The 133,834-nt window shown below is 49.3% G+C and overlaps 2 protein-coding genes and 1 non-coding gene across 3 annotated transcripts; 1 reads left to right on the forward strand and 2 right to left on the reverse strand.

Moving 5' to 3' along the window:
• The first annotated feature begins 9,952 nt into the window (after window positions 1-9,952).
• On the forward strand, window positions 9,953-62,249 carry HMGXB3 (HMG-box containing 3). The gene is made up of 20 exons (XM_075541801.1): window positions 9,953-10,418; window positions 13,554-13,692; window positions 14,762-14,936; window positions 18,989-19,486; window positions 20,545-20,643; window positions 25,269-25,400; window positions 38,550-38,962; window positions 41,010-41,185; window positions 41,304-41,401; window positions 43,795-43,893; window positions 45,764-45,913; window positions 48,025-48,326; window positions 48,728-48,855; window positions 50,116-50,247; window positions 51,206-51,390; window positions 53,579-53,798; window positions 56,127-56,260; window positions 57,239-57,355; window positions 59,947-60,156; window positions 60,941-62,249. Exons 2-20 carry the CDS (start codon window positions 13,556-13,558, stop codon window positions 61,406-61,408), a joined length of 3,873 nt encoding a protein of 1,290 aa, XP_075397916.1. The 5' UTR covers window positions 9,953-10,418; window positions 13,554-13,555; the 3' UTR covers window positions 61,409-62,249.
• A 126-nt stretch (window positions 62,250-62,375) lies between these two features.
• CSF1R (colony stimulating factor 1 receptor) lies at window positions 62,376-93,276 on the reverse strand. The gene is made up of 21 exons (XM_075543158.1): window positions 93,228-93,276; window positions 89,130-89,387; window positions 88,431-88,715; window positions 86,297-86,448; window positions 84,639-84,798; window positions 81,287-81,470; window positions 77,309-77,424; window positions 76,999-77,119; window positions 76,713-76,900; window positions 74,266-74,381; window positions 69,176-69,302; window positions 68,953-69,057; window positions 68,448-68,558; window positions 67,746-67,908; window positions 65,851-65,942; window positions 65,682-65,779; window positions 64,853-64,975; window positions 64,653-64,764; window positions 63,812-63,911; window positions 63,252-63,360; window positions 62,376-63,174 (listed from the first exon to the last, which is right to left on the reverse strand). Exons 1-21 carry the CDS (start codon window positions 93,274-93,276, stop codon window positions 63,046-63,048), a joined length of 2,898 nt encoding a protein of 965 aa, XP_075399273.1. The 3' UTR covers window positions 62,376-63,045.
• Window positions 93,277-104,819: 11,543 nt separating this feature from the next.
• LOC142442196 (U1 spliceosomal RNA) lies at window positions 104,820-104,981 on the reverse strand. The gene has a single exon (XR_012783424.1). It is a non-coding gene; the product is annotated as a U1 spliceosomal RNA (small nuclear RNA).
• Between the last annotated feature and the right edge of the window lie 28,853 nt (window positions 104,982-133,834).

A 133,834-nucleotide genomic window follows, 5' to 3' on the forward strand; every position in this document is an offset into this window, starting at 1 on the left:
AGAAAAGTTTATTGTTAGTTCAAGGACTGTTTGTTGGCGTTTAAGAGTGTTTTCCAGTCAAGTTTGATGGGGTGCCAAGCCTTGGCCCCAAAGTATATTTTTGGTATTCCCTGGGGACTACGTTGCTCTGTTCCCCTTGCTGTTCTGTTGCATGGTCTTAGTGTTTTGCCTCGGGGTGGTGGATCAGTTTGGGCACAATTCCCACACTGTGTCTCCAGGGTTGTCCCCTATAGGGCTATAGGTCAATGAGGGATGTCATGTCTCATAGTGGGGCTGGCCATATGGTCTTCTCTGTGAACTGGCTGCTCTAGGCGGGAATATCGTTGTCAAGGCTTGTTGGGCTCCACTCTGTCTTCCTCCCCCTTCATTTGCTCCCATGTGCTCTGATCAGACATGTCGCTCTCCCTGAGCTGCAGCTTCAGTGCTGTCTCTGAAATAAGTTCTTCTAGGGGAAGGAGGCAGCTGTCCACGTGGTTGGGATGGGGACCGGCTCAAGAGTGTTATAACTTAAAATCAGATTTGCCCTACATTTCTTTTTTTTTTTTTTTTGCCCTACATTTCTTTGAAGTGTTTTCACCCAGGAATAAAAGGGACAGTGATGCTGTGTGGATTTTGCTGTTGTTGGTTACCGTCAACAAGTTAGGACTTGCCCCAGTTTTCAATTGCCGACCTTGTGGGGCTAGATCACTGTTTCCAAAGTGGGTGATACCACCTCCTCGGGGGCAGGGGGGGATACTAAAACAATCCAAGGGAGCTGCTAAAGACCTAGATTGTATCCTGAATTATGGGCAAATACTTTGAGTTGTCAGGGATGGAGGTGGGGGGACTGAATAATTTTCCGTCTGAAAAGGGGGCAGTAAGCCAAATAAGACCTATGAGCTGGAAAGATGGCTGCTGTTAACACAAACATGCTCTGGTAAGACAAACATACCATATATACTTGAGTATAAGCCAACCTGAATATCAAACAAGGCACCTAATTTTACCACAAAAACTGCATTAAAAATGTGCTAAAAAACTCAGCTTCACTTCAGTCCATGAGATTGGAGTCCTCTCTATCCCATGCTTTGTACATAGCTCTTTCTTTTCCTATCATCTGCACGCCTCAGTTCAAACCCAGCTTGATGTGGGATATCTGGTCTAATTCCCCGCATTAATGGCGCCCAAAGTTGGAGCTTTGAAAACCGAGGATCCCGTGACGGACACCACTGAGTTAGCACGGCCGTGAATTGTTACAGAGAAAATTAAGGATTCTGTCGAGTCACCTTTCTTTGGAATGGACACAAATATGGATCGATTCCAGTCAACAGGCCAGACTCTGACTGCCTTACCTGAAAGAAGACTCAGCTGTCTGCTTCCTTGACCTTGGACCACACAGACCACATGAGTTGAAGGACTTCCAGTATATTAACTGTTCCACTAAGATGAGTTGAACTGAGCCCTTTTTACTGCTTTGTGGACTGATTAGCTTTTATAGTCCTTCTCGCTGTATAAACCTATCCTCTTATCTATAACATCATAAGTGTCCTGGTTTTGATCCTCTAGAGAATCCTGCCAAACAGAGAGCCTTCCCAAATAGAATATATACACGGGCCAGTAGATGACACTATATCTAATCTCTGCTCTGTTCAAGTAATGGCATCGAGGCTTGTGATTAGACAAAGTTTACAGAGAGTTAAGTCATGTAGTGCATGTCAGTCAGAAAAGACATTGGTTTCACTCATAATGGGAGAGAAATTCATTTCAGGGATTTGGACAGAGATAATAGACTTAAATGCTAATATTGCTGTTCCAGTTCCTGCCTGTTGAATAGAGGAATCTTTTTAAAAAGCCCATTATTTTAAATTCCATTTTCCTGTAAACATTTTGGAGCTCCCTTGTATACTCTGACATTAGAAAGAAAACAGGAAAACAAGTTAGCAAACTCATAGTAATGCCATTAAGTAATGATGATAACTTGGACTAAGGAGTTAGAAGTGGCCAGGCAATTATAGAGTAGATAGTGAGTATATATTGAAAGTCCAGTTAGCAATATTTTTGAGAAATTGCATATGGAGTATCATAGAATCAGGATGAATTTATAGATTTATAAATGATAGTCTGAGTTACTAGGGTAGGATGGGATTTACTGAATAGAGGTGACAGTGAGAGGTACAGATTTGGTGGAAAGAATGAAAGATATTTTTAAAGTTCTACATGATGTATTGAGATGTCTTTTAAATGTACAAGTGGACATCTTGATGAAACAGTTGGATCCACTAGAATGGCCTTCAGCTGATAGGTCTGTACTGCAGATACACACAGGCCATTTTTTCAGTGATGGCGCTGCATCCAGTCTCCGAGATTGAAATGATTCATGCTTCTGGGTATACATTCTCTTGATTATCCCCACTCCCATAACGAATCAAAGCAAACTCACATTGCCAATAAAATTTGGCATAAATAAAAGTACATAACTGCTATGGTTACATTATAAATAGACCTACAATATGTTTCTTTGTGCTTTCAATTGATTGCACTGGAAGAGCCAGACTCCTTGCCATGTTTTGATTCAGTAAGTCCCATAAAGAACCCAAAGCCAAGAGCAACTTGCTAGCCATTCTTATAAGCCACCTTTTAATAAATCTTCTCACCCTACATCTGATAGTATCCTCAGGAAACACGCTGGGCCATAGCTTCACTTTTGAAATGATGACCTTCAAATCCATAAATAATAATATCATATTCTTATTGTTTTCTACATCCTTTGGACATATTACCAGTATAAAGCAGCCCCGGAGAAAGGACAGCATGCTTGGTAAAGTGGTAGGGCAGAGAAAAAGAGCAAGACCCTCAAGGAGATGGATTGACAGTGTAGCGACAACAATTGGCTAAAATCATCACAACAATCATTAGGATAGTGCGGGACCATGTGATGTACAGAGTGTCAGTATGCAGCAGAACCAACTCAGTGCCACATGGCAACAACCACAAAACAAATTGCTTTAAGCGGTTAAGTTTTGCGTTAATTTGTTTAGTAGAAGCAAAGTGCAAATCCACATACCAGTACAAATTTTGTAGCAGACATAAGTGCTACAGTACAGTACATATGGAAATTTGGGATTAAGTTATAGATGAACGATAGAAGGATCAGAAGGAGACGGTTAGTGAGATCATAAGGGGCATAGGACGGAAGGCTAGTTAAAGCGTACAGCCTTCAGAAAGGGGAACATGACTTAAAGGAAAGTGAGGGGCATGCTTTTGGAAGCTACACTAAAGGCAACTGGTGCTATGTAGTGGCAGCAGGTCTACTGCCATTTTCACTCATGTAATGTAGGAAATAAAAACCACATTTAATGTATAGGATGAATTAGCTAAAGAGATTTCTTAGCAGAACATTCACAGTGTCACCTGATAGCTTCTCATTGTCTTATACAATAAAGAAAAAAAGTTAAGCTAATGGAATAACTGTTAAATATAAAAGGATCCAAGTTAATCTGGTTCAAATATAAAAACTATATCCAAAAAAAAAACAACTCAGCTTATACATGAGTCTATACGGTACCTCTACTGAACACTTTGACTACTGATGTTACTCAAAGGTTACAGAAAGGCTAGTTCCTAAGTGTGTTTTCATTTAATTTGTAGGTACGTCCAAATAGATGTGTAGGATTCTTATTTACCCTTAGTTGGGTATCAGGAGCCCTGATGTACTTGTCAGGCTGCTAACACAAGGTTCGTGTGGCAGTTACATGTCAACTTTAGAGGATTAAGAATGAAGGGGTGGAGTTTAGTCTTTCAACCATGTTGCAGCTTGATGACCTCATTTGGAGGCACTGAGATCAATAGCTCACTTGAGGCGGGACAGGGGTTCACTCCCTGGGAGACATTGCAGCTGACAAGACACATGGAACTATGATAGTGCCCTAAACTGGAGGAGCCATGTGGAGACCCCTGCCAGTGCTGAGATGCTTACAATGCCACTGGATCCACAAGACTTCCCACCCACTGGCCTGTGATCATCCTGCACTTGGTGTCATCACGCGTGTTTCGTGACTCTGAAGGACTTTATAGATTGGTATCAGACATATGGGCTAAGATCAGACTTATGGACTTGATCTGGACTAGGCTGGGAAGTTTTCTCAATATTCAATTGCTCTTGTCTATAAAGCTCTTTCTTATATACATTTGAGTACCTATGAGTTTGTTTCTCTAGTCTACCCAGACTAACACAGTTGGCTATCGGAAGCCACCAGCTGTTCTGAGGGGAAAGATGAGGCTTTCTACTCCCATCGAGTTCGTCATAGAAACCCACAGGGGGGTTGGGTTCTATAGGGTCACTGAGGTGGAACTGACTCAGTGGCAGTATGTTTGGTTCAATTTAATTTGGGGTACAAGGAAGAAGCCCTGGTGGCATAGTGGGTTATCCATTGGGCTACAACCATAAGGTTAGCAGTTCAAACGCAGCAGCCAACCCACTGGAGAAAGATGAAGCTTTCTGTTCCAGTAAAGATTTACAGCCTTGGGAACCAATAATTCTCCCCTATTAGGGTCGATATGAGTGGGAATTGACTCAATGGCAATGAGTTTGATGCAGAAGCCTTGGTAGTGCAGTGCTTTAAGTATTGAGCTAAGTGCACAGTTGGCCGTTCAAACCGACCAACCCTGTGCAGGAGACACGGGTTATCTGTGCCTAAAACGATTTACAGTCTCAAAAACCCAATGCAACAGTTCTACTCTGTCCTATAGCGTCACTATGAATTGGAACTGATTTCATGGTAGTGGTGCAAGAAAAGGCCTGAAGTCTTTTCAATGATTTAAAAAGTGCCACATGCAACCAGTACAAGTAATGGTGCGAATGAAGGCTCCGTGATAGGTAGGGGTTGGTTCAATCATTTCAAAGTGAGGGCAAATTTGCATACTTTTCAAAGGCAAGTTTGAGTTAAGTTATAACTGGAAAGACTGACTGTTACTGTTACCAAATCAGCAGAAAGGAGTTAAACCCAGATTGGAGAGTAAGAATAATTGTTTTTTTTCCCCTTTCTACAATTAGTGGTGGGGAGGACAAAGATGGCCAGCTGAAGAGAAATGCGAAAGTCCTGCTCCAACCTCGGAACGGATGCTGGGTTTAAGGAGCCCTCCGGATGACTTTGATGTGCGCTGAAATTTGAAAAGCACAGAGCTAATCCTAAGGGGAATGAGCCCTCGTGGCCCAGTAGGTTAAGGCTGGCTCAAACCCGCCAGCTGCTCTGCTGGAGAAAGATGAGGCTGGCTGCTCCTGTAAGGCTTTAGTCCAGGCAATCCTTTCTAGTGCCGCTGACTCAGAACCCAGGGCAGTGGATTCCCCTGTGGAGGAAAAAGTCGGCTGCATGCCCAAAAGAGTGCTTGATGGCCGGTGGCTTATCCAATAGTGCCTCAAAGTTGCCAGCACATTTGGAGAAAGCCCATAATTTTGGAATCCACAAGTGTGTGTCATTCTTCTCATGAAATATTACTGCATGCCATCTCGCTGTCCACAAACTGCATGGGAACGCCTACCCAAATGGACACGGGCCACTCTAAGTTTCTGTAACGGGGGATGGCCTCCGCGATGCTAAGACGTGGCTGCTCTGCTGAGACTTCCCTCTCTAGTGTTCACCAGGCGGGTACAGCTTGAGGGCAGGGACGTGGAAGCAGGATGTGAGCTGAGTGGTTGTCAATCAGCAGGCGGACCCAGTGTTCTGCCTACTTCACCCTGGCATCCACTAGCTTCAGCCACTCATTAAGCAGGTCCTGCGCCATGGGGCCCACTGGTTGGCTCGGTAATCACAAGAGGGAATGGATGTTCTGGAGGCAGCGTGGGTGGACTGAGTGGCCAACAATCAATGGTCTCATTTTTTCAGTCCCTGAAACTCACTGCAACAACAGAGTGCTGTCCACAGCTGCTTCGCTTGCTTGCTGCTCTACAACAGTCCCCTTTAGCAGAAGCGTGTGCTGGGAAACACACCCGTCTGCCAGTATTAAAGATATCATCTGGGCTGCAGTCAGCAATTAGTTTTGGCATTTCCCTTGCACGCTACTTGTTAGCCTTATCCCTGAACTGTTCATTAACCTGTCCCTATTCTTTCTGCAGACTGTTTTCCAAGTATTTTCTGTGGCAATCCCTGAATTTGTTCAGTCAAGCCACACTTGCTTGGAAACCGTCACAGCTACACACGTTGGCCAGGTTGAGTGCTTTTTCCAAGTGATAGAGCCGGTTCTAAGAATGTTCTTGGCATGGATTTCTTGAAACCATGCAAAAACAGCCTATCGATGTCGTCACAGAATGCCTTCCTCAACCCTGTTTGCTGGGGTCCTAGCGATGCCTCCCACACCTGTTCTTCAAGTTTGGTATGGTTCTTAAAGAACATAGACAAAACAGGAGGGATTATCAACTTCTCTTGCCCCCTCATCTTTTCTCCAGCCTGAGTCTGCGGCTTCCACCGCGTTCATTTTGTCCTCCAAGGAGAACTGCGGTGTTTCTTATTCCCCTTGTTTGCCATGCTCACGTGGGAGGCCTGGGCCGTAACTCTTTGTGCCATATTTTGTCACAAGTATGATAACATAAAATACCTATCAGGAACCAAAATTAATGGATTCCACTTAAAAAATGGGTTTCAATTTTTGAAAAATTCCTGCTTGGAAATAATGAGGCCTAAATAAAGAGAAAATAGAACTTACTCTGGCCTTTTGTAGAAATGAATTATATAAACTCAGAATTTTTAAAACAAGTGATCTGACATAATTTAGCTATATCAGCTTGCTGAACTTCTATAAAAATGGGAATGTCCTGGGAGGGTGGAGGGAAGATGGGTTGGAAAGGGGGAACCGATTACAAGGATCTACACATAACCTCCTCCTTGGGGGACGGACAACAGAAAAGTGGGTGAAGGGAGACGTCTGACAGTGCAAGATATGACAGAATAATAATTTATAAATTATCAAGGGTTCATGTGGGAGAGGAAAGTGGGGAGGGAGGGGAAAAATGAGCTGATGCCAGGGAGAGCAAATGTTTTGAGAATGATGAGGGCAATGAATGTACAAATGTGCTTTATACAATTGATGTATGTATGGATTGTGATAAGAGTTGTATGAGCCCCTAATAAAATGATTTTTTAAAAATGGGAATGTCTGCTCTTACCTATTGTGAAAATGGATTGACTAGATGGAGAAAAACCTTGCAATGGCCACCCTGTATAAATTCAGATTTCCTATCTAGTTCATTACATGGACACGGAAACTGAGGTCTAAGGAAGAGACTTACAGGTACATGTACTCATATTTGTTGATTAGTGCTATTTCTGCCATCCCAGATCCTGCTTGAAATTCCACACTCAAATGAGATCTGCAAAACTCTTTACCATCAAGCTTGGAAGGGCTTTCATTGTGAAATGTTTTGGACAGAGATATTTAGAAAATATCTTCATCACAAGGATATTGTGATGAAGATCCTTGCCTTTATGAACTATACAATGTGGTGAGGGAAATAAACAAAAAATTATATAATTATGATTAGAGTGTGATATGTGCTATGAATTAAACAAAGACTATAAGAGAATAAAAGTGGGCAATCTAGTTACATAGAGAGGCCAAGTGTGTCTCACTGAGAAGATGGCATTTAAGCTAAGACCTCTATGAAGGGCAGGGCAGTCCAGCAAAGGTCATGGCATCAGCAAAGCTGAAGGGTAGGGAAGAGCTTGAAGTACTGAAGTGACTCACAGGACTCCAATTGTATGACAAAGGTGAGAGTCAGACCATTCAAAGACACTATGACATGAAATTGATCATTCTGAGTACAACAGAAATCCACTGATGATCTTGAAGCCAAGGATCATCTAGGACAGTGATTCCCAACCTTTCTAATGCCACAACCCTTTAATACGGTTCATATTTTGGTGAGCTCCCAACCATAAAATTATTTTTGTTGCTACTGCATAACTGTAATTTTGCTATTATTTATAAATTGGGCGACCCCTGTGGAAGGGTTTTTCAGCCTCCATAGGGGTCATGACTCACAGGTTGAGAACTACTGATCTAGGGTCATGATCTGCTTCCCTCTTTTATTATTTTATGGAACTGCTGCTTTATGGCAATGGGATCCAAGAGGCAAGGAGATCTATGAGGATATTGGGATCCTGTTGCTGATCTTTAGGTGAGATGATGGCAAAATAGGCAAGTTGCAATCTCTCTTGGCCTTTCCATATTGAAAAGATTGGCCTCAATCAGGGAGGGCATATTAGAATCTCATATTTAAGCCTCACCCTGGACCTAGAAAATATCAGAAAATCTCTATGATGAGATATGATTTGTTAAAGGCTCCTAGAGCAGCAGCTCTCAACCCGTGGGTCGCGACCCCTTTCACGGGTGTCGCCTAAGATTATCGGAAAACACATATTTCCGATGGTGTTCTGTACAGAGACACTGCTCCTCTGTCTCCAGGCGGGTCCATCCACATGCAGATGCTCCCACATATGAGTAGCTGGTGTGAAGTGTTTGTTACCCATGCTACACCATGCTTCAAGCCAAAATTTCATTTATTTGTAATTAGAAATGTTTTTCACAATATGTAATGACATTGTTTTGTGATTAATCACTGTTTTAATTATGTTCAATTTGTAACAAAGAAAAGACATCTTGCATATCAGATATTTACATGATGATTCATAACAGAGCGAAACTAGTTATGAAGCAGCAACGAAAATGGTTGGGGGTCACCACCACATGAGGAGCTGTATGAAAGGGTCGCCGCATGAGGAAGGTGGAGAACCGCTGCCCTAGATGATCCTGATATGCTCTGTGGTTGCATCCACCGGGTCAGATTATCCCTACGGTTCTTTCCATGTTGAAATATTATATGCTAGATCAGGTGCTTCAGACTCGTGTCTTAAGGACCAGGAAGCCAGAGTGAGTGACATGGGGGATAACATCTTACGGGAGAGTTCTACGGTCTGTGGCCCTGGCTAGAGGTAATCAGAATTTAAAACAAACCAACGAAACTCTTAGGCTGGCAACGCAAAACAGGACCCAGCAGTGGCGGTTTGCTGCTTAGACCGTTTCTTCTGAGAGCCCTCAAAGTCTGCTGAGACGGCGACCCCCCTCCCCCACTACCTACAGTAAGCAAGAATAAATCGCGGAGGCCAAGCTAGAAATTAGGATTTTATTCCAAGCGGGAAGGAGGTGGGGGAGACACTAGAAGGGCTTATGCAAAGGAGCGGCACGATCAGGCTTAAACGCTCCAGACGGACTCCGGCCACGGTGTGGACGGGAGGCAGGAAGGCCAACTACATCGCTCTAGGGAGGGGTTGGCTGCCTGACGGCTGGGGGCGGCGGCGGGCGAAGCGAAAACCGCAGGCCGATGGCATTCTTGTAAGAGGGAGGGTCGGCTGGGAACGGCTGCGAAGGGGGCAATCTGTGACCCCGGCAGGGAAGAACCATCCCACCCTTAAGCGCTGCCAACGCCTCGGCGCACAGCCGTGCCGCCCGGCTCGACCTCGCAGCGGGCCCGTGCACGGAACGGGGGGAGAGGCGGGGTGCGCGGGGGCAGGAGCGAGGCCGGAGGCCGCGGCGCGGGGAGGAACCTAGTCCTGGGTGCTCGGGGCCCAGGCCAGTGGGCTGGGGCAGGTCCTGAACGCCGTCCTCCCCGGGGTCAGCCAGGACTCAGAGGTGAGGCGGGGCCACGGCTCTTCACGCCCGGCGCAGCCCCGCCCATGTTACCTGAACGCCCGCTTCTGCCCCGGGACTGAGCGGCCGGAGCCGCCGACCCTCCGACCGCCGCCCACCACGACTTCCTCCTCCGCCGGGACGTCTGGCCGGAAGCAGTCCCTTCGCCGCGGCAGGCCCCCTCGAAGGCTCGCAACAATTCCTGTGACCCCGCCTCCCGGCTAAGGTTGGACTCTTGCGCTTGCGCGTGGGGTCGCACGCAGTCACGTGCCCAGGGGCGCTTCCGGTGCGCCGCGAGGGCCGCCGGGACAGGTCTCCCTGGCGATCCAAGGTGTGCTGCGGCTGCGATTGCCGCCGCCGGACCGGTGCCGCGGTGCCGCCCGTGCCCCTGCAGTCTTCCTCGGGCTCCCCGGGGCTTGACCCCCGGGGCCTTCGGCAGGCGTCCGTGACGGGTCTGCGGGACGAAGCTGTGCTTCCCCACCCGCCCTCGACCCCATATCGCGACTCCGCCGAGGGGGAGCGAGAGGGGCTGTCGCGACTCCGCGCCGAGTGTCACCGGCCGGGGCCGCGGGGCCGGGGCTCCTCCAGCCCCCGGGATGCGCGCACGAGCCCTCGTCTCCACTGCCTTGTTGCCCCTGTCACGACTGGAGCCGCCTCTCGCCGACAGCGGGGAGCGCGAGGGCGACGGCCAGCCCCTTCACCGAGCCCACGGGCCGAGCGCCTCCGGGAATGTGAGCCGCGTGGCCTGCACGCTCCTCCGGGTAAGTCCCGCCCTCGAGGGCCGCGCTGCGGACCCCACTGGGCGACCTTGGGCCGGTGCCGCGGCCCCCTGCGCCTCAGTGGCCTCTCCCACGAAGTTGGGCCGGTGAGCCTTGGTAACTTCTCTCGAAATCTTTTGGGACGGTGAGACTCACGGCAATTATCTGGCCCGGAATCAAACCTTCAAGCCCAGGGCTGAGCCACCAAAGGTCGTCAGCTCACGAGGTTCCAGGAGTTGCTGATCAGACAGTGTTTGTGTCTCACAAGTTTCAAATTCTGGCTTTAGCCTTGTTTTCCAAAGGAGAAAACTAGGGTTCGTTTGCCCCAAAACTGCCATCGAGGCGATGCCGACTCGGTGACCTTATAGGACAGGGTAGACTGCCCTCGGTGGGTTTCGTAGCCTGGGGGAGTGGAAAGCCTTGTCTTTCCCCCGCAGAGCGGCGGGTGGCTTCGAACTGCTGACTTTGCCGTTTAGCAGCACAACGCAGACGCCACCTAGCCCCTAAGATTTCCCAAGGTCAACCTAAATTAGAACCCGGATCATCTGCCCATGGGTTTCACTTATGTGTTATCCTACTTTTCCTTGCATTGCTGTGCTGAAGCCTGGGATGGGTGGCGATATATATATATATATCTCCACACACGCACAGTTGTGTTTCTTCTGTTTGAAACAGGGTAGCAACAGAGAGCGAGATGCTGCACTTATAACCCTTTCCTTCCCCTGCCCCAAGTGGCTTTGTTCCGTAACCCGTTTTGCCTTGGGTGTTCAAATCCTACATGCTACTCTTTACTCTCTTCCTCTAGACACTTCAGGGCGAAGAAGTCAATTATTAAGGGCAAAAGGGGGGAGCAGGCTGATTAAGAGCTTGGCTGCTAACCAGAAGCTTGGCTTTCAGAGCATACTGCTCAGCAGGAGAGTGTGGGATGCGGCAGGCGACTTCTGGGAAGCCTTAGGACCTTGGGGCCCTGTGGAGTAGTTCCACTCTGCCATATAGGGTATATGCTCTCAGGCAGGAAGCACTTGAAGGCAGCTTTAGTCCTCATGGTCTGTTGCATCCCCAGCACATTCAGGGGTCTGTTCTCTTCCTGGGCTGTGCTTTGATAGTGAGACTGCAACTCTTCAACTGCCACCAACAGGAAAGGGGAGCGTTTAGAGCAGCGGTTCTCAGCCTGTGGGTCGCGACCCCTTTGTGTGTGTGTGTGTGGGGGGGGGGGGGTTCCACAACCCTTTCACAGGGGTTGCCCAGTTCATAACAGTAGCAAAATTACAGTGATGGAGTAGCAATGGAGATAATATGGTTGGGGGGGGGTCATCACCACATGAACTGTATTACAGGGTCACGGCATTAAAAAGGTAGAGATCATCGAGATCACATAGAACTAGAAGAAATCCGAGGAATACGTGTTATTAATCTGGGGCATAGTTAAGTGCTCAATGGAAAGGATGGCAGTTCATACCCCCCCCCCCCTAGACAACTAGGAAGACAGGCCTGGCCATGGGCTTCAGAAAGGTCACGCAGCCTTGCAACCCCTGTGGAGCAGTCTACTCTGCAACACCTGAGTCGTCATGGACTTAATGGTAGCTAACAATGAGAAGCTGGAGCAGATCTTTTAAAGTATAGGTGAAAGGCTGTGTATCTGCAGTGTTCTAGGAAAGGGTTTTTTTTTGGGGGGGGGGCGTGGTATTTTTCTATTCTAACTTTCACAGCATAGTCCAGAGATGTTTGGTTCCCGGAGGTAGAAACCACTTCGTTCAGCGTATCTCACTGAAGAACAGGGACTAAACCTAACCAATCCAAGGTCACATCGTTTCAGAAAGTTTTAAGACTAGGATCCAGATCTCCTTATTTTGTATCGAAAGCTCCTTTTCTCATTAGACTTCATCAGTAGAATGAGGTCTAAATAAAATGTGAGTGTGCCTTGTACTACACAAATCACGCTTGTGTTTACTGCCGCAGCTCCCTGTTCCCAGAAGCCTAAATTCCTTTCCCACAGATCAGGAGCAATTACAGATTTCCCTCTGAAAACATGTTATTTAGTGTGGACATGATTTCTGGGAACCATTCTCCCACAGAGGTTTGAGTCTAATGGGTAAAACTCCACCTTGGAACTCAGTTGCAAATAAGCTGACTGTTCTTGATGGAGTCAGTCTGCTCTTTTGTGTGATTTCCTCATCTACACGCCAGAGCTGTCAGTAGGTCCTCTATGAGGCCAGTACCAGAGAGCTATTGTTGGTCTTTCAGGTAACTTCTTAGACCTGGAGTAAGAGCATAGCCACTAGCCGTGTGTGGCAATTTTATCTCCATGCTCACACAAAGCTTATTAAATATCTTTTTTTAGAGACCTGCCAATGGAAATAGGTAGTGTAGTGAGTGAAAGAAGGCCCAGAGTGTTGGATTTGCGAGTCAAAAGTCTTTATATTTCAGTTCCTGTTGAGGCCTGGTGCCTTGGGCAGGTCATTAAACTTCTCAACCACAGATGGTTTGGTTTTAAATAATGAGCTATTTTATTTGTATAGTATTTGACTATCCTCAATTAAATGTTTCACTATTGTGTTCTTTGAATCTTATCACTAAAGCTGGTAAGACGGCTCTGTTTATACACAACAAAGAGAACAGAACCTAAACACTCTCATGACCTTCCCTAAATCAGTAAAGCTGGCAGAGTGCACAGAAACTCAACCATAGGTTTGTTCCCAGTTCTTAAAAGATGGACTGGATGAATCAATTATAGACTTGCTTAGGGTGAAGAAAGATAGGATGGAGGGGCCAGACCATCTGAATCCTAAACTAGTATTCTCTTTGCCTGGCACCATATAAAAAACTCAACTTGTAGGGAGTTGATTCTGTGTGAGGCCAATAATATCCAGTGAGGGAATATAACTGAAGGGACTGTCTAAGGTGGAGGTCCCACATTTTCATGGTCGAAAGAAGTCACCTAAGGCATTTGTTAGGCATGCCCTTGTAGAAATTCTGATTCAGAAGTGCTAGGGCAGAAATAACTCAGGTTCTTTTAAAGTTCTTCAAAGAGTGTGGGAAATAGCTAAACCTTAAGACCTGACAGCAGTAAATTGTTCAATCAAGAAGTTACTGCTCCTTTTAGGGTAGAGTTTCTGAAACTTTGACTTTTCTCTCTAGCCATGGATGCATCATATGATGGTACTGAGGTAACTGTCGTGATGGAGGAAATTGAGGAAGCCTACTGTTATACCTCCCCTGGGCCGCCCAAGAAGAAGAAAAAGTATAAAATACATGGGGAAAAGGCCAAGAAACCCAGGTTAGTGAACACTTTTTAGTATCTGCTCACATTAAACATGCCAAACCAAAAGTAGTTTGGAATGCTCGTAGGTGAATGTTACTCTGTGTTGAGGAGAACTTTCCGACTGCATTCGGATTCACTGAGGGGGTCCCCTAGATTGGGGTTGGGGAAGGGGTTTATACCAACATTTACCAGTCCTGGTTAGACTTTAGTCATGTTTCTAGGAAATCGTGCCATATAAAGGATAGACACTGTACAAGAGAACTACACTATTAAATATTTAAAGTATGACATTGATAAAATATGGAATTAGCCATCACTTACTTAGCTGCAGTTGGGTTAATTCTGACTCCTAGTGACTGTAGGACAGAGTAGAACTGCCCCTTTGGGCTTTCAAAGCTGTGAATCTTTAAGGAAGCAGAGCCAGCTTCATCCTTCTCCCTTGCAGAAAGATGGATTCAAACTGCCGACCTTGCATTAGCAGCCCAAGTTGTACCCACTATGTCAGTGATATCTTTGGAGAATATCCATATGTAGTTGTAATTCCCCCCTGGCCTGTGAACACTTGAAACTTCTTACTGAAGTCATCAGCCGTGGTCACTTTGAAGGTTAACATTTTCTTTTGATAGGTGAGATGACCAAAGGTTGTGTGGAAGAGTATATTTGATAACCAACCACACCAAGAAGTTAGCTGGTCTACACTTTGGAGATACTTCTTTGCTTCCACTGAGCTTTTTTGTTTTTTCCAAAGAAACTTTTTGTGTTTTTGCTTCCATTGGGTTTTAAAAGCCAGTCATTTACCCAGAACAGAGCGGTCTGTGAGAAAGTAAATCAAATGAACCTTTGTTACTGAAGAGAGCAGTGTCTCACCGTTCAATTTACTCTTCCCCCATACTTTCTGAGAGAAGTATTTTGGAGTTTGGAGGGGTTTTGTTCTGTTTTTATACTTGCCTTCAGTTCCAATTTAGTCAAATGCTCTGGAGGTGAGGAGCTAGGTTGTGTATCTACCTCTTCATACTGCAACACCTGGCACTGTAGTGCCTACTGGTTGAATGAGGAAAGTCTTACAAAGTCATTGCTTTTTCAGGTCTGCTTACCTCCTGTACTATTACGACATCTACCTGAAAGTGCAGCAGGAGCTCCCCCACCTCCCTCAGTCTGAGATCAATAAGAAGATTAGCGAGAGCTGGAGGCTTCTCAGTGTGGCCGAGAGGAGTTACTACCTGGAGAAAGCCAAGCTAGAGAAAGAAGGATTGGACCCTGTAAGTGACACTCCCCCAGGCCCAGATTTTCTGCTGATTCGGCGATCAGGAACTTGGAGAGACCTGCGTCCTGTTTCTCTTGCTCCTTTTTTTAGTTCTTTATTAAACTTTTGAGCTGAGCCATTTTGGCACACTTGATGATCATGTCAACTATTTTCTATCTCAGTGATGCCCTGCATGCTCTTGTTTTTGGTGCAGCAATGCATGGAGCTGACATTTCTGAGAGCATTTGCAGGGACTCTTAGGTTCCTTTTCGGGGTTTTGCCTAAGCTAGAACCCTTTTTCTTTTTGGATTGCTAGTTAATATACGAGGGGGTGCCTTCTAAAGAACCAGATTTCCCTGGGTGGAGCAGAGCTTTTGGAATATGCGTTTTTTCTCCTAGGCAAGTTTCAAGCAACTCACTGAGTCAGTGCACCCAGTGGCATCCCCTGGGAAGGTGCTCTCTGGTCACAGTGAATTGTTTCATAAATGTTTCGCTCAAACTTTTTTTTGATGGCCGATTTAAGAGAACGGCGTGCGGCTGCGAAATTTTGTTTCCCACTTGGGGAAAATGCTGCAGAAACTTGTGATGTTGAACACAGCTCACAAGAACAGTGTTGTGGGGAAACCTCTAGTGTACGAGGGGTTTTCTTGTTTCAAAAAAGGTGAAATTTTGATTAATGACTAACCTTGTTTTGGATGTCCGTCAACTTCTGAGTGGACAAAAATGTTAACTTGTAGTGCATTTGGAGTTCATTCCACCAGGTCAGACTGTTAATCAAGCTTTCTATTTAGAGGTACTAAAAGGTTTTCTAACAGTGCAACACAAAAGGCCTGATTTGTGGCAGACTGGGACTGGTTTTGCCACCACGACAGTGCATCTGCTCACACAGCCATCTCAGTGTGCCAGTTTTGGGCAAAAAAGAAAAAAAGGAGGGAGGTGGGGAAGTGCTGTTAGCCATCCAAACAGATGGGTTTGAGAAATATTTCCAAGAATGGAATCGCAGATTTGACAAATGTATTTTAAGTGTAATGGAGAATACTTTGAAGGTGATAAAGTTGTTTTGTATAAAAAAAAAATTTAAACTGCTTTGTGGGGGTTGGGAGTGGTACCACCTTGTATTATTTCTCTTACCCCGTGAGTTTCCATAGCAAAGTAATGTAATTGTATGTTATGGACTGCTATGAGTTATGACCAAGTGGGGAATTTCTAGACTTGCGTGTTTGAATGATGATACAGTTGCAGTGTTAAATACCCTATTCTTTTGTTAGCGCTCGTGCTGGTGTTGTAGTGATTGTGCGTTGGACTGCGACTCGCATGGGTTTGAAATCACCAGCAGCTCTAAGGGAGGAAGACTGGGCTTTCTCCTCCTGTGAACAGTTACAGTCTGGGAAACCCACTGGGGTTGGTTTTTGGTTTGGTGCTGGAGACTAATGCCAGAAGGGAAAGTGCAAGCTCAGGATGATGGAGGAGAACAAGGCTCTCAGCCTTGTACTGAAGGACACGCAAAGAAACTTTGAGGCTTGTGCCTGTCAACCATTTTGAGTGATTTCTGCTTCACAGTAACAAAGTGTACTGGTAGCTATTAGAACTGCTTTTTTAAAAACAAAACAAAAGACCTGGAGTTTCTGCAGGAAAAATAACTTGTTAGTGCAGCTGAAACCTTCTTAGCCTCAATTCCTTTTTTTTTTCAGTTGAAACAATGGCTTTAATTTCTTTTTTGATAGGGGTGAGCTGGTTTCTGAGGAATGCAACACCTTTGTTAGCAGTAACACAAGCTGTGTGTGCCCTTGGGTGGGGTGGGGAGGAGTTGCAACGTCTGTGCCGCTTTTTGAGGTTTGGCCCTTTCTCCCTACAGTCTTAGGGACGCTCCCCTGTGGGGAGCAGTTCCGGGGCAGAAGGGGGTAGCCCAGGATTCCTTGTTTCCCGTTAAGGAGTCAGCAGTGGAGCATCTACAGAGTCGCCTTTAGCACAGGCTGGTTTGTCCACCACGCGCCTTGAGAGCATGAGTGACTGCAGAAGACTCGCTGAACCTTTAAGCTCGGGTTCACACCTGTACAACGAAGACGGTAGTCTCCACTTACAGTGTTTACATGCCTCATGTAAAACACCTAGCTGAGTTTTCACCATACTTCCACTCCAATAGTACCAATCATTTTTAGATTAAATATTCAGTGACCACTTAATAAGCAAAGATCGCAGTCATTGGGCATCTGCAGGAGCTATCTTCAGAAGCCTTGCAGAAGCACTGAGTGCTGTGTTTGGTGTCTCCCGATTGCCTAAGGTAAGGCCCTCCTGCTGCCTGCATACCCTGGGATCCCGTCTGCACCCTGTGACAGACAGGCTTTCTCCTCAGCAGTGCTGCAGCTTGTCCTGGGTGCTCTCGAGGTGCCTGGATGTGTTGACTAAGTCCAGAATGTCTTACAGACTTGCCACCATTAGTCTTGTTCTCCTGACCTGTCAGCATTTTCAAGTCCCTTCCTCATCTCCTCTCCAGTAAAGACTGTAAAGGATCCAGTCTATTCTCTTGTTTCATCTGAATGCAGCTTTTAACTTTCCATCTTTGTGTCCTAAGTAGCTCCATTGACTTCTTGCTTTTGATTTATTCAAGGATCCTTTGGTGGTTGGTTTCAGTCTTCCTATTTTAAAAGATGCTTCTGAAATTAGTTTCATCCCATTTCATTTCACTTCTCACTGACTGTTCACTTTGAGCTTTTCTAGATTCCTTATGGGGCAGTTTTCTAAAAAACGAAACTAAAATGCCATCTGTCACTTGCCTGAACTCTCTCTGTTGTACCAGTTAGCCAAGCAGTGTTAGGCTTCTCGGACCTGGTTTCCTTGCCCCCAGCCTCCAGTTCCTGCTTGCCTGTTTAAGGATTTTGTTGTTGGAAAATTCTTTTTACCTCCCTGAGCTTCAGCTTCAATTGTTCAGTACAAATAATAATAACTTACTCTAATTGTTTTGTTTTTTAACTAAAGTAAGATTATGGGTTTGAAAGCATTTTCTAAACCATTGAAGGCCCTGCTTGGGTCAGTGTTAAGTGCCGTTGAATCGGTTCTGACTCATGAGGACCCGTGCACAACTGAAGGAAGCAGGGCCCAGTGTTGTAGCCGCTGTGTTAATCCAGCCTGTTGAGGGTCGTCCTCCTCTTCAGGGCCTCTCTACTTACCAAGTAGGAATCCTTTTGGAATCAGTAGGTCTCTTCTGATAACATGTCCAAAGTACATGAGACTAACTCTCTTGCTACCTTGCTTTTAAGGAGCATTCTGGCTATACCTCTTCCGAGAGAGACTTGTTTGCCCTTTTGGCAGTCCGTGGTTCTTTGACTATTCTCTGTCAGTACCATAATTCAAATGCATTGATTCATCTTTGGTCTTCTTCATGTCCAACATCCCCATGAGGTGATTGAAAATACCATGGCTTGGGCTGGGCGTACCTTAGTCCTCAGAGTAACTGCCTGGTTTTTCATCACCAAATATTCCTGTTTTCTCCCTCTCAGATAAACTGTATATATACATACTCAAAGCTGCTTGCATGATCTGGTCACTGACTTCCTTGCAAGTTTGAGATGAACCGGTGATGCCAAGATCTTCTGTGCTGTCTTGGTGTCAGTTCAGCCTGTTGATTTCGTATTTTGTGTATTCTCAGTTGAGCACTAAATAGTCTAATGTCTTTGGCTACTCTGACATCTTGATGTATCAAAGTAGGACAGAAACTCATAAATTGCAAGATTTGTCGCCCTTGTTTAATGGATGGGCCAGCTGAGAACTTAAAGAGTAGAAAGGATGTGTTCAAGAACGTGTGGCCCAGGGCCCTAACTTGGCTTCAGAGGGAAAAATCAGTGCCTGTTCACAGTCTAGTCTTTTATTTTCTTCAACTGCCTTGACCTGCTGTGTGATTCCAGTCAAAATTATGATGTCAGAGACAGAAGCTGACCCTATATGAGTCTTAGGTCAAGAGAAGAGAGTCTTGCTTGTTCCTTCTGTTGACAGAAAATGAGCTCATCATATATCCAAGTGGTCTTAGTCCATCTGTCTGTGCTTGTCTCCCCTTCTGCCTTTCATCCTCAGAACACTGAGCTCTCGACACTGACTGCTGTGGTCCCGGATGTCCCAGGCTTCCGCAAGATCCTCCCCCGCTCCGATTACATTATCATCCCCAAGAGCAGCCTGCAGGAAGACCGGAGCTGCCCTCCACTGGAGCTGTGTGTGGCGCAGAACCAGGGGTCCTCTAAAGGATCACCTCTTGTGTCCAACACTGCCCCGGATACAGTGCCCAGCCATACAGGCATGGCAGAGCAGTGCCTGGCTGTGGAGGCCCTGGCTGAAGAGGTGGGACCCCTTGCCCAGCCAGGTGCTGTACAGGAGATCACCACCTCAGAGATGCTCAGTCAGGATGTGCTTCTGGAGGAGGCTTCCCTGGAGGTGGGCGAGAGCCACCAGCCTTACCAGACCAGCCTGGTGATCGAAGAGACCTTAGTGAATGGCTCCTCAGCCTTCCCTGCCAGAAGCCTGGCCGTGCCTCACCCCCAGGCTGGGGAGAACGTGTCAGTGGTAACACTCATGAGGGTAAGTGGCTGTGGGAGTGATGGCTTCTGATTTTGCTGGCATTGTTAGAAAGGCACCTGCCACCCTGTGCTGTGAGTGCAGAGCGGTGACAGCAGAGGGATGGAGGGCTCACCCGTAATGGGCTGCAGTCTGCCAGAGCCCTCAGCACTTTCTCAGGCACTCTCTCTAAGCTCCTCGTTATCCAGAACTTTCTTCACATGAGATGGCATATGTAAAGCGCATAGCAGGAGGTAGAAAATGACATTTGGGCGAACCATGAGTCAAACTTCGCATCAGTCAGGATTGATTTTCCCAGAAGACTCTTTCAGCAAGTACACTGGAACCTTAAACTGAATGTAAGAATTTTCAAAGGCCCTGGGTACAGCCTGTAAGAGGAAGGAAATTCTCTTCAAGGCCAGATTGATAGGACCAATAAAGGCAATCACTCCAGTGGTCCCACAGCCTGGTGTCCTTTGCACCCCTGAAAGAGCTGCTGCCATGCCCAGGGTGTAGCTTCTCCTGTGTTGGTGTGGGTATGACAGCGTCCTATGAGAGGTGAGAGGGCCAGCATGCTGTGGCCCCTCAGACCTGGAGAGAGGAGCAGGTAGCCCTGCCTTCTGTCTTGTTGCTCTGTTGATGTAACTGCCAGGCACACCTTAGTCCTCAAAGTAACAAGCATCCTTGTTTTTCATCACTGTTAATATACTTTGATGAAGCCGGCCCCGGAATAAGGAACTGGAAGCAACTGATAGGGTCAGAAGACTTGGTTCACTCATTAACTACTGTTGTGATCTTGGCTGGTTATTTTTTTTTTTAATAATGTTATTGGGAACTCTTACAGATATTCCATAATTCAATCACATCTAGCGTTATTGTACAATTTCATTTTTTTATTCTTGAACGCCTTGATAGCAGCTTCCCTTTATCCTCTTGGCTGGTTCTTAGGTCTTCCAGAACCCCATCTTTCTCATCCCCCAGATTCATAGTGCCCCCTTGTGGTGATGTTGTTCTCTGTATTAATTAAAGTTGTCTTTTGCTATAGTTAGAGAGCTGAAACTCCCTTCTCTCTGTCCCCACAGGACCCCTCTGAGAGCTGCCCCTCCGCGGCAGCCACGCAGTTCATCGTGTTGCCTCTGCCTGCCTACTCAGCTGTGGAGAACCCTACCTCCATCAAACTGGTCAGTGTGTGCAGAGTTGATGATGGAATTCTATTCAGGTCACTGTCTACGTCACGGCCTTAAGACACGAGCTCTGAATGGTCTCCAAGGTCATCTGGCCTCAGTGTTTGTAACTGGGATGGTGTGCCACAGAACCCCTAACTCCTCCCCTGCAGATTAGGGGGAAACCTGAGAAAGCCCAAACCTGTCAGAGAAGGAAAGCTCAAATATTTTCCACCCAAATGTGTAATAGAACAGTGCTAAGACTGTACCCTGTCAATGGTGGACGACGTGCAAGCCCCCCAAAAGCAAGGCAGTCCTATCGATTCCTGGTCCTCACCAGTTCCGCTGTAGACGCAAACTTTTCTCCTTTTCTTCTGGAATGGGGGCCTGAGGCTTGTCCGAGATTTTCAGAAGAGTGCATCGTTTAGGCAAATCGAGAGTCCACCTATATCTAATCCAGTCTGTTGCACAGATGAGGGGAAAGGCCCTGGGACAGGAAAGAACCTGCTCAAAAGCCCTGGTCTCTTGATTCCGCTCTGGTCTGGTTGGGTTTGTTCATTCGTTTGTTTTTTACCAGATACTGTAGCATCTGGGCTCAACTCTGTTCCTAAGTATTTTGTATTTTTGTGGTATTGTAAATGGTACATCAATTTTTTTTCAGTCTTTATTTGTTTGTGGCAGCTTTTTTTAATTGATCCTATATCTTGCAACTTTGCTAAACTCAATATTTTGGAAGGTTTTAAAAAGATATACATATTTATAAAATGCATAAAATTTAACCAAAGTAGATTAGATTCCCTCCCAACCATCCATAGACTAATTGTCCTGTGGCATTGGATACAGTCGCTATACTGAGTCAAGGCTCTCACCCTTTCTACCTGCCTGTCTGTTTCTATTCATCCCATTTTCCTGCTCCTGCTCACATTCTCATTTTTGCTTTTGGATGAATGCCAATGATTTCATCTCAGAGTGTATTTTTAAAAGAGCATGTTCCTCATGAGGCTTATTTATTTTATAGGCTAATCTGTCATTTGACTGAGGGGGGTCCTTCAGGAGTGACTTCAGTCCCTAGATTAAAAAAGGTCTTAAGTCTGGTCTTTTTCATGAATTTGAGTTTCATCTTATAGAAGGTTCTCCTATTCTAACCAAGACCCTCTGTTGTAATCCTGGTCAGAGCTCTGGGAGCCAGGCAGCGTCTCGCTCTTCTGAGTGCAGGCTTAAAGAGGCTGTGGTTTACATGGACCATTGGCCTAGGGGGCTAGTTTCTTCCTTGAATTTTTGGTTCCCTTTGCTCCACACAAAGAGAAACCAGAAATTGTATCTTAGATGAAAGATCCCAGGCTTTAAAGACCTCAGACATTACTCACCAAACTAAGACATAGAACATTTTTGTGAATTAGGTTACACAAGTTGAACCAGTCCCGTAAGACTGAGGTCCTTAACCTCCAAGCCCAGTAAACAAACCCACAAAGTATCTGGAATGCCTAAGAAGTATCCCTAACACTGATTCCTCTGTGCCTAACATGCATCTACTTAAGCCAGTCAGCCTTCCCATTGTCATATTTACCTGTGTAACCCCTCACGAATTTTTTGTTATTTCTGTTGTGGCAAGAACACACATGATTGCATATGTGATCGTATTTACTGTAGCTACCCTTTATTCCCAGGGGCCTCTCAGCGCCTTTATTTACTTAGGTCAGATTATGCAGACTTAGTGTGTATTCCCTACCTCATTAACAGAGTTATGTGTCTCTTAGTTGGAATCAAGTCAAAGACAGTGGGTTTAGCTTAAGCTTGGAACTTAGTGATTCCCTCCCATCCCTGGTAACTATCAAAGAACATTGCCTTGTGTATATCTATTCTTGGCTTTTTATAAACGTGATATCATGTACTGTTGTCCTCTAAATGTAGTAATGTCATTGGCATTCTTTTCCACTGTATGTATGTATGGACCACAATTTGTCTATCTACTCATCTGCTGATAGGCAAGAAAGGGTATCCCAATGTAGATTGGGTTTGTTTTACTTCTTTCTTAACCATAGAGGACCAACCTCCACAAGTGAATTGGGTCCAAGGGGGGACGGTTGTGTAATTGAGGGGTGAATTACAGAGAAAGCATGCAGGGCTCACCTCCACCATGACTGCAGAAACCAAGTCCAGCAGAAGGTGTACTGTATCTTTATGAGCTTATATAATCTTGGGCAAGCAAGCCATGGTAAGCATATCTGTAAAATAGAGTTGTGCATGTAACAGGAGGGGGACAAGCTAGGGGTGTGCACACAGTAGTAGGACAGGGAGGCACCAGATGACAGGCACATACGTAACAAGATGGGAGGTTCTAGAGTCAAGATGGCAGCCTAACCTTGGTCGTCCCTGAGTTGGCTTGACCTTAGATGTCTTTGAGCTCTTCTCCAGGAGAACAATCCTTATCAGAAGGGAGTGAGCCATACTTTAGAGTTAGACGGTCTGGTTGCTTTTGTTAACAGATAACCTTTAGGCAGATAGCCTTCAAGGAGTTGACCTTCAAGAAGATAGTAAGGGACCATGTGTTTGCAGGTAGCACCTTAAAATTGGCATTACTTTGAGGGGACAATGAGGGGGTTGACTTTTTCTTAGGAGAATGTGACTAGAACGTATCTCCAACTTACAAACATGAAGGTCCCCTCCACCAGAATCCCAGACTTCTTAAAATCTAGCACTGGGAGCTTGTCCGAACACGCTCCCTTCTTTCAGTCTCTGACACTTAACACTTTGGATACGCTTGCTTGCTTTTTTCTTGGGGTAGGACTTTCATTACAGAGTTGAAAAGAGTCTCAGTGATAATGGGCATCCTTGTCCCTGAATTATGCTGAGGAATGTCTCTTCGTTTTTTGCTGCAAGCGATATGAAGAAATGGTGTTAGACTTTATCAGTTGCCTTTTCAGCATCTATTGAGGGAATCATGTGACTCTTTTCCTTTGTTTGATTTAAGTGGTGAATTATACGAATTGATTTTCAGTTTATATCTTTGTATCTCTGATGTATTACTATTATTTCTAACATGATGTTGCATTCTGCTACTAAAACATTTTGAGAGTTTTTGCCTCTATTCATGAGGATGCTGGTCGAATTATTTTGTGTGATACTTTTGCCTGGCTTTGCTATCAAGGTTATATTATTATTAGGTACCATCCAACGGTCTCTCCATGCACCTAGCTGCACCCTCTGGCTCTGAATGCAGCAAAGAATTTGATTCATCTTGATCTAGTTTTCACAGATACAAAAAATTGGTCCAGTCACTGTGAAGTGAGTTGGAAATCTAAAAGTAGAAACCAAATCCTTTGACACTCAACACAAATTATTTGCATATGAACAGTGTATTCAGCGCCAGCTCTAATCATTTCCACTGATCTCCTTTTGAATAGGTTGTATGACAGTAAGTTATTACATTCCATGACACATAGAAGCTACTCATTCATTAACCATGCTCCAGTTTCAGATTAGTGCTAGAAAGAAAGCATTTTCCTGTGGATTTGCTCTGTCACTTGTGAATGTTTATTCAGCTATTAATTCCTGTTTCCCCAATCTGGCCTAAAACCCAAAATCCTCCCATGGGGAAAACACGCTGCCACGAAGCTCCCTCTGCCAGGCAGCCTTGGGGGACTGGTGATTATGGCAGTGGAACTAAGTTACAGCTGAGTGTGAAACTGGTGTGGTGCCATGGAAACCCCAAATGGTGGGTTCCTACATAGCCGCATACACACTTGAATGATTTCGTCTCTGAGCCGCTTGCACACTTTGATGTAGGGGTCACTCATAGCTCTTGCTCTTAGGTCCTGGATTTTCTCCTCAGTAAAGTAGACATAGAACCTGCCCTAGTTATTTCATGCATGTGTCATGGGAAGCGAATGAGGTAACTCAGACCAAACTCACTGTCATGGGGTCAGTGCTGACTCATGGAGACCCCTGTGGGTTTCCGAGACAGAGGAGAAAGCCCAGTCTTTCTCCCTTGGAGCAGCTGGTGGTTTCGAACTGCTGACCTTGCAGTTAGCAAAACAGCTCTTAATCTTTTCTCAGTTTGGGGCTCAATATAGACTCTTCATCTTGAACACCTCCCAGGAAGTGAAATGAAAATACAAGCTAGGCTAATTCTGTGTTTAAATTACAGTGAACTTAGAAATACCCTAAATAGTAACTTCAAGCAATGACTTAGGAAAAATATGCTGGTATTTAAGGCTGATGCTTCAGTCCCAGTCTTACTCACAAGACACTTTAGGACAGAAGGGCTTAGCGAAATCAGCTTTTTTATTTGCTCCAAAGCTGTTAGCCTCTCTGGACCTCTGTGGCAATAGTACTTGGTAACATTACTGAGAATTAAGTGATCTATTGGCAAAATATGTGGCCTCTGTGGTACCACATCTCCAGATGGCAACTACAAACTTTTTACACTTTGCTGTACCTAACTAAATTGAGCGGCTCTCTACTCCCATTTGAATTAAGTTTTTCTCCATTTCTAAAAAGTATCTTAGAATCTTTCCACTAACTTGAGTTGGTTATTCTCGACAAGCTGGTATCCTCCCAGCATAATTTTGGTTATAGTGATTTTCAGAGTCTTAGAGAGGTTAAACTGCATTATCAGTTCTGACCTGTTCTCTTCTTTACAGACGACTACATATACCCGCAGGGGCCATGGGACATGCACCAGCCCAGGCTGCTCCTTTACATATGTCACCAGGCACAAACCACCGCAGTGCCCCACATGTGGTCACTTCCTAGGAGGGAAGTGGGTCCCAAAGGTAAGCTCCAGTGACTCTTGCTACTGTGGAATCCCCCTCAAAGCATGTTTCCTTTTGCTTTAAAAAACAAAGGACTTCAAAAATACCAATATTTATTTTTAACTTCCTGACTAGATGCCTTTATCATTTTAGACAATTTGTTTAAAATAAAGGATAAAGAAATCTCTAATCTTAAGACCACATTTGCCTTGGAAATCTGTCAAAGCAAAACCACTATTAGTTCACATCTGGTGCCTTAATGAGGTTCACATTTTGGTAGTCCCTAATTTAGAAATCTGATTATTTATGTCTTTGGGGATTGGAAACATCGCATACAGGTGTATCTTAATGCATACATGTAAACATTAGAAAATACACAAATCTTTAAAATTTACTCCGACAATGAAGAAGAGTGGGCCCCTTTGGCGTGTTGTCAGTTGCAATACTGATTCCACTTGGGAAGGTTTTGGATTATGCCTGGGGTTGGCCCTGACAGTTGTAGTCTGAAAATGAGAGTTGTTTGCATGGTCCTCCCCCTTTTCTCTCGCTATCCTGTGGCCATACCGCACTGATTCCTGCATCTGTCTTCAGCAAAGTAAGCATCATTGGGGTCCATGTTGTCATTGTCATGCAACCGATGCCCCTGATGTAGTTTAGAGTACATTGAAGTTCATCCTTTCACTATAAAGTTATCTGCTAAGTGTGTCCTTCCTCTTTTATCTATCTCATCCTTGAAATTTTTGGCAGCTTCAGCAATAATACTTTCTGTGTCTCCTGTGTGTTACCCACAAACATTTGGTCCTTTCCCTGGTGGGAATGAGCCTGATCAATAGCCATTATCCAGTGTTACGGAGAGATAAACTGAATCTTACTGGGGGCTAGACTTAGAGCATCTTTCCAGCAACTCACTCTTTCCCGGGAACTCAGATTAGTAGAGTTTCCACATTATGTACTGGTTTTTCCCTGCAAATGCTAATTACAGATTATTTACAAGTGGGCTGTAAATCTGACAGTCCAGGACAGATCACGCAGACTGCAGATGCTAGGCACAATTAAAATAGAGGCATTGCTGAGGAACTGGATAATGTATTAATTTTGCATTAAATCTTCAGCTACTCTATCAATCGATACAATGACCGAGAGGGCTAGAGGGGTCAGCTTGACTCTAGCAGCAGGTAAGTAGCAGTTCAGCTCTGACTGAGCTTATGGAAACATCCAGAGCAGACTAATGACAAAAAGCAGTAGGGTTACGTATTCTTATGCAGGGCTGACTCTAAAAAAACAAAATGACTGCAGTCTTGCTCATAACTCACAAGTTATATGCATGTTAGGTATGCCAACTCTGTATTTGGAGCAATTAAACCAGCCTTTGCTGACCATTCCCTCTGGTGTTCAGAAATGCTGCATGCTTTTGTGTGAACAGTCAGTAACCTCACAGGAACCCTCTGCTGGATTTGGCCTTCTGGTGAGATCATCAACAGTGTCTCTAACTTATGGATTGACCCTGTCATTATCTTTGTTAAAATAGTTGATTTTATGCCGGTCACCCCACATTTCTATTTTTATCCTTGATGAATAACTAGTCTTTTCCCATGTTCTGTGTGCCAAATTTCTTTACCATAGGTCTTAATTATCTCAATCTTTTTGTCCTTTTTTTGTTGGATTAGAACTTTCAGTGGTATGGTTCCTTTTGTTAGACATATTATTGGCGGTGTAAGCAGTGCAGGTGTTACAGCTCGAGAAACTTGAACAACTTGGCTTCAAATTAACAACTGGTGTTTAAGGTTACAAAATACTGAATGTGATCAAGTTTTAGGGTTGGTCTACCCTGAAGTGTTGGCTTCAGTGTCATAGCCGTGAAGTCTGAGTCACAATAGTTGTCGAACACATGCCCAGTGTAGTTGTCCCCTGTAGAGGAGAGCATTGCTCAACTTTCTGTTAACGACTGTAGACATCACCTTCATTGCAGGCTAAGCTAAAACCCATCGTATGGTTATGTTTTGAACAGTCATTGTGATAGATAGATTTATTGTGCCAACCTGGCCAATAGGAGCATGTGGGATTAATGAGGTCGCAGTTTGTTTGGAGGGCACAGAGATAAATGGCTTTGCAAAACCCGCCCCTCTTGCTCTCTGGTGATCAGATGAGTGTGTGGCTGCTTGTGAGCTACACTACCTGTGGGACGGTCCGTGGATCACATGTCCCTAGGGCTTGAAGTTCCTTTGAGACGTGAGCTTGAGGCTGGTGGATCCTGTCCTCCTGCATTCCTTGAGGTTGGTATCCCATCTGGGTCCAGCCTGCTTCGCTAAGCTCCTGAGCTGCTGACTATTACTGCCTGTATTGCCTGAGGGAAGACGACGCTGTCTGCTTCTTTGACCTTGGACCCAGCAGCCCTCTTGAGTTCTAGTATATTGTTTCTCAGAAGTGAGTTGAACTGAGCCCTCTGTACTCCTCTGTGGACTAATTGGCTGTTAAGTTCCTTCGTGCTGTATAAATCTATCTATCTATACCTGTAATAAGTGTCCTGGTTTTGTTTCCCTAGGGAACTGTACCTAACAATCATAAAATGGAACATCTGTGAGTGAACGAACATCTGAGAATAACCAGCAAATTATGTTCTGCTACATTGTAGGTAGTATAGGTTCTTAAGGAAATGTACTGAAAGATCCCCGCCAAAAACAGATGGTCATAACTATGGTCTACTTAAGGACTACATGTATTTTCTTCCTGTCTTTGTTAATGTGCGACTTCTGTATCCTGCTTTTTAAAAAAAACAAACAAAATAACAACAGAAAATCCTGTATTCTTCTTTGAAAACATTCCCCTTCATAATTTCCCATGAATGACTTAGATGTGCCATCAAGTTGGCTCTGGCTCATAGCAACCCCATGTTAGTAGAATGGCTTCACCATTTTAATTGACTTGTTTCCTGTTAGGATTAAAGTATGATAAACCCCCTTCCTCCGTACTTAGTAACTATTCAAATGATGCTAAAATGGTGTGGGGGCAGATGGGGGCCCCATCTGATCTCTGGCTACACAAGGGAGAAAGAGAATCCATTTCCACATTGGCCCAAGATGTATTGCCCCAAAGTAGAGATTGGATGTATCTCCATCCATATCTCTCTCTCTCTTTCTCTCTCACTCTCTCTGTCTGTCTGTCTGTCTGTCTGTGTCTGTCTCTCATGGCAACCAAAACTGAACAGTTCCTCTATTAGTGTCTCATGATCCTTATTTGTACAATTCCACCCAGTGATACGGTGGGAGTTACAGAGATATGGATAGAAAAACCATATTAAGAAATTTCCCTTCACTGCAGATGCATAGTTCACATCTTCTCAGGCTTAGGGGAAGCCCCTGACCTCATATTTATGACCTTCTACAATTTAACTTTACATATTTATGTCTCTGTCTCTCCTATAACCAAGCTAGTTCATTGTCTACATTTATGTCTGATGTGACTGCGTAACTATGGTTCATGGCTCACGGTGTCACTTTTGTGGCGTATCTCTAGGGTCCCTTGGGGCAAAATAAGTGACTTGTACGCATGTCTACAGTACCTGTGCTTTTACTTAAAAGCCATCATCAGCTAGGTGTGGTTTCTGTTTAGGTCACATTGCAAGCTTCTTAATTCCCTTTGCATCCTACACAGCCCTTGTCCACCAGGGAGCATCACAGCTATGCCTCTGAAGTGCAGGTCAGTGCAGGTTGTTGCCACTTACATGTTTGGCACCTCCAGGATAAAACACGACAAACACAGCACATTTGTTTATAAGTTAGGTGTGGTCAAAGTTAGCGGAATAGCCATTAAATTCTGAAGTAATTCATAGACGAACTGTTTTCAAGGACTAGAATGGTCAACAAAGCTTTGATAGAGGAGGTGGGTGTGGAATGCTCTGGAGTTTGGATTGGAAGAAAAGAAAGGGCATTGTTTCTGAGAGATAGCTTAATGAATTCTTCCACTCTGGAGAAGACTTGTATAGCGGCGTATGTGAATCTTCTCTTGAGCAGTTTTCACAGTGGGTTCTTTTTGAGAAACACGAGCATGGTGACTTCCTGGCTTGTTAAAGTTCAGCAGTACTAGGACAGAATAATGAGAAAGTGTGATTCTGAGGATTCTTGCTGGCATGCATGGGATGTACTTGACTGCTGACTTCATCCCACTCAGTGACACCACCACAGAAAAGGCCTAGCTTTTTTCTTCTTCTGTTTCTTTTTGATTCCCATAAAGCTTACAGCCAAGAGAACACTATGGAGCAGTTTTGCCCTGTAACGCTGGGTTCACTTTGAGTTGAAATCAGCTCAAAGGTACAAGACAACAGTAAGCAAGAACTAAAAAACCCCAAATCTAGCTGATACCAAGGCCTCAAGTAAAGCAAATGTTTTGAGAATGATGAGGGAAACAAATGTACAAAAGTGCTTGACACGATGGATATATGTATGGATGGTGATAAGAGTTGTACGAGCCCCCAATAAAATGATTAAAAAGAAAGAGAAAAAAGATAAAACAAAATAATAACAATATATAAATTAGCAAGTGTTTATGGGGGGTGGCGGGGAGGGAAGGGGGAAAAATTAGCTCATACCAAGGGTTTAAGTAAAAAGCAAATGTTCTGAGAATGATGAGGGCAACAGATGTCCAAATGTGTGTGACATGCAATGGGTGGATGTATGGATTGTGATAAGACTTGTATGAACCCCTAATAAAATGATTTAAAAAAACACCTTAAAATAGGTTTCTGAAATTGACTTCCTCTTTGCAAGTCTCTACTAAGTAACCTCCAGTAAGTCCTTTTATACCTCCTTCCTCAATTAGGTTTCCTCCCTCTCCTCTGTAAGTCAGAGGTAGTAGCACTAGCGCCTGCTTCCTTAGGGCTGTTGTGTGTGTGTGTGGGGGGGGTCACTTGAGATGGTCTGTGTGAAGTGGGTGACTCAGCTGTGGTGCAGTAAGCGTCCTCAGGCAGTGTTTGCGGCTGTCGTCATTGGCAGCATCAAGAGGCGTAGCCAGACCCGTAATAGGACTGTGGCACTCTTATTTCTGAAAGTGACCGTGAAATCAGGTATTGCCTATTGGGAGGACATATTTTAAAGTATGTTGTTATATGCAGTCAAAACTGCAGAAAATACTCCCGATTAAGAAATTTTCACTTTACTACTGTAATTATAAAAACCAGCAGTTTTTACACTCAGTTTTTAAACGAATCCATAGACAAAGCTATAGAGCTAAGCCTTTGGCCCCAAAATGGGAAGAGCTCCATATGATACATGAGTCATTTCCTACTTGCTTTAAGGTTTTTTAAATTATGGGACAATTTATTCATTGCAGTGGGTTAAAGAGGTATCTACATGAAGTGAGTCATAACTGAAATAAGTGCTAGCTCAAGCACTGCTGCCATAAGACGTTCTGGATGGTTGTTTAATAAGGTTATTAAAATCCATGTGATCTGTAGCAAATGTGATTTTATTTAAATTTTTTAATGGTTTAATTTTTTCTCTTAAGCACTTCATCATTGCTTATCCTGTATCTACAAAGTACTGTGCGATCTCCTTTGCTTTATTTTATTTTTTTTATTTTAACTTTTTATGGAGTTGCAAATAAGAGGTGTTTCAGATTTTTTTAAAAAGATTTAGTCAAAACATACTGCCATTGGGGGCTCCAGTTCAAACAAAGCAAATGTAAACATGTCTCCGCAAACAGAAGATGGCAAGAATGGCACACTGTCCTTTTGCCGCAGTGTAAATCAGTGCAGCATGCTTCAGCAGTGTAAATCAGTGCAGCATGCTTCAGCAGTGTGGGAGAAGAAGGTGACACCACCTTCGGAAGCGCATAAGCCTAGATGCCAGGGGGCGGGGGAGGGCCATAGAGCAAACAGCTTCACAGTTTGATACTTTTGTTTAATAAACATTTCTAGATTGTGTTGCAACCTTTTCTGACTGACTGTCATGTAATAGCTGACTGTCTGTTGTTGCTGTTAGTGTTGCCTTTCACAAGTCGGGAAGGACCTAGCAGTAATGTCGCCAGGGAATTTTTTCAAGCTCCTTAACTTCTCTGAGGCCATTCCATGCGTGCTACCGTGATTTAAAACTCCTGCGCGCGTGCGCGCACACACACGCTACATTTTGGGTGCAGTAGGGAGACTGAACTAGATAGAGGTTGGACTTGGAGGTCTCTCATCAAGGCAAAGCTTTTCTTGTGCTGATAGTCGTGATCATGGTAAGCGCGTCTTTCCTTCAGGTTGGTTGTCTTTGGTGCTATTTTGAATTTCATCTAATGTTTTCTCCCCTCTTTGAAATACCTTTTGAGCCTGGGTTCTCTTTCCGAAAGCAGATCCTCCAACCCCCTTAGCTACGTACTCTCCATCTTGATTTAGATTTTAATTTTCCACAGGTTTTTGCAGGGATTATCATATAGTGTGGATAATGTGATTTTTAAATTCCTTAAGCGCGAATGAGGAGAAAAAGGTAAACCATTTTGGCATCTGCGCACTTAGAAGAAGTTTAGAGCTAAAGTCACCTTGGTTCTCATCTAGTTCAACTGTTAGAGTTGCCAGCCGAAGGAAAAAATAGATCGAAGAGAAGTGACTTGCTGAGTTCACACAGCTCCAGTGCTTTTTCTATTAAACCACACTTCTCAGGCAGGCGCTGCTATTTACAGAGAGTTCATGAATTCTGAGCTTTGAAGCACAAAGTATAAATAGTTTCTAAGAGCTCCAAATGTGTTCTTGCCAGTCAGGAAGTGAATCACCTTATCTTGTTCTACAGTTCCTACTGGCTAAAATTAATCCACGAAACGTGTGACAATTCCCAATGCGTTGGATGGAGCAAAAGGTAGTGTCTTAAGATTGTTTAGCTCAAAGCTTCACTCTGAGGGGCTCTCTCAGAGATGGTGGTCCTTGAGGTATCTGAGCAGGCAGAGCCTGCTAAGAATTACTTTCTATCCTGCCAGAGAGAGTCATCCAAAAGGGTGGGCTGAGTTAAAGGAACCGTGAGATCACCATGTAGAGTTTGCTCTTCTGACGACCTGAATTATCTTCCCACAAGTGGTTTTTATCTAAAACCACCGATATCGAAGACGTTGTTTCGCTCCAAGATCTCGTCTCAGGTTAGTTTGGCTGCTTGTTTTTCTGCGGCCGTTTCTCTCTGTGTAGCGTGCTTGCAGTCTTTCTCCATACCGACTCAGCTCCTCCTGAGCGTTTGTGTATTAGGATCTGAGGGTGCTGGACTGGAGACAGCATCTTCCCTAACTTCACTGGGAGTTGGGCGGAGGTGTGTAGAGCAGATCATCTCCACTTTGGAGTCCAGTGCCTTTTGTTGTGATTCACTGCCGTTTGCTCGGTCATTTATCCCACTTCCTCCCGCTAGCTCCTGTGTCCATTCCTCTTCTTTCCCAACACTTTGTTGTTGGCTAATCTCAAATGGTTGACTATTCTAAGTGTGTGTGTGTGTCTCGATAGTGTTACTTAGCTTGAGTTGACATTTGAGCCACAGGTTGAGGTCCATTTCAGACCTGAGGGGTGATGAAGGGCCTTAGTCTGCAGGGTGCTGCCAGTCTCTTGCCAACCAGTAAGCCTGATTTTGAACTTTGCTCCACATTTTAGTCCCACTATCCCAGACCTACTTTTCAGAGCAGGTGGTGATAGTAGCTGGGTACTATTTAGTTCTTCTGGTCTCAGGGCCATGGAGACTGATGTTTAAATGCTTCGTTGGTCATCTGGACTAATTGTTTCCATTGTCCCTTTCAATTTTTATCTTTCTTCTTTGCTCTGGGAGCCCTGGTGGCATAGTGGATTATGTGTTGGGCTGCTAACTGCAAACAGAAGTTCAAAACCACCAGCTGCTCCAAAGGGGAAAAACGGGCTTTTGTACTCCCCTAAGAAAAGACTTAGAGCTTTAAAAACCCATAAAGTCAGTTCTCTTCTGTCTCAAAGGGCCCCTAGGAGCGCGACTAGATTTGAATCAGTGAGTTTGGGGAGAGACCAGTCGTCATTCCTTAGATGGCTGTTGTCGTTAATTCTGTCGAGAGCACTGGTCATAGAGGTATGCATTCTAGGATTCCCTGATACACAGGTGCTGTTTGCATTTAGTTGCTTTGCCCACAGATCTTAACCTACTTGTCATCACTGTGCAGGGAGGTCCTGCACTATAAAGAATTTGGCCACCCAATATACACTCCTGCTGTTGACAGATGCTGGGAGCCTGTGCTCAGGCTTCACAATGGGAAGTTGGTCACAGAACTTGGAGGACAACTGAGCCTCTAGATAACCCACCCACAGCCATCCAGTCGATTCCCTCTGAAAGTATACGCCTTTATGGAACCAGGCTGCTTATTTTTCTCCTTCAGAGTGACAAGTGGGCTCAAACTGGTGACCTCCCTTAACCCACAGCACCACCAGGGCTCCTTGAGCCTAGATAACACCCAGCTTTTATACTTTGTACCTCCTTTTATAGTGCCTCGCACTGTGTACCCGCAAGAAGAAAGAAACGTCTTTAAAGAGAGAGAGAGAGAGAGAGAGAGAGAGTGTGTGTGTGTGTGTGTGTGTAGTAAGTAATAATAATATTAGTGCAGCAATACTTAACGGGGTGGACTTTCAAAAGTCAACTTATGTGAGACACCAGCCGCCATGTGCAGTGCGTTTGAATGAGCTCCTTTCCTTCGGTGATAGGAAGGGAGTTCACCAGAGGAGTCCTTGTGCTTTTCTTTTTCACGGTTTTATTGGCCCTTCATCCACATGTCGTAGAATCCAGGAGTTCATTCCTATCAAGAAGTTGTACAGTTATCACCCCAATCAATTTTAGAACATTTTCTTCCTTGTATTCATTGTTAATCATGTAGTTATTTTTTTTAGTTGTGGCAAGAATATATACAACAAAACATTCTCCAAATCAACTTCTATATGTATAGTTCAGTGCCACTGATTATACTCTTCATGTTATACAACCATTATTGATAACCTTTTCCAAATTATTTCACCTGTTGGTCAAGTTTGGGTTTTTTGGTCATTTTCTTGATATAATATTTACATATTATACACTCCCATAGTTAAATCGCTTTTTAATAGGATGGTATATAGCTCATCACAATCAGTTCTCATACTCCCTCCCCCATCCTGCAGCCATTGTTTGCCCCTGATAAGTCATTGCTTCAGTTACTGTCTCTAGCCACTCCTACGTTTCACAAGCTGGGAAGCTCAGAAGAAACAGTTTAAAAATGAAACAAATAAAATAAAAATGTAAAGATAAAAATAAAATGTAAGAAAGACCCAACAATATTTAAAAAGCAAAAGAAGACATTTCTGTCATAGAACAGCCAAGAAATATTTGAACTTAGAGCAAACTCAGGTTGGGTTAAGGTCAACTGACCAAGTGTGTAACATGTCTGACCTGCTGTAATCAAGCTTCCAGGAATCTGTCTGAGACGAACGCTGTTCAAGTCCCTCACTTGAGGCTAGAGCATGTCTGCCAGTGCCTTAATCTGACTAAATAATCTGTAAATGGACTTTTGGCTCCCAACTACCCTCCGTAGACTTCTACAAACTGAGTGTTCACATTTTAAGCTCTGATAGTTTCCCTTCTTCATATTTGGATTTTGTTATTGTCATCTTTGGGTCACACAGGCTGGTGTGTTTCTTCTGTGTGGACTGAATTGATTCCTTGCTTAGGTGGCTGCTTGTTTGAATACAAGCCTTTAAGACCCCGGACACTATTCTAGTTGATAGGCACCATCTGCTTTCTTCACCGCACACTGCTGTAGCACCCTTATCTTCAGGGATCATTTCATGAAGGAGAGTATTGAGAAGGGCCGTGCTATAAAAATGAACTGGTTTTGGATTGGGGCTAGAATTACATGGGTACCCAGACTCCATCTGCTGTCCCTGGTTATGAATAGCTCGGGCTAACGTTGACGGTCATGTCATGACAAAAACAAAACCAACAAGACCACCACCCATAAAAACAAGCAAGAGGCAGAGAAAAAAAGGAAAAACATTGTTAGTAACCTCCCTGGGGTATAAAGTAATTGCATTGATAACATGAATAATTTATCCTGTGACAGAATTCAAGACACTCTTGATAGAGTTTGTGCAAGTGTAGTCCAAAATGCAAGCTGCAGTCGTGGGTTGCTGCTTTGAACAGAGTGATTTCTCAATGGATTGAGCTCAAGGGCATGGTGGTTTTGAGGTAGGGGCCAGTTTGTTCATTTAGGCTTCGGGTGTGGCCCTTGAGGGATGGCTATGTTGCTTAGAAGCCCAGCGACTAAGGTCATCATAGTGCTTAGTCCGTGGCTTGGTTGACCGTGGATGTACTTTCTTGGTATAGAGTTGTAGCTTTGAACAAAAAAAGCAAACATTTATTTAGTGCAATCTAATGAGGCCTACCAATATGAAATGTGTTCGGGAGAAAATGAGTGTTGCCCTAACCCAAGTGTCTTTCAGCCAGAATACTCCTTAGAGGCAAAGACGGTGAGAGTTCATGTACGCTGGACGTGTTATCAGGAGAGATGACAAAGATGAATTGCAACAATGGGCTCAAGCATAAGAGCAATTGTGAAGCTGGCTCATGACCAGCGGTGCTTCATTATGCTGCACACGGGGTCGCTCTGGGTTGGAACTGACTCAGCGGCACCTAACATGCGCTTTGTACTCTGAGTGAGAAGGCCATGGAGGTAGAAGACTTACACTCAAGTGGGTTTTAGTAGAGGGACGGGGAACCTCTTTTCCGCCAGGGCTCATTTGGATATGTGCACGCATCCCACTGGTCAGACATTTCATTAAGTTGCCCGCTCCTGGGGAATTGTGTGGTGTTAGCCTGTATCGGTCAGTGTGTGGGCCTTCACAGCCTGTCAACAGATAACTCCCACCTCGGTTTTAGTACTAGAAACTTTTCCCCCTTGATAGTTGTATTGACATATAATTCACATATGCAGTTCCATGCAATCGCATCCAGAAGAGTTGTGTAATAGGCACCACAATCAACTTTGGAACAGTTTCTTCAGTGTTGTACTCATCGTCATTATTAGCTCCCCGTTCCCACTCCCCAGTCTCCCCTGCGGTAACCCCAAGGAACCATTAATCCAGTTACTGTCTCTAGATTTACCTGTCGTGGGTTTCAGATACAGAAAACATTAAAACAACCAAGAAACTTAACAGGAATAACAAAGTAAAATAAAAACCTCGGTTGAACAGAAAACACTGAAAAGTAGAGCAACTGTAAATGGACCATGTTAGGTGCCATCAAGCCAGGTCCTGTGCACAGCAGAAGGAAGCTCTGCCTGGTCCCGCACCAGCCGCACAACGGGGCCTAGCCGGAGCCCATTGTCGAGGCCCGCCCTTCCGCTTTCCAAACATGATGCCCTTCTCTAGGGACTATTCTCTCCTGTATGTAGGAGGCAGTCTTCCCATCCTTGCCTCTAGGGAGCGCCCTGGCCTGATACTTCCTCCAGTTTGGACCATGTCGTCCTTTTAGCGGTCCATTGTACTTCTAGTCTTCTCCAGCCTCACGAGTCAGTGCATCTCTTCTACCATCCTCCTCCTCCAGTGTCCAGCTTTCCATATGATGCCATGGAGAATACATGGCTTGTCAGGCACTTTAATCCTCAAAGTAATGCTCTTCAGTGCTCTTGTGAAGTCTTGTGCAGATTACCTAATGTGATACGTCTTTTATTATTTATTTTTGAAAATTCCTCTAGATTCTTTTTAATTTAATTTTTAAAATAATTTTAAAAATCATTTTTGGGGGGCTCGTACAACTCTTATCACAGTGCATGCATCCATCCATTGTGCCACACACATGTGATATGTCTTTTGATCTCTTGACAACTGCTTCCATAGTCATTGATTGTGGGGCCAAGGAAGACAAAGTCCTTGACAACCTTAACCTTTTCTTCCTTTACCATGATGTTACTTACCGGGCCAGTTGTGAGGGTTTTGCCCTTCCTGACATTGAGTTGTCACCCACACTGAAGGCTACAGTCCTTGCTCTTCATCAGCAAGTGCTTCAGGTCCTCTTCACTTGCAGCCAGTAAGGCTGTGTCATCTGTCTATAAGTCAGACCAGTTGATAGGGCATGACTTGTAACCTAAGTGCATCCGCCACTGGCTGCTTTCTAATGCATTCTGCATGTTAACGCTTATTCACGTCCCGGGTCCCTGGTCAAAGGGGATGTCCTAGGGGCTTAATCTTTGTGTATTTGCCCTTCACTTTATTTTTTAAACGAACAGCTTTCAAACTGGTCTAGATCAGTGGTTCTCAACCTTCCTCATGCTGCAACCCTTTAATCCAGTTCCCCATAAAATTATTTTGATTGATACTTCATAACTGTCATTTTGCTACTGTTATGAATCTGGTGATCCCTGTGAAAGGGTTGCTTGACCCCCCCAGGATGAGAACTGGTCTAAAAGGATAAAATATTACAATGTGACCTAATTACCTCTGTCATAATCAACTTTGCACTGTTCTCTGCCTGATAACAGGGCTATTCACACCCCTCAGCTATGATCACAAGGGGATTCTCTGGAGACTAAACCCACGTTTGGATCCTGAAAATAGATTTTGGGCTTCCACTGCCGTGCATACGCTCTTGCAAACCAGGTGTTCACAATTTAAGCTCTGATCCCATTCCTGCCTTTAGATTGGAACTATTTACTATCCTTGGATCCCACAAGCTGGGGTGCTTTTTCCATGTAATGGCTCCTTGTTTAAAAACAAGCCTTTCAGACCCCAGATACTATTTCTGTGTGATAGCTGGGCACCATCTAGTTTCTTCACACTTCCTTCACCACACTTTGCTATGGCTCCCTTATCTTCAGTGTTCTCTTCATGAGGCCGAGCATCAAGCAGGGCCATGTTCTTAGATCGGGGCTACCAGTAAGCGCAAGTCCAAAATCTCTTCCTGTATCCATGGTTTATAAATGTCTGTGGGTAACCTTGGTGACATCACTCGTTTTATTTTAGAGACCATCATCATTCCCCTGGGGGTCACTTCTATTGCCATCAAGTCAGTGGTGCCTTTGAGAAATCCTGTACCTTTAAGTTAGCCTCTTCCCCTCTCTGGGCTCAGTTTCCTTTTCTGTTGAACGCATACATTTTTGTTAACAAGAATCAAGTGAGTGCATCTTTATGAACATGTTGCCAGCAGTAAAATGCCCAGTCCATGTGGATATTCTTCTTTTTTCTAGGAGAAGCCAGCCAAAGTCAAAGTGGAGTTGACTTCTGGCGTCACCTCCAAAGGCTCTGTGATTAAAAGAAATCAACAGCCTGTTACGTCCGGGCAGAATTCCCCTAAGGAGAGTACGTCCAAACTGACACTGGAGAACTCGGAAGCTGTAAGCCAGCTCCTAAGTGTGACTCCTCTCAAGGAAGTGAGTGAAGAGAACGAATGGGAGGAAGTAATCATCTCAGATGCCCATGTTGTGGTCAAGGAAGCGCCTGGGAATCGTGGGACAGCAGTCACTAAGACGCCGGTCGTCCAAAGTGGTGTGCAGTCTGAAGTCACCCTGGGGACAGCTGAGAATGACAGTCCTGGGACAGACGGATCACCAGCTGAGGGCGCCAACACCTCCAGTGTGCTCCCTTCTAAAAAACCTACAGGGTGAGCGAATGGGCTTTTTTTAGGTTACTAGACTGTTTTTAAAGCAGCAGGCTTGGAAACACTGTTTTATCCCGTTCTTTGAGCATTGCTGAGCAGAGCCCAGTTAGAGGCGCTTCTATTAGAGATATTGAAACACAGGCTTAGCCAGCCACCTGCATGATTTGCCTTTCCTTTCCTATTGTCAAATCCGTACACACCTTTTCTCGCTAATCTTTTTGAAGCTGTTTTGGGTGTCTTGCTGCTGCGGGCTGTGGACCTTGTTAAGAAAAACATGAGTTACCAATCCTGGGTACTGGATATGGAAAGAGTGTCCATAGTAAGCCACCCCGTGGAAAGAGTTCCTGTTTTGGTGGTAGGAGAACTCACTTCTATCAGAGCTCTCTTCTTGACTTCTCTTTGACATGGAGGATAGTCACTTCATGCCTCCTGGTTTCAGTTCAGTCCTCTGGTAAACTCCTGTCTTTACAGACTGACTGAGAAAGGTTATATGTTAAGTGTATATGCCCTGGAGCCTTGCAAACAGGTCAGTAAGTGTGAACTGTCTTACTGCCCCCCTTGCTCTCCTGGATTCTACAAAGAGCACCTCATTAGAAGCAGTGGTTGTTAGGTGCAGTTAGGCCCCGTGTGCAACAGGAGGACAGTCCTCTGTACAACAGGAGGACACCCCGCTTGGTCCTCCGCCACTCTCACAGTTATTCTGGTTTGAGCCCGCCGTGCAGCTATGATGCCAATTGACTTGTCAAGGATGTGCCCCTTTTTTCCTGCTCCTTTTCCAAGCATGATCTCCTTCTGCAGGACTGGTTTCTTCTGATAACCTGTCTAAAGCCTATGAGACGAATCTTGCCATGCTTGCTTTTAAGAAGCGTTCTGTTGTTACTTCCAAGAACCGGTTTGTTCTCCTGGCAGTCCGGGGTACTTTCAGGATTCCCCAACACCACCATTCAAATGCATCAATTCTTTGGCCTTCCTATTCAGTGTCTAACTTTTGTATGCACACAGGGCGATTGAAAATCCAATGGCTTGGCTCAGGTGCACCTTAGTCCTCAAAGTGACATTCTTGCTTTACAATCCTGTACTCTAAAGAGGTCTTGTGCAGCAGATTTGTCCCATGAGAGTCATCTTTGGGTCCCTTGAGTGATGCCATGAGCATTGAGTGTAGGTCCACCCGGGATGACATCCTGAACAACTTTGGTCTTTTTTCTATTCATCATGCTGGTCCAGTTGTGAGGATTTGGTTTTCTTTACATTGAGTTGTGATCCACACTGAAGGCTGTAATCCTTTATCTTCGTCAGCAAGGGCTTCAAATCTTTTGCTCACTTGCAGCAAGCTTCTCTGATGATTAGCTCAGCGTGCAGATTGAGTAAGTATGGTAAGAGAATACAACCCTGATGCACCCCTTTCCTGATTTAAACCATGCAGTGTGCCCCTGTTCTGCCCGCAGAACTAACTGCCTCTTGATCCACGTACAGGAGCTCCATTACTTGTAATGGAAGGCCCTTGTTTGCTTGTATCAGTGGTTCTCATCTGGGAATACTTGTGTGCCATGGGGACCTGAGCCATGTTTGGAGACGTTTTCAGTTGCCACAGGTAGAAGCAGAGGCATCCCTGGTATCTGCAATGTACTGGACAGTCCCCTTCTCTCAGCAGAGACTACCCAGCCCCAAGTGGTAATTAATTTTAAACATAGACAAACACCTACATAACATATACTTTTGCATTTGGAGTTTGTTATTTTAGGCAATACGTTTGGGTTAATTCTATCTCAAAAGAGTGAAGAAGCTGTTGGGATTTTTTGGTGGGGGACTGCCACTTCAGCAAATGCAGAATGAGGCTTTCTATGTTAGGGCTCCGCTCAGCATTGAACTACCGACGGTATGCCCTCTCAAGTCCCTCAGCCACCCTGGTCGAAATTACTTGGGCTAATTCCAAACCGTGCCTGCTTACCCATCACACCACCCTTTTACAAGGTGTCGTTTGAAGGTTGCATTTTGCTTTGCTTTCCCATGGCCCGGGATTTCCAGGTGACTTCCCTTCTTATCTTTTCAGAGTTGGCCCACTCACCACTGGGCCCAGAGCCCCAGAGCTTAAAGGCAGAGCACGGGGCAAACCCTCATTATTGGCTGCAGCAAGACCCATGAGAGCAATTCTCCCAGCCCCGACTAGTGTGGGGCGAGGCAGCAGCATGGGACTCTCCAGAGCCCGGCAGGCCTTTCCCTTGAGTGGTAAGGGCTGGGCCAGACCCAGGAGGTGGGCAGGGAAGGGGGTTGAGAATGGGCATGGGGGGATAGCTGACAACGCCAAACACACTGAAGTCACTGCTTTGCCTGTTGGTTATCTCAGATAAGGCTTGCTCTGTGAGAACCTGTGGTCTGAAGCCAAGCACACTGAAGCAGCTGGGCCAGCCCACTCAACAGCCATCCAGCGTCGGCGAGATGAAGGTAAGACATTTACCAGTTGGGAGCGGGGGGGTGGGGGGGGGTGGGCAGGGAGGCTCCTGGCTACTCTGAGAACAGGACTCCCAACTTTCAGTTAGTATCTCAAAGCCATGGGCAAAAGGCAGGCCCTAATCTGACGCTGGCAAATCTCTGGAGGTAATTTACCATGGACACTTTACTTTTTTTTTTTTTTTAAGCAAGATAGATAATACATAAAATGTATTCATTCTTTCTTGATTCTCTCTTCCACCACAATAATAGGATCCCCAATTCCATCCTAACTCGAGGGCTTATACACAGGATTGTCCAGTCCCCTCACAGGCCAGGCACAGGCTGCTCTCTGAGATGGCCCTGTGGAGGGTAGCCACTCCATGGTCTCTCTCAGGCTTTAACTGTGTCAGACCTCGCTCCCTGACATCTCCCACCTATGAACCCTGAGCTGGGCAGCACTGCTACTCCCAAAGGCTGTTCACCCCCATCCTAACTGCTGTTCCCTTGGGGAAGCATCTTTGAAATTTACTGTTAGGCTCTCCAGTTTTTTGTAATTTTTCTTATTATAGAATGATATGTTCTTCCTAGTTTTTATTTAGAAATAATTTAAAACTTACCAAAAATAAAAAAGGACAAATAACTCCTAAATAGCCAGCGTTGTTATTGTTGACCTATTGACGTAGTTTTGCTTTATCATGTGCTCATACTTGCTTCCTCCTCCTGTGTGTGTGTGTGTCACACGTCCGTGCACGTGTGTGTAAACTGTGCATACCAGCCCTGCCATCAAGTCGATGCTGACTCATTTCGACCTTGAGGACATGATGTAGCTACCCCTGTGAATTTATGGGAGTAAAAGACACTCTTTCTCCAAAGATGGCCATGATTGGAAGGGAACGTGTATGGCTCGTCACTCCTTTAAGCCCCGATGTGTATTTCGTAGGAAGAGGGAGATTCTGGTGGGCGGTGCGCGTAAGAGGAGCTGATGTCAAGGAGTTCAGGAAGGAAAAGCATGTTTGAAAACTGATTGTAGTAGCAATTGTACAGTACTGCTTGTGATTGAACTAGGGAATGATACATGTATTAACTCCCCATTAAAAACAAAAAGAATGGACATCTTCTCTGACACATTGATGCAGCATTTTAGTAATCATATTCTGATTTTATCAGTTATATCCAGTTATGCGCTTTATAGTGTTTCCTCTTCAGTACAGAATCAAATCTAAGATCAGGTAATGCATTTTGTTCTTGCGCCTCTTTGTTGTTGTGTGCTCTCTGGTCACTTCTGACTCAGTGACCCTTAGGACAGAGTGGAGCCGGCCCCCAGGGCTGCCCCATCTGGAGCCTTCCTTCACAGGAGCACACGGATCGCCAGGGATTTTCTCTGACGGCTGCTCGGGGCTACCTGACTGCCAGTCGTTCGGCTTGCAGATGAGTGCTTAACCATTGCCTCACCAGAACCCCTCTGTGGCTTTTTTCTTAAAAGGAATGCATGGTGCTTGTGGAAACACAGAAAATTAAGGTAAATAGGAAGAAAAGAGGTCCTCATGAGCCTACCTCTTGACTGTCAGTGTGTCAAAATCCTGTGTGTTGAAGCACATTCATTCTAACTTTATTTTACTTTGTCACAGGTGGCTAGAATAATTCACCACATTCTGTGGATTGGTGTTTTGCAAACATTTGACAGTGGCCTGACCCATGGCAGCAGACACATTTTCGTATCACAACCCAGCAAACATGCAAGGGGTCTTCCAAAAGTTCGTGGGAAATGGAACTAAAACACGTTAGATTTTCCACGAGCTTTCTGAAGGTCTCTCTCATATATGCGTCGACCCATATGTATGTACATTAAAATTTGAATGTGGAAACTATTTGGAATAATTCTGGCGTTTTCCATTTCAGTTTGCAAAATGTTGGCCTCCACCTCCTCAATTAATTCCATGGTACCTCATTGACTTATGGTCCCCATTTTACAAACACTGCCCAAAACCGAGTTGTTATAAGGAGGGCAATCAGACTCTTGCCATGTGCTTTCCCGGGTCACTGTGGTGGCTCTAAAGTTTCCCTGGCAGAATATCACCTGGCTTTTACTTTCCTCTGCTGGTCACCCAGGGGTGGTGGCAGCTGTGGGTGTGTGCAAGGTCTTAGAGAAGAAAAGGAAGGTTAAATTCAATACATAGCACTTCTAATATACCTTGTTAGCTCTTGCCAGAGGAACGTGGCACTCCCTGGACTTGAAAGTGACACTCAACTTTTGGTGACCTGGGTGACTGTTGGTCTGCAGCCCAGAAGGTTCATTTGAAGTGCAACACCCTTGGGAATAATTTCCTCAAGCCATTCTAAGGCACAGGACTTGAGGAACTCACTAAGGTTCAAAAGCACTGAGTGGTGTGTGTTCTGATCCACAGCTGTCAAACGGCCCAGCTCCGAGGACATCTCAGGTCAAAGTTGTAGAGGTCAAGCCTGATATGTTTCCTCCGTATAAGTACAGTTGCACTGTCACACTGGTAAGTAGTGGGGTGCCATGGAGGGTGGTTTGGTTTTGTGGTTGAGGGTGCAGTGCGGCTGTGGGTGCGGTAGTTGGTATCGAGACTAGGTAAGGTGGGGATTACTGAGGCTGAAGATGCCAGCACTGACACAAAGGCAGTAGCTGCTGGGGGAAATCAGCTTTGCCTTTCCCTCCCCGAGTGAGACTTATCAAGTATAGCTTCTTCTCAGGTCAGGGTACTGTTGCAGTTGAGGGCCCATCCAGCATTGGCAAATTACCAGACCTTGACTTGTTTAACTAGAAAGTGTCTTTTGCAGGTGAGTTTGGGGGTGTTCTGCTTTGCTCTAAAACAGCGAGCTTCTTGAGGAAAAGGCCTGCTTCTTTGTTTGGCCCAGCCTTTCTCGCCAGGGTTTCCGTCCCTTTGCTACAGCACATATTCACATCCCAGGGTGGCTCTGGGTTGGCCTTTTGTGGGCTAAACAGCAGGGGACAGTGGAGTCAATACTGGACAGCCGACTTAGTCCAAAGGCAGTTCTGGCTCTGCCCCTAATGTGCCATACGACCAAGGGCAAGGTTCTTTCCTTTCTGCTAATAGTAAGTCTGTCACCATCTACACGGAGACAGGGACTTGGAAAGTTCACAGAAAGACCACGGAATTTTTCGGCAGGGTTTTTGAAGCCTACTTTTATCACCTTGCAGAAATAACAGGACAGGGTCTGATGTGCCTGTCACTCTCACCAGGGGGGAGGAGAGTCAAGATCCACAGCCCAAAGTGCCACCTTAGCATAGTAGACACCGCTTCAGTTTCATCATCTGAAGCTCAGCAGCCCGAGGCTGATTCCTGTGAGCCAAAGGCCAGACGTACCTCCACCCTTCAGCCTTTCCACCAGCTGCCCCTTCCCTAGCACACTCTCCCCCTTTGCTGGGTTCAAGCGTGTGCAATGGCCACACAAAACCCACAGGGAAGACTTGGGATTATGGGGTATTTTAGGTAAGTGACAGCTACAATCTAGGATAAGAAACTACTTTGCATACAGTTCTTTAATCAGGACAGCCTTTTCTTAGCAGTGCCTGCCAGCATACCTCTCTGTCCCTCATCTCTTGACCTCATGAAGCCCTTTGGTCTTTGCTTTGCTCATCCCACTGTTAGCAGAGCTTTTAGCTCTGTCAGAAAATGCCTAGAGAACCCCACTCCACCAGTAAACACAGAGGTAAGCTCAACTCCAGCTCCACCAAGTGCCCAGCCCAAACAAGCCTCCTGCCCAAAGGTATCCTGCATTCTCACTCCGTGGTCCAGGAAGCCCACCGCTCTGCCTTGATCCTGTTAGCCCCTTTCTCTCTTGCTGTTTTTTCCCATCTCTTACAGTCTCCTGGGTTTCAGTTCTTTTTCTCCTGCAGTAGGGAGGTTCTCAACACAGGGTCCAAAAGACACAGTCCACTCCTGACCTTTTTTGGTGGTCATGAGATGCCTCCCTTTCCACTTCTGGGATGGAAAACTGACCAGCCCTCACCTTAGGGTTGTTCCATACACAGTTCTGCTCCCACAAGGGTGTCATGCACCTTATTTATTCGCAATCTCTCTGATCCCCTTGGTGGGCCACAAGCACCTCATACTTCTGCAACCCTATCAAGTGGTTTGAGGCACTCTAGTGATGAAGTGGATTAGACTGGCCTGCTGACGCGGAGGTCAGGGCTTCCAGCTCACCCACATCCCCTGTGGAGAAAGATGAGGCAGCCTGCATTTATAATCTTGACAGTCACGCCTGTCTTTACAGCAAGATGGTCCTGCTATGTTACTCTTTTCTCAGGCTTGCTGGTGGGTGGTTATCTTGGCTCTGCCCAGGTGTAACTTACGTTTTCTAAAATTGAATGTGGGTCTTATTTTTTAGGACTTGGGCCTGGCTACGTCGAGAGGCCGGGGAAAGTGCAAGAATCCCTCTTGCAGCTATGTGTACACCAACCGGCACAAACCGAGGATTTGTCCCAGTTGTGGTTTTAACCTTGCCAAAGACCGAACTGAGAAAACCACCAAGGCTATTGTGAGTTCCTTCCCCCGACTCCTCCCCTGGCCTTGGGACTGGGTGGTGGCTTCGTTAACAAGCGTGATTAAATGGAAAGAATGCTTCTCGGTGTGCCATAGTCATTAGCCACTAGAACTGCAACCAGGTTCTAAGATCTGAACCCGCGCAAGTCAGGTACCTTCTCTGTGCGTGTCCTTGCCACGGCGCAGGTGTAGAGCTCTGAAGATCGCACCCAGTGAACCAAGAGAACCCTTCCTTCATCACTAAGGGAGATGGCAGCATGCGCTTTGAAGTAGGCTTTGGGAGAAAACGGGCTGAAAGGGTTGCATCATTGTGGCTCTGAGGGCTGGTGGAAGGACTCAGGCCTTACAGTAATTGCCTAGAGGAGCCCTGACACTTTGTTGATTGGATGGCTGTCTCCCTGGTTCCTTGCCAAACCTGCCTGCTAACCTCAAGCTTTATTTCTAGCAGTCTAGTCAAACCTGCTTTCTGAAGTTGGACTAAACTATTTGGATAATGAAACATTCTGTTTGCCTTCCTAGGACCCTTTATTAATTTATTATTATTATTATTATTATTATTATTATTTGAGTCAGGTAAAAGGGGCATTTCCGATAGCTTCTGAATTTCCTAGCATCTTAGGAAGGCAAACAGAATGTGTCATTATCCAAATACTTTGGTCAAACTTCGGAAAGCAGATTTACAGCTTCAGCACTCCCACAATTGGGGTCACTGAGTCTGAACTCCATGGAAGTGAGTTTGGTTTTTTTGTTTATTGGTCTTTGGAGCTCCCTGGTGGCCATCTATTTCCTCTGCAATTTGCTCTACCCTGGAACCAAGTATCTCTGGGCTGGATTGGTCCATAGTCCTTTCCATCTTTTGCCTCTGGCTTGAAAGTCCTGTAGCCCATTCTCAGCATAAGAATGACAGGGCACACACAACCTCCCAGAGTAGCTTAACAGTCTAGGGCCAGTCAACCCTTTGCATGCATTCGCTTCTTTAGTTAGCACATAGTGAGTGAATGCCTCCTATGGGCCAGGCCTTTGGAGGTGCAAATATGAATAGAACGGGGCCCTTTCCTTTGAGAAGTTGACAGTCTCAAACAAAAACAAGCACTGCCATCGAGTTAATTCTGACTCATAGTGACCCTATAGGACAGACTAGAACTGCCTCTGTAGGCTTTGAGACTATAACTCTTAACGGGAATAAATAAAAAGCCTCATCTTTCTTCCATGGAGCAGTTGACGTTCCACATTATAATTTGCGTCTATAAAGCAACACGTGTAATATGTCCAGTAAATGGGGGTCGTACCTGCTATGTGCTAGGCCTCTGGCTGGTATTGGAATCAACAGATAAGCGGTGGCCTTGCCACTTGCAAAGCGAGGTGGTGACTTGCACTGATTAATAAGGGAGCGCACTTGGGAGCCTGAAGGGAGGGTATCTTAACTTGGTGAAACGGACCATGGCGGGATCGCCCTGGAAAAGGGCCCTGCCTAGGAAAACCTGCTTCTACTTGCTATAGAACCTTTGTTCTGGAAACCCAGTCTAGTGTGTAAAGTTCCCTTGTCCCCAGAAACTGTGAAGAATTAAAGACAAATCCTGTGGTGGTTAGCAAGGCAGGCTTTCAGTACAGATCACTGGCTTACGTACCAAAACTAGGTTCACAGAGTAGTCATCGCTCCCCAGACACTCTCTCCTTCAACCATATAACCACTCTTAAGAGATCGGAAGGACTTTGATCTCTCTTTAACAGGTTAGGACACTGAAGCTAAGAAAGTTGCATACATTTCCTTTGGCCACACATGTTACAGCAGTGGCATACACAGAACTCAAAACCAAACCAGATATCCCTCAAAGCTCATACCTCTTGCATGGAAGCTGACTCTTGAATGCATTACCAAGAAGAGTCTTATGCTCTTTCGGTGATGGAGAAACTTAGCCCACAGAGAGAGGGGGCGGTGGGAGGGAGGATGAGAATGAGGTACTGTCAGTCACACCGTGAGTGACCAGCTCGAGTCCTCATCTGTCCGTCTTGGGCCCATCCCTCGGCTGCCTGCAGCCTCTCCTCCTCTTGACCAGGCACTTCTCCTTTCTGCCCTGTGTGCTTAGCCATCTGTTCTCTTGCCAGGAAGCGAGCACACCTCTCCCAGAGGTACTGAGCACCACTGAGCCCCTGAGTGCAGCCCAGCGGGAGACCCAGCGCCAGTCCACCCTGCAGCTGCTGCGCAGGGTCCTGCAGATCCCCGAGAACGAGTCCGAGCTGACGGAGGTCTTCGCCTTGATTCACGAACTCAACAGCTCCCGGCTCATTCTGTCCAACGTGAGTGAGGAGACGGTCACCATTGAGCAGACTTCTTGGTCGAATTACTACGAGTCTCCAGCCACACAGTGCCTTCTCTGTAACAGCTCGTTATTCAAAGGGGGACAGAAGTAAGCACCCCTTCCAGATCTCTTCTGCCCTTATAGCTGGCCCCGTCCACAGAGCCCACACACCCCTCTCCAGAACGCTTAAAGATGGTATTTCTGGTTTCTTTATCGATTGCTAAAGTAATCATCAGTTAGTTATTCATTTAAGATTTTATTCCCAGCTAGACCACCCGGTAGAGTGCTTGGGTTTGGGAGTTAAGTGGATTGGTGAAATTATTAATAAGCTGAGAGGTATGAAATAAATGTGAGGGTGTTCCACAGACCCAGCATCCACCTAGAAAACCTTGGGACCCAAGCTCCACCACCTTCACCGTCCTGCTGCAGCAGTGTCTAGATCATAGATCCTGGGAACACATTAAGAACAACTCCCCTTCTGTGTTTCTTTTGTGGTGTTTTGGTACCAGCTCCTTGGCCGGGCCTCAGGAGTGCTGGCTTCTGACAGCTAGCCGGCTGCAGGTGGTGACTGCCCAGGTGAAGATGTGTCTGAACCCCCATTGTCTGGCCCTGCACAGCTTCATGGACATCTACACAGGTGGGCACCCACTTTCTCTTCCTGGAAAGCACCTTCCTTGGGTCCAACCTGTGGTTCCTTGAACACTGGGTGGGGGAGAGAGGGATTCCTCCTGCAGGTCTCTGTCCCAAAGATTACATTCACCTTGCCAGAATTAGGCTGTTACCGGAGATCTTAAACATAAGACTTCATTTAAAAACAGCAGATTGTCAGAGTAGTACAATTGGAAAATGCAGACAAGAAATTAAAATCCAAAGCACCCTGGTACACTGCAAGCCTTGGACTGCTCACCTCAAGGTTGGTAGTTCGAACACTTCAGCGGATTCTGGGAGAAAAGTGAGGCATCTGTTCCTGTCAGGAGTTACTGTCTGGAGAGCCGTATGCAGTAAGATGTACTTTGGCTGTGCAGCTCTGTGCGTTGTGATAAATACATGGGCATCACCAGCCCACAAAGCAGTGCCATCCTCACACCGTCTCGCAATGCCCCTGGCCTCTGACCACCGGTCTCCCCAGGGTGGCTCATGTTTCCAGATAGTACGGGGGTGCTTCCAGACATTGGTGGGGAAATGATGGGGAACTTTTCCCACAGACATTTAGAAGCGGTTCCCAACCGACCCCACTGTGCACTGTCAAAGCAGTTTGTCCTTCAGTTTGTCGATCGTCTCTGCAGTCTGTTCACGTGGTTATTTGCTGTGTTTAAGCACAGCCTTATCTTGCTTTTGTTCTGTGTAACAATAGGTAATCAGAACTCTGATCTTCTTTGTGCTTCCAGCCTGTGTTATTAAACCAAGGCTTTCCTGTCCTGTAGGGACAGCACATCTTCCAAAATGGCCTTCTTGCATTGGGCTTCAACGGACTCCATTTAGATTTCTCTGAATGCATTTCTTCCAGGACTTGGTGGAGGGACGACCTAGCCTTCGTTGTGTTCCCTCCACACCCGAGCCTAAAGGATGCTGCCGGCCTTGCCCCAGCGTGCAGTTGATTAACGTAGAGGAAGCAGGGCTCTGTTGGTCTTGACTGACTTGGTAGGGTGGGGGGGCAGGGATGGTGAGGGGAATTGCTGAACTTTTTAATGTTAAAAACAATATTATGTTCATGTTATTTCATGGGCAAGTTCATGTCAGAGCACATCTACATGACCTTATTTGTTACGATGACTATTTTATGAACATATCCTACTTTAAGTTTCCTGTCCATGGGTGCTTGTTTTGTGTCCCATTTTCTGTCACAGTGTATGGAGGGCTATCATGGTGTATGTCTGTTTTCTCTGTAACCCGACAGGTCTCTTTAATGTGGGGAACAAGCTTCTGGTGAGCCTGGATCTGCTCTTTGCCATCCGGAACCAGATCAAGCTGGGAGAGGACCCTCGAGAGGCCGTCAGTGCTGTTCTGAAGTCCGTGCAGGAGCAGACGGGTACCAGTTGACCTCCTCCCTCCTAAGGCCGGGCTGGGCTCCCTGGGAAGTCCAGTCATGGCTGTTAGCTAAATAGGCCAGCTTAGGGGGAACCTGCTGCTTTGAAAAGGAGACCTTGGCCTGCTGCACTCTTCCTGTTGAGTTTTACAAATGCACAGAGTCTTTCCATGCAGCCAGGAGCCCTTAGCAAGAGATGGAGACTGGCTCTTAAAAGCACATCCTGTGGGTGGATATTTACTTGGTCTCTTCTTGTTGTTAAGTGCCGCCAAGTCCGCTCCAACCCTTAGTGAGCCTGTGCACCGCCTGGTCCTGCGCCTCTTCACAGTTGCTATGTTTGAGCCCATGGTTGCAGCCACCCTGTCCGTCTGTCTCATTGAGGGTCTTCCTCTGTGTTGTTTTTTGTTAGTTGGACTCATTCTGAATGTTTGCCCCAGTCCCAAGGCTATCTGTGGTCAGAGGCGGTGGCCAAGCTCTCCTTACTTCAGTTGCTGTTTTCCTGGCTCCTTGTGGTGCACTCCCACCCCCTGACCCTTGCCTGGCGAGAGGACAGAGGAGAGAACAGGGCATGGAGTTTGCCGGGCCTGTAGTTGAATCTTGGCGCTCTCACTCGGTGGCAGAGGAGTCTTGAGCAAGTTAGACATCCTTGGCCTCTGTTACTCCAGTTCCAAGAAGAGGGCTCATGACGTTGGAGTTTCAGGAGATGGTGCATTTAAAGCTGGAGCGCTCTCAGCACAGTACCCGCACTTCATAGGTGCTTGACAACCTGGCCCGCCATCCCGAAGGGCTGGGAACTGCTCTTGGAGCTGCCAGCTGAGCGTTTTGGATGCCGGGGTGGCTCCCCTTGGACTGGGCTCCTGAGGGGTAGGGCAGAGACAGTTGTTCTTGCTTTCCTCGCTGGTCCACCCTGAGCCCTGTCAGCCTGCCCCTGACAATCCTCTGTGCTCTTGCCCTCCTTCAGAGAAGACGCTCACCTCAGAGGAGCTGGGCCAGCTGCAGGAGCTGCTGTCCAATGGCTACTGGGCTTTCGAGTGCCTCACTGTCCGAGACTACAATGACATGATCTGTGGCATCTGTGGCGTGGCCCCCAAAGTGGAAATGGCCCAGAGGAGTGAGGAGAACGTGCTGGCACTGGAGAGTGTGGAGGTAAGTGCTTTGCAGCCCTGGGCTGCAGCTACAGAAGAGCTGGAGGCAGGCGTCTCCCTGCGGAGAAGCAGCTGGGGCTCCAGCCTCGCCCCGGTGATGCCCATGGCACAGTCCCGGGCTGCATCTAGGGAAGGCCAGAGGAAGGAAGCAAGTATTGTGTCCACCTCCTCAGTCAACAGTTCATCCAGCAGGAACTTAGGCGCGCCTTGTCATGTGGAAAGAGCAGACTGCAGCTGCCCTCGCAGAGCTCAGTTGGGCGTGCTGGAGATAGACCCAAAACACACGCCGTGGGGTGGGGTGGGGGGGCGAGTGATGGGAGAGGGAAGGGCAGCAAGGTGGTGGAAAGGGGCGGCTAACTTTGATGTGTGGTAGTCCAAGGAAGGTGTCTCTGATAGGTGGCATTTAGGTAAGAGTTTCAGAGCAGAACATTCCAGGCTGAGGGGCTAGTGGGGACAGGGTCTAAGCCAGGACCGGCAGGGCATGATTGGAGCTGCAAGGAGACCAGTGTTGCGGGAGCAGGGGTGGGCACAGGGGGGTGTAGTGCTTCAGGGAGCCTGCGGGAGCCCAGACCTGACACAGCCCATAACACCAAGAACCGTGGAGCGGCTGGGTGGGGGGAATTTTCATGTCATGCCCACGTCTGAAATCTGAACTATAGGCGAAGACGAGCAGAAGGGGGTGCGGGGGGGGGGGATGTCCAGCTCACCGTACATCGAGCACATGACAAGCCTGTGATGCCTGTCCTTCCTTGCCTTTCGCCCAGTTACAAAGAGGGCACAGATGGAACCGGTGCTGTTTGAAGCCTGATGGTGCAAAACGAGACACCTTAAAATATAAGCCATTTAAGTATGCTTACAGCACAATGAACTGTTTGCCCAAAATGGGCGGAGAGGAGCCGATGTGAGCTGTGACTGTTTCCCCAGACGCTTTCAGACTGGGTTGCCTAAGAGAGAGGCTAATCGTCATGCATCAGAGCCATGAAGCATTTCTTTCATGTGCCAAGTTCATCCTCTGTTTCTATGTGCTCACCCAGCCTGTGAGGCTTTCCTAGAAGAGCGAGCTAAAGCCACCTACCCCCGGTCGAGCAGACAGACTCAAACTTTACACTGCTGGGGCTTGCTCAGCCTCACGCACCCACTCACCAAGTTTCTGATCCCGTTATTTTGAGGTGTTGCCCAAGAGCATGCGTTTTTAACAAGGGCCCAGGTGATGTGCCTGGGGGGAACACACCATAGGAACCACCGTCCTTGGAACCTTCTTGAAATGCTCACTTCTGGCCTCAGCAGCTGAGGCAGGGCACACGTACTGGGGGGCTGCCCTGGATGAGTGCGTGCTGGGGGTTGGCACAGTCTGGGAGGACCTTGCTGAGGAGGTGAGATGAGGTGAGGCAAGGCATTTGGCTGGGCCTTTGAAGATGGCTGACTCTCACCAGACAGGATTCTGCTTGTGGGAAGTCTTCTGCTAACAGGGATGGGGTTAGTAAAGGATTGGGCTATGGAACCAGGCCTGTGTACCCAGGCTCACTCTGGCCCTCGGTCTACTGGTGGCCTCGGACATCTCTCAGGCTTATATTTAAGAAAACCCCACTGCTGTTATGGATTCTGACTCATGTGACCTTATGTACGGGTAGACACAGCGTGTGGATTTGAACTGCACCCATTGTTCAGCCCGAGGCACCACCAGTAATGGCTACTTAGAGGCTATCTAGTACTTTGTGGGTGCTCCCATGCCATTGTTAACCAGTCAGTTCAGACCAAAATGATCCTGTGGAACAAGGCTGCCCCATAGGGTGTAATCTTTATAGAAGCAGCCTGCCACCTCTCTCCTGCAAAATGGCTGGTGGGTTTGAATGACATGCCAACTTTCGGTTGGTAGCTGAGCGCTGTTTCCTGTACGCCCCCGGTCCTCACAGGATGGGAAAGGACAGCATTGAGGTAGAGAGCAGCAGGGTGCTGAGGGGTCTTTGAGCTGGGGGTTACTGTGGTGCTGCAGAAAGACATGGGACCAAAAGTGACTTGGGTATTAAGTTGTCTGATTTTGGGGGGCCCTGCTGTGCATGGCTATCAGACCCCCCCTTTGCCCCCTTTCACAGCCTGTTTCCCAGGATGTATAAAGAAGAGCGAACGGCATTCTGTTGCTAATATTCTATTGTTCCTACAGCTTGACCTTTTTTATCCCGACCTTTTAGTTCACCTGGCCTGAGTTCCTGGGCTCTAGTGAGGTAAACATGGAGGACTTTTGGGCCACGATGGAGACAGAGGTGATTGAGCAGGTGGCATTCCCTGCCAGCATCCCTATCACCAAGTTTGATGCCTCTGTGATTGCCCCCTTCTTCCCACCACTCATGAGAGGAGCTGTGGTCGTCAACACGGAGAAAGACAAAAACCTGGATGTGCAGCCAGCACCTGGTAAGACTACCTGCTCGCTGACGGGGTTCAGGGAAGGGCGGTCCACCGCAAGACAGCACAGATGACCCTGAATCATGGAAATGACAACCTGTGACAGAATATCCTAGAGGTGGAAGACTTAGTCCATGGTCTGGGACAGGGCACACACTGCTCACTGCTAGCGATCTGCCAGGCCCACGGCAAGGAGGAGGCAAGTACGCCTTTCAAACGCGCCTGTGCAGGTGGCTTGTTGATGACATGGTGAGAAATCTTGACGAGCTCATCCAAAACATAGCTTTCTGTGCTCGGTGACCTCTGGCAATTCCCTTGACCTCCCTGGACTTCCATGACTTCATGCACAAAGCGGGCGGGCTAAAAATGGTCCTGCCTTCCGAGGCCGGCGAAGAAGATGGCGTGAGCCAGTCACAGTCCAGTGCTCATCTGCTACCTTACAAAGTATTTTTTAACTTCTTTAACTGTAACTCAGTAAGAAACAGGTCTTACATCATGATTAGGAATGACCGCTGTGTATACAAGGGGGTGCTCAAAAAAAGCCCCCGTATTTTTCCCCCAAGGCTATGTATTTAAACTTTTTTACAAAGCAACCGTATCACCTTCAAAGTACTCTCCATTACACTTAATACATTCATCAAATCTGTGATTCCATTTTTGAAAACATTTTTAAACTCGGCTGACAGCACCTTCATTTTTCTTCACCTCTTCACCTCTCTGTCCTTTCATGTCCCTCTTCCTTCTCAGAAACAAAAAGGTACACGGAGTGAGGTCAGATGCATGGGGCAAGGGAGCCACACTGGGTTTTTACCCAAAACTGGCGCCCTAAGGTGGCTGTGTGAGCAGGTGCATGTGTCAAACCCCACCCCCATCCCCGTCTGCCAAACCAGGCCTTTTTTGTTGCGCTGTTAACGCTTTTCAGAAGCTATTGATAGAAAGCTTGATTAACAGTCTGAACTGATGGAACGAATTCCAAATGTACTAGCCCCTCACATCAAAAAAATGAATATGATCTTGATCTTTGATTTCACTTGAGTTTTGGGGCGGTGAGGTGAGGATGGTGCCTTCTGCTGGCTTGTTCATGTTTGCTTTCGGGGTGTAAGATTCGCGCCATGTCTTCTCACCAGTAATGACCTGGGAGTCTGGGTCCCTTCAGAGCTAACCTTCCAAAGAGCACAGTGGATTTCTACTCGGTGCTCTTTCTCCTGGCCAGTCAGAACCCGGGGCGCACATTTCACAGCGGACCTTCTCATTCCCAAATCTTTGTTGAAATGCCATGAACCGAATTCCAAGATAGTTCAGATATCTTCCCCATCTCTTAAATTGTCGGTCTTCAAGCACTAGTACATGCATTTTGTCAACATTTTTGTCCATTTGTGAAGTTGGAGGGCGTCCAGAACGAGGCTTGTCATCAGTTGACATTTCACCTTTTGGAAGCAAGAAAACCACTTGTCCACCTGAGTTTTTCCCACAGCGCTATCCTTGTAAACTGTGTGCAACATCACAACAGTTTCGGCGGCATTTCTCTCCAGCAGGAAACAGTTTCACAGGCTTGCGCCGTCTCTTAAAATAGGCCACCACAAAAAATAAGGCTCAAGCAAAACTGCTTCTATGAAAAAATTTGGTGTGACCAGAGAAAAACCCTTCCCAGGCGATGCCACTGGGTGCACTAACTCAGAGCGAGTTGCTCCCCGAGCCAGCAAAATGTAAGCTATGAAAGCTCAGCTCCGGCCGGTGGAGCATTTTCCCTGTGGGTTTTTTTTCCCGGTACCCCACTTGTGTGTACATGAGCAGATGCCTACAGCTCAGACAAAATGTCCAGAAAGCACTGCTTGCTCTTACTACGTGTACAATGCTTTATTTTCTGTTGTTTCCTCCTCAAAAATGCTGACTATGGCCTGCTGTGGCCCACAACTGAAACTGTTTCCCAGCACTAGATACTGAGGTCTCCGGCCCAGGAATTGCTGAGTCGTTGATGACTGTGCTGGCCAGGCCTAGGCCCAGGCTTCTAGGCATGATTTCTGAAGCAAGAGCTGCGGTGCACTGTGACTGCTGGTTAGGACAAAGCTCAGGAGATGTTCCTCTCTGGGCCACACTGGGGCCCTGTAGGGCTGTCAGCTGGACAGCTCACGTGTAGGTGCCCCAAGGCACAGAGTCAGTTCTGAGAAACCTCAGGTTTGCCATGGGTCTCACCTCTCCCGGCACGCGTGCAGAGTGTACCCATTACTGACTGTGGTGTACCTGAGCCCCTTGGTTCCGCTCGCCCCCGGGCAGCTGCCCATAGCCCCTTGGGGGCAGCAGCGCCCTCCCTCAGCACTGTGCGGTCTTCCCTTGCAGGCAGTGGCAGTGCCTTGGTGAGGCTGCTCCAGGAGGGGGCCTGCAAGCTCGAGCAGATGGGCTCCTACAGCGAAGAGGAGCTCCGGCAGCTGCTGGGCCGGTGCAACATCCCCTTTGGGGCAGAAGACTCCAAGGTGAATCTCGGGGAGGCAGGGGCTGTGGGAGCAGGCTGACTGGTCGGCTGTTCTGGTCACTTGTGTTGGCAGAGGGTGCTGGTGGTCAGGGAGGCCTGGGAGAGCGCAGCCTGATCCCAAGGTGACTGAGGCCTTTGCTTCCAGTCGGCTGTTCTCTTCCAGGTCCCGACCCTAGTCCTGTCTCTGGCTATTGTGCATGCCCGTGGACAAGCTACTTTGCCATTCTGACCCTTGTTCTCCTCCATTGACCTCTGAAATGTTGTTCGTTGTTGCCGAGTCCGGAAATGGCCAGAATGCAGAGCTCATGAGGTGGTCACGAGGAGTGCGCTCTGTAGAGTGTCTGGTTAGCCCTCTCCAGCCTCGTAGTGCACGTTGTGAGAGAGTAAGTCAGGGTTCCACGCCATCCACTCCTGGCCTTATTGAAAAGTAGAATCGTGTTAAATCTGTCTCTGCAATCAGCGGATGGCTGCAGACACGTGCTCTCAGGAACACATCTGTCCCAGTCTCATCAGAGTTCCTTCAGGGCACTCCAATCCCAATGGGCTTCTCAGGGGGTTGCGGGGTCAGCTCAGGAGGGAATACACTTTATAGATTTTCTTGAAAGACGGACATGATCGTAGAGGCTTATTAATGAAATTTTAAGAAAATGGAACATCGTGTTGGTAGCCCCGGGGGTTGGGGCAGAAAATAGCTTCGTATTTTTGTTCATTGAGTTTCTTTGACTATACAGTGCTTTTTGACGTACCCTCATGCACAGAGGGTTCTAAGAGTCAGAATGCCCGTGGCAGCTGTCTTTGTCGATGTGCACGAGCGAGCGAGCAGGTGCTTCCCACGTGCCGCTGGGCTGTCGAAGGTGCCGGGCTTCCTCCAGGCCCATGAGGTGCTGCCTCCTCTGCCGCTTTCCCTGCCTGACGGGTGAGGGTGTGGCGTGAGCAGCTCCTCCCACTCACCCAGCCTCTCTCCTCTCCGTGCTGCCAGGACCAGCTCTGCTTCTCCTTGTTGGCCCTCTACGAATCGGTGCAGAATGGAGCCCGAGCGAGGCAGCCCCCTCCTCATCTCACAGGGGGTAAAATCTACAAAGTGTGCCCCCACCAGGTAAGGGGGGCGCTGGGGCGAGTTTATACCTCTCCTTTCTCCTCCTCGTTGGCCGAGGACAGTCGTGGCTCAGAGGGGCTGCTCTGCATCCCTCACAGAGAAGGGGACGTCATGGCAACCTCAGGTAGCAGGGGTGGGGTGGGGTGAGTCTGATGGCATGGTGTGTTAGTCCGGGTAGACTAGAGAAACAAATTCATAGGCTTTCATGTATTTAGAAACAATATACAAGAGCAGTTGAATATTGAGGAATCGTCCCAGCCCAGTCCAGATCCAGGCCATAAGACATTAGCCCATATGTCCGATAGCAATATATAAAGTCCTCTTCAGACTCACAGACCAGTGGGCAGAAGCAAGTCTTTGGATCCGGTGGCGGTGTAAGCATCTCAGAGCTGTCAGGGGTTTCTACGTGGGTTCTTCAGCTCCCAGGGCTGCATCAGGGTAGGTCCATGTGGCTTCCCCTCAGGGATGTCTCAGTCTTCAGAGAGTCTCTCACCCCTCCAAGGAGGGAAAACCATGCCACACAGAGGCCTCATCGGTTACATCTTGATTGACAGGCCAGACTCCACCCCTTCATTCGTAATCCTCTCACAGTGACACCAGATGATGTAACTACCACACAAGGAGACCAGGGTTTGCTTACATTTTGAGCCTGGCAGTGCTTTGTGGGGTCTGGACTGTGCACTGTAAGATGTTTGTCAGCATCCCTGGCCTCTAATGCACAATATGCAGAGGGGAGAACAGCCCTGACATTAAGCTCACATCCCTGGGAATTTTCAACCGCTCCTCTTGAGAATGGTCCCTGACCACATGAACACATCCTCTGAGCAGAGTCAGGCAGCATCGGGAGTCTCTTATCAGATGCAGGCTTCTGCTAAAGCAGCCAGCTCACCCTGCTGGCTCCCTCACCCGCCTCCGAACTACAAGCTGCCTTGTATCTTCCTGAGCCTACCCTGTGAGACAGTGCAGCCTGAACTGCTCTGAGGGGCTTCTACCCACACCCTTGACAGGCAGCCGGCCCGAGCCCATCCCCATGTGGAGCTGGCCAGTGGCCCCATCACTACTGACCTCACTCGCTAGCCTGCTCCCTCCTAGGTCATCATGCCTCCGTCTTAGTGCTCACCTTTGCCTGGTACCCCACACAGAACAGGTCCTTCCCTGTGACTTGCTGTTTCAGGCCTTTGTCCAGTTCCTGCAGAGCTGCGGTCTCAGGCTATGGCGACTTTATCCCCCACTGAAATAGCTTCCCTGGGGGGCCTGGGTTTGGAGGCGGTGTGGCTGTGTGCTTCCTGAGTGGCCCATGAAAGACTGGTGATGGTAAACAGGTTTCCGCAGAGCTTCCAGTGTGGGCAGAAAGTCCTTGTGGTCTACTTCTCAGAGTCCGCCAACGGAAGGCTTACGGATCACAGCGATGCGATCGCGAACCTGGGCCAGGATGTCCCAGGACCAGGCAGCATTGGCTGTCTTGTCCCTGGGGAAGCCAGGAGCAGAGGGCCGCTGGCTGGCAGTTAACAACACTGTGCTGCCCCTGTGAGTTTCTAAGACGTAACTCTTTCTGAGTCTCGCCAAAGGCTAGTGGTTTCTAATCACTGAACTTGCCACTATGCCACCAGGGCTCCGCAGGTGAAGTTCTTTACAAATAGCTTTGTATGGGTGCCAGATCCTGGGTAGTGAAGTGTGGCCACTGAAGGGTGCCCACTGGGTGTGCCTGGGAATCGTAGGAAATGTGACTAGGAAGCGGCAGAAGATTCAAGGAGGTGAACAGCAAGCCATGCCATGAAGAGAAGTAGGCTGGCACGCTCACAGGAAGATGTGTTCCTGTCATCCTCTAATCCAAGACATGGTGACAAACAGCCCTCCCTTTTCCTGAGGTGAAGCCACGGGAGCTTTCCAGTGGGCCTCCACCAGGCTGAGTCAGCTCTCCAGGGGCACCTTTGATTATCACAACTGGGAGAAAGGGGCTGGCCACTGTGTCTCTAAGGTGCATTCAAGGCCAGAGACACTGACAAACACCCTGCAGTGCACCGCCCAGGCCCCAAAAGGACTACTGGGCCCACCTGGGCAGACCCTGGTCTGTTTCTGCACCAGCTTTCTGATGCCATGTCCTCTTACCCTGCCTCACTGCCTGAGTCACCTGAAACCCCCCTTGTCCACCACTGTCCTCCACCCATAGGCACCAGAGCATGGAGCTAGAGCTGGGCAGGGTTCTTGGTGACGCCTCAGTCCCCTGTTGCAGGCTAGGTACTGTCCTCCATCTGGCAGCACCTCAGACCCTAGTCAAGTCAGGTATCCACACGTTTAACCAGCTTTTAGGGAGGGTGCTGTGTGGCGAGGCTTGGGAAGTGTGGGACCTGGTGGTGCCTTGGTGAGCGATGTGTCAGGGTCCTTTGGCATAGATGTCCTCTGAATGCCGCTGGGCCTCCTTCCCTGTACGAGTTGGCACTCAGGGACACCTGAAGCAGGACAGGAGCCCAGTGCCGGGGGCTCTGGTGGTGGCCGTGGGTTCAGTCACGAAACCCGGCACCAGCAGGTAGGACAGTCTGCAGATGCGCATGTAACCCCTTCTGTGCCTCCCTTCCCGCCCGCTCACCCAGGTGGTCTGTGGCTCGAAGTATCTCGTGCGCGGTGAGAGTGCCCGTGACCATGTAGACCTGCTTGCCTCTTCTCGCCATTGGCCACCTGTCTACGTGGTCGATATGGCCGCCCCAGTGGCCCTGTGTGCTGACCTGCGCTACCCAGAGCTTGCCAACCAGATGTGGGGGCGGAACCAGGGCTGTTTCTCCAGCCCCACGGAGCCACCTGTGGTGAGTTCCCGGGGGCTTGTCGAAGCCTCTCCGGCGGGCCTGGTCGCATCGTTGGTTCTGTGGGAGGGCATGCCCACGTCCTTTTCCTCCTCCATGGTTCTTTTCTTGTTGCTCTGGCACGGATGTTATTCCACAGGCCTTTACTGACAACCCTGGTCAGTCAGGATCTCCCAGTAAAAGGGAAATGCCTTCTGTGTAAACCTAGAAAACTGCCGCCTCAAATGGAGAAACGAAGACCCAGGGAGGGGAATGGGCCTGTCAAGGAACACGTGTGCCTTGATGTGTATGGTACTGGCAGTAGTATGACCAGAGAGGCCCTGGTGTCCTGAGGCTGGCTGCCCTTGGCTGGAAGAGACATTAGGACTGGGATACTCGGGAAGTCGATGCAGGACCGAGTGAGCCTCTGTCGTGGTGCATCATGGGAGAGTAAGGCCTGGCTGGCTTTGTCTTGGAGGCAGCAGCATTGTCCCCATGGCTCCGTGAGTTCCTTTCCTGGGAACTCCAGAGAGGCAGCTTAGTCTGAGTCAGAACCAGTCTCTCCTGCTCCTTCTCCAGCCTGAATTGACTGGGTAGAAGACTAGCAGTCCCAGGGATTGAACTTGGGCGCCGAGAGAAGTCCCTGTCACTCTCCCTGTTCTGTTCTCACGGGAGGGCAGGGCGAGGCCGCTTGCCCCAGGGCGCACAGTAAGGGGTGCAGCTGTGGCTTGCAGCGGGGCTGACCTGCCCCACAGGCGCTGCCTCAGTCATTGCTTCCTGTGCAGGTGGCTTTTTCCATCTCTTGTAGAGCGTGTCTTGCCCAGAGCTCTTGGACCAGCACTATGCCGTGGACATGACGGAGACCGAGCACTCCGTCCAGCACCCGGTCACCAAGACGACCACGCGGTGCATTGTCCATGCAGGCGCTCAGCCCAGTGCCGGCGACCCCAGTGCTGGGCACCACTCCCTGACCCTGTGTCCTGAGCTGGCTTCCTACACAACCGTCTTGGCTGCCATCTCAGACAGCAAACCAAGCAGTGTCCGCCAGCGGCCCGTTGCCTTCGACAATGCCACCCACTATTACCTCTACAACCGCCTCATAGACTTCCTCACCAGCCGGGAGATTGTCAACCGGCAGATCCACGACATTGTGCAGAGCTGCCAGCCTGGCGAGGTGGTCATCCGGGACACCCTGTACCGCCTTGGGGTGGCGCAGATCAAGACCGAGACAGAGGAGGAGGGTGAGGACGAGGAAGTGGCCACAGCAGCAGAATGAGCCAGGCTGGCGTACAGGGTTGAACCATCTCTCTCAAGCCATAGTGAGGGCCTTGCCTGACGCAGAGCTATCCAGGAAACCGGTGGGGGAGGGGTGGGGAGCGGGTTGTGGGTGGCCCACGGCTCTGGCTGTTGGGACTGACCAAAGAGCTTCCATTTCCTGAGCAAAATAAGGGCCCAGGGTTCTAAACCCCACCACCCCTTGGGGGTTGGCGTGGTCTATAGTGGCACCAAGAAGCCCCTCAGCGGCCTGAGAGCACGTGGGAGGTGTAGTCTGTCCAGCAGAAGGGAAGGCAGGCTGAGGGAAAGGTGAGTGGCCAGTGGAGCCCCCTGAGGCCTGTGATGGGTCAGGGTGGGGTCACCGGGTGTCAGCCAGGTGGGAACCCCCAAAACCCTCAAGAAGGCTTCCAGGAGTCTCTCCTTACTGGGCCCTGCAGCCACACGTGTTCCTCAGCCTGCTGCCTTGGGGTCCCTGTTAGCTCTCAGAGCTCAGTTGGGCACTCGGTTCTTTTCCCCAGAGTGCACTGGGGCAGGGGAGACAGCCACAGCCCTTCCAGACCGTTGTGTGCCCCGGGCTGTGGGGAAGAGCATCTCCTCCCTCTCCCTGCAGCCTCACAGAGCATGGCCCGTGGTCATGACCCCGGCAGGCAGCAGTACGGAAAAGTCCCTTCTGTGAAGGGGAAGCAGACTGGGCCGGACAGAAACAGCAGGACTGGCTCAAGTGCCCAAGGTTTGCTTGGGGCACGGGAATTGGCCGTGTGCTATTTAATTTATTAGGAGGAGTGGAGTCGGTGGCTTTCCCCTCCCTCTTCCCCTGACAAGAATAAAGTTTATTAAATTATCTGCTTTGGGTGAAGCAAGTGTCACCTCCTTGGTCATGGTGTGGGGGACCTTAAGCTGAGTGAAGGGGGTTCTGGGGTGACACATGAATCAGAGCCGGGCCGGCTGTGTTAATGCTGTTAGTTTAATGTTGGCGGACATCCCGCCGCATGGCGGTTAGTTGGGATGAATCAACTTGGGGGAGGCACCTTGTCTGGTATGGCCGGCCACACACCAAGGGCCTGTGCTCTCCGCCCTAACTTAGCTGCCATGTGGCTCATCACAGCCAGGCCAGATCCTAGTGCAATGCAGGTGAAGGCTCTGGCAGGGCAGAGGCAGGAGTGCTGTTAGATTCTCACAGCATTGTCCCCGGCCCCACAGTCTGAACTGAGTGCAGCCCCAGACCCCCAGGCCAGTCAAGGGGCTCCTGCCCTGCCAGTGGGCACAGTCCTGGGGGTTCCTGAGGGCATGTGAGGCATAAAACCACCGAGACACGTGGGCGGAGGGAAGGGGGTTCCTGGGAGGGGAACCAAGTTTCAGAGGAGGCGCTGGGTGTTGCCCAGTCTACAGCTCCCTGGAGACTGGCGGAATTGAGGAGAGAGGCGAAGGGCATAAGGGCTCCGCCCCCAGCCGCTTACTGGCAGTGATGGCCCAGTCTCCAGAAAGTGGGTTCCTCCCACCCACGTGGGTTGTCCACGTTCCTGAGTGTCCGAGCTGGACAGGCTGTTGGGTGATGTGACCAAGGGCAGAGCCTGCACGTGCTCCCCGTGTGGCCCGGGCGTTGGGGACCGAGGCGAGGCAGTGCTTCCGCTCGGCCCCTCAGCAGAACTGGTAGGTGTTGGGCTGCAGCAGCGGCTGGGCACTCTCCCCCTGCTCGCAGCAGGCCGGGTGCTCACTGGAGCTCCCCTCCAGCTCGCTGCTGCCGGCACTGGGCAGGTTGGTGTAGTCCTGCGGGCAAGAGAGGCCAGCAGCTGGTCAGACCCCGGCCTGCATTCGCACCCCTGCCCGGGGCCGGGGCCACTCACCTGCTCTTTCCTGTCTGCTTTGGCCTGTTCCTGCAGGAGGAGGCAGATCTGCTGGAAAGTGGGTCTGCGGGTGGGCTCCAGGTCCCAGCAGGCCTGCATGATACCATATCTGCAGACAAGAGCAGGTGCCCTTGAGTGGCTCCACCCCCTGTTGGACCTCAGCAGAGATCCCACAGAGAACTTCGCGTGTGCTCGCTCAGTTCATCGCAGTAACCCTTGGAAACCAGTGCTTATCGACACAGGGATGTGCAAGATGCTGCCAGGCCGGCTGCAGTGAGTGGCCAGTTAGAGGCTCTGAAAGGGGCGCCCTGGTTGGGGTCACAGTAATGTCAGAGTCTCTGCTAACAGTTCCCTTTTCACCTGTCAGTTAAAACTCTTCTCTGTCCCAGCCCCCTGAGGTCGCGGGTGGACACACCCTGGCTTAGAGAGCCCATTGTAGGAGAGATGATGCCTCACCTACAACCACTTGGAGCTGGGAGACCAGGACCACACCCCTTCGGCCCACTCCCTGGGAAACACTAAAGCTGGGTCATTGCCCTCCCTGGGACCCCTGCACTCACATATTCTTTGGAGCGAACACAGGCTGGGCCATTTGGTAACCGTCCTTCACCAGTTTATAGAACTTGCTGTTGACCAGGATGCCCGGGTAGGGGTTCAGCCCTGCAAAGGCAAACAACGTCCCATGAGGCCCCAGCTAGAGCTCACCCTCACCCCAAGTGTCCCACAAGTGTCTGTGCAGCTAGAGGGCCTGGGCCCCCCGGCTGTGGTGCTGCAGGAATGGCAGCACCCGGTCGTATGCGAGTTGGGCCATGGGCCACGGCAGTCTGTCGGAGTGCCAGCACCGCCTGGCTGGTAGCGGACCAGTGAGTACGCCCCGCGCCAGGCGGCGGGAGCAGGAGCAGGCTCGGAGGATGGTCCCGCGTGTTCTCTTTCTCAATAAGCTGCTATATGGAAGCTGAGGCCCCCGGGGTTTGGGTGTTTTGGGTTTTCTTCATGGTACATACACAGCATTTGCCATTTCCATGTTCTTTACAGTCCTGTGACAGTAAGCCGGTTTGTAATTCCAGCTACAACTGTAAGGCTAAGGAGCCCTGCTCACACAGTGGTTACATGCCTGGTTGGCCGTTTGAACCCACCCCACTGCTCTGTGGAGGAAAGGCTGGGCGGTCTGTTCAAGTGAAGATGACAGCCTAGACAACCCCCGGGCAGTTCCCAGAGCAACCGCAGAGCACGTACCAAGAGGGCTGTGCTGTTCCTGGGCAGACACTGCCTGCCCATTGCAGACTCAAGTACGGGAGAGTCCAAAAGGGCGTGGGACACGTGTCAGCATGGAAGGTCTGCCCCGCCCTTCACTCCCCAGCCCACAAGGTGCAGGGCCCCCGGGGGAGCCCGGCGCCTTACCGAGTGAGAAGATCTCCCAGAGCAGGATGCCGTAGGACCAGACATCACTCTGAACCGTGTAGACGCAGTCAAAGATGCTCTCAGGAGCCATCCACTTTACAGGCAGGCGGGCCTGGCAAGACAGTCCCCCTGTCACCTGGGGGTCCCAGCCCACCACCCCCTCTGCAGTACAGCCCGGCCCACCCACTCCCAGCACTCACGTTGCCCTTAACAATGTAGTTGGAGTCACTCATGATGTCCCTGGCCAGCCCGAAGTCCCCAATCTTGGCCACGTGCCCACTGGTTAGCAGCACGTTGCGGGCTGCCACGTCTCGGTGGATGCACTGTGACAGAGCCACGGGGTTAGGCTGGGCACACCCCACTGCAGAATTAGAGCTCTCTCCCTGCACTCCTGCCTAGCTAGTGCATGCTTAAAGGCCAACCTGGAGCTGCTCTGCCCCTCTGACCTCGTCCCGGACAGCGGGAACAGTGAGCAGCTGCCACCTCAGGACCTTTCTCTGTCCAGCCTCCTCCCTCCGCCTGTGTCCATGCGATTATACCCATGTTTGTCTATGTAGAAACTGAGGCTCAGGTTAGAGTTGCTCAAAGTCACACAGGGAGTGGCAGAGCCAACCGCTGAGTGCCGCTCTCCCAAGTGTGCTGTGTGGGTGGTGGTAGAAGTTCCGCTCCTGGGCTGGGTATAGTTTACACACCAACAGGTGGGGGCAGTCCACGGTCATCCCCAGGGTCAGCAAGGGGGCCTCAGTGTTGCTGGGGAGAGACCTGGGCTCTCCCAGCCAATAAAAGTCTTTACAGGCCAAGTGCATTTGACAACAAGCGAATGAATCAGACCTGTACTGTGGGTCAGGACGAGACGCTGCTGAGGGGCTCCAGCCCTCCTGAAGGAACCCTGGGCTGCCTCACCCCCTACAGCCTACTGCTGCCCTCTGCCCCCATCCCTGCTCTCCGACTGGGGACGCAGGGGTGGGTTTAGCCTCCCTGCAGCAAGGGCTGGGTGGCCGCCCCACATGGGGACCGGTTCTGACTCACGTTCTTGGATGCGAGGAAGGCCATGCCCTGGGCCACTTGGCTGGAGAAGTGGAGCAGGTCTCGGAGCTCCAGAGGCCGCCTGCTCTCCTTGTCCAGGTCTGCGGGGGAGGAGCTTCAGGGCCGAACCACACTGCACACCCCTCCCTCCCTCACCTTGGCACCTCCTTACCTGGCTCTGAGAAAGAGTCGTTTGAAGAGGAAGTGGAGACAGGCCTCATTTCCACATAGGTGTCCAAACCCTGACTGGAGAAGCCGCTGTCCCTACATCAGAGAGGCCCAGGGCTGGGTCAGTGCCCACCACTGCACTGCCCAGCTCAGCCTGGGGCCTCGCCCCGCCCCGCGCCAGGAGCAGCCCTGCCGCAGGCTATCATCCTTGATGGGTCTCGGCCAGTCCCACTGGAGTGCTCTGCCTGTTACAAAGCCACCTTGCTATCCTCTCAGAGACCACAGAGACCGGGGCCAAAGGCGGACGGTGACTCGAATGGGGGTCCAAGTGTTAAAGGTGCACCCGCACCCCAGCAGCCGTGCTCACTGAATCCAGGACCGCAGAGAAATCCCCTTGCCTCGTTCACAGCCCCTCAGGGCTTTAAGCATACTCTGGGGCCCCTTCAGGTGCCTCTCTAGACCTGGGTTCTCACCCCTGCCATCAGAGCTGCTCCGCGTCCCTGTTACCAGGCCACCTGACGCAGCGCCCCGCCGTTTGCGTTTCCAGTGCCCTGGTGCTGGCAGGCACAGCGACTGCTGCCCTGTCATCGCGTGTCTGTGAGCCCCCAAATGGGTCTCGTCCCGCAGCACTGACTTCAGGGTGGCCCAGGCCCCCAGCTGAGGCTCTGCCCCGCACTTGGGTAAGAGCAGCACAGGGTTTGAGGAGCACAGTAAGGGTCGGCGAAGGTGAGGAGGGCCTTCACTGAGGTGGCTCGAGGGAGGCTGCGGCAGTGGGCAGTGTGTTTGTTGGTGGTGTGAGTAGATAGGGTTCCCAGGAGCCAGAGCCCATTCTAGGGCGCTGTGCGAACAGCTCCTATTCCGACACACGTGTCTGCACGTCTCCCCCTCCTGCCACACAGATGTCCTCCTGGACAACAGGCACCCCCTTGTTTCCATAGAGCCCTGTGTTTCATGGCAGGTCTGACCGCGGCATAGCCCTCCCCTCCTGGTAGCCGGGCATCCCACTGACGGGGTTGGGTCACATGCCATTTGACCTTGATAGTGCTCCACCCCATCTCCCCACCTGTAGGTTCCACACTAGAACTTAATGCTTTTCTTTGGTCCTGGCTTGGCTTCGATCGACCCTGAGCTGGCCTCACAGAGGGGAGGCAGAGACTTGGAAGAGGAGGCAGACCTGCTGGGTCCCTATTTTGCAAGACCTTGGATGGAGAGAAAGGCCTCCCCCTTTCGCCTGTGTACACCTGGCAGCCTACAGTGGCAGGATAGGGGTCCCTTGTGCTGACCTCTCCGGCCCTCAGCAGCCTCCGTGAGGCAAGCCTGAGCCCTCAGAGCACCGTGTCCCGGGCCGGGTTCCAGCCCAGCCTCTGACTCATGGGTGACACACAACTGGCCACTTCCTACTCTAGCCAGTTCCCCATGTGGCCCAACAGAACGCCACAGCCAGGTGGGCAGGGGACTTGCTGATGCCGCCATCTGCTCCCCGCTCCCCAGCAGGCTCCAAACTCTGCTCCACCTCTCCACAGCAAGGCGGTGCCCCGCAGCCTCCCATAGCATGTATCGAGGACAGACGGGTGGTAAGCCCCTCTGCCTGCCCATCTGACTGTCCACAGACACTCAAGTGGGGGTGCAGTGGTAAGTGCTTGGCTGCTACCGGAAAGCTCCGTGGCTCAAACCCATGGGAGAAAGACCCGCTGTGGAGGAGTGCTGCCCGCCCCTCGGGCGCTGGGGGTCCGAGTCCCCAGTACACACCACCACCAAGCTGTGCGCAGCCCCCTGTGCCTCCAGGCTCCCAGCCCAACCCTGATGCACGGATATTTGTGGGTGATGGAATTCAGCAGTAAGACAAGCCTGAGCTGACTTCGGGGACACCTTCCAGCCTGCCCCCAGCCAGGGCACTACCTGCGGATGTATTTCTTCTCCAGGTGGATGTTCTTGTAGCCAGTGGTGCCATCTGGGTCCGGGGCTAGGCTCGGGCTTGGCCCCAGCATGGCCTCAGCCTTTTGGCGCAGGAAGTTGAGGAGATCACCATAGCAACAGTACTCAGTGATGACCAGGACAGGGCCTAGAGCAGCAGAGAGAGCAGGGTGGGGCCGGGCGGTGAGCACACCTCTTGCCCCCCAGCTCCAGCTTGAACAGGAACATAAGCCTGGAGAGGGGGTGTCAGGAGCCCTGAACTGAGCTCAAGACCTGAGTCCTAATCCTGACTTTGGGCAGGTTGCTCCAACCTTTGCGCTTCCTTCACCTGCCCCGCCCCACTTGTCTGGCCGAAGCAGAACTTCATAAATGTGGTAGCCCAGGATCCCGTCCCCCAAGGGAGTCCGAGGGCAGAACTGTCAGAGGAGAGGAGGGTAGGGGGTGGCTGTGGCATCCTGGCACCTAGTGTGGGGCGCCAGGCACACAGAACCAGTTTCCCAGTGCCCTTGGATCTCCCTCTACAGTGGATGCTCACTGGCACCTGGCAACCACTGGTGAACACTACAGTCCTACCGGCAAGTTCTGGTGAGAGAATCTTGTCCAGGGAGGTGTGGGACACCAAGGCCGGGTGCTGGGAAGGGCTGTGAAAGGTAGGAAAGGACCCTGGCCCCGGGCCAGGCCACTCACCCCCGTGGGTGCAGGCCCCCAGAAGGTTGACGATGTTCTCATGCTGGCCCAGGTGGCTCATGATCTTCAGTTCTGACATGAGGGCCTCCTTCTCGTCGGCGTGCGCAGTGGCTGGGGGGAGAGCCAGGTGGAGGCCAGAGGTGTGAAGGAGGAAACGGGACACCAGAGGCCGGAGAGGGGGCAGGAATGGACACACGGTTGGGAGAAAGAGAGAGAGGGCCTGTCACTGAGCTGCCCTTGGGGAAAACAGGAAGCCAAGCTGTGACCAGACCAGGGACCAGGGTAGCCCCTCTGTGAAGCCCTCCACACCTAATGGTGGGCCCAGGCATCTTCAGGAGCAGGAGCCTGGGACTCGTCAGAGAAGCCAAGAAGGCAGCTCAGCTCCAACCCCAGACTCTCCCTCAGGCTCTTGACAGCTAGAAAGTGGGCTGAGCCTCTTGGAGAAAAGTCGGACCCACCTCTCGCCCCCTCCCCAAAACTGCCCGAGCCTCTTCCCTCAACTCACACTTCAGCATCTTCACAGCCACTTTGAGGACGGCGTCTTCCTTGCCCAGACCAAAGGCCGTGGCCTCCACCACCTTCCCAAAGGCGCCAGCGCCGAGGGTCTTGCCTGCCACAACACAGGCTCCTTAGGTTGCTGGACCCCAAAGGACCTCCAAGAGCCCTCAGGCCCCCCGCCCCCCCGCTGTCTGAGTCGGGAGGGCGGAGAGCGCTGCCGTCCTGCTTACCAAACTGCAGGTTGTTCCGGGGAAACTCCCACCTCTCGTTGTAGGGCAGCTGCGTGGGATCGATGAAGGTGTAGCTGTTGCCCTCACAGCTCTCGATGATCTTCCAGCGCACCTGGTACTTGGGTTTCTGTGGACGCAGAGGCGGGAGACCGTGTGTCAGCCAGGGCTGCCCGTGGGGTCCTAGCGCAGGGCCTGTGGCACCCCTGTGTCATGGGCCTGGAGAAGGCTGGGTGCAGCCTGGCTTGTGGTGAAAGGTTCTCGCAAGCACTCCACAAGGACCCGGTCCCAGCGCTGACTCTCCCACACTATGTGCCAGCCACTTCCGTGTGTGTGAATGTGTAAGACGTTGGACAGGTAGCCTCTAAGGGCCCTGCCAGGACAGGTCATTCCTGAGGGTGCAACTTGAGGTCTGCCCAGCCACCCAGACATCATGTGCCCTTCCTCTCGGCCCTCCACCCCTACCATGACCACCATCCACACCTCCACCTCCAACTCTACCACTGCCACCATGACTTCCACACTGCCACCACCTGCACCATCACCACCCCCACTGCCACCCACCTGCCCCAACTGTTTTCCTCAGCAGCGGTCAGCCGGTGCAGACTCAGTCCTTCCCCCATGGAGTCTGCACTCCGGACACGCATTAGACTGCAGCTAAACAGCTACGCGGGAACTCAGCATGCCGAACAATGGAATGAAACCCACGGGCATTCCCATGAGCTTTGTGGCATGCTCTGTATGTGGGAATCGTTCGTCTGTGAAGAAGAGCAAGGGCCCTCAAACAAAACGACCCTCCAGACTCACTGCAGGAGCCGAGGGGCACACGACTCCGCACAGATGCAGCCGCTCTGTGGGCTTCTGACACGCCACCCTTTATGGAAGTAGAAAGCCTCGTCTTTTCCCCGAGGAGCGGCTGGTGGTTTCAAACTGCCAGCCTTGCAGATCACAGGCCAGCGTGTAACCATTCTGCACCAGGGGCCTCTAGACTAGAGGTGACCAGATGTGCCATTTTTGAACAATTTTTTCCTCCCGTGGCATTTTTAAAAGTCCCGATTTCTGGAAAAAATGCCCGACGAGCCAGGGTATACGGTTTTCAGCTGCCATGTGGCTATTTCGCCAGGAGATGCGTTTTATCGCTGGTGTCCCGCTTTACCAATGTTAAAATCTGGTCACCTTACCTAGGTGTCACAAACTGCTGCCCCCTGGTGACTAATGGAGGGGTTGGTGGTGTCTACCCATCCGGTGGCACTTCAAGGGGAGGCCCAGGCTCTGCATCATGGAGCTTCAAGAGGAGCCAGAGTGGGCTCTGGCTTGCGGAGGAGAACAGCTCCATCAGGTGGTCTTGGACGCAACCTCGACAGAAGCAGGTCTCTAGGCCTGCCTTCCATGGCCCAGCTGCGGGTTTCAAACTGCTGACCACTAGTTGTCAAGCACAAACCTTTCCCTCGCCCGTGCACCGCTCTGCAAGGCCACCCCCAGTGAAACCCTGAGGAACATGATGCGGCGGGCTGGCCATGAGTTGAATGCCACCGCTTTTCCCCGACTGGCGTGGCTGAGTCAAGGTAAGGCCTCTGAGGAGGTGACCTTTGAGTGAGATTTGAACCAAGAGGAGAAGCCAGCCAGGCGTCCATCAGGAGGGACAATTCTCCAAGCACCAAGTGTGCAGGCCACCAAGTGGGGAGACCTTGACAAAGTTGAGGGTTGGAAAGGCCCGTGTGGCTGGAGGGCTGCAGGGCCTGCGGAACTGGGCTGTATCAGGATGGCATTCACTGCAGAGGGAGGCCAGGAGGGTGTGGGCAGGGGAGGAGTCACGGATGGGTCTGTAAGTTTTTAAGGGACATAGGTGCGGGGAGGGAGGGTGAGAGAAAGAGGGAATGAAAGCGCCCGCTGGGCAGTGGGGACCAGGACTGGGAAAGGCTGGACTTCCAGCTCAGGTTTTATGGGGCGCCCTGGAGGCAGAGCCGGGCCTCGTGCAAAGTGGAAGCTGGAATAGGGCCCTGGAGGACAGTGGGTCAGCAGACCAGCTTGTTTGGGGGCTAGTGCCTTGGAGATGGCATTGGCGGCTTGTGTTTGCTGCTGGGCTGCCGCAGCCCGAGCTTGGGAGCTAGAGGTAGGTGTGTGCAGGGGTGTCAGGGTGGCAAGAGCACCTGTGAGTGCCAGTGTTACTGCGTTAGGAGAGCAGACGTAACTATCAGGAAGACCTTACAGGTGGCCGGCGGATGAAAAGACTACAGCTGGAACGTTGGAAGGGAAGAGGCAGGTAAGTGTGAGACCACCTGCTAGAGGAGTCGCAGGGAGACCTGAAAAACTTTTGAGCCCCGCTGGGGAAAGAGGCCACCCTCAGAAGAGACTTCTCGGACCCCAGGCCACTGCCATCCCCAGGAGCCCCCGAGGCCCAGGCTGTTTGCCTCCTCCACACTTCTCCTTCCTCTGCCCCACTGCAGCTGGCCTGAGTCAGCCCTAGCCCGCAGGGGATGTTGGGCAGCAGGATCAAAGGAGGAAGGGGCTTTTTGGCTGGAATCTCTGAGCTCACTGCTTTGGGGCTACCCAGCCCTCTTCCTCTGCTGGGCTGGATGCCCCACCCCAGGCTGGCCTGCACCACCACCAGGGAGGGCGACTGGGGCTCCTGCCCAGGCGGTGTCCCTCCCCAGAGGTCACGCCAGGCCCAGACTCCTAATCCTGGCAGTAGGGACCATCATGTGCTGTCAGCACTTCCCTGACACGCAATGTGCACGCAGCAGGCCTCACCCCCACCCCCCGACTGAGGTGGGAGGTGGCCATCGAAACCCCTCCCACCCCAGACCTGGGCTCGCTGCTTCTGGGTGGGTGGGAGTTAACTCATGAGGTGCTGCGGGGGAGCCCCTCCATCCATCCCCAGTGCTGTGGCCAGCCATCCTTCTCCCTTCTCCTCGCCCCACCCTGCGACCCCTCCCCTTCTCACTGCTGACCCCTGCCCTTTTCTCTTCCTCCTTTCTGCCTCCTCTTGTGGTCACCCCGGTGTCAGAGAGGCGCTGACTCAGGCCTGCATGTGGCAACCCTTCCACAGACAGTAGGGCAGGGACGAGGCTAGTCCCGCCCAGGCCTGGGCAGTGAGCCCCCAGTGAAAGGCCGAGTGGACAGGGCCAAGAGGAGGATTGGCTATCAGGCCCTGTGGCAGGGGAATGGCCATCTTGACCTCTCGGGCACCTCCCACCTCCTCTGGCCTGCAGGTGGCTCAAGAGTGGGAGACAGGGATGAGGACAGGGCTGGAAATGCATGCCCCCACCCCGTGGCCAAAGGGGGCTCGGGAACGTGGCCCTCTGCTGGAACCTGTGCTCTGTCCTGGGTGACATGGGCTGGATCCAGTTCCGTGTGAGGAAGAACTTCCTGGCAGTCAGAGGTGCTCGGAGAAGGAAGGGGCGGCTGGCCGCAGGGAGCCAGGGCCTCTGGAGGTGGGCAAGCACTTTGAGTGAGCGGTCAAGGAGCTGGCCGACCTCAGACATCCCTCTGGCCCCAGACCTAGGAGCAGACTGTGGTTCTGAAGCCCACTTCCCTCCGCAGCGAGACGTGCGGCCTCCGCTGTGAGCACCGCCCATGCCCGCAAGTTAGACTCCGCACGACAGATGGGGAACCAGATGCCAGCTCCCTCCATCCAGGCCTGCCTCTGAAGCTAGACCACCACTGCTAGTACGGCCTGCCCACAGGCACGACTGAAGGGCGCCGCACTGCCTGGCCTGCCCCCCCTCCCAATGGCTAGGTCTGGGCCTGCTGTGGCCGCAATACACTCTTGAAATGCCAGAGGCGGCTGAGAAGCTAGGGGTCCCCCGTTCCCATGGTACAGGTCGGGGGCCCGTGGCTGGTCATGGGCCCCTTGGCAAACCAGGGTTAGAGCAAGAAGTCTTGGCGTGAGGGCTCCTCTCTCGGACCTGGCCTGGAGATGCACACTGCCAGCCTGAACACAGAGAACCCAATCCCAAGCACCTGGCTCCAACTCCACTCCAAACCCTCTGCCCACAAGAAAGCTCTCACTTCGCCCTTGTTCACAGCCACTGTTGGTCCCGGACTTACAGGAGGGTGCCCACCCTCGGACTCCCACCCTTTTATCTCAGCTCCCAGGCACTAACTTTTCTGGGACTTCCTCTGCCGCTGCACACACCTGAGAGGCTGAACTCGCCCCGCGTCTCCCTTCCCTTCCCACCCCCACCCCCTTCGAGGCCATCCCACCAACGCCCCTCCACTACCCAGTACCCCTGTCCCACCGCCTCTAGCCGGGCCCTTCATAGCAGCTGGCCCCAGTGGGCCTCAGGTGCTGGGGGCGGGGGGAGTCCACCTGGGACTCAGTCTGCATGAACAGCAGCTCTCCCTCCTTTGGGCTGGCTCTCCCGCCTGGTTGAGCCTCAGGTTCCTGGCTGGGAGCATGGAAACTACTTTGGCCCATTGATTGGGGGTGGGGGTGGTGGGGTGGCACAAGATGCTTTAGAGGAGGCTGCTTCACATCACACAAGGCACTGCCATCAGTCCTCAGATGCACCTGTGCACCTCTGGGGGTCTCGGCGTCCTCCGTGAAGTGGAGCCAAGAGGCCTGTCCCCTCCCATGCTGGATGAGGCATTGAAGAGCCTGTCCCCTCCCATGCTGGCTGGGGCATTGAAGGAGACAGTGCAGGTGACAAGCTCGATAAACTAAGCACCCCAACTTACACTATCGCTCAGTGAGCCCACAAAGTGGCACCACAGTGCACTGCAGTCTACTCAGATCTTAGTGCTTTTAGATATTAAATAAATCTACCTTCTCCACTAGGCTGCTCACTGCTGGACATGAGACCTGGCCCAGCCCCGTGGACAGTCCGCTCTCCCACCCCTCTCTCCCTCATGCCATTCTCTCTGTGGCAGGCAGGGTTACTTGAGCGCGGGGTGGGGGTGAGGGATGCTCACTGGCATGGCTCTTTGGTGACTGTCTCCCACACGGGCAATCAGGCCCTCAGGGGCCCAGCACCACATTGGCCAAAGCTGGCTGACAGAGAGTGCATGCGGGTAGATCCGCACCGCGGTAGTGCCGTCCTGGATTTGACTGACAGCACCCCGCTGCCCGCCCTGCTCCCATGCCCGCTCACCTGCTTGTACATGTACAGAAGCAGCAGCAGCAGCAGCAACAGCAGGGCCATGACGCACAGGCAGGACACCAGCACCGGGGTGAACAGGGGCTCCTCTGGGAGGTGCTTGGAGGCATCTGGAAGGGATGGGCTGAGCAGTGAACAGGCAGGGGACCTAGGTGCTCCCTCCGCACCCTGACATCAGGCGCTGCCTGCAAGGCAGGAGCCAAGAACCCCTGCACCAAACCCACTGCCATCACGTCGATTCCAAGGCATGGCAGCCGTAGAGGGCACAGCAGACCTGCCCCGTGTCCATGACCGTGAACCTCCTCATGACGCAGAGCCTCATCTGTCTCCCGCACAATGGCTGGTGATTTCCAGCCCGTGGGTATCAGCCCAGTCTGTAGGCCACGATCCCACCCGGGCTCCCCCCAGTTGTGCTTACAGCTGAAGAAAGTCTGCTTCGTCCTGCAAGGTCCCCATGAGTCAGAAATGACACACGGTGCCCAGGTCAGGAGCTCAGGCTCTTCGGAGTGGGGCTGACTGCATCAGGGACTCCCGTACACCCGTTAGTGCTGATGTTAGATGGATCTTGGCCCAAAGCAGAGAATAACAGGCACTTGCTGCCCTCAGTATGAATTACAGCTCAGTATAAAGTCCAAAAGCCTCACTCCTGGCTCGCCACGTAACGTCACGATCAATGGGGAGAGGGTGGAAGTTGTCAAGGATCTCGTCTCGCTTGGGTCCACAATCAACAGTCACGGAAGCAGCAGCGGTCAAGAGCTCAAAAGACCCATCGCATTCAGTCAATCTGCTGCACAAGACTTCTTTAGAGAGTTGAAAAATAAGGATGTTACTTTTAGGACTAAGATGTGCCTGACCCGAGGCACGGTATGTTCAATAGCTTGACCATTGACCCAGGAAGACCGGAGAATCAATGCCTTTGAATCGTGGTGCTGGAGAAGACTCTTGAAATTGCTGTGGACGGCCAAAAGCACAACCAAGCCTTCCCCAGAAGAAGGATGGCCAGAGAGCTCTCAGAGGTCGGGACGCAGAGGCTTCATCTTATATACTTGGCACTGGTGGTCAGCAGAGAGCAGTCCCTGGGGCAGCGTGGCATCCTGGTAGAGAGGAGGGCCCTCTACGCGATGGGTGAGCACAGTGGCTGCCAGGTGGGCTCAGGCCCAAGGACAGTGGTGGGCTGGTGCAGAGCTGGGGTTTCACTCAGTGTGCACAGGGTCGTTATGGGTTGGAACCAACTCAATGGCACCTCACAACAACAACTATATATTGGAACCTAACCCCCATCCCCGAGGGTCTGATCCTCTCGAGGAATAGGCTTTTGTTTGTTTCGGGCTTTTTGGCCATTTCACTGGACAGTGACTGACCCAGACTCATTTTCTGAGGCTCCAGCTAACCATTAAGAAGCAAGCACAGAGGGGGCGAGGCATGGAGTCACCTAGGAACCGAGGAAGGCGGGGCCACAGAAATGGAAGTAGATCTCCCCACAGAGCCCCCAGAGAGAGAGTCTTCTAATCCAGTCGGGGGCCCTAAGTTCAGACTTGCAGGCTTCCAAACAGAAAGCAGTTGTCTGTTCTTGAGAACCAGGAGGAACTGGGGGAACCTGGACAGAAGGAATGGGCCATGGAGCCTGGGGTGCTCACCAATCCTCAAGCTCAGCTCATCAGCTCCTGAGTGAGAGGGAATCGATTTCCCTCCGAGGCTGTGAGTGGCCCAGGCTGGGCTGTTCGGGCAGCACTCAAAGGCCAGCGAGGCTACTTTAACCCAGCTCAAAGCAGGGAGGGCCCAAGGGCCACAGCCATGGGCGGGCAGGATGTAGCCCAAGGCCAGCAGCTAAGGTCTGAGCCTGGCTGAGACCTGGGACCCCCGTGTACCCTCTCTGGGCCCAGAGAGCCTCCCTGAGGTCTGGTTCAGTCCCACTCGGTGCTGAAGGCTGATTGTAAAAGGTCTGCGGAGGGCGCGGCCCTTCTCTGCAGCCATGGCCTCTCAGAACCAGAGCTAGCTAGCCTGCAGAGTCTCCGGGCAGATGCAGCCTGGGCATCAACCCTACCGCCTAGGCAGCAGTCTTATGTGCATGAGACTGGCTCAGGCGGGTGCAGGGCCCTCCAGGGCTGCCCTGGGTGGGAGGGGAGCCAGGTTTACCAGCTTGTTCCCTGGCCAGACTCCAAGCTTCGGGTGCATGGTGGCTGCCAAACACACTGTGGAAGGAATGACTGCGGACCCAGGCAGCCGGGCTAGGCTGTGCTTTCTTCAGGCTGCCTTTTCTGTTGTCCGTCTGTCCTCATCGCCACCACCACCCCTCCTGCCCCCAGCTGTTCATCCCAGAGCATGGGAGAGGCCGGGCTCAGCCTTGCAGGGATCTGCTCCCCCCATCCCTCCCCCGAGCATGAAGGCACATCCTAGGTCCCCTCTCTCCTAGCCTGGAGGGGGTGGGAGGAGAGACTCACCCACAGAGATGGGCCAGAAGACCTGGGAGGTGTTCCCTTCCCTGTTGTGGGCCCTGCACTTGTAGGTTACATTCTGTCCCAGGGCTCCGAGGGGCAGCAGGCTCCGGATTGCCACCTTGTGGAAAGGGTCCTGGCTGCGAACCTCAGGGTGTGTGTCTTCTAAGAGCAGCTCCTCGGGGCCGTCACATCTGGGGGGAGCAGAGCGGAGTGGCGGTGCAGCACTGAGGACAGGGCCCCCGGATGGGCTGTCCGGCCTCTCTGCACAGGCAAGCCCAAGTCCACTCACCTGTCAGCTTGGCCCTGGCACTGAAACCACGTCACATTGGGCTGCGGGTACCCAGTGGCATCACAGAGCAGGGCACCAGAGCCATTGATGTGGGTCCATGAGACCTTGATCTCTGGGGGGTCTGAGGAGGAATGGAGGTGCAGAGAGGGAGAGAGGGAGGAGTCAGACAGGAGGCCTAAGTCCCCTTTCCCCACCCCTCACCCCGACTGAGCTGGTTCATCTCAGGTCCCCAGCACCCCCTTCTCTGCTTAAGCCCATCTTGGCAAGCAGCCTTGGTGGGCCGTGCCCCCAACTCCACCCCATCACTCACATCGAAGAACGAGCTGGAAGGTCAGAGCTTCGCTGGCCACCCCACTTCTGGCCAGAAAGACATAGCGGCCGGCCTCGGAAGGCTTCAGGCGGGGCAGGGAGAGAGTGGAGGTGTACCTGGTGGGTTGGAGCAGGTGATCTGAGTGAGCCCCGGTCCCGGCCAGGCCCGCACGAGGACAGTGAGGCAGGGCTAATTATAAGAGTTTTGAGAGTTGGTTTTTTTTTTTAATAAAACATCAAGGGCACTAAAGCCGAGTACCTGGAGGCCCGGGGGAAACTGCTCACTCTATATTTTCTTCCTTGGTTTCTTATCTGTGACGTGGCTTTGTCCTGAACTTCAGCACAGGGCACCATTAGCAAAGGGCAGCCACGGAGTGTACCTACCTTGAACCACCCTCCTTTCACCAGAGCAGCAACCCTGCCCTCTGCCAGACGCTAACCCGCTCGAGGGGACTGTGAGGGAGACAAGAGGCAGGCTGGCTGGCTCTGGGCTACAAAGGCGGGGCTCCAGTCCCAGTGCTGCCATTTCTTAGCTATGTGAGCTTGGGCGAGTACTTCACCTCTCTGGTCTTTGACTTCCTCTTCTGTGGGTGCGACTGATAGGACCGGATCCCCAGAGTTGATCTGAGGATGACAGGAGTCTTGAGAGTGACTGGCATGGCTGGGCTCACGCACGGCACACACTAAAGTTAACGGGACCTGTTATTGCCCAAGAAGGAGCCTTGGCGAGGAGCTCAGCTGCTGCCACAAAGGTCAGCAGTTCAAAGCCCCCGGCCACCCCATGGGAGGAAGCATTGAAGCCGTGGAAAGCCTGGGGGCGTGCTCCCCCTCCCGGCAGGGTCTCTGACAGGACCACTTGCTTTTGACTAGGAAAGGCCCGGGGCAACATGACACAAGGTCTTCCTGGCTGATGGAAGTAGCAGGTCATTCTTACTTTATTATCTTCATATCATCTGCCTTATAACTTGTCCACCAAGAGGAGGTGTTATTTCGGTAATACACGGGTTTAAAGATCACTCCAGGCAAAACTTGTCCGTCAAGCCTTCTAGCAGCATCAGTCACAGCTGCCCAAGGTGGGAGGAAGCCAACTGCTCTCAAAGCACAGGATGTGATCTCTCCCAACCCCAAAGCCAGGGCCTTCGAATGTGGGGTTTCAGAGGCTCTCCGTGTGTATCAGAGCAGGCGGCCTCATCTTTCTCCCTCAGAGACAACGGGGGGTTTGAACCACGGACCTATCAGCCAGCAGCCCAATGCCTGACACAGTGCCACCAGGGCTCCTGAGTCTGTCCGTGCAGAAGGAATGTCGTACCGCCCCATGAGACAGCGGTCAGGGACCTCAGACACACCGGCCTCTTAATGGACCCACATGGGAGTCCGTTCAGGGGAAAGTCCAGCCGAGGGGCATCTCCAGGGACAGAAGCAGAGTGGTGGTGGGTGAGGCTTGGACGAGGGCGGAGCTAGGGGATAGAGGAAGACTGGCGAGAGAGCAAGGGACATGCTCTAGGACGGAGTAAATATGCTGAAACCACGGAATGCCAGCTTCACCCGGGCAGATGGGGTGGTGTGAGAACTGCATCGCAAAACAAAGTGGAAAAAAGGAACCTAAACCCAGTGCTGGTGGGCCAATTCTGACTCAGGGAGGCCCTGGGAGTCACACAGCAGTCACACCCACGGCTGTCCTTGGCAGCGATCTTTACAGACGAGGGTGGCCAGGCCTTTCTGACGTGGCATGCGCCGGTAAGGTGTGTGTGGGGGGGGGGGGCAGCCTGCAGCCATGACTAGCCAGACTTTGAGATCATTTCTTAAGATAATTCAACACAGATCCCATTGACCCCATCAACTTCACTGAAGGCCCCAGACCGTACATTCTGGGGCAGGGGTGGGGGTCTCTGTTTCCTTCGGCAGTGTCTTTGCTGCTATGAATCTCTGAAACTGGACCAGGCCCCAGTTCCCTCCCTGGGGACACAGGCTCCAGCCTCAGAAGAGCTGCTCGTGCCCACAGGAGGACAGAGACCCTGACCAGAAGGGACCAGGAGATGAAGACAAAGGCCAGGCAACAGCCTTGCTGCTCTGACAGTCAGTGAGGGAGAGTCCAGGGGCCGGTGGGCTTTGGGCTTCGGGGTCCAGAGAGCCCAGGGAGTGCTGTGGATGACTTCTTTCCAGTGGGAACCCAGCCCAAGAGAGAGACTGGGTGGAGAAGGCTCAGAGGCTGCCTTTAGACTCCCAAGGAAAGGTCCTACAAGGGACTGATGGTGTACCCACAAACATGGTGAGAGTTCCTGAAAGAAGCCCAGCCCCACAAGCAACACAGTATGAGAAGGATGAGGGGTGTCTGCGTGCTGGGCAGTGCGGCCCCCTGCCAGGAAAGAGTAGCTACAGCGGACAAGGAGCGGAATTTCTACAAGAAGGCTAAACCTGCCAAGGAGGCTGGGCTGAGTGGCTTGAATGCATGCAGCCAACTGCAGTTCTAGAGAACTCGCTGGCTGTCCAGAGATAAAGGCTTTTAGCTGGAAGGAGAAGGGAAGGGACCAGGGAGCCAGTTCTAAGCTTGTTTGCTTCCTTACGAAGACAGTGAAATCTTGAGGCTGGGCGTAATCCCCATCCTCAAAAAAGCGAGCGAGGGAGAAATGGATTCGGGATGTGGGTCCTCAGTGCGGGAGGGCACGGTGTGGTCTGCAGCTTGATCGAGTTGTTGCTGCTCAATCTCAGTCTAAGTGAACCCAATCAAGAAACGACGGTGCTCCCTCCTGCTGCGAGTGCTCCTCTTGAAGAGCCCTGGTGGCACAGTGGGTTAGACGGTGGCCTACTAACCGCAAGGCCCCGGTTCAAGGACACCAGCCACTCTTGGGGAGAAAGATGAGGCTGTCCGCTCTCTTAAAGACGTATAGCCTCGGAAACCCTACATCGAGTGGCCCTGAGTTGGACTCAATGGTGGCAGTGGGTTGTAATGGGTGTTCCCCTTCAGGAGGGCAATTCCTTATTTAGAATAAGACCACTTACAAAAGTTAGGTCACTTTGGGTGGTGGAGGTAAGTCCCCAAGAAAAGAACCCAGTCCATAAGGGGACAGGAAGAAGGGGGCTCTGGGGTGGGGAGTTGAGAGAAGTGGGGAGGGGGCCTGGGTCAGGCTGCACAGCCTGAGAGGAGTTTTGAGCCCCTGACACAGAAAGGCCAGGGAGGAATTCTCAGGGTGGGTTACAATCAGCAGCGAATTTTTCCATCTAAAGTGTCTGTTTTAATAACAACAACAACAAATCCACACCCCCACAGACCTATTGTAAAACAATAGTCTCAGGCGGTGATCATTACAATACATAATACAAGCAATAAATTTCCTCCGAAATCCGAGAAGCACCAAGCGTGACCATTTCCTAAAATATCTGCATTTCCGTGATGATGTGACGCTACCGCACTCTGTCCCTCCAAGCTGTGTGTGTGGCCGATGGCAAAAGCTGGACTCACTGCCAGCAAGTCCATGCCAACACCCGGCCCCCCTGTGGGGCAGGGAGAACTGACCTGGTGGGTTTCTGAGAACATAAGGTAGAAAGCCTCATCTGTCCCCTACAAAGCAGCTGGTGGTCTCAAACTGCTGACCTGGTGGTTAGCAGCCCAGCTCGTACTGATAACACCACCAGGGCTCCTGCCATTGCCCTCAGGAGTATGTAGATGAGTGGGAATCATGAGGTAGGGCTTGCTTTTCCCATCCAGGTTGGCCACAGGAGAAAAAGTAGGGCTCAGGGTTCCTGGGTGACCCTGAGAATGCACACCCCAAGCAATGGCAGGATTCTGAGGAGGGTACCGCCTTCCCAGGGGTGTGGGGCAGAATAGGAGCCAGCAGGATGGATGCTGAGGCGGTATATGGTCAGGGAGAGTGAGCCTCAGAGTGGGAAGTGGATGCCCAGAGTCACACAGTAAGATTGAAGCATGATGCCCTGAACCCCAGCTGGCTTGGGGCTGTGCAGATGGGAACTGACAGGATACCTGTAGTTGCCTTTGGAGATGTTGTAATCGAGCTTGCGCTGCTGGTTGAAGGGCCCCTGGTAGGTCCAGTTAAAGCCTCGCAATGCCGGGTAGGCCTCCACCTTGACTTTGAGGCTGAGCTTCTCACCCAGGCTGACCTCCTGGAGGAGCTTCTGCTCAGAGGTCAAGTTCAAATAGGCTCTCTCTGAAAAGAAGAGTGCAGGAGAGATGTGTCATGGGAAAGCAGCCCCTGTGGCCACTTGGCCATCCACCCATCACTCCATTTCTTCAGTTGGATGCTACCTGAACACCTACTATGGGCTCAGCACACAATCCCTACCCCCAAACACAGCTGTTCTCGGACAGCGAGAACCCTGTCCCCTTACCCTCTCTCGCTTTGAGCCTCTTGTTCCTACTTGTCTAACAAAGAGAGGGAATACATCTGTGATGTTTAACTTCTGAAAAACTTTTTGTTGGAAAAAGTGTTGTGGATTTTGACATGTCCTCAGGCATGCCTCCTCATTCTGGGAAGCCTTCGACCAATCAGAGCCCTCCGTCTCCTCTAGACCCAGGGCAAGGTCTAAGGGGCCACGAATCCAGTGTGACTCAATTGGCAGCATCTTGGGGGGGGGGGGCCGTGGGAGAAGAGAAGCCCTGGCTCCCCTGAGGTTTCCAGGTCCAGGGTGGGACGAGGAGAAGGACGAGGGATCTAGCTGCCGGCTTCAGAACGAGAAGAGAGAGGCTGAGCAGAGAGTTGGAGATCAGTGGATGCCTGCTTTCTTTTTGCTTTCAAACCTTTTGCTGCGGTTTGGGTGCCGGGGCACAGAGCACACGACTTTACCATTCCAGACTGTTCACGCCTTTGGTTTCCCGACCTGAGTGGACCCGCACCCCTGCACTGTCACAGCATTCTCCCCATTTCCTCTCGGGGCCCCAGCTCCACTCGCCTGCCTGCCCTCTAGACTTCGCTTGGGGCCAGTGATGCGCTTCCGGTGTCAGGTGGCTCACTGTTCTGTGGAGCATGCTCCACGTTCCTCCCACGTGTTGCTCTTCACCTTATAGGTTCGTCTATCGTGTGGATGAAAGGTGAACTCCGAGTGCGGGTCCCCTTCTAGATCGAAAGGGTGTCTATGGGCCAAGCCAAGCGACCCACTGCATGGGCTAAATCTGCTCCACGCAATCTCTTGAAAGTGTTGAAAAGCAAAGATGTTACTTTGAGGACTAAGGTGAGCCTGACCCAAGCCAGGTATTTTCAACCACCTCTTATGAAAGTTGGACACTGACTAAGGAAGACAAAAGAAGAATCGATGCGTTCCAATTATGGTGCTGGAGAAGAATATTAAACGTATCGTGGACTGCCAGAGGGACAAACACATCCATCTGGAAAGAAATACAGCCAGGATGCTCCTTAGGAACAAGGATAGCAAGACTTTTTCTCCTGTGTTTTGGGCATGTTGTCAGGAGAGACAGTCCCTGGAGAAGGACATCATGCTCGGTAAAGTGGAGGGGCAGCGAACAGAGGAAGGCCCTCAGCGAGAGGACTACATCAATGGACTCAAACGCAAGGTGCACGGTGATGCTGGCCAAAGACCGGGCAGTGTTTCACTCTGTCTGTCTGAGTCAGAACGGACTCAGTGGCACTACAGTAGCATGGGGTTCCTCCAGTCTCGATCAGTAGGTCTGGGCTTTCTCAGGATTCTTAATTTTCTACCAGTCTGTTTAGGAACTTCGACTGTAGTCCTGCTCAGCGCCGTGAGTAGCAGTGGCCAGGCACCATCTAGTTCTTCTGGGCTCAGAACATTGGAGGCCCTGATGGAGCTGTGAGGAAGTCTAGAGTCAACTTTCCCTGAAGCAGGTGCTTGCTATGTGGCCATCAAAGTTGCCCTTGGATTAGGCCAGTTTGAGTTGATTTCTGTCACCTGCACCTGAAAGAGTCCTGAGTTCGTTTCTTCTAATGAGAAAGTAAAGGAATTAAAATCAAGCTTGTTTAGTTATGTTTGAGGCAGGAGAGATGGGGCAAGAACCACCCTCTCCCCCATTCACTCAACCTTTTCATTTCTCTCATGGAAACTGCTGGGAGGTGTCTTCAAAGCCCAGGGCTTTGTAAGGCTCTGGACCATATGATCCCAACGCTCTCCTCTCCTTTATCCTGAGTCTAAATGTACTCTTTCCCTTGTCACGTGGCGGCTGAAAGCCTTTCCTGGTTCCCCAACCCCTTCGCTTCTCATGTTGACTTTAAGATTCTTCTCCCTCAGGGTTCACCCTATCCAGCCAGCCACACTACGCACACTCACACACACAAACTCACGCGCACACACTCACGGTCACTAAATGCGCCGTTCATTGCTGTCCCCGGAGGCCCCTTAAACACAGCATGCTCGTCCTAACCCTGACGGTTCTGATCCAGTCAATTCCTCCCCCAGCAGCCCCCTCCTCTTCCTCTCGTCCATTTACATCTCCCCTTTCCTTCAAGACCCCCTCCACTCCCGGAGTCTCCACGAACCACTGCAGGCCACAGGAGGCTTCTTCCTCGGGGCTCCTGTTGCACGTTCTTCAGGGACCACACCTGTACTGCTTCGTTCATCGCTTGAGTCCTTCCTTTAGGTCCCAGTCTTCTCGATCCAACGAGTCTGTGAGTGTTTATGTCAAGGTCTTTGCTCTCTCTCTTAACCATCCGTCCATCCTTTGGAATTGCAGACTCTAACCACTTCCACTCACTTCCATGAAGTCCCTCGGGGAGAGACACCCTCACCCCCAGCGTGGACGGCTTCAGCAGCCCCTAACTCATCGGCCTGCTTCTGCCTTTGCTTCCCAACAGCCTGTTCTCAGCACACAGTGTATTATGTAGCAAGTCACATCACACCGCCCTCTGCTCAAGACCTTCCTGTGGCTCCCACCTTCCCCAAGAGGAAAAGCCATTCCACGCCAGCGTGCTGGCCAACTTGTCCCTTGAGCCCAGCAAGACTTTGCCGTTTCCTCTGCCTGGAGTGCTCTCCCCCAGACTGCCTACATGCTCGGCTCCTGTACCACCTCCGAGTCTTCCTGCCAAGGTCAGCTTCGCAGGGAGCTCCGCCACTGTAGACAGCACGCTCTCCATGATTCACTGTTTGTTTGCCTACACCTCCCGGGCAAAAGGCAAGCTACGAGGGACCCATCCTGCTGGAAAGCTGGACAAAATCCAGCACCGCCTGGGGGGACTCTGCGAGAGGCATGCTGGTGCCCCAGTCGGGCCACAAGGGGTCTAATGGGGGAGGTCTTACTGGGGTCTCCTCCTTTGCTTCCAGCTCCCTCCTCCCCAAACCTTTCATGTACCCCCCACCTTAAGATCTATACACACACACACACCCCACACACACCCGGGCCTGCTGCTTACCTACCACCCGCAGGACCATGGAGGTGGAGCGGCGGCCCTGGGCATTGGTGGCCACACAGGAGTAGTTGCCGGCATCTTCGAAGCCCACTACACCGAGGCGGTAAGTCAGGACTTTCTGGTATTGGTAATTGTGGAAGTCAGTTTCTGATAGAGCTGACACCTGCAACCAAAAGGAATGAAGGCGGTTTACGGAAGATTGCTTGGGGATCAGAAAGACTGGGGTTCAAATCCTCAGCCTTCCTGGATGATTGCCTGGACAAGGGGCCTGGACTTTGGGCCTCAGTTTCCTCATCTATAAAATGGGGGTAATATTAGTCCTAGGGTTGGGATGAAGATTAAATGAGCTATTACATGCAAATGGCTAGGGCTGTGTCTGGTGTCCGGTAGGCATTGGGGTGGGGGTGGGGCAGCATTCTTAGTAGCAGCCTATCCCTCTTCAGGATGCGCTTTCTCTCCCAGAGCTTCCTGGGAAACCTCTGATCTCCTCGGTGCGATGGCTCTCCTAGCCATGGCCTTGGTAACCCTCACCGAGCGATCTGCTCGCCCAGAGTCAGAGTGGGTCTGTGGAAACAGCGCCTGGAGCGCTAATGGGGGGTGGGCCGTGGTGGCGCCCTACTAGGTTTAAAATGAACCCTCTCAGAAGCAGGAATAGGACTCTCACTGCAATCAAGAAAGGCCGGGGGGGAAGGGGGGCGGCAGGACCTGTGGACCCTGAGACTCCTGTGTGTTGAGCCTCCTCAATGCAGGAGACCGAGGAGGATCCTGGACACCAACTGAGGGGCAGAAGGGGAGGAGCCGCAAGACAGAGCAGGGTGCTTCCCACAGAGCCAGAAGAGCTGAGTGCCCTTGAGCAGGAGGCTCCTTTGGGAGTGGAGTGTCTCCTGGCGCTGAACTGGGGAGTGTGTTTGCCAACCCCAGGAGCTAGAGCTGAGGGCTCTGGGGCTGGGGCTTGTTGAAGGAGGGGCGGAGGCGCCTTCAGTCCTTCATCATCAGCCCCGAAGGAGCTTTGTGAGATTGCCTGGGTGGGACAGATGCCAAGGGCCAGGTAGTGAGAGGCCCAGGAGCCGAGAGAGGAGTGCCTGTGGCCATGGCTAAGAAGAGGTGCTCCGGACCAAAGAACTGTATCGTGAGCATTTCTGATCCTGAATCGTAAGCTGGGCACCTCCCTGATAAGTCCCGTCTTCAGGAGTTCTATGGGATCGCTGCCATGAATGATCAAACCAGCACCGAAGTAGAGAGGGCCGTAGGAGGGACATTTGATGTCAGAGTGGATAAAGAAGGCTGCCGGGTGGAAACATGTCTGATTTCTACCTCATAGGAGCTGACCCTCTGCTGGTGTTGAGTTTGATTCTCCCTAACTGACTCCCCGTGTGAAGCCAGAGGACAGACAGATGATGCTGCCTTCCTGCCATTTTGACAGCTCCAAAGGCAACCCAGGAGTCTGCTTGGTAACATTGGTTCCAAGTCGGGACAAAGGTCCTGAGTTACAGGGCTGAAGTATCAACCTCGAACCCCCGCAAGATTGAGCCCCTGAGCCCAAGGTCAGCTAGAGGCTGTCAGTGGGATCTTGTGTGACCCTTCACCCCTTGCTGGGCCTCCCTCCCCTCCTGGGCTGGGGCTGGTGGGGGGAGGCCTCCTGCTATCTCCCCTGGACTGACCTTGTTGTCTCTGTGTAGGAGGGAGACTTCAAAGTCCGGGTCCTGGCTTTTAGCGGAGCACATGATCTCAGCAGCTTCCCCTCGAATCCGCACCAGCTCGGCAGGTTCCAGCACCAAGGCAGGGGGCCCTGAAACTGAGGCCGGAGGAGGGACTGATGAGCCATCTGCTGCCCCTGTGAGCCAGCCAGCTGTCCCACCCCAAGTCCTGGGAGTCAACTTTGACCCTCGATTTCTCCCAGACAAGTCCTGCTGCGTCCACCTCCACACCGCCACCTGCCCACAAGCCAGGCTCCACCCCACTCTGCTGTGGACTCCAACTCCAGCCAGCTGGAGACTGGCCTCCCAGCCTTCCCAGGTGAGTCTCCTCAGTGCCCGTAACCATGTGACTCGGTCATGCCATTTCCTGTGGAAATAGTCCATTGTCTCCCAGCACTCTCAGACTAAAACCCCAGTCCGTTCGAAGCCCCAGACTCTGTTACTGGCCACCTAGCAGCTGCTGCCTTCTGATCCCTGCCATACCACCACACAGGCCTTCTGTGTCACCACAGGGCCTTTGTACTTGCCGCCCCCTCCTAGGACACTTTCCTCCCACATCCTGGGTCTTTTTTCACCGCAACGATTCCTCAGAGGGGCCTTCTGTGACCAGCTTCCATGAATGGTGACACCAACCCCTGCCCCATCCCCAGCTTTTGCGGATTGTTTCCTTGTGTGTCACGGTTTGTCATTGTTTTCTTCCACTCTGTCTCCCCCACTGAATGTCAAGTCCGTGGACGCAATATCCCCAGAAGCTAACACAATGCCTGATACATAAGACCCCACCGCAACCCCCTGCCACGGAGTGGATTCTGACTCACTGCCACCCTAGAAAACACAGTGGACCGTTCCCGGGACGCAGCCCTTCCTCTTTCTCCTGCGGAGCAGCTGGTGGGTTTGAACCTTGACCTTACAGTTAATGACTCTGTGCTTAACCCCCTATGCCAATAAGGCTCCTTGCCCCCGCCCACACACACAGAGGGCGGGAGAGAGTGGGGGGAGAGAAACAACCCTCTAGGACAGGACAGAACTGCCTCTGGGTTTTCGAGGCTGTAACTCTTTACGGGAATAGAAAGTCTCATCTTTTTTCTGCGGAGCAGCTGCTGGTTTTGAACTGCTGATCTTGCAACTAGCAGCCCAGTGTATAACCCCCCACACCCCAAGCTCCTTCTGCTACCCAGTAAGTGCTACAGTAACCATCGTGACTGGCTGCAGCTGAAGGGGCTCGGTCACCCAATGTCTCCTGCACCACGGAAGCAGGGCCGGGACAGCCCAGCCAGCCCAGGCCTCTGCAGGACAGAGGTGTCCGAGAAGGGCCCGAATGGCCTCCTGTGCCCACACCCCTAGGGCTTTTGACCCTCTGGGCAGACCCAGCTGCTCTACTCCAACCTGGTCCTCCTTCCGGCTCCTGATTCCCGTCTAAAGCCCAGGTCCCAGCCTGAGGCTCTGCTAGCTCTTATCAGTTCTTTTTTAGAAGTGAAGATTCTAGAAACTAAGATTCTGTGGACAGCCTGGGTGGTAGTGGTGGTTGGTGGTGGTGGTGGTGTGTGTGTGGGGGGGTGGTGGTGGTGGTGTGTGTGTGATGGTGGAGGTGGTGGTGGTGTGTGTGATGATGGAGGAGGTGGTGGTGGTGGTGGTGGTGGTGGTGGTGGGGTGGTGTGTGTGTAAGAGAACGACTCCTTCCCCCCCTCCCCCCCTCCCCCACACATTGAAAGCTGCCATATGTTCAGCCCACTCCTGCCTCTCGTACCCAGGGGCCAGGGCAGGCTGACAACACGCGAGTGACCTCCAGGCTTGCTGTCCCCTCCCTAGGCAGGAGCAGGTTTTGGCGGCTCACCTCCTTTTTACCATTCCCACCTCCGTGCAAATCAATCTAAGGCCCGCCTCTCCGCCCCGCGCACGCGCGCACGCGCTCTCCATGCGCCTCCTTTGCTTTCTCCTTCCGTTGCACTACGTGACGTGCTCTTCACTTGTGGGTGTTGTCTCCCACGTCTCCACCCCCGTGTCCACCCTACCCGAGCAGGTGTCCCAGAGATGTCTGCGGGGAGGAAGGGCTGAAAAAAACGACACCCCACGACCTGCGCCCCCTGGCCCCGCGTACCTCTCTGCACCGTGAGCTGGATGCTAGGGGACAGCTTGTTCTCGCCGCCCATCTGGGCGCTGCAGTGGTAGACCGAGCTGTCAAGGTACTTGACCTTGTGAATGGTGATGCCTCGCCAGAGAGAGAAAGAGTGTTGGGTGCCCTTCCGGACACGGCGGTTCCGATCCCGCATCAGGGAGACGCCAGACTCCAGCTTGGGGTCGGTGAGCAGGCAGGGCAGCAGCGCGTCCTCACCCTCAAACACAGTCACCTCCTGCGTCAGGATTCTCCAGGCGCGCAAAGGGTCTGAGGCAGAGGGGTACAGAGTTACTCTGCCCCCTCCCCACCAGGCCGGCTCAGCAGTGTCAGCAGACACTCAGAGCTAGGTCTCCATCCGGGTCCGGTGTCACATGCACCAAGGCCCTAATCCCAGCCCCACAACTTGATGCTGTGTGACTTTGGGCCAGTGACTCAACCCCCCTGAGCCTCTGTAATGGGTATCCTCCTAGGACCCGCCCCCCCCGCCCTGGGGTGTTGTGGGGAAGACATTCAGTGAGAGGTGCCCCCGCAGGTCCTTGGTCATGAGAGGCACTCAGCAAGCACAGGGGACTGGCATCCCCTGATCGGTCATTCCCACCTTCCCTCCCGCCCACCGCCCCTGCCTGGGCCTGGATGGGTCTGGTCAGAACAGGTCATTTGGTCGTTGGGTGACACCCTCACCTCTCACAAAGAGGTGGATGGCGGCTTCGCCCCCTGAGGGGTCTCCAGGCGCAGTGCAGCGGTAGGTCTCCGTGTGAATAAAGGTGGCATTGGTCGTGGTCAGAGTGCTGACGGAAGCTTCTGTTTCCAGGGACCAGCCTGGGGACGTGGGGATGTCCCACTCCACGCCGCCATTGCCAGAGCATCGAAGGGTCACTTTTGTGCCTTGTGCCACAACCAGCTCGGAGCCTTGGGGCTCTATAATCGGGACCCCTTGACCTAGGGGAGACAGAATTGCAGAGAAAATAAGGCCCGGGTGTTTCCAGGTGTTCCCTGCCTCTGAGATGGTGACACCCTAGCAGGGCCACGGTGAGTGTGGGCTGGGCCAAACCTCTGCTCGGGGCTCACATTAAACAAGACTGCCTGCCTCTGGTCATTAGCTAACCCCCAAGTCTCCAGCCTGCTTGGGTGAGCTGATGTTTCTGACATCCATCAGGCCCCTCTTCAGAAAAGCAGATAGCGGGAGATCTTTGAGGAGCCCTGGTAGCGTAGTGGCTACTTATAGGACAACTCTCTGCAGTGTTAGCAGTTCAAAACCACCAACTGCTCCCTGGGGGATATAGGAGGCTATTAGCTCACATACAATTTACAGTCTCAGAAACCCACAGAAGAGGTTCTACTATGTCCAAAAGGGTCGCTACAAATCAGATGCCGGAACTGACTCAATAGCAGTGAGTCTGCGTGTTGTGGTTTGGGGGGGGCCGGGGGATGACAGCACTCTTCTCCCCCGCCCCATGCTACTCTTCCCCTGGAGCTCCGTCTGCCTCCTCCTGAGCTGCAGCTGGCTCTTACTTCTCTCCAAGAGGAGAGCTGCAGCCTTGGCCAGACTGGGGCCTTCCGTATCCCAGACAGAGCAGTGGGGGAGCCAGTGGACCATAGCTACCTCCTCTGGCTGCACTCAGATAGAGGGGAGGCCAGGGGCAGAGGCTCCGAGTCCAGCAGCATGGGACGGTTTGGAGAGTTGTCCCTTTTGCCCCCTCCCATCTGTGGACCGATGTCTGGCCTGAAGCACTGTATCATGCTTCCAGTTAAGCTGCCTGGATTTCAATCCCAGGCCTCCACTAGCACCTGTGAGCATTGAACCCATTATCTGAGCGCCTCACTTTCCGAATCAGAAGCTGGGGCAGTAATTGTACTCATCCGTTGGGAGGCAGGGAAAGCTTTAGGAATCACATGCCACCCAGGAAGAACCCACCACCCGGGCCAGCAGGTTTGTCATCCGCTGTACCCAGCAGCCCTGCTGTGTGCCGGAAAGCCTATCTCTTTTAAGGAAAAGTTTCTTGAAGGAGAAAAGAGAACTTAAAACCCACACCAGCCCTCCGGGAAGAAGGCTCGTTGCCTCCTCAGTGTCAGCGTTTTTCCAGCCCCTAAAATAGGGCCAAAGGAGGGAAGTGAGAGCCTCGTCAAGGCCCTGGAGGCGCTGCCAGGTGCCCCCCCGCCTCACCCCTGTCCCCTGGCCTGCGAGAGAGGAAACACATTGCTGGCGCCCTGGCCTAGCCCCCGATTTCCGCTCAGCCCACAACGCTTCTCCCAGGGAAGTTCTTACTTCTGCTTCCCAGTACTGTCTGTCACCTCCCCAGGAGAGAGTTGAGGATGTGGGTAGCGTCCTGCTGGCTGGACACTGGAACCCCCTGGGCTAAGCTGAGAAGCCTGGTTCAGCCACAGACTTCCTGGTGTCAACTCCCTACATTCCTGTCCCTTCTGTCCAGGGCTGGAACCCAGCAACACTCCCGTGTGAGCCTCTGCGCCCCGGGAAGGTCAGGAGGTCTCCCGTGTCCATGCTGCACAACTCCTTGATTGGGTGTCCATCCCTGTATAGATGCCAGATTTGGAAAGACCCCCTCTATAAAATAGTTCCCGGAGGGCTTCATGTATGTTCGTTCGCATTTCGAATCCACGAGAGATGTATCATTTCTCTCTGATCAGCGAAAGAGACAAAGTGAACCCCCAAATGCCATCAAAGCCGACAACCTCTGCAGGTCTACAGGTGGCCCTCATGTGTGGTGTGACCACCAGTGGAGGGGACAAATGTCCTTCTGGCAGATAGAGCAGCCATTGGCCATTTCTGCCAGAGCAGCCAGGACACCACCGCATCCCTGCCCCCCAACCCCGGTGGGGGAATTTTCATGTGAATGCGCCCGCTTCAGTATGGAACTTGCTTCTCCCTTTTAGTGGTAGCTGCTCCCCGATGAAGCTCCCTGGTGCCCAGGCTCCTGCTTTGCTCAAAAAGAACGAGTTGAGTTCCCATATCTGATAGCAGCTGCCACTGAGCCCACGCTGACTCTTGGAGCCCCTCCCTGTGTGTGTCACAGTAGAACTGAGCCCACTAGGGTTTTCGATGGCTGCTTTTTCACAGACAGATACTCAGGCCTTTCCTCTGACGTCCGGAGTAGAATAAGGAGCCCTGGTGGCGTAGTGGTTATGTACTGTGCTGCAATCCACTTGGTCACCGGTTTGAAACCAGCAGCAGGTCCTCGGGAGAAAGACTGGACTTTCTGCGCCCGTCAACAGTTACAGGCTCAGAAACCCCATGAGTCAGCCCGTTTGGCACTTCGGCAGAATAGAATCACCAGCCTTTGGTGAGCAGCAGAGCCTGGGAACCGTCTATACCACCAGGTCTCCCACCCCTGAAAAAGCCTGAGGGGATGCAAAGTGCCCACCCCCACAAGTCAATGGCTCAAGGCTGTGGACTCCTGTGTCCATCCACATTTCTAAGATCGCTTCAAATCAGGACTCTGATCCCCCAAAAGCTTCAACCTTTTAAGGTCACAGCCTGTGACCTGTGATTCCGTGCTGTGTTCAGTGTCTGCACCGACGGTACAGGCAGCTTCCCCTCCTGTCCCTCTAGCTCCTGCCTGGCCATGCTGGAAGTGTGGTCAGAGGGCCACCTGCTCTATCGGCTTCTATCCTACTATCCTGGCCATCACACAGGACAGAGTAACACCCTGCTGGCACACTGGCAGGAATAGAAAGTCTGCTCAGATCTCCGGGGAGTGGGGCCAGGCGGGGGCTTGGTGAACAGTAGCCCCGACCCCCTTTGCACCTGTCTGCCTTCAGTTCTCAGCTATCAAATTTCATCCCCAACTGGCCTGATCAGACCCCTTCATCATCAGCTCCCAGAATGAGCCCCCACTTCTCCCAGCACACACACAGTCCCCCAAGACCTGGGACTCAGCCTCTCCTCAACCCCAGCATCACACCCCAGTGCGCAGGAGAAGTGAGCCTCTCCCCAAGGCTGTCGGAGCACCTGGACGCGCGCTTCACCACTGGCCTAGCTTACAGCCCCCGTCTCTTCTGTGTCTTGAAGCTGGGTGCCGGACGGCCCCCATTATCTCGCTGTCGGCAGGTCGTCGTGGATAAGGGCAGAACAAGACAGCACAGCACACTCCAGGATTACCATTGGGGTGAGGAGAATGTTCTCTGTCTTAGTTGGAATGCTGGCTGCACAAGGTATACATCTGTTCAAACGTATACTTAAGAACCTGTGTTTTCTGTTGTATGTAAACCATACGTCAATAACAAAGAACAGACACTCCAGCCCAGTGGGATCCATGGGGTCAGAAGCAGACCCTTAAGGTGCCACCTCCTGAAAATCCTGCAGCCCTGGCGTGCCCGGTGACCAGAGCTATCTGCAGTCTCACTGTCAAGGAGTGGCCTGGAACTTTGGCCATCACCCCCAATCTCCATCACCCCCCCCCAATACGCAAAACCCTCCACTGTGGTTGAGCTGATTCTAGTTCCTAGAGATTCTATAGGGTAGCATAGCAGTGCTCCCTCGGGTCTCTGAGGTTGTAAATCTCTGGGGGAGCAGACAGTCTCATCTTTCTCCCACAGAGCAACTGGAGGGTTAGAACCACCCACCTTATGGGCCGGGGAAGTTCTACTGCACCCATCATCCACTGCCTCTCCAAAGCAGACACCCTCAGACCTGTAGTCCCATGTTGGAGAGATGGCGGCACAGTGCATGGGCACTCAGAGACAGGGGTTCACAGAGCCTGTCTGAGGTCTTCTTCAGTCGCGTCCCCTCCCCAAACCCTCCCCTCCTGGGCCTGTTCTTACCATGCCAAGCTGTCGCCACCAGCAGGACCAGCCGAGCCCAAGGGCCCATGGTCATGGTGTGGAAGAGGCCAGGCTGATGCAGGACTGAAGAAGGAGCAGGGTTCTGGCTCCCAGTTACTAGCTTCAAGGGAGTCAGGATCACTGGCCCGTGTTCCTCTTCAGGACTCTGGCTGCCGTCTCCCTCCTCTTCTTCCTCCTCTTTGGGCTGGTCTCCTGCTTCCTCTTTTTTTTTTTCTTTTGCTAGGCAAGGCAACCACAGTGTTTGGAAATCTTAGGTCTTTAGAAGAAAACAAAGCCATGACCTACAGGGAGTGAGGTTGGAGCTTGGGGTGGGGTTGGCCTGATTCTTTGGGGATACAGCTAAGTTTAGGGCCACCTTCTGAAGTTACATCTGCGGGACTGTGGGATAACATAGGGCACCTCCAGAAGGGCCAGGGGCTCTGGGTGAACCAAAATGGACACCAGGCTGACTTGAGGAAGTCTGATCGTGGCAGAAAGAAGCTTCCGTCCCCAGGAAAGCCTTCTGTATCCATGTCCTGCTTGGATCCCTGCAAAAGCTTTATGTGGAGTAGTGGGATTATTCCCATTTCCCAGATGGGAAAACTGAGTCTCAGAGAGATCAGGGAACTTGAGCATGCCCTTGAGCACACCGCTTCCTGTGCTGGGGATGGGCCAGTGCAGTTAGTGAGGGGAAGAAACGGAAACTGTCCGTGCTGGCAGACATCGGGCATATATGCGTAGGGCCAGACGTACAGCAAGGGGTACCTAAGGATCATCACAAGAGCCCTGTCTGTACCCGAGGTGCAGGGCTGCAGTGGCTGCCTCACAGTGAGGCTGACTCAGCGCGGCAGAGGGTCCCCCCCCCTCAGCAGGCTGCCCAGGGTGCAGAAACAAGTAACCGCAGACTACTACGGGGGCCCGCCATGAGGTAGATGCAGGGCCAATGGAGACCCGACTTTGAGGGTGGAACAGAAATTGATAAAACTTTGCCAGCAAGCAAAGCCCCACTCGAAACACAGGCAATGCTAGAGGACTTTAACCCCTAGTGCTTACAGGCGGGAGGCTTGATTTGGGGGTTGGTGCTCTGAATATAACCATCTCAAAACTCAGCCCTCGCTGCCAGCGAGTCAATGCTGACACACTTAGCGTATAGGACAGGGTAGGACTGTCCCTGTGGGTTTCCAAGGCTGTCAGTCTTTATGGGAGCAGAAAGCCTCACTGACAACAAGTGTCCAGCCAAGCTCGACTCTTAACGGACTTAGCTGTGGACGATGTTGGTGTTCAGTGCCGTCAACTGGGGTTGACTCACAGTGACCCTGTGCACAGCAGAAGGAAACATTGTGTGCCCAGCGCCGTCCTCACAGCTGCTGTTGTGCCTAAGTCCACTGTTGAACCATCTCACGAAGGCCTTCCTCTTTCTCATTGACCTGCTGTTCCATCGAGCATGATGCCCTTCTCCGGGGACTGGACTCTCTCGAAAACACGTCCAACGTATGTGAGACAGGGTCTTGCCATCCTGGCTTCTCAGGAGGATTCTGGCTGTGCTTTGTCTTCATTCTTCTGGCCATTCGTGGCTGATTGACTTAATTCCCCACAGTGGAGGCCCAGCAGAACTCGTGATTATCCATCTCCAGGCATAAAACACAATCTCACTCTCCGCTGCCGTGCATAAGATGTCTAGCTTCTACAATAAAATTACAAGGTGCAAGAAATACTCCGGAAGTAACTTTTCTCCCCTCAGCTGCAGCACCTCTCTTTTGATCCCTTAAACCAGCTCAGGTAACAAGAATGCAAGTGGCCGTCGGAGAATGGAAAGCTTCACTTCCCGTGTGCCCTTGTGCTCTCTCTCACAAAGCCCCGTGCTTCCAGCACGGTCAGAGCCACTGCAAGAATTCCAGGCCTGACTGCAGCAAGAATGGCCGGAGGGTGGTGTCTGAGCTGCTCTAGCTTCCCAAGGGGGAAGGAAAATCAGACTCCACAGCGGTAGTGGTCACGGCACATTCCAATAAAGTTGAGGTCGTACATACTGCACCTTCCAACCTTTCTACCCATTCTGACATCCACTATCCCTCCCACGGCTCTCACCGACAGCACGGCTATGAGTTACAAAGTAAGCTTATAAATGGACTCGCAGGACTATGAGATAAAGAATTTACAGTACCTGTGAAAACCTTTCTACTGGAAAAAGTAAGCATTGTGTATTGGATAGGTAGTGTGAACACAGAGAGGAAGCTTATGGGAAAGAATCTCATAGAATGTGAGAAATGAAATCAGTAAAAGGGATTGAGAGCACCTCAGATGGACCTATTAGCAGACTTAACAAATCTGAGAAAAGAATTAATAGATTTTATGGTAGGCAAATAGAAGTTACCCAAATTGAAATAAAAAGGAGAAAATGTGTTAACTATAAAGCCAACAAGCAAAAGATACCAGAACATTTAAGAGAGAAAAAAATAGGGCAAAAGAAATATGTAAAGAAATAATTTTTCCCTCATTGACCCATAGTCCTACAGGGGACGACACTGAGACACAGTGTGGGAATTGCACACGATCTGACCCCACCACACCTAGGCCAAACACTAAGGGCATGCAATAGAACTGCAAGAGGGGCAGAACAAGGAAGTCCCCAGGGAATACCAGAAATACACTTTGAGGCCAGGGCGTGGCACCCCATCAGACTGGACCAGAAAACACTCCTAAAGGTCAACAAACAGATCTTGAACTATTTACAGGCATTTCTTTTGTTTTGTCATTGGTTTTTGTTGTTGTTATTTTGTTTTCTTTTGTTAATTTATTTTGCTCTGTCTTGTTTTTGTACGTATTATTATCTCTGCAGGTCTATCTAGATAAAATAGGCAGGATAAACAATCTGGAGGAGAAAACAACAGGATTAACAGTTCGGGTTGGGGGTGGGACATGGAAGAGGGGAAGGTGAGGGAAAGGAGGTGGTGTTAACAAACCCAGAGACAAAGGAACAAGTGATCTAAAATCAGTGGCAATGAGGATGTAAGAGGCTTGGTAGGACTTGATCAAGGGCAAGGTAATCAAGAGGAATTACTGAAACCCAAATGAAGACTGAGCATGATAGTAGGACAAGAGGAAAATAAAAGGAAACAGAGGAAAGAACTAGGAGGCAAGAGCATTTATAGAGATTTAAATACAGGCATGTACATATGTAAATATATTTATATATGAAAATGGGAACTAGATCTCTGTGCATATATGTATAGGTTTAGTATTAAGGTAGCAGATGGACATTGGGCCTCCACTCAAGTACTCCCTTAATGCAAGAACACGTTGTTCTATTAAACTGGCATTACATGATGCTCACCTTCCTGACACGATCGCTGAAGACAAAGCGGGTGCATAAGCAAATGTGGTGAAGAATGCCCAGCTATCAAAAGATATAGCATCTGGTGTCTTAAAGGCCTGAAGGTAAACAAGTGGCCATCTAGCTGAGAAGCAACAAAGCCCACATGGAAGAAACACACCAGCCTGTGTGATCACGAGGTGTCGAAGGGGTCAGGTATCAGGCATCAAAAAACAAAGAATCATGTCATTGTTAATGAGGGAGAGTGTGGAGTGGGGACCAAAAGCCCATCTGTAGGCAACTGGACATCCCCTTATGGTAGGATCAGTTAGGGCGCAGTGTAGCAACGATGAAACATACAACTTCCCTTTAGTTCTTTAATGCTTCCTCCCCCCATTATCATGATCCCAATTCTACCTTACAAATCTGGCTAGACCAGAGGATGTACATTGGTATATAGGAACTGGAAACACAGGGAATTCAGAACAGATAAACCCCTCAGGTCCAATAATGAGAATAGCAATACCAGGAGGGTAAGGGGAAGTTGGGGTAGAAAGGGGGAACTGATTACAAGGATCTACATATAACCTCCTCCCTGGGGTATGGACAACAGAAAAGTGGGTGAAGGGAGATGTCAAACTATGAAAGACGTGGAAAAATGATTTATAAATTATCAGTGTGGAGGGAGGTAGGTTGGGGGACGGAGGGGAATAATGAGCTGATACCAAGGGCTCAAGTAGAAAGAAAATGTTTTGAGAATGATGATGGCAACAAATGTACAAATGTGCTTGACACAATGTATGTATGTATGGATTATGATAAGAGTTGTATGAACCCCCTATAAAATGTTTTTTTAAAGATCATAGAAAAAGTAATTGTGTGGTACAGTGACCTTTCTGAATATGGCTATTTATCTCCTTAGCACCAAATGAGGTCATTAAGCTGCAACCTGATTGACAGGCTAAACTCTACCCCTTCACTCTTAATTGTCTCAAGTTGACAGGGCCCATGAGACAGAGCAAAGAAACCAGGCAAAGACCAGAGGCCTGATGGGGAGAATGAAAAAACAGCCGCAAGTAAGAGAAACTCTGTGAACTCCCTCTTAAGAAACTCATTTTAATAGAGGAAAGAGCTAGGAGGCCAGGGGTATTTATAGAGGGCTGGACAAAGATATGTACACATGTATATATATATATATATATATATATATATATATATATATATATATATGGATGGGGAAATGGATCTATGTGCCTATATTTATAGGTTTTGTATTAACGTGGTGGAAGGACCTTGGGCCTCTACTCAAGCACTCCCTCAATGCATGAATACTTCCATTAAATTGGCATTCTATGATGCTCACCCTCCCGACACATCCACTGAAGCCAAAGCAGGTGAACAAGCAAATGTGGTGAAGAAAGCTGATGGTGCCTGACTATCAAAAAATATAGCATCTGGGGTCTTAAAGACTTGAAGATAAACAAGCGGCCATCTAGCTCAGAAGCAACAAAGCCCACATGGAAGAACACACCAGCCTGTGTGGTCACGTGGTTCCGAAGGGATCAGTTATCAGGCATCAAAGAACAAAAATCATATCATTGGGTGTATACCTCCATGATACGATCGCTGAGGACAAACAGGTGCATGGAGAAATGTGGCAAAGAAAGCTGATGGTGCCCGGCTATCAAAAGAGATAGTGTTTGGGGTCTTAAAGGCTTGAAGGTAAACAAGCGGCCATCTAGTTCAGAAGCAACAAAGCCCACATGGAAGAAGCACACCAGCCTGTGCGATCACGAGGTGTTGAAGGGATCAGGTATAAGGCATCATCAGAAAAAAAAATCTTACCATAGTGAATGAAGGGGGAAGTGCAAAGTGGAGACCCAAAGCCCATTTGTCAGCCACTGGAGATCCCCTTGCAGAGGGGTCTAGGGGAGGAGATGAATCAGTCAGGGTGCGATGTAGCACCGATGAAGAATACAGCTTTCCTCCAGTTCCTAAATGCTTCCTCCCCACCCCACCCCCCACTACCATGATCTGAATTCTACCTTGCAAGTCTGGATAGAGCAGAGGACGTACACTGGTGCAGATATGAGCTGGAGGCACAGGGAATCCAGGGCGGATGATACCTTTAGGACCAGGGGTGTGAGCGGCGATACTGGGAGGGTAGAGGGTGAGTGGGTTGGAAAGAGGGAACCAATTACAAGGATCTACATGTGACCTCCTCCATGGGGGACGGATAACAGAAAAGGGGGTAAAGGGAGACATCGGACAGGGCAAGATATGACAAAATAATAATTTATAAATTATCAAGGGCTCATGAGGGAGGGTGGAGAGGGGAGAAAGGGGAAAAAGGAGTACTTGGTGCAAAGGGCTTAAGTGGAGAGCAAATGCTTTGAAAATGATAAGGGCAAAGAATATACAGATGTGCTTTACACAGTTGATGTATGTATGGATTGTAATAAGAATTGTATGAGTCCCTAATAAAATATTTTTAAAAAAATAAGAAGTAAAAACAAAAACCAAAAAAAATAGATGATTGAAGACAGTGATACTTGAAATTGAAGAAAAAAACGAAAATCATGTTTTGGGGGCTCTTGCAGCTCTAATCACAATCCATCCATCAATTGTATCAGACACATTTGTACACATGTTGCCATCCTTACTTTCTAAACATTTCCTTTGTATTTGAGACCTTGGAATGAGCTCCTCGTTTTTCCCTCCCTTCCCCCTTCCCACCCCATTATTAACTGTTTTCATATCTTGCACCAGCCACTGTCTCCCTTCTCCCATGCTTCATTCCCCTCCCCCCAGGTGTGTGTGTGTGTGTGTGTGTGTGAGATGTGTTGATCATTGCAATCGGTTCCCCTTCCTCTCCTCTTGTCCCTACCTTCCCCCTACCCTCTTGGTTTCGTTACTCCCATTTCTGTTCCTGAGAGGTTTATCTGACCTGGATTCTGTGTGTCATGAGCTCTTCTCTGCACCTGTGTACATGCTCTGGTCTAGCCAGAACGGAAAGGCAGCACTGGGGTCATGATGGTGGGGGGTGGGGATGCCTCAAAGAACCAGAGGAATAGTGTGCGTTTCCTCGGTGCTACACTGAGCTCTGGTTGACTCGTCCCTTCCTTGTGACTCTTCTGTGAGGGGTGTTCTCTTGTCTACAGATGGGCTTGGGGTCTCTGCTCCAACCTCCCTCGTTCTCAACAATAGTTTTTGTTTTGTTTAGTTTGGGGGTATGTGAACTCATATATTATAAAGGACTTGCATCTAGAGAAAATAAAGAACTCTAAAAACTCATTAATAAGGAAACAAATGTTTTTAAAGGCCAAAAATGTGAACAAAGAACATATACTTAAGTATATGGGTAATAAATAAGCACATGAAAAGAAGTTTAACACCTTTTAAAAAGGTACCACAATAAAATACCACTGCATGTAAGAAAAGCTAAAGACAAAAAGTCTGAGGAGCCCCGGTGGCAGAATGGTTACACATTGGGCTGCTAACCACAAGGTCAGCAGTTTGAAACCACCAACTGCTCCGAGGGAGAAAGGAGGGGCTTTCTACCCCTGTAAAGAGTTAAAGTCTCAGAAACCCACAGGGGCAGTTCTCCCTGGTGCTAGAAGGTTGCTGTGAGTCAGGATTGACTCGATGGACGTGAGTGAGAGAGAGAGAGAGTGAGTGAGTGAGAGAGAGAGAGAGTGAGTGATTGAGTGAGAGAGAGAGTGAGTGATTGAGTGAGAGAGTGAGTGAGAGAGTGAGTGATTGAGTGAGTGAGAGAGTGAGTGAGTGAGTGAGTGAGTGAGAGAGAGAGAGAGAGAGAGTGAGTGAGTGAGTGAGAGAGAGAGTGAGAGAGAGAGTGAGTGAGTGAGAGAGTGAGTGAGAGTGAGAGAGTGAGTGAGAGAGAGAGTGAGTGAGAGAGAGAGAGAGAGTGAGTGAGTGAGTGGTAAATTGAAAGCTTCGCAGGGGTGCAGTGAGTGGGTAAAGGGCTCAACTGCTAAGAAGAGACAGCAGTGACACCTCACCCCTGCTCTGCTCCGAGCCAGTCTGCTTGTGTCCCTTTATCTAGCCATCTGACCCCTGTGTGCACACAAACGTTGCTTGAAACTTTATTGGTAATCACCAAAGTTGGACATGGCTCAATATGCCTCCCTGCAATTGAATGGAAAAGCAAGCTCAATAAATAAACCCACATGGTCTCCACATTACTGAATAAATTCATAGAGCCAAACAGCACTGAGCAATAGAACTCACTTCTGACGCATGACACCATGCAGAAATTCATGGAAAGACAGGATGGACAGGTCAAGGAATTTTCCATGAACTCTGTGAAGCCCTTATAGTTGAGTCTCAAATGCATGGCACTAAATGAAAGAGATCTTCAAACGGTCTCCAATGGCTGGCTCCGTTTCATGATGTTTTTGCAAATGGACTGAAGACTGGTGATCGGTCCCCAGGAGATGAGCTAGCGGCAGACAGAGGGACTGAGGATACAAGCCACAGGGGAAATATAACTGAAAACTGGATTGTGATGGCGGCAAAACGGCTATGTGGTGGAGGGAGGGTGGGTGCAAAGAGGGAACCGATTACGAGGATCTACATGTGACCTCCTCCCTGGGGGACGGACAACACAAAAGTGGGTGAAGGGAGACATCAGACAGTGTAAGATGACAAAATAATAAAAATTTATAAATTATCAAGGGTTCATGGGGGAGGGGGGAGCAGGAAGGGAGGGGAAAAATGAGGAGCCCAAGTGGAAAGCAAATGTTTTGAGAATGATGGGGGCAACAAATGTAAAATGTGCTTGACACAATGGATGGATGGATGGATGGATGGATGGATGAATGGGTGGGTGGATGGATGGATTGTGATAAGTGTTTTACGAGCCCCCAGTAAAATGATTTTTTTTAAATTTCCCACCAGATGACCCACTTCTCTTTTAACTTTTTTTTGGGGGGTGGGGGTGGGGAGGCATCTTTGCTCTCACAAAATCTTTCCGTTTGTAGTATCTGTTGGTCCTTTTGTTTCTGGGTTCCTCGTCTTGTTTGGGAAGATGGGCTGTGTCTTGTTAGCTCGGCACTTTCATTTCCATTTTCTCAGGCACGGCAGGGACACACAGAAGCAGTGCAGTGAGCTTTATCTCCACGTTGCAGATAAGAAAAAGGAAGGTCGGAGGGGCGGCTCACTTATCTTGGGTCATCCAGATACCATAGGGAAGACTCAGTCAGAATTGGATTCTCAGGCTCTTGGGGACCGCTCCATGCCACCTCGGTTTTGTGGCCAGTACATCCCTCACAGGTCATTAGCACACTCCTGTGTCTGGAAAGGCACCCTAGCAGGGACCAGATCTGACTCACAGCCCCACCTGCTGCTCCTGAGGCTGCCTCCTGGGCCCTAAGAACATCCAAGGAGAGGGAGGTAGCCCTTGACCCACATCTGGGCTCTCTGAGACCCCCACGCTCCAGCTGCAGCCTGCTGCCTATGCAAGAAGAAGCCTGGCTTCAGAGCTGAATCTAAGAGTAGGATCAGGAGTTGGCCAGGTAGGAGAGGCAACAGCGTGGGGCACACGTGATGGTAGAGCAAAAGTGTGCAGGAACAGAGTGGGGAAGACATGGTCTGGACTGCCTGCCTAGCTGGAGAGCAGGACTTGCTCCTGTAGACCATGTGTTTTAATGGTCCGGGGGCCTCCTGGGAGTGCAGTTCCAAGTGCAGGCTGAAGGGCTCAGCCTCAAAAGCCAGCAGTGCCTATTGAAATGCAGGTCCCAGGACCATCGCAGGCCTGCTGAGTCAGAGACAGGGTTGGGAACTGCACAGGTAGCAAGCTCTCCAGGGACTCCTGATGCTCACTCCCTCGTGGGTGGTCCCCAGGATGCCTGAAGACCCCTCACACAGACACAGAGCTTGTGTCTGACCTCAAAGTGGACTTCCAGCTTTCTCCAGATTTCCACCCAGCATTATCCTCACCCTGTCTGAGGGGGATACTTAGATGGTAGAGGGATGTGGCTGGCAGGGGGTTTGGAAGCCACAGAAGCTCTGAGGGATGTCCCAGGTCCTTTTAGCAGGGCTATCTCTGTTCTCAAGTTCAGAAGGCACTGCGCACCCCTGGTCATGCCTGCTGGCCCCGCTGACTCCTATGGCTCCAGTGACTCTCACTTTGTCCCTGCTAACGGGACAGGTGTCCCTAATTGTGGGGCGAAGGCCCTCAGGTCCACCCCATTCCAACACCTTCCTCCCTCTCAGGCCTCGAAGTTTTACTGGGCAGCGTGCCAAGCACTTTTGTGTCAAACAGCGTGCCAAGCACTTTTGGGGTGGTGTTCTCATTTAATCATGAAGAGGTAGGGGTGACTTTGACACCTGTTTTACCAAAGGAGAACCCAAGGCCCAGAAAGGTCAAATCGCTTTCCCAAGGTCATATAGCAGAAGAGGGTATTTCTGATCTCTGAGGCTGTGTCTGCAGTCCTGGGGGTGCAGTGGCTACTTGGCCTGTGATCCACAAGGTCAGCAGCTTGAAACCACCAGCCACTCCCTGGGAGAAAAACAGGGCTTTCTACTGTCATAAAGTTATAGCTTGGGGAACCCAGAAGGTAGTTCTATCTGTCCTACAGGGTTGCTGTGAATTAGCATGGAGTCCAGGGCACTGAGTTGATTTGTTTTGTTTTGTATCTTGAGCCTGTGGCATACCTAATCATCCTGTTCTCCTTCCTCCAGATGCTTGAAGAATGAATGAGCCCCTTAATAAACGCTGTGTCCCAAAGCCCCTTGAGCAGACAGGCCTGGGTGCTCCTGAGAACAGGGTATTTTCTCAGTGTTGTTTACGTGCCAGGGTCTTGGCGCATTTATCTAATTTGATCCTCTCATCCTGTGAGTCTGGTTCTATTCATTGTCTGTTGTGCAGCTGAGGAGACCGAAGCTCACTTTAGCTCCTGAGTCAGTGGGAAACAGGGCAGGGTCTGGGACTGGCAGCTTGGCTATAAGACCCTATGCTGTTCACTACCACGCTGCTCAGCATGACCCAGTGGTGAGCATGCTGACTGCTCACGCACAAGGCTGGTGTGCCCTGGGCCTCAGTGGGATGACCCCTGGCTGGGAAAGCTACAGTCATGCTGGTGGGAGGAGCCAAGCAGCAATTTCAGGTTGACATCACCCCTTCCTGTAGCTGAGGAACTCATTATGGCTGCTGGTTTGTTGAGTGGCAATCTGTTGAGTAGGAAATCCCTAAATGTGGGATTGGCCACAATCTGCACACTCTGGGCTGGCCCTGGTCTCCCTGTCCGATTCCCTGCTTCTGCGTCCTCCATGTGGCACTGCAGGGATGCCTTCACCCTCATGCATCTGCCCGCTCAATGCCAACCCCTGGGACTCAGGCAGTTGTCTGCCGGGGAATGGAGGACCCAAGCCAGGAGCCAGGGACCTAGCATCAGGGCAGCATGACAGCTATCCGCTCGAGGTCAGAGAGGCTCATCCACACCTATTTTTATGGTTGAGGGTTAAATGGCATCTGGCTAAGGATTCCTGGTGGTATTGCGTCATGGGATGGGCTAGGTTGCTCAATAAATAGCTGTCAGTTCCAACCCATCAGACACTCCTCAGGAGAGACTAGCTGTCCCTGTAATGAGTCACAGCCACAGAAACCCTTGCTTGCTTTGGGTTCTCAATTCTAACCCATTGGACTTCATGTCACCATTGTACCAGTACCAAACGGTTTTGATTCCGTGCTAGATAATACGTCGTAAAATCTGGAAATGAAGGGCCTCCTATTTTAATTTTGTGTTTTATTTGTCCTGGGTTTCTTTCCTTTCCACGTACAATTCTGCTTTTATCACAATCCATACATCCACCCATTGTGTCAAGCACATTTGTACATATGTTGTCATCATCATTTTCAAAACATTTTCTTTCTACATGAGTCCTTGGTATCAGCTCCTCATTCTCCCCCTCCCTCCCTCCTTCCCTCATGAACCCTTGATAATTTATAAATTAGTATTATTTTTTCATGTCTTACACTAACCAATGTCTCCCTTCACCCACTTTTCTGTTGTCTGGCTCCCGGGGGTGGGTGGGTTATATATAGATCATTTGGATCAGAGCCCCCTTTCTCCCCTCCCTCCCCCACCTTCCCCTTCCCCTCCTGGTATCACTACTCTCATTATTGGTCCTGATGGGTTTATCTGTCCTGCATTCCCTGTGTTTCCACCTCTTATCTTTACCAGTATACATGCTCTGTCCACATAAAATTGATGATTAGTTTGTCAATTTCTTTGAATAATTGTTTTAGGATTTTTTTTTTCAAGGGAGAGCGCGAATGCAGTCCCCACTACCACAAAGTATGCAGTTGAGTTTCCCACATTTGGGGAAATCACAGGGGTCAGCATATCCGGAGTGCAATGGATAAGCCTCGCCCTGGGAAAACCACCTTCGTGATCATGGCGTCTCCCCTGCCAGGTAAGTAAAATTGTTTTAGGATTTGGATTGAAGTTGCATTGAATTGATACAGTGCTTTTGGTAATATTGACATTTTCACTACATTTAGCTTTCCTACCCAGGGGCATGGAATAGTCTTCTATTTGTGTAAATCTCTCTTTGTTTCTTGGATAAGTTTTTTGTTGTTTCCTTTGTATAAGTCTTTTGTGTCTCCAGTAATATTTATTTTTTTAATTTTTAATCATTTTATTGGGGGCATGTACAACACATCACAGTCCGTCCATCCATCCATCCATCCATCCATCCATCCATCCATATGTTGAGTCAAGTACATTTGTACACTTGTTGCTATCATCCTTCTCAAAACATTTTCTGTCTACTTGGTATCAGCTCCTCATTTTTTCCCCTCCCTCACGAAATTATTTGTATATATTTTCTCTTTTGGATACTTATTACAAATGGTATTATTTAGTTTCCTTTTCAGTGTCATCTTCTTTAATACGCAAAAATGCAACTGACTTCCATATGTTAATCTTATAGTCTTCTACATTATCAAAATTTTCAATTAGTCCCAGTATTTTTTCATGGAATCTTTGGGGGTGTATTATATAGAGGATTTTATATATGCAAATAAAGAGAGTTTTGTTTTCTGTGACAATGTGGATGTCTTTAACTGTTTTGGTGTCTTGCCAGTCTGGCTAAGGCTTCTAGGACTATATGAAACAAGAACAGTGCCTGGCTCGTGCTCTAAAGGGGAATGCTTTCAATTGCTCTCCTGGAGATGCTCGCCGTCGGTTTTGCATTTATGGCCTTTACTGTGTTGAGAAATTTCTCTTCTATTCCTATTTTACAGTGTGGTTTTATCAAGAAGAGATGTTTAATTTTATCAAGCACCTTTTCAACGTTGATTGATATGAGCATATGGTTCTTATGCTTTATTTTGTTTATGTGGTGAATTATATGAATGGTTTTCTAATTTTAAACCATCTTTGCATATCTGGTATAAATCCCACTTGATCATGATGCACTTTTCGATGTTGAGGATTTTTTGAAAATGCTTTGTTGGATTCTGTTAACTAGAATTTTGTTGAAAATTTTGGTGTCAACATCAGTTATTGGTCTATAATTTTCAAATCTAGTGTGGCAGTTACATAATCTATCAATTTGGAAAAGCCTGGAGTCCCGCCCTGGTCATGGTCCAGCACTCTCTCTGCTTCATCTCCCTGAGAGATATTCCCATTGACAAGCCACATGGAGCTACGCTGATGGAGCCCTGGAGCTGGAGAAAGTGGTAGAAGGACCTTGGGCCTCTACTTAAGCACTCCCTCAATGCATGAATACTTTCTTCTATTAAATTTGCACTCTATGATGCTCACTCTCCCGACACAACCACTGAAGCCAAAGTGGGTGAACAAGCAAATGTGGTGAAGAAAGCTGATGGTGCCCGGCTATCAAAAGAGATAGTGTCTGGGGTCTTAAAGGCTTGAAGATAAACAAGCGGCCATCTAGCTGAGAAGCAACAAAGCCCACATGGAATAACACCAGCCTGTGTGATCATGTGGTTCCAAAGGATCAGTTATCAGGCATCAAAGAACAAAAAATCATATCAGTGGCTGCACACCTCCATGATACAATTGCCGGACAAACGGGTACATAAGCAAATGTGGCGAAGAAAGCTGATGGTGCCCAGCTATCAAAAGAGATAGTGTCTGGGGTCTTAAAGGCTTGAAGGTAAACAAGCGGCCATCTAGTTCAGAAGCAACAAAGCCCACATGGAAGAAGCACACCGGCCTGTGTGATTGAGAGGTGTTGAACGGATCAGGCATAAGGCATCATCAGAAAAATAAAATCTTACCATAGTGAATGAAGGGGGAATAACAGAGTGGAGACCCAAAGCTCATTTGTCAGCCACTGGAGATCCCCTTGCAGAGGGGTCTAGGGGAGGAGATGACTCAGTCAGGGTGCGATGTAGCACCGATGAAGAATACAGCTTTCCTCCAGTTCCTAAATGCTTCCTCCCCCCCACCCCCCCAACTACCATGATCCAAATTCTACCTTGCAAGTCTGGATAGAGCAGAGGATATATACTGGTGCAGATGGAGCTGGAGGCACAGGGAATCCAGGGCAGATGATACCTTCAGGACCAGGGGTGTGAGGGGCGATACTGGGAGGGTAGAGGGTGAGTGGGTTTGAAAGAGGGAACCGATTACAAGGATCTACATGTGATCTCCTTCCTGGGGGACAGACAACAGAAAAGGGGGTGAAGGGAGACGCTGGACAGGGCAAGATATGACAAAATAATAATTTATAAATTATCAAGGACTCATGAGGGAGGGGAGAGCGGAGGGGGGGGCGGGAAGAGGACCTGATGCAAAGGGCTTAAGTGGAGAGCAAATGCTTTGAAAATGATTAGGGCAAAGAATGTACAGATGTGCTTTATACAATTGATGTATGTATGGATTGTGATAAGAGTTGTATGAGTCCCTAATAAAATGTTTAAAAAAAAAAGAAGAAGGTGTCTGTGATCTACTCCCAGCAATTGTGACTTCAGGGCTTGACACACCATCCCTAGTGTAGAGACACGTCTCCTTGGTCCGAGACTCACCACAGCACCTAAATGCTTAAAGTTGTGTCAGACAGACACTTGACTCATCACATATACAAATCAAGTATGGTTGTTTGCCACTTATCTTAAGGAGGGTCTAAGTAGTCCCTTTGAATGTTTGGAATACCAAGATTAATGCATTGCCCATTTGTTTGATGTATCTAATCAAACAGAGGCTTGCATGCCTCAGAGATATAAAAACCCATTGTTGAATCAACTCAGTACTCTTCTGTTTTCTCTCTTATCCCCAGAATGGAATGAAGTGCCCTGTGCCCCTTTTCTGTCTTCTGTATCTTCTTTAACTGTTCATTGCTTCACAGGACCATTTGATTGGCCTGAACCCACAAGTGGTGCCCAACATGGGGCTGTTGAGTATCTCTTGGGGTAAAACTTCCAGTGATATCTTCTTTGTGGGGCTTGATTATTTAACTCTGGGACTGTGAAAGCAAATCTTTCACAAACTGTAGGACCCATGGGGATGGAGCAGAAACAATCTTCTAGATCAATGCCCCTCTTCTAGATCAAGGGCCATTCCTTTAGAATCACGCTCTGAGAGGGAAGGCCAGGCTGAAGGGCCCCCATGGTCTGTAAGACTGAGTTAACTGCCCTTAAATCAATAAGCATATGCCATTTACCAGATTTCTTTTTAATTACAAACACAGGAGAATTCAAGGGCTGAAAGTCTCCTCAATATGGACTTCTTTTAGCTGTTCCTGAACCAATTCACGAAATGCCTGTTGTTTCTTTTTATTAAGAGACCACACTGTTTTTACCTACACTGGATTAGTAGACTTCCAAGATAACTTACCGAGAATAGACTTTACAACAGTGGCCCTGGCCTACCCTAGTGGTTCTCAACCTTCCTAGTGCCATGACCCTTTCATACAGTTCCTCATGTTGTCATGACCGACCCCAACCATAAAATTATTTTCTTTCTTTTTTTTTCTATTTTTTTAGTGAGTGAGTGAATGAGTGAGTGAGTGAGAGAGTGAGTGAATTAGTGAGAGAGTTGAGTGAGTGAATTAATGAGAGTAAGTGAGAGAGTGAGTGAGAGAGCGAGTGAGTGTGAGAGAGAGTGAGAGAGTGAGTGAATCCATAAAATTATTTTCGTTGCTACTTTGTAACTGTCATTTTGCTACTGTTATGAATCAGGCAACCCCTGTGAAAGAGTCGATTGACTCCCAAGGGGTCGCAACTCACAGGTTGAGAACCACCGGCCTGAGCCATAATGGTTATATTTAGGTGTGGCTTCGATAATAAAAGGATCTCCTTGTTCACAATTTCGGAGACTTCCTCCTTTATGTCCCACTTTCTTCATCAAGGTGTGGGCCCTAGAGTTCCAGGGAGGTAAATACAGCCAAGCTCCCCATTATTGTAACAGATCTCTTCTCCAACGACATATGGGTGTGATGGTGACAATGGGTTTATTTAAGCTGGACTGCCCGTCTTCGGGCCCTGTACACTGTAGAATTTTTTTTCACATAGCCACGCCCTTTTCTGCCTTACTTCTACTCCCTTCAGGCTGGATTCTGAAGTAGTGAGTGACCATGTCTTAGACCACAGATGATGACTCATGGCACTGATGTCAGCTCCAGAATCTAGAAGCCCTGAAACTTTTTCTCTCACTCAATGACTAATTCTAGAGAGGACTGTTCTTGTTTATCCATAACGGTGCTCCAAAACACTCTGTGACCCAGAGGCAAGTCTGACTCCTCGTGCTCTCTTCCTGGAGAGGTGATTGTTTGACAAATAGGAATATAAGGGAGTGAAAGCAGCTGACCAATATGATCTCCCTTCGTAATAACCCAGGGATCTCAGTTCTGATTACGGCTGCAAGTGCTCCTTCACGGTCCTGATCAGTGGCTCCAGTGACTATTTGAACACCTTGAATATTCAGGTTAGATTTCCATACCAAAACCCCAACTGTCCCTTCTGACAACATTTCCCACACTCCAGTGCGAATCGCTGCCAAAGGCGCATCAGGTGTTAACTGAACTTCCTCTTGGTTAGTTGGGTCTACAGCCACAGCTCATCTGGTGGTGGGGCTGCGTGATAAAACGGAGGGAGGTTTAGATCATTTCCGAGAGTTTGGCGGAAACCGTGCCCCCAGGCTCCATTGGCGGGGCCTCTGAGCTGGCCCTCGGTTCCTGATTCTGGGCTGGGAAGCTCCAGTGTTGGTAATGGAGTTCCTTCCCTACTGAATTCCGAGGGACATTGATTCACCCAGTGGTTTCCTTTATGGCATCGAGGACCCAGATGTGGCTTCCAAGAGCTGGATCCAGGATCTCCCCTGGCTTTGGGGCCGGCCGATGGGTATTGTCGCAATATTTTAAAAAATGTTTCCATCTTTCTGCAATTATAACATTTTTCCTGGGGTTTGGTTAAATTGGCCCTCTCTATAGCCAGAAGGTTAGCAGACCCAATTCCTCTGCAAACCTTCATATAATCTAAAATTGTACCCTGTTCCTGGTAGGGACAGATTTCAGCTTGGCAACCGTGCTTGGCATGATCATTAGTCAAGGTCCACAGCCAACTGTCTAGAGCAGTGGTTCTCCACTTTCCTCACGCCGTGACCCGTTAATCCAGTTCCTCGTGTGGTGGTGACCCTCCAACTATCAAATTATTTTCATTGCTACTTCATAACTGTTATTTTGCTACTGTTATGAATCAGGAGGCCCCCTGTGAAAGGGTCGTTCGACCCCCAAAGGGGTTGCGACCCACAGGTTGAGAATCGCTGGCCTACAGCATCTGCATTACTGATCTTCTTAAGAAATGGTTGTCTGTTGTTTTTTTTTTTGGGGGGGGGGTTAAAATCATTTTATTGGGAACTCGTACAACTCTTATCACAATCTATACATCCATCCATTGTGTCAAGCACATTTGTACCTTTGTTGCCCTCATCATTCTCAAAACATTTGCTTTCTACTTGAGCCCTGCTTGTTTTTAGGGTGGCTTAAACAAACGGGATGCAAACTCCACCTAGGGCTCATCATGATGTTGGTGTATAGCCGTATGACTAGGACGTCTTTCTCCAGAGGGAACTATTCTCTCCCAGGTGTACAAACAAATAGCATGTATCTATAAAACTCCTTGCTCTGGAATCTGTAACTGGGCTGGTGCAGTGGCAAAGTCCCCGTGTCCTAGCAACTGATCGACATCTTTAGGCCCTCCATGCTCTGTATTCCTATGCACTTGCATCTCTGCTCCCTCGCCCACCAAAGACTGTCTTGTTTGTAAATAGTCCACAGGGGAAGGGCAGGCCTTGGTTGGAGCACTGCAGCCTGTGAGCAGAGAGCCCTCTTTCTGCTGTCGAGCCTATCATGCTAAGCACGAAGCCACACCATAGCTGGTTTGATATTTTTCACCACTTTGAAAGGGACGGAATGATGCTGAACTGCTCTATAGCCCTTTGGATTATTGCCATCAGGGAGATGACCCATGACATGAACAGTGCGGGCGGTGGGAGGGGAAGAGGGCCCCCAACAAATCATCACGGGTCCAGTAGGCGTAATTGTACGGCGATACTAAGTAAAGATTATAGTGAAGTCATGGAGAGCATGAGAGATAGAAGAGAGATTGAAGGAATGGGGTCAGGCACAATTCACGGTAGCATGCTCGCCTCAGCCCCGCTTGGTGGTCCTCGTGGGGAGAGCTGAGAGCGAAAGCAGGAGCCAGCTTTGTCACTAACCAAGGCTTATCACTTTAGGGGGGGGGGGCGTGATTACAAGTAACCACACGTCACAGGAAGGGGCAGTACAATAGGCATACATATCATAGGAGGGGGCTATAGGATAAACATGAGTGTGACAGGAAGGGGAAGAGCTAAGGTGTGCTCACAGGAATGGGAGGGACTAGAGGTATACATGTGACAAGATGGGCGGGCCCTAAATTCATGATGGCGGCCTTGGTCACCCTTGGGTGGGGTTGACCTCTCTGGGGTCTCCTACAAGGAAACAGTCAGCTACTATCCTTATCAGAAGGGAGTGGGTCCTACTTGTGGGATAAACAGTGGTGACTGCTTGCTCTGGATGGCTGATAACTCTTAGGGAGAACAACCCCTGATCTACTTCTGTTGACCTCCAAGTGTATAGTCATTCACCACGTGTAGCAAGCGGCTAAGTTTTCCATATATTTGGGGGAGACAACTGGGGAGAAATCTTTATGTTTCCCACAGAACAGGGGATGCTAATTTGGTTTCTACAACTCCTTCTGTTATCTCCCTCTCTACTTGGGAAAGCTTAGGACACCCGTGGCTTTGTTTAACCCCCTTAAGCTTTCTTTTAGGATCATCAGCCTCTAATGCACTGCCAGGGGTGAGATCCCCCAGAGGTGCAGGGGCTTTGATCAAACTGCTCTGTTCCAAGGAGTTAAATGAGTAGCTGCTTCTGTACCTTTTTGTCCAAGTTTCCTCATTACATTCTACTCATTCAGGAGTATAGCAGCCTGCTTCTGTAAGGCTGGACAGCTCACTCACCACTTTCCTCCACATTCATGATCCTCCTCTCTTTAGTCCTCTGCCTGCAAAGGTTCCCAAATCATCTTAGCTACTGCCCACAGAGACACGGCTCCACGGAAATCTTCTCCCATTCCCAGCGAGCCCCTTTCAAGTTTTTACCAATGCTTTTTCTAGCCCTTCCACGACTTGTAAACGCTCTCACATCTTTCCCTTCATTTCCACAGCAAATGGGTAAGCCTAGTACAGTGAGTTTTACTTTAATATTATTTCTGATTTTTACTGTACACACATATTTAGTATGTTTTAAAGATGGCCTTTAAAATATATATGGTTGTATTACCTAGTTTATTGTGAACAGTTTTGGGTCTACAACAATTAAAATACTTGAGTAAAGAGAAATATAAGGCAAACAATCTTGTAGGATACATAGAAATACATTTTTATCCCAAATTTTATTCTTATGAAAAAAATAATTTATAAATCATCAAGGGTTCATGATGGAGGGAGGGTGGGGGGAGGGGGGAAATGAGGAGCTGATACCAAGGGCTCAAGTAGAAAGAAAATGGTTTGAAAATTATGGTGGCAACAAATGTACAAATGTGCTTGACACAATGGATGGATGGATTGTGATAAGAGCTGTATGAGTCCCCAATAAAATGAATAAAAAATTATTCTTATAATTATCTGAGAGAAAAACAAAATTAAAAACAACACAGAAAAATGTTAGCATAGCATTTTAATTAACATAATCATCCCCCGAACAGTTTTAGACAAGGGAGCTTCAAAATTTTCATGGGAAAATGAAATTTAGGATCATGGAATTTCCCATGATTTTTTTGGAGCCCCCTTTGTATAGCTTGTGTTATGCCAGTTTCTACATTGCCCTTCAATGTGACCTTTCATTGAAGTTTCTACACCTTCTCCATCATCAACCGAGCACTCACTCTCTTTCCCTTTGACTTGCTTCCTCCTTCTCCCCAGTCTCCAGGGACACTTATCTTTTCATGACTCTCCCACTCCTAGATGACTCCTCCCTTCTATTAAAGAGGTTTTTGTTCCTTTTCTTTAATGATGCTCTTTATTTATTTGGGCCAACTCTATTAAATATTTTATCCCATTTACACATTAGGCAGAGCTTTGAACAATATGAACATACAAATCTTATGACTAAAGGAAAGCTTTGATATTAGCCCCTTTATAGAGCGAGAGGTATCAAGAAATATAGGGCTTGGATACAAAATAAAGTCAACTCAAAAAAACACAGAAAGTTGGGGGGAAGAAGGGGAGACAGAGGAAATATCTCCCTAAGGAAATATTAGGGACCATTCCTGGAAATTCATTATTTCAAAGCAACTCACAAATGATCATCTTTCAGTTACAACATTAGATCAGCAGCTCTTATTGGCCATGAACTTGCTTTGACATCTAAATATGCCATTTCAGAAAACCGCAAATGTCAACTGACAGAACAATAAAAAGGCAGGTGCCAGCTAGCACAAGAAGGGCGCACGCCGGTGGCGTCAGTTCTGTGGTCCTGGACGCCGCTAGCTGCATCTCCATCCCAGAGTTACCACACTCAGTTAGTTGTTTCTGGTAATAGCAGTGAAAGCGGCCGTGCCAGCATTTACACAACATGCACTTCTCGAACCACCAGGCACCGTGCGGAAGTCTCCCACAGTTCTCTGTTTGAATAGTGTACTGACAGATCTCCCCATAGAAGCCAAGAGGGCAGGCACAAGGGAACCCCACTAAGCAGGTGCCCCCATTCAGACAGCAAGTCTTATTTAGCTTCTTAGGGTTCCAGATGCCAGTGAATGACACCTTCTGGGGAAGCCGATGTCCAACTGAAGGCTCCTCCAGGGAGTGATTTCTGGACTCTCTCTGCCGGGGGTGTGCAGCGTCTTGAGGGCCCAAACCAGCAGTGACTCCCAGTTCAAAGGTTTTGGCAAAGATCATGATAAAAATCATGCTGGCAGAGAAGCACACCATCTTCCTGCGGTTCATAGCGCTTAACAATCCAAGAAGAAAAATGTTAGCATGATGGGGTTTAATTGACACGATCATCCCCCAGTAGCCAAAGGAAAACATCCATTTCCTGGAATGATGGGAGCACAAAATGGGAGCATAAAAAGGGAAACAAATCCCAAAGAAGAAAGAAGGTTTCCCCAGAGGTCAGGACGTCCTAAGAAACCTGAGGATTACCACTGTGTAACTTTCCTAGAATACGTTTTAGACCCCCTTGCACTTTGCCCCACGACCCTTCTATATTTAAAAATCCCCCGACCAGATTGTCTTGTGAAAACATTCCTGAATCCACACTACTTACAGTGGGGTTGCACAGGGTGATGTGGGGACCTCCTTTTCACAAAGCTTTCCTCCTGATCTCCGTTCAGGTGCCACCTGTGGAGTCCAGCCCACAACTGGATTGTCCTGTGGAATTAATGAAGACAAGAAGGCCAGGGAAGGGGCACAGGGCAGAGGAGAGAAGATGGAAGGGTACCGAGTTGACTCCACAATGGGCTTTTATACCTCTTGAGGCATGCTAGCCTCTGCTTGGTCGTCCCCACCAAACAAACAGAAGGACAGATGCACTAGGCTTGGTATTCCAAGCACTCAAAAGAAGTACTTCAACGGGAGTACAAAGCATACAAGAGATAAAAGGAGCAAATATTCTTTGAGATAAGCGTACTTTATTTGCATACATGATGAGTCAAGCAGCTGTGGGATACATCTTTATCTAAGCATAGTTGGGAACTGATGTGCTATGAAGAAGCATCATTAATGGAATTTAGTGCTTGAGGCCCTTCTCAGGTCTCCAGTTTCACAGACAAGCAGCAGTCAGGAGGTCAGAAGATGTATTACATTAGGTAAATCTGCTGCACAAGACCTTTTACGACGAAGGGCATTAAAGAATAAGCATGTTACTTTGAGGACTGAAGTGAGCCTGACCCAAAAGTTGGATATTGGATAAGGAAGATCCAAGAAGAATGTGGTGACGGAGAAGAATGCGGAAATTACCAGGAACTGCTGAAAGGAGAAACTGATCTGTGTTGAAATAAGGCCAGAGCGTCCTTTAGAGGCAAGGTTGGCAACTTAATTTACACACCTTGGACAAACTCTCAGGAGAGACCAACCCCTGGAGAAGGCCCTCATGTTTGGTAACGTGGAAGGGCAGCAAAAAGGAGGAAGGCCCTGAATGAGACGGGTTGACCCAGGGAGCTCAGGCTTAGAAACAATTGTGAAGATGACACGAGACCGTTCATTGCTTCATTCTGCTGGGCATAGGGTCGTTATTGGTCAGAGTCACCTCCATGACACCTAACGCCCACAGTCTCTCAATGCTTTTGAATTTATTGATGCTTGTTTTATAACTCCAAATAGGAGCTATTCTAGAGCAGGTCCCATGGGCCCTAGAAAAAAATGTAAAATATGTTCTGTTGAGTGACGTGCTCTACATATATATAAGAGATCAAGTTGATTGTTTGGTTTAGTTCTTCTGTGTCCTTGTTGATTTCCTTCCAGCTGATCTATTTTTGTTTAAAGATGATGTATTAAAGTCTCTTAGTGTTCTTTATTTTTATCTATTTCTCTCTTCAATTCTGTAAGATTTTGATTACTGTATTTTAGAGATCTTTCATTTGGTGCATAGATATTAGTTATGGTTACAGTTTCTTGTTCAATCAAAGCCTCCATGATTATATAATGACCTTCTTTGTCACTCATTATATTTTTTATTTTGATGTATCTTTTGTCAGAGATTAATATTGCTACTTCTGCTTCCCCCCCCAATAGTCTTATTGGAAAATAATTCACATATCACAAAATTCAATAGTTCAATTACATCAAGAAGAGTTGTCCACTCATCACCACAATCAGTTTTAGGACATTTTCTTCATTCCTGTGCTCATCATTATTAACTCTCTATTAGCTCCTGCCTTTAAAATTTTTTTTTTAATTTTGGACTGCCATTAGCCTGATAAAGGATTTTTTTTTCATCCCTTGACTTTTAGTTTATGTTTTTCTTTATATCTAAGGTTTGTTTCTTGTAATCAGTGTCTTAAAGGCTTGTATTTTCCTATCCATTCTGTTCGTCTCTTTCGCTCTTAACTGGTGAGTTTAATTCATCTACATTTAATGTTGTTATTGATGAGTATGTCTTTATTGCCATCATTTTGTTGTATGTTTTCTATGGTGATATTGGTTTTAATATTTATGATAATTGGGGTTTGAATTCCTTTTCTTTTTTTTAAATCATCTTATTAGGGGCTTATAAAACTCATTACAATTCATATGTACATCAATTGTGAAAAGCTCATTTGGACAATCATTGCCCTCATCATTCTCAAAACATTTGCTCCCCACTTAAGTCCCTGGCATCAGCTCCCCATTTTCCCCCTCCCTCCCCATTCCCTCTCCCCCTCCCTCATGATCCCTTGATAATTTATAAATTATTATTTTGTCATATCTTATCCTGTCCGATGTCTCCCTTCACCCACTTTTCTGTTGTCCATCCTCCAGGGAGGAGGTCACATGTAGATCCTTGTAATCAGGTCCCCTTTCCAACCCACCCTCCCTCACACCACTGGTCCTGAAGGGATCATCCATCCTGGATTCCCTGTGTTTCCAGTTCCCATCTGTACCAGTGTACATCCTCTGCTCTAGCCAGACTTGCAAGGTAGGATTGGGATCATGATAGTGGGGGGTGGGGGGTGGGGTTGGGAGGGCACAGGGAGAAAGCATTTAGGTACTGGAGGAAAGTTGTATGTTTCCTCATTGCTACGTCCTTTTCTTTATAGACTTTGTCAATCCTTTCTTTGCTTTTTGTTTTTATTTTACTGTTTAACATGCCTATATGATTTTCCTCTTTTTTGTATTGTTGAAGTTTTAACTTTTTCTTTGAGGATGCATTTGGTTTTATTGCGTGTTTTTCTTTCTAAATTAAAAAGTTTGTCTATTGTGAACAACTCAATATCTTCTCTTCTCAATAATTAGTGATCCACTGTTCCCTCTTTGTTGTTATTGTATCAATTTCAGAAATATTATCTGTGATTACTTATTTTTGTTTGTATAGTTCTGTTTCACTTTGTGTATTACTTAAGTAGGATGTTTTCTCATAATAATGTGTTTTATGGTACTTTTAAATTGCTGTCTGCTGTTGTTGATTCTCTTTCCAAATAACCCCTTTTAGGGTTTTTGTAAGATGGTCTTGTTTTTACAAAGTTCTTTCATTTTCCTGTCCCTGAAAATGATTTGATCTCTCCTTCATAGTGGAGAGGTAAGTTTTCTGGATATAAAATTCTTGGTTGGAAATATTTTTCTTTCAAACTTTTGAATATATCAATCCATTTGCTTACATGATTTCTATCAGGAAATCTGAATTTATTCTAACTGGGTGGGCTTTTTACATCTTGTTCTTTCCCTCCTGCTGCTCTCAGGAAGTTTTCCTTTTCTTTGTGGTGACTTTCTTTTGGTATAGATTTTGTCTGTAGTTCTCAGGGCTTCGGGAAAAGTTATTCTGTGTTCTCTCATAATATTAGGAAAATTTTCCTGAAATACTTTATCAACTATTTCCTCTGTAATTAATATTTTTTCTTTCCATTCTAGGATATTTCTCATCCTTATGTTGTTCCTCCTAGTAGTGTCTCAGAATGCTTGGACTCTTCAGCTCGTTGGTCTTTTTGATAGCACTCTCTTCTTCATTTTCCTCTTGAGAGATTGGATGATTCTTGGTTTCATTGTTACAATCCTTCTTTCTTAATTGTATTCTTCCAAAGGCTTATCCAGTTCTAATATTTTAGTGTTTGACTTTTGAATTTATTTTTAAAAAATAATTTTATTGGGGGCTCGTACAATTCTTATCACTATCCATACATCCAGCCATTGTGTCAAGCGCATATGTACATTTGTTGCCATCGTCATTCTCAAAACATTTGCCTTCCACTTGAGCCCTTAATATCAGCTGCTCATTTTGCCCCTCCCTCCCCACTCCCCACTACCAACTTTTGAATTTCTATTTGGAGTTGTTAAATTACTTTTAGTTTTTCATTTGTTTTTTAAAATTGGTCTTTAGTGCCTTGTTGAGTTCTTATATTGTTTCCTCTGCTTTTTTCAGTATTTCTATTATTTCTTCCCTCTAATTACTTAAAGGAACTGGACAGCATCACCCTCATTTCCCTCAGGAGAATCCAAAGGTTTCTCCTCCTCCAAGGCCTCCTCGGGATCTGCATTTGTATGTATTCCAGTTAATTGAGTTGCTTTCTCTTCTTTTGGGATATGCACAAAAATTAACTGTTGCTTTCCGGACACAGTGTTTGTTTGTTTTGTCTCTGGGAACAAACAAATCCTCACACACTTATTGCAGAACCCAGATAGTCAAAGGTGTCCAGGCCGTTCATCCTTAGTTTACCCCTGTAGGATCCAAAGTCAGAAAACAAATATTGCCTCAGTTGAAATCCCGTCTTTAGGGCTGACTCTCAAGTCCCAGGGAGTGTCAGGCAAATGATCAACACAACCAACACTATGAGGGAAAGAGGAGAACCTCGGAAACGCTGCACGCGTGGGGAGCTAGTTTCTGCTGGCACTGTATCAGAGTATGGCCCAGATTCTACATTGGGCCTTCCCTCACCCCTCCTTTCTTCCTGGCTGGGTTAGACCGGGTTGACTACAGAAACAAATTCAGCGATATTCATATATGTGTAAGAAAGAGTTTCATGAGTACTGGCAAGATGGTATCCAAGTAAGCAGCCCACACAGCTGTGATTGGACCCCCACATGGCAACTGTCCCATTGTAAGCTGCTCCCTTCTTCTGAGGCTCCGCTCTGCCCATATGGCGGGGGATCCCGCCACCAATCTTGGGTCCCTTCCACCACCCACCCAGGGTCCCAACATATGGCCTGAAGTCCGCCTGCAGTATGCACAGTCACCTGTGACTTCAGGGGCTCTCCCGGCCATTGCCTGACACCCCTTCCCCTGCAGCAGCCATGTCTCCCACACCCACGCAGAGGCACCCCACCTTCACAGTCTGTGGGACAAAGCACCGCCCCGGCCTCTCCCATGTCTGCATGCCAAGCGCTGGTGCTCAGTGCCCCTACCTGTGCCAGTGGGGCTTTTCCTTTTGTCAACCGACACCCCCTCCTGAGGCAACAGGGCATTCCCATATTTGCCCAGCACCTCCACCTGTACCAAGGAGACTTTCTCTGTGGTAATCTGGCACCTCCACCGGTGGCAGCAGGTCTTTCCCCTCTGTTTCTCGGCACCCCTAGCAGTGGCAATGGGGCTTCCACCACCATTGTTGGATCCAAACCCCCCCCACCCCAGAGCTACACTTGCTGCCTGCAACTGCCCCAATGTGTGCCCTGAGAGGTCCATCATACCTGCCCTCCAATCAGGGAATCCCCACTGTCTAAGAAGAGTAAAACTCTAATGACATAAAGTAGTAACCCAATCTTCTGGCACAGTTGGCTTTAGGCAGCCTCCACCCCCTTGTCCCCTCCAAAAAGAGAGCCCAGGGGTCTTTGTCTCCTTGGAAAATGGTGCCAAGCTCTTCCAAAACGACATGCAGACAGCAACCACCCACAATAACCTCAATGGGAAAAAATATATATAGGAGAAACAAAATTCACAGTCAGAAGAAGTCCTGAATCTAGTAATATGCATAGAACAATACTTTATGGAGCCATACAGGACATGAGGGAAGCATTACAGAAAAAGGACAAAACAATAGAGAATATAAAGGCCACTCACCAAACGGAAATACAAGAGTTAAGGGACAAAATAATAAAAGCAAATAACAAATTAACAGGCTTCGAGGGCAGATTAGAAAAAGCTGAAAATTGTTATCAGTGACTTTGAGGATAACCAGACAGACTCCAACAAAAGGGACAGACAGTCAAGCAAGATAATCAAAGAAACCAAAGAACATCTACGCGCAATGACGGATGCTGTGAAGAGAAACAACATTAGAATTATTGGATTACCAGAACAAAACACATCAAAGAAGTCAACAGCCAAAATGGCGAGTGAATTCCTAGAGGAAATTTCGCCAGCTTAATGAATGAGATGCGGGCAGCCATGCAGGAAGCAGAGAGGACACCAGCTAGACTGAGTCCGAGGAAGAATTCACCATGACATATAATAGTTAAACTATCCTACTTTGAGGAAAAGGAGAAAATCATGAGAGCAGCTAGAGAACTAAAGGCAGTCACCTATAAGGTACCCAAATAAGAATATACTGAGACTTATCAGCAGACACCATGAAAAAGAGGAGACTGGATTATCATCTTCCGAAAGTTAAAAAAAAAACCAATGCAAACCCAAGAATACTCTATCCAGCCAAATTATCTATCAAAATGAACAGTAAAGTAAGAGTCTTCCAAGACAGGGAAAAACTCAAAGAATACATGAAAAGAAACCCAGCTCTACAAAAAATCCTTTCAGACTCATTGTGATCAGAAGACCAACACCCACCAAGCACAGATAGAGACCCCCCACATAGGGTAAATCCACCCAGAGATCAACACATCGAAAAAACAACCCCCAAGATAACAACCCTCAATGGTGAAAAAAAAGACAAGAATGAAACACACACTTATTTTCACAATGCATTTATAAGCAGGGAGGTATTTAGGAAAGCACTCAACACAAAAGGTACGAGATGACATCACAGAGTCCACTGATGAATGTTCTAACTCTGAATATCAAAGGTCTGAACTCACCCATTAAAAGACAAAGACTAGTGGACTAGCTTAGAAAACACAGCCCATTGATCTGCTTACAAGGGACACATCTGAAGCTTGCAGACACAAATAGGCTGAGAATCAATCAAAGGCTGGAGAAAAATATGCCAAGAAAATAGCAATTCAAAAAATGCAGGGGTTGTAACCTAACTTCTGACAAAATTGATCTCAAGGTGCAAGCCATAACAAGAGATTAGAAGGGGCACTAGGTAATGCTCAAGGGATCAATAGAGCAAGAACCAGTGAGCATAGGAAACATTTATGCAACCAACGAGAGACCCACGGAATTTGTCAACCTCTCTGAAAGATAAAAGAATAAATCACGGGCTCAACAATCATAGTAGGTGACTTTAATATACGGCTCTCTGAGAAAGATCATAGGGAAAGAAGTTTAATAAATAAGCTTAATACAGAACTAAATTCTACAATTAGGTGACTTGAGCTGATAGACATTTTCAGAGTGCCCCACCCAAATGTAAAAAAAGATTCATGTTACTTTCAAGCCCACATGGCACATATTCGAAGATAGACCACATGTTGGGACACAAGTAGAGCCTAAGTAAATTCAAGCACATAGAGGTCACCCAGACTTCCCTCTTGAGTCACTACACCATAAGCCTGGAAATCAACACAAGGAGGATTAAGAACACAAGGGCAAACAATTGGAGGATGGATAACTCTCCACTGCAAAATGAGTGGGTATTGACTCAGATCAGAGATTAAATCAGGAAGTTTCTGGAATCCAATGGGAATGAGAATATGATGTACCAAAATCTTTGGGATACAGCAAAGGCAGTTATCAGAGGAAGTTCAATAGCAATTAAAGTACACATGAAAAAGGAGGAGAGACTTGTGATTGATACACTGACACAAAAACTCCAGCAATTAGAGCAGAGTCAAAAAGACAATCCTACAAATAGTGAAAGAAAAGAAATAATATAATTAGGGCAGAAATAAACGAGTGGGAAAACAAGAAACCCCTGCAAAAAAAATCAATGCAGCAAAAAAAAGCTGGTTCTTTCAAAGGATTAACAGAATCGATAGACCACTGGCAAACCCAACCAAAGAAAGAAAAGAACAAGCATCAATATTCAGGCTGAGGGATGAAGCAGGTGCAATTGCAGTGGACTCTAATGAGAGTAAAAGTCTAATTCCACAGTACTATGAGGGTCTGTACTCCAGTGAATTCAACAACTTGGAGGACATGGACAAATACTTGGAAAAACAATCTCTCCCTAGCCTATCCCAGATCAAAGTCAAGAACCTCAGCAGACCCATAGCAACAGAGGAAATAGACAAGGTTATCAAAGGATTACCAACTGAAAAATCCTCCAGGAGATGGCTTCATAAGAGAATTTTACCAAGCTTTTAGGAAAGATCTGCCACTAATCCTACACACAGTCTTTCAGAGCATAGAAAAAGATGGCTAACTCCCAAACTCTTGCTATGAAGCTAGCATAACACTGATATCTACAGTGGGCAAAGATCCCACAAGAATCAAAAACTACAGACAAGGATGCCCCTTGTCCCCACTTCTGTTTAACATTGCTCTGGAGGTCCTAGCTAACAACATAAGGCAAAGGAAAGATATCATAGTTATTCATCTGGGGGAAGAAGAGGTGAAACTATTGTTATTCGTAGATGATATGATTTCATATATGGCAAACCCCAAAAGTTGCACAAAAGGAGTACTGGAAGTGATAGAGGAATATGGCAGAGTGGCAGGATATAAGATCAAAAAGCAGGAGTCTATCGGACGGCTATTTACATAGGATGGGTTCATGGAAGAGGAGATCAAAAAGGTAGTTCCCTTCACAATAGCCAAGCACAAACTGAAATATCTAGGGATATACCTAACCAAAAAAAACAAAAGATTTGTACGAGGAGAACTACAGAACACTCTTACAAGAAACCAAGAGTGACCTCCATAAATGGAAGGTTACCCCATGCTCATGGATTGGAAGACTTAATATAGTTGTCAGTTTGGCCCAAGGCATTATACAAGTTTAATGCCATCCCAATACAAATACCAATGTCCTTCTTCAAAGAATTGGGAAAACGGATTAGCAACTTCATATGGAGAGGGAAGAAGCCCAGAATTAGCAGAGAACTCCTCAAGAAGAAGGACAAAGTTGAAGAGCTTGCTTTACCTGACTTTAGCATTTACTATACAGTCACAGTGGTTAAAACAGAGTGGTATTGATATAATGACAGATAGTCAGACTAGTGGAAATGAACCGAAAACCCAGAAATGAAATCAGCCCCCCAAAGTCAAATGGGAAGCAGATGCCCTCTTCAACAAGTGGTGCTGGAAAAATGGATATCTACCTGCAGAAAATTGAAGCAAGACCCTTACCTCACTCCATACACAAGAATAAATTCAAGGTAGGGCCATCAATGAAGGAATTGGGACAAACCTAAGAACTTTGGCGCAGGGAATACATAGGCTACTGGAAATAGGGAAGGACCCAGCACAGAGGAAGCACAAATTGACAAATGGGATATAATGAAGATAAAACAATTGTGTACATCAAAGGACTTTGACGAGAGAGTATTAAGAGGGTCCACAGACTGGGAAAACATTTTTAGCAATGACAAATCATACAAAGGCCTTATTACTAAAATCTACACTACTCTGCTGGCCTACAATAAGAAAAAACAACACATTGAGGAGATGGGCAGAAGACCTGAACAGACATTTCACAAGGGTGCAAATCCAGATGGCCAACAAACACATGGAAACTGAGCTACCATATGACCCGACGATCCCACTCCTGGGCATTTACCCAGAAGGAGTAAGAAACAGCCCATGACCCTACATCTGTGCTCCAGTGTTCATCACAGCGCAGTTTACAATCACAAATATTTAAACAGCCTACATTTCCATCAACCAATGAACGGATTAAAAAACGGTAATACACACACACACACACACACACATACATACATACATTGGAGTACTACACATCCCTAAAAAGCAGCGATGCACACATGAAGCACATCAACACATGGGAAGACTTGGAGGAAATTATTCTAAGTGAAGTAAGTCAAGCACAAAAGGACAAGTACAACATGAGTCCACTGAGGTAAGCTTAAAAAGCACAAGGGGCAGAGGGGAAAAGCCACCAAGTGCATAAATACCTGGGGTGAGGTCCAAGCACCCTAGCAGGGATGCATATGGAAGTCAACTAAAAAGGAAGGGAATGCAGGAGGGAGGGAGGGAGGGAGGGAGGACATGGATAGTGGGTAACAGGGCACTAACCCACACACGGGGAGTATATTGTTTGTGTCTCCACAGGAAAGCAAGAAAGGGACCAGACTTCAACCCGGGGCACCAAGTCTCAAGAGCAACATACCGGCATGAAGCAGCCAACTAACAGAGAGGGCTTCAGGACCAGCCCCAGGCCCAGATAGCACTGAAGAAGCAGCCTGGGGAAAGTGGTAGGTCTGACCAGACCACACAGGATCAAACTGAGAGGGGGGGGGAAGAGGGGGGGGGAGAGAGAGAGAGAGAGAGAGAGAGAGAGAGAGAGAGAGAGAGAGAGAGAAAGAGAGCTGCAACCTGGCCCTCCAAGCCTCCAGGACAACATTCCTGCTCAGAGCAGCCAATGCACAGGGAGGACCGCAGGGCTGGCCCCACGGTGAGATACAACACCCCCTCACTGACCCACAGGGCTACAGGGGACTTCACTGAAGACACAGTGGGAACTGTGGCAGTCTGACCTTCCCTCCCCCACCCACCCCCGCCCCACTGGAACAAAACAGGAAGGGAACACAGCAGAACAACAGGGGAACAAAACAATGAAGTACCCAAGGAATCCGATAAATAGATTTTGGAGTCGGTGGGCAGGGCACGCCACTTCACCAGACCAGATTGGAAACTATTCAGAAGGGTCAGAAGGCAGACCTGGGACTATTTATAGGGTTGTGTGTGTGTGTGTGTGTGTGTGTGTGTGTATTTTCTTTCTCTCTCTTCCTTTTTTATTTCTTTTTTCTCATGTCTATCTATATAGGATAGCTAGGATAACTGAGCATAAGGAGAAAACAACAGGGCCTTCGGCTCTGGTGGGCTGTGGGAGAGGAGGAGGTGGGAGAAAGGGAGGAGGGAGCCAACACCCCCATGGACAAGGGAGCAACAAGAGATCTAAAATCAATGGCAAGAAGGTGTAGACTGCCTGGTGGGGTTTGATCAAGTGCAATGTAGCCAAAAGAAAGTACCGAGAGTCGAATGAAGGTCAAGCATGACAGTGGGACAAGAGGAAAGTAAAAAGAAATAGAGGAAAGAACTAAGAGGCAAAAGACATTTATAGAGGCATCCATTTAGGCATACATATATGTAAATACATTAACATAAAACAATAGGGATATAGTCTATATACATACAATTAAATATTAAGCACAAAGGTAGCAGACTGGCATTGGGTCTCTATTCAAGTACTCCCTCAATATAAGAACACCTTGTTCTAATAATCTGGCATTCTCAAGTGCTCACCTTCCCAACAAGCTCTATGAGGACAAATAAGCAAATGTAGTAAAGAAAGCTGATGGTGCCCGGCTATCAAAAGATATAGCATCTGGAGTCTTAAGGCTTGAAGGTCAACAAGCGGCTACCTAGCAGGGAAGCAGCAAAGCCCACATGGAAGAAGCACATCAGCCTGTGCGATCATGAGGTGTCGACTGGATAAGGTATCAGGCATCAGAAGACCCCAAACAACTATATTGATACAAATGATGGGGATAGGAGAGGAGACCCAAAGGCCACCTGTAGATAAGTGGACCTTCTTTCACAGAAAGTTCACAAGGAAAGAATGAGACAGCTAGGGTGCAGCCCAGCACTGATGGAACACACAACATTCCTCTAGTTCTTTAATGCTCCCCCCAACCAACTATCATGACCCCAGTTCTACCTTACAAATCTGCAGGCTGGAGCATGTACCCTGCTACAGATAAGAGCTCCTGACACATGAAATCCAGGACAGTGGTGATACCATGAGGGTAGGGGGAAGATGAGGGAGAAAAGGGGAACCAACTACAATGACATATAACTCCCTCCCCGCTTCCCCAGGGAGATGAACAACAGTAACTCAGACAAAAGGAGACAGTGGGCAGTATAAGATATCAAAATAATACTAATTTATAATTTATCAGCGGTCCATGAGGGTGTGAGGGAGGGGAAAAAAGAAGAGCTGATGCCAAGGACTTAAACAGAAAGAAAATATTTTTTGAATTGATGATGGCAACATATGTATAAATGTGCTTGATACAAGTGATGTGTGTATTGTTATAAGAGCTATAAGAGCCCCCAATAAAATGATTTAATTTTTTTAAAAAGAAAGATTTATATTAAGGAGCAATGTTATATTAAGAAAATATCCCAGTTCAATCCAGATCAAGTCCATAAGTCTGATACTAGTCCATAAATCCAATAATAATCCACAAATCCTTCTTCAGACTCACACTGTCACATGCAATGATACAAAATGCAGAAGATCACAGGCCGGTGGGTGCGGAGTCTTGTGGAGCCAATGGCAGTGGAAGCATCTCAGCGCTGGAGTGGGTCTCCAGGTGGCTTCTCTAGCTCTCCGAGTGTGGCTCTTCAACAGGAAGGTGAAGCAGAGCAAGAGAGCCTCTCACAGGGCTCAGGTGTCTCCACAGGGCTTGTCAAGATGAAGGCAGAGAGAGGGGAAGTTCCCAGATTCCTTTGAGAAGACCACGCCCACAAGGAGGCATCATCAGGCTGTGACCAGATTGACAGGCTAGACTCCACCCTTACACTCATGTATCACCTGACCTGACATTATGTAACCACCACACCGGTCATTGTTTGGCCAAGGACAGCTAGGAAATCGCTACTGGCATAATCTTTCTCACTCCCCACCCACCAAGCATGGACTCCTCTGCAGAACTCCTCTCTGCAGGTCATCTTTACACCCTCTCAGCGGGATCCCCCTGGTGGACAGCAGGAACTCAGCCCAGGTTGGGTGCATGAATAAATGCATCGGTCAGTGGGAAAATGGAGAGAGGCTCGGAGGAGTTCTCTGCTTTTAGGAACCAATGTGCCAAAGCCATGCAGCCTAGCTATGCCTGTAGGCCCATCCTTGTCTTGGTGGCAGGTAGACAAGTGTCTAAGTATGCGGCACCACCGCCACTGATGATAACTAGCTTCTACTCCGGATAGTGGTCCACCACTGTCTGCCTCTTTGTTGTATGGTAGTGACTTGCATGTGACTGTGACACTGGAAACCAGGTCACTGGTATTTCACATACCAGCAGGGTCACCCATGGCGGACAGGTTCCCCAAGCGGAGAGATTCCAGACGAAGACAGACGAAGAAGAAAAGGTCTGCTGATCTACTTACTAAAGTTAGCCAAAAGCAGTCTTACAGATCACAGCAGAGCATTGTTTGCGATGGTGTTGAGGGAGGAATCCAGGTTGGAAGGCACAGTGGCTGCCCCCAAAGGACTGGAGAGACGGGAGCCCTGGAAGGTGACCCATGCCAGGAGTCGGTGCCAGCACCAGCAACCAATACCCCAAGGGGACATCTGGAGCAGGAAAGGGGATGCCACTCTGCTGCACTCAAGCATGGGAGCCCTGGGGCCCCTTGGCTAAGGGCTCACCTGCTAGCCGATAGGTCAGTGACTGGCACCCACCAGCCACTCTGCGGGAGAAAGACGGGCCACCTGTGAGCCGGTGGGTCAGTTCGACTTTGTCCTTTAGAGTCCTGTGAACTGGAAGGGACCTGACAGCAATAGGGTAACGTGAGGCATGCAGAGGGGGTGGTTCTGAGTGAGCTCATCCACCGGGCACTTTTTTTATCAGGCTGTGGGCTCAGCACTTTGCACAAACCACCTCATTTGAGCCTCACAGCGAGCCCCTGGCCTCTCGACGCCTCCGCTGCTTCATCTGCAAAATGGGGAAGAGATTGTTGACTGGCATACGGTGAGGCAGTGGAGAGTGGCGTGGACGAATCCCTGAGTACGTTCTGTGTGTCCGATCCTGGAGATGCAGTGGGGAACAGGGCAGCCATGGCCTTCTCTGCTTGGAGTTCGCAGTCCGAGCAGGACCGGGAGAGCAGCGAGGCCACGGGGCAGTAGCGGGACATCCTGGGAGCCCCAAGCACCCGGGGTGGGGCTGGGTGATCACAGAAGCATCTGTCTCAGTCCAGCCTGTGAGTGAGGAGTGGGCAGGAGCCCACAGAGCCGTGGGCCTTGCAGGGGAGAGCGGCAGCGCGGTTAACGCCAGGTCAGGGAGGAGCTGGAGGAATGGCAATAACAGTCGGTAGAGCATGGGGAGCCTGTGTAGGTGTTTGAGCACCAGAGAGACAGCATGTTATAGGAAGATCAACGACGAAGAAGGGAAACTTTCAAACTCACGCGCTTCCATCTTGTCCCCTCAGAGGAGGGACGAGGACTCAGAACGCTGTGATTTTCCAGAAGCTCTGCTACTTGCCTGTGTTGGTAACTTTCCTAGTTCCTTGCCACGATTAACCACAAAACAGAGGCGGGTTACCCAACAAGCTAGGGAAGCATGGGCTTCCTTGTACTTGCTTACTGATCTGCAGTGAACAGCCTCTCATGAGCTTTGACTATGGAGCTGCAGGGGAGGCTAGTCATGCAGACGACAGTTGGAGAGACACAGAGTCAGCTGGAGGGGCCACAGGGAAACAGACAGAGACTCCCACTGTGTCCCTGTCCTGTCCTAGATTCTGGGGCAGCCAGAATAGATTCCATTCTGAGCTCTGGGAGGCCCAGAACCACGCCTCAAGAAGGAACCTACCTAGGCGCTCCAGCCGGCATACCTGGAGAGGGTACCTCTGAGCCCAGGCCCTCTTGGGGTTGAGACTGGACTCAGAAGCTCTCGAGAAGGCAGTAGCTAGGGAACCAGCTTGGGAGGTTCTGGGTAGACTAGAGAAACAAATCAACAGAAACGCATATGTATATGAGTTTTATATAAAGGGTAAGTGTACATTCAGAAAGCATCCAAACCCAGTGCTGTCCAAGCCCATAAGTCCAACATTAGCCCATTACAAAGTACCTCTTCAATCTCACAACGCACACACAATGACGCCGACTACAGGAGGAAGGCCGAATCAGTGGGCGTGTAAACATCTCAGCGCTGGCAGGGGTCTTTTCCACGCGGCTGCTCCAGCACGCAGGGCTGCATCGGGGTAGGTCCATGTGGCTTCTCCTCAGGGATGCCTTGCAGGAAGTGAGCCTTGCCAGCTGAAGCAGGGAACTGACTAAGGCAACTGTCCCATGATCCAGCCATCATAGAGCAAGAGACCCAAGAACTAAAAAGAGGAGCCTCACCGAGTTCTTTCTCTCTCTCCGCCCTTCAATTGATCCTACGTGTGTTTATCGGCCAGGTTGGCACAATAAGCCTTAACTATCTCAAGAGGCAAGAACCGCCCTGTGGGTGACCCTGGGCAAACCACTTCATAGCTCTGAGCCTCTGCTTGCTCACTAGTAACATGGGTCTGATTTTCTCTTGGTTCAGCTCATAGGCTTGTTGAGAGCATCCAATGAGATCCCGGGACCACATGGAAGCACATCCATCCTGTAGCCGGTGAGGGACTTGGCCTGAGCTAGGGGCTAAGGGTAGTGAGGGAAGGCTGGATTTTGCTAACATGTGGATGCTCCTTCTTGTGGTGGGGAGATGATGTTAGGAACTTGGGCTCAGTCTTCAGGTGCATTGTGGGTAAGTTCTTGCCTCGGCAAATCTCCTCGGTCCTTCTGGTTATGCCGTGTGTGTGTGTGTGTGTGTGTGTGTGTGTGTGTGTATAGAATCTCAGCTTGGTTCACTCTTATCACTAGTTTGAAAGAGCTCTGGAAAAATAAATAACAGAAAGAGCCCTGGTGGCACAGTGGTTAAAACACTTTGCTGTGAATTGAAAGGTTGGTGGCTCAGCCACACCAAGCAGCCGTTTTGGAGGACAAAGATGCGCAGTCTGCTTCTGGAAAGATGTATCACTTCGGAAACCCCATGGGGCACTTCTGTACTCCAGAGTTGATCTGAGCCGACATCAACACGGCAGCAGCGAGGGTGGTTTTCTTGTTTTGATCTGATTGTTTCGATGCCCGATTGTCTTAGCCTCTCAGCAGCTCTGTGAGTCGCAGTTTGAAGGTTCATGCCCTTTACGCAGCAAGCTCGTGTCTTGGAATGTATTCTACGGAAACAACGAAGAAATGTGCAGACCCACACAGAGACATGTAGCTGATACCTGGAAAATTCCAAACAGCCTAAACCTAAAAGTCAATCAGTTGAGGGATTCAAATCAATGAAACAACATTACATAACAAACCTGCTTACAAAGTATGTTGAGCTCCCAGACGGAGCAAAGGAGGGCCGTGTCCCTGGCCTATGAGCAGGCCCATCACACCTCATCAAGTGGAAAACAAGAAGTCGCAAAATGACATCTGTGGTCGCTTTGTTTAAAATTATAAGTCTATATTTATATATAGATATGAAACACAAGTATTAGCTGCATATAAGGGGGAAACACTCCAGAAACATAACTAAAATTTTAGCAGTGTGTGTGAAGCAGAATTATGACTTTCTATTTCTATGTCATATATTTTAGTCCTGGATTTTATAAACATACAGGCAGATGCTAGAGAAATGCTTTTGGAACATTTTTTTAATAATTGTTATCAAGTGGAGCAGTGAGCTCGAGTGAAAGAGGTCTTTTTAAAGACGTTTGGGAGGTACCTCAGCAGCTGAAGCTCAGGGTCCCTTCCTCTGTGTCCCTCTTTTTCCAGGAACAGGACCCCAGCTGTGAGTAGGGTGGTGGAAGAATTGTGTGGTTGAGGTGGCTCATCTGTCTGGGAGGAAAATTTCAGCTCACCGACCCTCTGAGCTCGCCTGAGTGGAGAAGTTCAGAGGCAGGAGTCCAGCAGAAGCTGACCTTCAGTTACCCCGACTCCCGTGCTCCCTCTTCACCAGCGCGGCCCAGCAGGCTCAAGCCCTCCCCCAGCCTGGTTTGTATTCCTTTTATTGGCCTGCATGGTGTAGAATCAGGAAAGCTGTGCTTCAGGGCTGTATCCTCTCCCCATCCCTATTCCGTCTGTGTGCTCAGCAAATCGATCGCCAGAGCAGCTGGCTTACATGAAGAAGATTGTGGCATCAGGATTGGAAGAAGGCTTGTTAACAACCTGGGAGATGCAGGTGACACCACCTTGCTTGCTGAAAGTGAGGAGGACTTGAGGCACTTGCGATGAAGCTCAAGGATTACAACCCCTATAGCTTCCAGCACAATGTAAGGAAGACGGAAATCCTCGCAACCGAACCAAGAGGTGACATCATGATAAATGGAGAAAAGATTAAAGTTGTGAAGGATTTTTGTCTTTCTTGGATCCACAATTAATGCACATGGAAGCAGCAGTCAAGAGATCAAAAAACAAGCAGCATTAGGGAAATCTGCTGTGCAAGACCTCTTGACTGATGAAAGGGAAGACGCTGCTCTGCGGACTAAGGTGCATCTGCCCCAAGCCATGGGATTTCCAAGTGCTTTACATACACATGAACGTTGGACGGTGAATCAGGAAGAGTGGGGAAGAATCGATGCATTTAACTGGTGGTGCAGAAGAAGAATGCTGAAAGTACCATGGACTGCCAAAAAGACAAACTGACGCATCTTGGAAGAAGTAGGAGCCAAGTGCTCCTTAGAGGGAAGGAAGGTGAGACAGTTTTATGTGCACTGGCTAGCAGTCCTGCAGAAGGACATCGTGCTTGGTAAAGTGGCAGGGCAGCTAAAAAGAGGGAGATTCTCATGAAGATGGAGTCACACAGTGGCTGCGACAATGGGCTCAGGCACAGCGACAATTGTGAGGATGGGGCAGGGCCTCTCGGTGTTTCGTTCTATTGTGCTTAGAGTTGCTATGGGCTGGAACTGACTTGCTGGCACCTAACACACACACACACACACACACACACGGCACTGGTGGTCAGTGGTAGGATTCTCACATCCCATTCAGGAGACACAGGTTCAATTCCTGGCCAAAGCACCCGAGCCCCAGGCACTGCCCATATGTCATTGGAGGCTTCTGTGTGGCTAGGATGCTGAACAAGCTTCAGCAGAGCTTCCAGAAGCAGATGGCGAGGAAGAAAGGCCTGGTGGACTCCTTTTGATAAATCAGCCAATGAAAACCAATGGACCATGATCTTCCGACCCCCAACCAATCGTAGAGATGGCAGGACTGGCAGTATCTCGCTCCATGTGCATGGGGGATGAGTCAGGGTTAATGGCTTGGTAGCTAACAATAAGACTAGCATCTCCCACACACAAACTGAGCCTGTTCCATCCCTGGCACACAGCAACCAGGTGTCCTTGGGCTAGTTGCTTCAACCGCACACATTTTTCATTTGTAATAAGGGGGTAGTAGTGATGCGGGCTCTTCCTAGGGCTGTGAGGACTCAACAAGAACCGTGTCTGAAGCAGCCACGGAGTCAGTAGAAGCCAATGTTTCCATCCTTAATCTCACTGTGGTGTCATTAGCATTATCAATCGGTTGCCATGGAGTTAATGCTGGCTCCTGACAGCCCCAAGTGCATCAGAGTAGAACTGAGCTCCACAGGGCTTCCAATGGCTGATTTTTCAGAAACAGATCACCAGGCCTTTCTTCTGAGGCACCTTTAGGTAGATCTGAACCACCAACCTTCCAGTTAGCAAGCGGGGCTTATTAATGACTTGCAGTTCTCGGGGTCTCCTAGCTCCATTTGCAGATGGAGAAATCGAAGCTTAGGGTAATGTGATTTTCCCAAAGGCCCCCATGAGCAAGTCTTAGAAGGGACTGGAGACCTTTATGGCATAGTAAATTACTTAGTATGGCTCTCCTCAAATATGGCCTTTTAATTCCCACTAAAAAATTAGGTTGGAGTTTGCAAATAGGAGCGCTGGTGGCATAATGGTTACACATTTGGCTGCAAACCACAGGTCAGTAGTTTGAAACCCCCTGGGAGAAAGGCAGGGCTTTGTATTCCTGTTAACAATTACCGTCTCAGAAACTCACAGGGGCACTTCTACCCTGTCCTAAAAGGTCACTATGAGTCAGCATCGCCTCGATGGCAGTGAGGAAAGAGGTGCCAATGAGGTACTTGTGGCTCATTAAGGGTTTGGGATAGCTTTCTAATTAAATAAGGCGCAGGGCCCTCTTGTGTGGTGGGACCATGCAAATAAGGTATATAAGGAGCCTTCATGAGGGGATTGGTCGGTTTTGTCCTCCCACAATCTCCTTTCACAGCCAATCCCAAGGCAGGGAGGGCCACTACCACTAAGGAGGAAGAGCTGGGAGGAGAGTGTGTCCATCGGACTCAGGATCCTTGTGCTGAGGCCCTCCTAGACCCAGGAGACAGACAGAGATGCAATGCCAGAGACAGAGAAGCTGGCCAGGGCAGAGACACAGTGGCAACAGAAGCAGCAGAACCAAGAGGCTGGCAGGTGACTGGGTGGCGGACTTCCTGGCCACAGAGACTTGCTGGCGGACTGCAAAGCCGCTGGCCACTTACTGGTGGCACCAAAGGGCTTTGTACTACTTGTCTGGGCAGGACAGGGGCTGGGGCAGCTGCAGAGGTGTAGGGCCTGGGGCAGCGGGACGCTTGTCCGAGACCATGGCTGTGAAGAGGGCTGTCTTGACTAAAGAGCAACCTCCCAGGTCACTTCTTATCTGGAACTGCAACCTATTACTTCTCTAGTCATCCCCCAATCGTATGATCTGGGAATTCCGCAATACCCTTGTAAGGGGTTCTCAACGCCAGCACAGAACTAAAGGGTGTGCTGTGTGGCAGGGCCAGTGGGTGTCCGAAGGCTGGAGGGAGGAAGCGTGGTATCAGCTTTGGGCTGGTTCATGGTGGTGGTTCTCTCTCCCTCTCATGCGATTGGAGGATGTCGGAGGAGGCCGCCGTGCGGATTTGACACTCTGCCAGATGGAGACTTTCCCGTGAGTTCCCGGGGGATTAGGGGATGTAGCCCACACGAGATGACAGTCAGAGCGTGTGACACTAAAATGGCTATGAAATTGTTGTGCAGTGATTCAGTAGAAATGTGTTATTTTTAGTTAAAAATCCCAGGGGTTAGTAATAGCGACAAA

This window comes from Tenrec ecaudatus, chromosome 2, assembly GCF_050624435.1.
Source record: "Tenrec ecaudatus isolate mTenEca1 chromosome 2, mTenEca1.hap1, whole genome shotgun sequence".
Lineage (NCBI taxonomy): Eukaryota > Metazoa > Chordata > Mammalia > Afrosoricida > Tenrecidae > Tenrec > Tenrec ecaudatus.

Coding starts and splice junctions, on each gene's coding strand:
- HMGXB3 (XM_075541801.1), top strand. CDS start 13,556: ATGGATGCATCATATGATGGTACTGAGGTAACTGTCGTGATGGAGGAA. Junction 45,914..48,024: donor AGAAAACCACCAAGGCTATT/GTGAGTTCCTTC, acceptor TTCTCTTGCCAG/GAAGCGAGCACACCTCTCCC. Junction 56,261..57,238: donor TTGGGGCAGAAGACTCCAAG/GTGAATCTCGGG, acceptor CCGTGCTGCCAG/GACCAGCTCTGCTTCTCCTT.
- CSF1R (XM_075543158.1), bottom strand. CDS start 93,276: ATGGGCCCTTGGGCTCGGCTGGTCCTGCTGGTGGCGACAGCTTGGCAT. Junction 65,943..67,745: donor GAGAAGAAATACATCCGCAG/GTAGTGCCCTGG, acceptor TCTCTGATGTAG/GGACAGCGGCTTCTCCAGTC. Junction 63,175..63,251: donor AAGCAGACAGGAAAGAGCAG/GTGAGTGGCCCC, acceptor TCTTGCCCGCAG/GACTACACCAACCTGCCCAG.